Raw genomic sequence first — 144,179 nt, 5'->3', positions numbered from 1 at the left:
CACTGCCCCGAGTTCTCTGTGCTGTGCCAGTCTTTCACGCTGTCCCCAGGTGCAGCCAGTCTTCGTGCTGGATACATCCTTTCTCAGAGATGAAGACTTTGGAGCTTCTGTGGCTCCGGGTTTTTGTGGGATTGGATTGCTGAAGTTAGGATGTCCAACTCTACTCCATTTGCATCCGGGCTTCGGACAGTGCTGGAACACTGAATAAGTTCGAACACTAAGGTCCCTCTCCCGGACAGCCTGCAACCATCTCCCTGCAATAGATGTAAGATCAAACACGTTTCTCACAATACAATGCATTCATTCACCCTATCTAAACCCTTCATAATTTTGCATGCCGCTTTTAAAGTGTTCTGTGTTAATATCCCGCGAAACATCAAACTAGCCCTTTCCCCCCTGTCTCCTACTACCACATTTCAGGCTGCAGCAGTACATGCTGTGGGACACACTGAGGCTTGGTGTACCCGACTGTGTCCCTGTAGAATGATGTGAGTAGAGATGTGCACAGTCCAGCTCTCATCAGCCTCATCAGAAAGTGCATATCTGTATTGTAATCCATTTGCCACTCTGTGTCCCTCTTCCCCAAATGATCAGTGTCTCCATGTCATCTATAATAGCCTTCATCAACTCGTATTTAACTCTCTAATCTCCCGGACCCTATTGAATGTCGCTCAGGTGGTAATGCAAAGATCCTCTTTCCTCGTTCTACCTGTGTTGTCGGTGCCCACATGCACCTCCCGCTGCAAGTTCCTCTACAGGGCAGATAAGGCGACCCGAACCCGGGCATAGACAGGCAACACTGTCGGTCTGTGACTCTGCTACAAGTTTTTCCACCATATCCAGTGTACATCAGTAAGCAGGGGCTACAGCATGCTCAGGTGTAACCTGTAGACTAGTGGTGGGAGGGAGCGCCTTTCGTCTATTCTATTAGGTCTACCTACACAGAAATAATTCCGGACATTGTCCGTGGAGTAGTGGAAAAAGAACCTACAATATGAAAAGAGGTGCAGCTTGGGTTCAATGATGCAGATAATGAAACACACTGGGGAACATAAAAATATCGAGTCTCCGTCACTTACAGCTTTACACAGCTGCTTCTTTTTCTGATCTCGCAAACTGCCAGGAACAGAATAAATAAATATAATTGTTAAAACATCCCGCATGGAGGTAAACATACGTATAACGTAGTTAAACACTCAACAATATTGTGAATAGTGCTGCAAATAAACGTTCAGGTTGATGTTGTTCCGAGCAGGCTGTGCACAACAAAGAGAATTATTGCGCATCACAAATCTGATTAATTACAGTCAGAAATAGATGTTCTTAACCCGTTGTAGTTCAGCACATGCAGAAATACGGGATACACCACATGTTGGTATAAAATTCATATAGGACACATTATTATTAAAGGTTTTGTAATAATTATATTTGTTGCTCTGATAGGAGTAAACATTCCAAAGAAGATTTCTCTGTAGATGGGGAAGGATGTGAAACACAGACTTGATGAATCCGCCCAAATTCTCCATTAGTCACATTCAGACTCTTCTCTCTGACCTCCTGGAGAACCTCTTCCTGGATTGGAACTGCAAGACAGCGGACACGAACAGACACATTGTGTGTGAAGCGGGAACGTCAGAACGGTTACGGGCTCTTGTATTCAATATGCAAAATGGTCTGTACTTTCAAAGCACGTGATTGACCACTCTGATGCCGTCATTGCTTCTCTGGATCTCAGCTCACTGAGCTGAGATGATGATATCACTGCAGGCCAAGCTGCCGAAGTCATTACTATTCACCATGATGATAATGTTGCCTCTGGAGCCTTCACACTGACCACAGTGGTAACGTTATTGTGTGTCCTGGTCATTCCCAAGACACCCATATTTGAAATTCCTACTCTCTGCGTACAATTCAATTTGAGAATTATCCAATGAGAGTTCTCTGCAGTCAGCTTATCGCGATTATCTAGCTCAAAGGCACCTATAAATGGTGTACATCATCTATTCTCAACGGGATCCATATGGCTCCCTTGGGGGCCCTGGCACAATTGAAGGGGGCCACCGACTGAAAACAGTGAGAAGGGGAGTCCCGAGGGTTTATGGGGGCCCTGATAACGAAACCGATGAAATACCGAAGCAGTAAACTTCACTGGAGTCAATAGATTCCCTCCTATTTATAATATATTTCCAACACACCATTTGAATTCAGCACAAATGGTACATTCCTGTTTCTAATGGGATTTGAGATATTTCAGTCAGAGCCCCTGTGAAATATTTCTACACTAACTTCTCTCAAGGTCATAGGGAATATCCTGTCAGGTTCCGGAGACTTATCCACTTTTATATTCTATAAAAGTGACAGTATTTCCTCTTCTTTAATCACCATATTTTCCATAACTACACTACTTGTTTCCCTTACCTTACACAATTCAATATCTTTGTCTTTAGTGAATACCGAAGAAAAGAAATCTTTCAAAATTTCCCCCATCTCTTTTGGCTCTACACATAGCTGTCCACTCTGATTCACTAAGGGACCAATTTTATCCCTCACTATCCTTTTGCTATTTATGTAACTGTAGAAATCCTATGGATTTATTTTCACTTTATTTGCCAAAACAACATCATATTCTCTTTTAGCTTTTCTAATTTCTTTCTTGATTCTTTTTTACATTCTTTATATTCCTCGAGCACCTCATTTACTCCATGCTGCCTCTATTTATTGTAGATCTCTTCTTTTTCCGAACTAATTTTCCAATATCCCTTGAAAACTACGGCTCTCTCAAACTTTAAACCTTTCCTTTCAACCTAACAGGAATATAAAGATTCAGTACCTTTAAATTTCACCTTTAAATGACCTCCATTTCTCTATTAAATCCTTCCCATAAAACGAATTGTCCCAATCCACTCCTTCTAAATCCTTTCGCATCTCCTCAAAGTTAGCTTTTCTCCAATCAAACATTTCAACCATGGGTCCAGACCTATCCTTCTCCAGAATTATATAGAAACTACACATGTCCGATGTGGATTTGCCAGAAGAGAAGTTATTTCCAATTAACTGTTCTTAGTTTCTGCGTAATACCCCCGTAATTTGCCGTTTTTCAGTTTACAGATATCCTATCCTTATATGCAGCTATCTTGGAAGTGAGGGAGTTGTGGTCTCCGTCACCTTACAGCTCACCCACTGAGAGGACATCTGAATAGACTCATTATCCAACAGCAGGCAGTAGTACAATCCCATTAGCTAGATTGCAACCTTTCCGTTCCTGAGTTCTACTCTAATGGACTCAGTGTCTGAACGCTCCACTATGTCTTCCCTGAGTGCGGCTGTGATATCCTCCCTGATTCGTAGTGCAACTCACACCTCTTTTACTTCCTTCTCCAGCTTTTGAAAAACTTCACGCATCCCTGCCCATCTATCAACCAAGTCTCTGTAATGGCCACAGCATTGTAGCTCCATGCACTGATCCATGTTCTGTGTTCGTCACCTTTACCCATAATATTCCCTGCATTGAGCTACACACCTTGCCCAGGAGTGTATTACACAAACTATATATCTTATCATAGCTATTTATTTGATTTTGCCTGTCCGTACGTTCACCGATAACTAACTTTGTGTCCAGTCCTTCACTAAGTGACCTGGTGTTCCGATTCCCAGCCCCCTGCAATACCAGTTTAATCCTCCCGAGTAGCATTAGCCAACGTCCCGTCCAGCATATTAGTGCCCCTCCAGATCAGCTGCAAACCGTCCCTCTTCTACAGGTCGCACTTGCCCAGAAATATGTTCCATTGATCGAAGATTAAAACACTGCCCCCTTTACCATCTCCTAATTTCTTATTCAGTTGTGCTATCATCCCATTTCTAGCTACACTAGCCCATGGCACTGGGAGAAAACCAGAAATTATGAACTTGTATATCCTTCTCTTCACCCTATTTCCAAACTCTATATACTCAGTCTGTAGAACCCCTTCCCCATTTATAGATAGATAGATAGATAGATAGATAGATAGATAGATAGATAGATAGATAGATAGATAGATAGATAGATAGATAGATAGATACTTTATTCATCCCCGTGGGGAAATTCAACATTTTTTTCCAATGTCCCATACACTTGTTGTAGCAAAACTAATTACATACAATACTTAACTCAGTAAAAATATGATATGCATCTAAATCACTCTCTCAAAAAGCATTAATAATAGCTTTTAAAAAGTTCTTAAGTCCTGGCGGTTGAATTGTAAAGCCTAATGGCATTGGGGAATATTGACCTCTTCATCCTGTCTGAGGAGCATTGCATCGATAGTAACCTGTCGCTGAAACTGCTTCTCTGTCTCTGGATGGTGCTATGTAGAGGATGTTCAGGGTTTTCCATAATTGACCGTAGCCTACTCAGCGCCCTTCGCTCAGCTACCGATGTTAAACTCTCCAGTACTTTGCCCACGACAGAGCCCGCCTTCCTTACCAGCTTATTAAGACGTGAGGCGTCCCTCTTCTTAATGCTTCCTCCCCAACACGCCACCACAAAGAAGAGGGCGCTCTCCACAACTGACCTATAGAACATCTTCAGCATCTCACTACAGACATTGAATGGCGCCAACCTTCTAAGGAAGTACAGTCGACTCTGTGCCTTCCTGCACAAGGCATCTGTGTTGGCAGATTGGTCAACATTGGTGGAATATGCACCACGACCTCTGGCTGTTCACTCTTCCCCTTCGGAACATCTTGTAGCCGCTCGAGTACATCTGGACCCTCGCACCCGGGAGGCAAGGCAGGATCCTGCGTCTCTTTTGTGGCCACAGTGTCTCCTGTTTGTACCGCTAAATATCAAGTCCCTTATCATTAATGCACTGCCTAACTATACCCTTCCCTGCTACAGGGTGAACCACGAGGGTTTCTCCGCCTCATTTTGAACTTAAAGAACTTCGTAGAATCAGGTACTTTCAAAAGTTCACTAAAGTGCTGTGGACTCGGGCTGACTTCTGAATAGAAGGTGATCGCACAAGTCTGACGTCACAGTACTTCAGTGATGTAAAGGAAATTACAGTCCTATGAGAGATGAGATGTCAAAAGTAAATTGGAAGGCGGGCGGAACAGGCAGGGATGATAGCAGAACTGAAATTGCAGAGGTTTCCGGGAAAAACGAGGAAGATGCAAGACAGATGAATTCGAAAAGAATAATAAATAACCAAATGGCAAAATTTGTCAAAAGCAAGTTGGCAAACACTATCAAGTTGGTTAGAAAACTACATATTAAAAAATAAAAGAGAGATAAGAATGGATATAAGACTGCCAGATAATGAGGTCTGAGACAGAATAAAGTGGAACAACGAGATGGTAGATGAACTAAATGAGTATTTTACATCAGTCCTCACTGCGGAAGACAGGTTGAAGGGGGTTAGGTAATAGAAGTGAGTGCAGTTACTATTACAAAGGAGAAGGTGCTCAAAACGCTGAAAGACCTAAAAGTTCATTTGTCATCCGGATCAGATGATCTGCACCCTGGAGATTGTGGAGGCATTAGTATAGGTCATTCAGGAAACATTGGGGTCCAGCGTGTTTCCGGAGGACTGTAAAATTGCAAACGTCTTTCCACTCTAGGGAAGGACAGGGGCACCAGAAAGAAAATTATAGGCCAGTCAGCCTGAACGCAATGTTTGGGGAGATGTTTGAGTCAATTGTTAAGTGGATGTTATTGTGTACTTTACAGGTAAGTGGTTAATTAAATGTAATGCTGGTAAATACATGGTTATGCACGTTAGTGGAACAAATAAATGAGTAGACAGTTTTCGACATGGAAAGAAAATACAGGAATCTGAGAATACAGGAATCTGCAACGAGTCTTGAATGTCCTTGTGCAAAACATCCTGAAGGTTAACTTGCAGGTTGCGTCGTCGGTGAGGAAGGCAAATGCACACGAACAACACGCTGGATGAAATCAGCAGGTCGGGCAGCATCCGTGGAAACGAGCAGTCTACGTTTCGGGCCGAGACTCTTCATCAGGACTGAAGAGGGAAGGGGCAGCGGCCCTATAAAGAAGGCGTGGGGAGGGTGGGGAGGAGAAGTGTGGTAGGTGCCAGGAGAAAAAACAGTAAGAGGAAAGATCAAGGGGTGGGGGAGGGGAAGCAGGGAGGGGATAGGCAGGAAAGGTGAAGAGGAATGTAAGGGGAAAGCACAACGGGTAGTAGAAGAAGGTCAAATCATGAGAGGGGTGATAGGCAGCTGGAAGTGGAGGCAGAGTGAAACGGGGATGGGGACGGGGGATGGTGAAGACACGGCAAGGGTTGGGGCTGGGTTCAGAGGAGGGTAAAGTGTGGAAGGTCTCTGGAGGGAGAGGTGTTGTGACGTTCAGAAAGAGCGAGGTGAGGGGAGGAAGAGGGATCAGAGGGAAGGAGTGTGGCTGCAGAGTGGAAAAATTGGATCAGCTATGATTGCATAGGATAGCAGTCATGATGGGCTGAATGGTATAACTCTGCTCGTTTGTCTTCTGGCCATTTGGTCTCATAAATACAAAAAAAAGGCTAATTGGCAGATGGATGACGGGCGAAGATGGAAATTTCTGGCACATAGATCAGAGAAATATAAAAAATGCTGAATGAACTCAGCAGGTCAGCCGGCATCCATGCAGAAGAATAAAGCGGCGACGTCTCGACTCGAGACCCTTCAGCAGGACGGGAAATAAGGGAGAAGACACCGTAGGAAGAAGGTGGGTGGAATGAGTCCAAGCTAGCAGTTAAAAGATGAGACAGTTCAGGGTAAAGGTGGGATAATTGGAGAGTGGAATGAAATGAGAAGCTGGGAGATAATAGGCGCAAAAGGCAAAGGGTTGAAGAATGGGAAAGGGGAGTGGAGAAAGAGGAGTTCGGAGAGACGAGAGAGGCGAAACGTAGGTGACGTGAAGAGATGAGGCAAGAGGGAATCCAGACGGGGAACGATAAAAATAAAACAGAGAGGGAAGAGGATTTTAAAAATCACTGGATTAACGGAATCAGTGTTTATTCCTACTGGTTGGTCACTAACCGGTCGGAATATGAGGTGTCCAATCAGAACTTTTACTCATCGCGGCATGAGTGGAGGGGGTGAAACAACATGTCGGAATGGGAATAGGTCATAAAACTCAAATGCTCGACCACTGCGAAATCCTGTATATTATGAAAGGAGCAAAGGAGTTGCTCAAAGCGGTCCCCCAAACTATGTCAGTCTCACCGATGCAGAGATGCCTGCAATGGAACTACCTAATAGAATAGATGGCACCGATAGATTGGGCGAGGTGACGTGTTCCCTCACCTGGGAATATTGTTTGGGGGCCTGAATGGGCAGGGGTAGCACTGCTGGTATACGTGCCAGAAGGGAAATCGGTGGGTCGGGAAGAAAAGCCGAAGGAATCACAGAGAGAGTGGTCCCACTAGAAAACGAAGAGTGGTACGGGAGAGGGCAAGTAAAGATACGATTGGTGGGAGAATAGGCGGAAGTGATGGAGAATGACGTGCTGGATGCGGAAGCTCATGGAGTGGCAGGTAAGTACTTGGTAAACTGTATCCCTGTTAGGCAGGCGCGAAGATGTGTTCGGGACGGGTGGCGGAGACATGGAGAAGATGCGAGTAAGGGCAACAACAATGGTAGCAGAAGGGTAACCCGATTCATTGAAGAATGGTCCGGAAGGATTTACAATCAACAACACTCTCCGCAGGTCCGTGACTGACAAATCGTTCTCTGGATCAATTACTCAGTCAATAAATCATGTTGGTGAATATTGTTCTCACTACCAGAAACTGAGAGCACAATGAGTGAGTCTCCTCCAGCCAGTGACTGACACGAGGAGTAGACGAAGCGAAAAGGAATCTCGGAACATCTCTGTTGACGGAGGAAGAAGTTTCTGTCTACATAGCGTCGGTACCAGTTAACCAGCAAACTTCGGAGTGATCCTGTGAGTTCTCCTGTACCCGGATATCAGATCGCCCAGTCGCATTGGCTTCCGGTTCATAATGTGGTCAGTATTCACGGGGGTTGATTAATTAGTCTTGTGTTCCCTCCTTCGGTATAGACAACAAAAGAGATCTGCGGAAGGCAGGAAAGCCACCGGGACCAGATGGTGCACAAACCAGGGGAATGAAAGAGGCGGCTGAAGAGATCGCGGAAGCATTAATAATGTTCTTTTCAGGATCTCTGGAGACTGCAATGTCTCCGGAAGACAGGAAAATTACAAATGTCATTCCACTCTTCAGGAAGGGACAGGGGCAGGAGAAATGAAACATAGGCTAGTTAGTCTGCCCTCAGTGTGTGGAAAGCTGCTGGGGACGATGATGCAGGGTGAGGTCTCTGATCACTTGAAGGCACATGATAAAATAGGCCGTAGGCAGCAGAGTTTTCTCAAGGGAAAATCTTGCCTGAAAACCTTTTGGAATTCGCTGCAGAAATGAGAAGCAGCACAGACCGAGGTGAGTCGGTGAATGTGCCCTTGATGCTCAGAATGTCTGCGGCAAAGTGTCACGCGTGTGGCCTCTTAACAAGCCATGCGATCGCGGTAATGCAGAAAAGACTCGAGCATGGATAACACATCGGCTAACTGGCAGGAGGCAAAGCTGGAGAATACAGGAAGCCAGTTCTGGTTAGCTGCAAGTGTCCAATTATGCTCATAGGGGTCTGCGGCGGGTTCAATTCTTCTTACGTTGCATATCAATGATCTGGATGATGGAATTGATGGTTTTGTTGCAACGGTTGCAGACGATCTGAAGATACATGGAGGGGCAGGTAGTTTTGAGGAGGTAGACAGGCTGAAGAAGGACAGACAGATTAGGAGATCTGGCAAAGAAATGACAGGCGGAATACATATCGGGAAGTTTATGGTCATGCACTTTCTTAGAAGAAATGGAAAGGTTGATGATCTTCTAAATAGAGAGAAATTACAAAACTACCGAGTCGCAAAGGCACCTGGCAGCCCGTGTGCATGATTTCGTCAGGGTTAATATGCCTGTGCTGAAGTAGGCAAACGGGATGTTAACCTTCATTTCAGGAGCACTAGAATATAAAAGAAAGGATGTAGTGCTGTGACTTTAGAAGCGCTCAAATTAAATACTCTTCCAAATGGGTGAGATTAATTCCCGTTCATATGCTTAAATACGGTGCAATCAAATATAATGGACTGAAATTTCATGATATCCGAGTGAATTAACTTCCTTGATGATAATAATAATTTAAACCCTGTTGCCTAATTTCCGCAAATCTTTTGAACAGTGAGATACCAAAACACGTTCGCCTGAATCTGAAATGAAATACTATTCTAATTAATCATTTTGAAGTTGCAAGAAGGAATAATCGTGTTTGCATTTTATTTGCAAATCTTTCCCGTTGCTACAAGCAGATACTTTACGCCATTCTTCAGTTCCTCCCTGAATTTTCTTTGCGTCAGGCCATAGATACACGTGTTGGTGCAGCAACTGAGAGAAGACAACATCGACCCACATACCTGCAGGATGTATGACGGTGAGCTGAAATATCTATCTGTGTAGAAATAGTTTACGGATTGCCAGTTCACAGAATGCACAGCATAGGGCATCCAAAATAATATGAAATTGGCTGAAAGTGCGAACAACAGTATCATTGACTTTCTCCGGTTTGCTATCTCCGGATCATTACAATTCTCACTGCTTTTTCGAAGTACCTGGCGAACTCTGTTTGTCGCTATGATACGTTTGACGGTTGAAACATTAAAGAGCACAATTAAACATATTGGTAGTAACGGTGATAAGATGATGTCAAATACCTCGTAGGCTCTCCAGAAGGCTGATGTGGAGTAATCAGCTGTAGCAACACAATGCCATCGATCCATTGCGAAGTAATATGGAATGGCCGGGGCACAACACGCCGCACTCACTGTTGCTACCACCACAGCCGCTGTTCTCTCGGTGCAATATCGGTTCCGCAGCTTCTCACAGCAAATGGCGACGCACCGATCAAAAGTGAAAGCTACCGTCAACCAAACAGAACAGTCCAAGCTTGCGAAACCCAGGATCAGTAGCAGAGAACACGTCGGAGTTACGAACAAGAAATTAGCAAATAAATAGATATAATTTATCCTCTGTAGTATAATAACAATGATAACCACCATCAGATCGGCCACCGCCATGGCCACAAGGTAGAGAGTGATGCATTTGGACAGACCGCACTTCCCGCGGGACAGGATCACAATCGCCGTTAAATTGACTGAAAAAAATTATTAAAACATACTATCGTTAACCGCAGAATGATTCGTGTGACTTTATTTGCCTACTGTGAGTAATAGTCGAACGGGCCATAGTTTCTTGTCAGGGTATCATTCCACTTAATACACGATTTACATCTCGCCAGTTTCACATCCAGCAGTTAAACCTGAGGCGGCTCTGTTATGTAGTTAGTAACGGGCCGTATCCCAGTCAGGGAAGGCGAGGTTTTCAAGAGCTGTCCCTAATAGGAAAGCTTGCGGAGAGCAGCACGGATAGTGGACAGATTGATTTTAATTTCAGACGGTATGTCGCAATTACAATTCTTTAAAAGCGATTATTTAATTGGCTTCTATTTAAAATGTTTTTTTTTCATAATTACATCGAATAAAGATCATGAATGCATTTTAAATCCAGATTCACACGCTACGCTCTCTGTCAGAACAAGGGACGTACCAGCGATGTGTCCTGAATACTAGATGCCCACGACAAGAGAGATGCCAAGCTTGCGAATGGGCACCACGGGTGAGCTAAACAGAGCTTTGCCGAGACAGTTGTGATCAGTGAATTAATCGTCGGCAATGCGCATGCTCATAAAAATCAAAATGATTTTGAAAGCAATCCCCGAAAATTAAATTCGGCACATCCAATAATAATTGGTGGGATCGTTAAAAAGAAAATGAGAAACGGGGAAGCCACTGAACGGGAGGTTAATACAACAGGACACACATGATACTCCTCACTTCAGCAGACAGTCGCGCTGGAAAGGCAAGGTAATGGAGTAATGGCCGCAGCCGCTGGTTTGAGGAGAATCCTATTCTTCTTTGGAGAAACAGATAAATAATTGTCCGACAGACTACTCTGAAAAATCATATTTCATCTGCATGGCTGCGTTTTCTCCGCTATCGGGGAGGACCCATGAGAAAGAGTCACGTTCGCTGATTGAACATCAATGACAGATACCAAGGTAACTCCACTGAAACATTCAGGATCGAGGTACCTCGGAGGGTTGGCCACATTTAATGTAATTTCAGAACAAATAGAAAAGGGCGCGGGACCTTTCTACCATTTAATTATTTCACTGAATAATACTACAGAGGTTATGTATTAATTTGAATTTTAAACCTAAACCATGTGGAACATAAAACGACGATATTTTTTTTCAATTCTCTCAGCTTATGATGACAGGGAAGGAAGAAGTAATTTAACACGGGGAGATGCGGGAACAGCTGATAATACTTTGGGATTTAATAACTGAAGGGTATCAACTCTCCTCGTCCCTACAGTCAACTTTGAGGATTTTATGAGAGGAATCGTGCCGGGAAAGCCGGACGTCAGAGGAAGATATTACGTCACAGGGCAGGCTCAGCGTTGACCGGATCTGGTAAGTCAGTACTGTCGCTATCAGGATGTTACGCGAAGTGATATCTTTGTAAACTGCTCTGATGAAGTCCTGCTGAAGGGTTTCCTCGAACATTTCTTCCTCTACATAAATGCTGCTTGTTGGACTGAGTTTCGCCGGCATTGTGGGTGCGGTAGTCTCGGTCTGGGCGTTTTGTAAGCACACTTAAACAGTTCTGGCATACAGTTGTGTCCACGATAGTATAAAACTGTATCAAACACTCAAATAATATATAAGTGTGAGATTAAACATATTAATTAACGAGAATTACAATTAGAATATAAATTATACTGAAGGTTTCTTTTCACCGTCCAATGCACTGGACCGCAAATGAATCGAGATTCATTTAGTCTACGATACCCCGAGAGTAACACAAACACATAACATTACCCGGAATTCCGAGTGCAGCAACCACCGGGTAGCAAATTCTGATGAAGTTGTAAATTGCGGAGTATCCCATTTTCTTCGTGAAGCAGCGATCCGTTGCACAAAATGTCCCAAATGCCTGCATGCTCTGATTAAAAGAGTTTTTATACACCAGTCGGATCCGCGCTTAAATCACTTAGTGCTCCCATTCGTCTGATTGAACAAACACGCAGTGTAACTACTTATTGAGTCATTGTCGTTTATATTTAGCTCTTCAAAGGGAATTAGAAGGACATTCATTTAATGCTGCTTCGAAACATATTCCGTGGAGAGGGTTCCTGCAGCTCTGTTTTGCAATGCTTGAATCGTTAAACATACATTTTATCATTATACACCGTCATTTCTTTTTAATAAACACTATCTCCTTCAGTTTGCTGATCAATATAACATTGCCAGTATCACGGACTGAGTTCAATGTGGGTAAAATGAGCAATCTGCCTTCCTTGGAGGGGACGGTTTAGTGGCTGTCTTGTCAGTCCGGTGCTGCTAAAGCCCCTGGCGACAGCATTGACTAGCAAATTTCCAAACAAATACTGATTCCATGCCCGTATATCTCATGATTTCAAAAAAGCCGAAAAATATACGATCCTGTAGAAGCAGGAGGCAATGAATACCACAGATTCACAACCCTCAGCCTGAAGAAATTCCTGGTCATCTCTCTTGTGAATGGACGTGCCTCTGTTCTGGGCCATGCAGACCGGATGGAGAAGGAAGTGCGCAGCATGCTTGTCGTCATCACAGAGGCGTCAGCGGTGCTGGAATATCGTGTTATAATTGTCGAAATTATTAATTCGGTCGCACTTGGATCACCGTGTGCATTTCCAGTCGCCACACCGTAGGAAGGATGTGATTTATCTGAACATGCTGCAAATATTTCGCCTGGATATTGTCTGGACGAGAGGGTTTCAGTTAAACCGGCAGGGACTGTTCTCCTGGTTGTTAGCAGGCTTCACGGAATTTAATAAAATATTGGAGACCTCAGTCGAGTAGACATTCTGCATTAGGAAAATGTCCGTTGCCAGAAGTCACAGCATTAAGCTGAGAGAGAGGGTAATTTCAAAGGTGTGCGTGCGAGATTATTTCTTTACGTTGAGATGAGACGGTGCCCGGTACGCGCTGGTGGAAGTATTTCCGATACTGTGATTAAGAGCTTTCAGATGGGCACATGAATATATAGGAACCCGGGAGATATTGACACACAGGCAGAGGAGATTTAGTTTTACTTGGCACAGGACAGACATCGTGAGCTGAGGGGCTCTTCATGTGCAATGATGTTCTGTGTTGTTGCTGACTCAGTCAAAGGCACACACAGCTTTAACTGCGGCCATGAGTAATCCTTGAGAATGAAGCGTTACTTCACTGATGTCAGTGCTAAGATTGAGTCCGAGCAGACACAGTGAGAATGTCCTTTATTGTGTTGTTCCAGGATTACCCCCTGTTCTGAGTGAAAGCGGGCTGAGACCTGGGAAGGTGGTGCAGTTAAATGTGTGGCTGAGTAGCTGGTTCAGTGAGATACTTTCTGTTTTGGGGATCATTGGGCTCTCTTCCAAGGCAGGTGGGTCCGTTACAATAACGAGGGGCATCATCTAAGATGAAGGGGCGCAGCAACCCTAACCAGTGGGTTCGCTGGCAACACTTGGTATTTTACAGTTGTGTGGCCAGGTCTCACACCGATGCTGCAGCTCAGCAGATACCATTTAGTGGCCGGTGAAGGGGCGATCGAGTCACGCTGAACGGAATTGCAGCGGGGCCAGAATAATGGTGGACGGAAGTACTGAATTGTTTGTTTATTTCTGTAGCGATACACCACAGAGCGCGTTCACAGCACCAACCACTCGGCTGCGCAGATAAGACATGGAAAACGAAATCTACATTGTGGAGTCCCAACCCAACACAGACCACACTCTGCCCAGTGTGGACAGGGAGCTTTACACCGGAATATTTCAACACGAGAAAGACCCCACTACCCCCAACCCAACACCCACTCCTCCCCCCAGTCCGCCCGAACCAACACCCACCCCTCCCCCCAGTCCGCCCAACCCAACAACCACCCCTTCCCCCAGTCCGCCCAACCCAATACCACTCACCCCCAGTCCGCCAACCCAACACCCACCCCTCTCCCCAGTCCGCCCGAACCAACACCCACTCCTCCCCCCAGTCCGCCCAACCCGTACACACAGAAACTGAATAGTACAGAAATAGAAGTTTTCTGTGAGGGCAATGAACTCTACAAATGAAGACACACACATACTGTAAATAACGCAACGCGCTCTGCAGTGAACAATCTAACTAGCTCGCACTCGGCAATCTTGTCCACTGTTAGCACTTCAAGGACAAAAATCAGTAAAACACTGACAGGAGACACGAGCGATATCCTGCCTTCTGGGTATCTTGCAGCTTATACATGAGAGAGCTCTTGTATTGAACCTCTTGACTTGAACTCCAACTCACAAAGGGTGGATTTCAAGTCTCCACTTGAGATATGGGATTATAAACAAAAACAGAAGATATGTAAATATTAGACGTGTTTTACCATGGATTGAGGGCTGTTCTACTCGCAAAAAAAAACCCCACAGAGTTCTAAGTTTTCCAGCGAAAGAGATGTAACTTGTGGAGCGCAACAGGGATTACTCATATTCTTCTACCTGGCACCGAGGACAGGCTGGAGGGTTCATTCAATATGACACTGTACGGTGGAGCATGGTAATACGGAACGTTACACACACGCATTCCTGGAGGAATTCCACAGGTTCAGGCAGTGACTATGGAGTGAAATAAATGGTGAGTGTTTCGGCCGAAAACCGCATCAGGATGAGTCAGCCCTGGTGCAGGTCCCAACCACTGAATTTCCTGTGTTCAGCGATACGGAAGCTGAAATATCTGTGAACCTTCAAGAGGACCACAAGGGGTTTGGAGAGTTACGTGCTTCAGTGTGGCTGAGAGCTGTGCTGGCTGGAGTCAGGAACTTGTGCTTGGACTCTGGGTATAATCACCCTTGTCAAACACCTCAAACGGTAGAGGCCAGCCCAAGAGTGGTCAGCCCGTACTCCAGGTACGGGGTTCAGCTCAGGGTTAGCAAGCATGAGTGGTAAAAACATCAATGCAGAATATTTCTATACCTGTGCGTTAACAAGGACAGACAGAGAAAGGGAACCATCATTGCTGTTCTAAAAGCCAAGGGAGAAACGGGCAATGATCGGGTTGTACCAGAGGTCTCCCAAATGCCAACGAGGGTCAGTGGAGCAACTGCATAACACTTGCATGCAGACGGTGCATGGAAAGACATAAAAGCAACAGAGTAGCCGCAGTGGCGACTTTCATTTTCCCTGGGACTACATTAGTGCCCAACACATGTCCTTTGACATGTCTTCAACACCCGTCTGACCTCAAGTTCATGGCCTGTGATATGATACCCTTTAGCTCTCTGAGAATGACAGCTATCCGCTCCCCAATCTATGACTCTCAGGGTCTCATAAACTGGTATCAGGAGCTTTCCTCAGCTTTCCCTGCTCCAGAGCCCGTCATGGCATGTGCTTTCTCAGTCACTCCATCAACATGGGAGTCATTTTCAGTCGGATACAGAGTTGGACCCGAAGGTTTCTCTGTACGTCAAATTGTTTGAAGTCATATCATTAGCTGTGTTTTGTCTCTTATCATTTGGTTTTCAAAGATGCAATGACACAGACCTGTTCTCAATAAACCCATCTGGTGATTCTCTCAACACATCCGCAAGGGAAATATCCCTTCTAAACAATCCATAATGCCACCAATCTTTGTATCATCCACAGACAGAGCATTCCACCCACACACAGGGCACCAGAACATCTGCAGCTGCTGGAAATCCAACCAACACACACACACACAATGCTGGAGGAACTCAGCAAGTCAGACAATGTCTCCGGAAAAGAGAAAACATTCAACGCTTCTGTCAGGACAGAAGTGCAACCATCCATATCTCCATGCAAGTCACAGACACGCAGAGCGAATATCTCCAATCAAGTATTATACTCTCGATTGAATGAAAATAAAAACCCTTTTGAAACCTAACAAGTTAAGAGCACATGTTGTTACATGAAGTACAATAGCATGGGTAAAGCAGTGGCTGATTTGCAGGAATAAAAGAGCAGGAACACAGGGAGCATTTTCTGACTGATGCCGGTGACTGTTGGTATCCACCAGAAGTTTGTGTTAGGATCGTTTCTTTTTACATTATATGTCAATAATGTGGCTGAAGGGCTTGATGGCTTTGTGCCCAAATAAGGTAGACCTTAGAAACATAGACTCCAGTAGATTCAAAAGCCCGACTAGGTTTTAACGGTAAGGGCTCAGGGAACAATGCAAGACAGTTGTCAATTGCTTTACTACTTTGAATGCGAAGTCTGAACCTTTATCATTTTAGGTCATCACATGGGTCATAAGCCAAAGAAGACATCTCATTATAAAAGTTCAGTTACACTTATGGCGTTACTTTTTACGATTTGGATCAGCTTCTACACCCACAGAAGACAAGTGCCAACAACAAATACCGAGTCCATCAGCAGACTTTCAGATAGTATCGTCGCTCTGGTCTCACTGAGGTGACTCACGTGTAGTAAAGTTCTGCTGCAGCTGCTGTTAGTTATTATATCATTCCCATCAGTATGAGCCGTGCACTTTATAATAGCAATTGCAGTAGACAAAGGAAATGCAGACACAATTGGAAATCACTCGCTGTGTTCCCGAAGAGGTGAGTATTACGCATAGTTTCCACAAGTCTCCATTATCATGTGTATTGACTGAGGCATAACGGGAGTCAGTGTAAATATTCACTTCCACACCAACAGGAAGAAATCAGACTTCTCAAAACGCAAAAATGTTCCGCTGATTGAGCAGAACAGAAGGAAGTTCATACTGCCGCCTGTTCTGTTATGAGGTGAACATCCCACCTATCAAAAATATTGTTTCCAGCAGCAGATTGGTAGGAAATGCCCTAATCAAAAAAATTGACATGTGGGCTTACATCCGATGACATTTTAAATGGGTAGAATTGTAATTGTACAAGTTCGTACAACTGTGGTTAACAACAGTTCGTGAAACAATTATCTTATGTAAACTCCCTAGTCTATTGTGCGGTGAAAGCCGACGTAACCAAGATGTCTTGTCGCTGATAGCGTCTTCCAGGGTAGTGGCTAGGTTCTTTGAAACAAAAGACATCCCTCAAAGAAATCCCCATCTTTAAGCTTACCGTGTCCATCGCCCGACCTCCGTGATTGTTGAATCAAAGAACTATGCGAAAGAATACCTAGAATAGATTTATTTAAATAAAGTATGCTGTACATATCAAAAAAAAATCTCTGTTGAGACGTGACCACCAAAGTCACCAAAGTCTCACCGAAGCCAGTGAATGTAGAATTGTTTTATTCAATTAAAAAAAACTAGCAGCTGGGATCATACTGAGACACACTTGGAGGAAGAAACCTCCAACCCCAGTATTTTATGATATTTTATAAGCTGAAGCTCAAAGTTAACAACATGACGCATCTATACTTATAATGCTTCCTCTGAATTACATTTAGTTTTCACACACCAGCTTCTTCACACGCACACTCCAGACGCCCAAAATTAATGTTAATCAGCATTCTCCGGTTTGCAATCAACTCCAGTCCACAGGTCCAGGAAAACCATTTTAAACTCGCTCTACAATCCAGGTTCATACCTGAGGATTGGTTGCCAGCGCATTTAATAATTGCAATATATACTATCTGCAGAATACACCCTCACAGTCACTCCACGATCCTACTGAACAAAAAAATGCAGCAAAAGTCAAATTTAAGGAGGCTAATTGCAGTGGGTCCTCTCTGGTAAAGATGGTAACGATTGTAAGGCACTCACCCCAGTGGCACCCACACTCAGATTGCCCATTCGATCGCTGTCCCAGTCAGAGAAAGAGACCAGCTCATTTGTTTTCACTCCCTATTCAGGATGTGTTGATTGTTTTCAGCCGCTACGTGTATTTCGTTTTCCTTGTTGGTCTGCTTCGCCGCCAGATTTGTGGAGCCTGGTGTCTCTGCTGTAACGCATATCCCTATCTACTTTCCCCAAACTTTTCTGAGATATAAAACCAATCATCTGCCTTCGGCAACCAGACTTCATTACTGAGCACTGCGACCATTTCAGTTCAACATGCTATTGACGGCTTGTTCTTACGCATTCAGAATGTCCTCTGCCTTCGCATTTCCAGGCGGTCTGCTTCCATCAGGGATGGTCGGGTCAGACGCAACCGCTTGTGTTCATCACTGAGGCTCTCTGAAATGAAACTGTTACCGGGTACACTTGAACTCTTGCTCTGTCTGTGAAGGAGACAAAAAGCCGAGTCGCAATCTTTAAACTGCGCCCAGCGTTTCCACTGATTACCTCCCCGAGTCTGCATGCAACCACAAAAAAAAAACGTGTTGTGCACTCAATCTGGGAGAAAACACGGGCTTTTCAGGCAGCACCTGTACCATGACTCGTAACCCGGCTATGAGAAGACTAAGTTTTATCTCTCCGGTTCCTTCTGCTCAGCAGTGTGCGCGTGAGTTTTGCTCGGTCCATCAATGTGTTACCCTGGTTACAGTGGCCCTTCACATCTCCATGTCATCTTACTAAATTGACAGTTGTAGTTCCTTTCTGCACATTTGAGCAAAATCCTCTCCGCCTTTATTTCTTCTATCCTTCTATACGTTTCAGCTATACAGGACCCTGGTCAGACCCCACTAGGAGTACTGTGCTCAGTTCTGGTCGCCTCACTACAGGAAGGACCTGGAAGCCATTGAAATGGTGCAGAGGAGATTTACAAGGATTTTGCCTGGATTGGGGAGTATGCCGTATCAGAATAGCTTGAGTGAAGTCGGCCTTTTCTCCTTGGAGCGAAGGAGGATGAGAGGTGACCTGATAGAGGTGTACAAGATGATGAGAGGCATTGATCGTTTGGATAGTCACAGGCTTTTTCCCAGAGCTGAAATGGTTGCCACAGGAGGACACTGGTTTGAGATGCTGGGGAGTAGGTACAGAAGAGATGTCAGGGGTAAGATTTTTACTCAGAGAGTGGTAAGTGCGTGGTATGAGCTCCCGGCAACGGTGGTGGAGGCGGATACGACAGGGTCTTTTAAGAGGATTTCAGATGTGTACATGAAGCTTAGTAACATAAAGGGCTGTAGGTAAACCTAATAATTTCTAAGGTAGGGACGAGTTTGGCACAACTTTGTGGGCCGAAGGGCCGGTATTGTTCTGTAGGTTTTCTATGTTTCTAAACTCCATGATCTGAACTGTCCTACACTGTATCAATCACATTACAATCCTACACTGTACAATCCCTTATCTATTTCCGCAAATAATCCCAGCCAGTTTGGTTGGCAGCATTTCGCTAAAGGAAACCCTGCTGTCTACGTGACATTTGCCAAGCTCCGGTCAGGAGTAACAGATACAAATCCCGTTGTCCTGCCCGTCAGAAGAAAGTTGTTTACTTAGAGTCAGGCAAACGAGGGGTGTATCAGGAAAAGAGTCTTGGGTGATAAAGAGAGGATGAATGGGCTGAAAATGTTATTCTCTGAAACGTAAGCAACCTTATGAAGGTTTATAAATTCGTGACAGAGATAGACTGCTTTGTAAATATCTTTTTCCTTGATCCCAAAACGAGAATTACTCTTTGACTCTGAACCAGTTGGCATGGCAGTGTCAGTGGGGAAAATGTTGCAATGGATATTTGGTGGTTGTTGGCAGGGTAATTGGATGGGTGTAGACGGGGCAGATAGAAGAGAACGGATGAAAATGTGAGATCATCCGTTCTGGGCAGATAAGTGGAAAAGAAGGGCACATTTTACATGAGGTCAGAGTGAAAAGTTCAGAGAGACCTGGGTGTCCTTGTGAACACATCGCTGCGATTTAACATCTGTTATCGATACAGACGACCTCGTGTCCACCAACATTTCACATTGCAGGACGCCTAATGAACGTCTTGAGTACATCCGGGAATGAGCAGCACTGTCAATAGAGATAGCCGTCAGCCGTTTGTATGACCACACCAGACTCATCCCCTCAGCACATAACTTCCTCTGCCTCGCCTATTCAAGCTTCCGTTTGAAAAGGCTCGTAAACACCCTCTGATATCTGATTTAGCCATATCCACTGGCAGCAAATTCCAGATATTATCCACTGAAGGAAAGCACCCTGCAGGAAATCATCTACTCCTGAAGATCCGATTGAAGTTTAAACATAGGGAGAGGGAAATGTTCACATTCTATGCCTGTCAGACACGCAAATATTTCGGACAGGATGCTCGCACCTGGAAGCGTAAAGGGTGGGCAGAATTTCCTGTACTGCGCGGTGCTGTTCTATGGTAAGTGGTCTATATTCTATATTCTATTCTATTCTATTTGGGGCCTACAACTGCTCAGACCACTCCAAATGCGGTTGGAACTATAACCTGTTAGATTCTATGTTTCAGAAAAGGACAGAGAATACTGTCGATTGGACATAACCTCTCTGGAGATCTCTGACTTGCATTGAGACATGAATTGAGACGTCGGTAATTCTGTCATCACGAAGGGTCTCGGCCCGAAACTCCCACTGTTTTCTTTTTTCCCACAGATTCTGCACGGCTGCTGAGTTCCAATAGACAATAGACAATAGGTGCAGAAGTAGACCATTCGGCCCTTCGAGCCTGCACCGCCATTTTGAGATCATGGCTGATCAATTACTATCAATACTCGGTTCTTGCCTTGTCCCCGTATCCCTTGATTCCCCTATCCATAAGATACCTATCTAGCTCCTTCTTGAAAGCATCCAGAGAATTAGCCTCCACTACCTTCCGAGGCAGTGCATTCCAGACCCCCACAACTCTCTGGGAGAAGAAATTTTTTCTTAACTCTGTCCTAAATGACCTACCCTTTATTCTCAAACCATGCCCTCTGGTACTGGACTCTCCCAGCATCTGGAACATATTTCCTGCCTCTATCTTGTCTAATCCCTTAATAATCTTATATGTTTCAATCAGATCCCCTCTCAATCTCCTTAATTCCAGCGTGTACAAGCCCAGTCTCTCTAACCTCTCTGCGTAAGACAGTCCAGACATCCCAGGAATTGACCTCGTGGATCTACGCTGCACTTCCTCTACAGCCAGGATGTCCTTCCTTAACCCTGGAGACCAAAACTGTACACAATACTCCAGGCGTGGTCTCACCAGGGCTCTGTACAAATGCAAGAGGTTTTCCTGGCTCTTGTACTCAAATCCCTTTGTAATAAAGGCCAACATTCCATTAGCCTTCTTCACTGCCTGCTGCACTTGCTCATTCACCTTCAGTGACTGATGAACAAGGACTCCGAGATCTCTTTGTATTTCTCCCTTACCTAACTCTACGCCATTCAGCAGCAGAACCTGCAGCAGTTTCTGTGAGTTGCCTTGGATTTACAGCAGCTGCATATTCTCTCGTATCGCGTGTGTGGGCGCAATTCTAGGTTTGTGGATCATACAAATGTTGGTGTTATAGTGGATGGTTTAGACAAAATACAGCAGGATATATTCTTTTGTGAGAAGAGCATCACCAGATGGAGTCTAATCAAGACAGGGATCCATCATTGGAACTTAGAGAGCAAAGGATGCGGAATACAACTCTGCCAATGAGACGGCTCTGAAAAGATGGACGTAGAGAGAAACCCAGGGTCCATGTCTGTAGCTTCCTGAAAGTGGCTTCCGACGGGACGGGGTAGTTAGCAATGTATATGCCAGGACGGGCAGTAGTAGTCAATACACTGAGCTGAGGAAGCAGTCATGCAACTGCTTCATAAATCTCTGTGAGGTTGTATCAGAAATATTATAACCGGTTCTGGTCGCCCGATATAGCACAGACGCGCCGGGTTTGGTGAGGGTGCAGCAGTGGTTTGATAGGATGCTGCGGGATGAGAGGGATGTGCTCATTTGTTAAACCGGTTTATTACTGTCACAGGCACTGATGTACACTGAAGGAACTTGACTGTTTTCACTGGAGCAGTGAAGACTGAGGAATGTAACCGATCCGTTTGTAAGATTATGTGAGTCATAGATAAGGTCGCGAACAGCTGCCATTTTCCTAAGACAAAGAGGCATAATATCAGAGAGTATGAGATTAAGGTTAGAGGGGTAAAGTAAACGGACATATGTGGGGCTCAAATGGAGCCCCAGGGAAAAGAAAACACGCCGCTGCAGCCACTCTGTTGCATTTGTCTTTCCATGCACTGCCTACTTCATATTCCCGTACCTCTTGTCAGCATTTGGGAGGCCTTTAGTCCAGTCTGATCACAGTCATGACATACGGCCCATTAAGCCGCTGTCGCTTAGCGAAGCAATGAACGTCCTCCATCTTTGTCTGACCTTGCTCGTACACAGGGAAGAAGGAATTTTAATCACTGTTTCCCTATTTTGACCGGTCATGGATCTTAGCCCTGAGGTGAACACCTGAGGCAGAAGAACCGCTGGACAACACTTAGTCTGGTCTCCACCGTTTGGCCTGTTTAGCATTGAAGCGCGCAAGCCTCCGGAGCCGAGAACATGGTTGTGTTCCTCTTGAAGGATCACAGACATTGTATCTTCCCTATCTCTGAACACCCAGGATGGGACCAGAACCTGGGCTGGATCATCGTGATGCGAGTTTCAGATGAAATATTTCCTATTTATGCCTCTCCATAGATACTGTCTGAACCAGCAGAACAGCTCCGTCTTTATCCGTCTGTTCCGTTCTGTATTCAAGTGCTGCACCTCACCGTGCCTCATTGTATGAACCATCCAACCTGTTCACAGCAGCCTACAGGAGGCCACGAATGATCCCTGCTGCGCTCCACAAGTTGCATCTCTCCAGCTGGATAATTTATTCCAATTCTCTAGTTTTTCGAAAGTAGGATCGTATTCAATCGATGCTAAAACATTTAAGCAATTTATTTGGCTGTTTATTATAGCCCTACATCTCATGTAGAGTCTGGAAATATGCTTTTTTGGTGAATTTGATGTAATGTCGGAGCTTCCACTTATTGAGACCTCTACTTATATCCTAAAATATACCCAGTGAGAGTGAGATGATCGCTTGTATCAATGAATTGCAGTCTAGCGTCAGTGCTTTACAAATTTCTGTCATTGAAACGCTGGAGATGTACGCAGTTACAACTGTGCACTACGTTGCTGAGTGCGAGCAGGTCTGAGTGCTCGCTGCAGATTGCGTTGAGTTATACACAGTCTGTGTGTGTCCCATTTGTGAAGGACTGGCTTTGTACAGCTCATTTTCCTTATGGAGAGCTCCTGACTGTTTCTGCTCAGCGTAGTGTGTGTGTGTCTCGGGGGTCGGGGTGGTTGCGGTGGGGAGGTTTAGGTGCTGGGGTGTTGGGGGCGCTGGTAGTAGCAGATGGCCTCGGGATTACAGCAGAGATATATCTGCAAAATCCACAGCTTATTGATGTTGTGGAAGTCTGTGTCCCCGCAACACCGTGTTTGCTGTCTGCATGTCCATTTCCTGCTGCGTGTTGGAATTGTGCTGGGCCGAGTCTGTGCATCCATGATCTGGTTTGTGCAGCTGTGTCTTCCTCGTGTTGAAACGGGCTAGCGAAGCTCCCTGTCTACACCGGACTGAGTGTGGTCATTTTTGGGCTGCGACTTCACAATGTGGGTTGGTTTGTCTTATCTGTAAAGCGGTGTGTTTGATGTTGTAAATCTACTCTGTGCCCTATCACGACATAAATCAATGAATATTTCAGTGCCTCTGTTCCACCATTGTCCTTGCCAGAACTGGACTTCCTTTCAACATTGCTCGACCTTCCCCCTACCGTCCGTGGAATGATATCTGCTTATTCCCACCAGCATACCACATGATTTAAAACTCTCCCAGGCGCTGCCAGCGAAACAACGTTATCCTAGGTGTAGCCTGTTGCCATGACACCCGTCTTACCTGCCAGTGAAGACAGCTCAATGATCCCGATATCTGAAACTACCCTGCTGCACCAACTGCTTCACTGCAAGTTTAACTGTACTGCCTTCCCAGTTCTTAGCCAGGTTGCACGTGGCACAGGACGTAAGCCTGAAATCAACATAATAAAGGGCCTTCCACTGACTGTGCATCATATAGACCTAGTTCATTCTTAAATGTGGATGCTAAAATTCTTTGAAGAATAATGGCTAATCGGCTGGAGAATTTTAAAGCTAAAATTATCTCTCAAGACCAAATAGGTTTTGTAAAGGGCCCTTATTCCTTCTCTAATGTTCGGAGACTGTTAAATGTTATATATTCATCCTTTTCTAACACTCCCCAATGTGTTGTCTTTCTCGATGCTGAAAAGGTATTTGACAGAGTTTAATGGAAACACTTTTTTTAAAATGTTTTAGAGAAATTCGGCTTTGGTATTAATTTTATTAAGTGGATCCGAATGATATATAAAACTCTATTGCTACTTTTATTACTAATAATTGCAGATCTCCCTTTTTTCGGCTTTCTCAGGGTACGAGACAAGAATGGCCATTAAGTCCCTTGTTATTTAATTTGGTGCTGGAACCCTTGGCTATTGCACTTCGTGAAGCTAAAGTTATTCATTAAATTTTCATAAATGGGACTATTCATAAGATCTGCCTTTATGCTGACGATCCCTTAGTTTATATTGAATATTTTATTGAAAATGTTAAACGAATTTGGAAAGTTTTCTGGATATAAACTAAACTTTCATAGAAGTGGTTTATTTTCCCTAAATGATTCTGTTTCTATATATGATCACATTCCTTTTGGAATTACGGACTCATTTAAATATTTAGGTATTATTATTACAAAAAATCATAAAGACATTTATTAAGCTAATTTGATTCCTTTAGTGGATTTTATGAAGCAATTACTTTGTAGATGGTATCCACTTACACTTTCATTAGCCGGCCGAATTCATGCAGCTAAAATAAAGAATTTACCAAAAATGTTATATGTATTTCAAAATATCCCTATTTTTTAACAAAGAATTTTTTTTGATCAGGTTGACTCTGTTATTTCATCTTTTGTTTGGAATAATACAAGATCAAGAATATCATTTAAAAAATTAAAAAAGGATGGAGGTCCGAATTTAATAATTATTGATAGACTACCTTGGCCTAATTTGGAATTGAATGCTGCGAAACACCTTTACGTAACCTCTTTATTAGGATCTTCTCTAACTGTACAACTGGCCAAAACTACTAATTTAAATTTATACCCTGTGACTAAGCAGTCATTACGAATTTGATTCCAGTTTCGTATTAGTTTTTAATCTTAAAAAAATTAAAGTTTGTAGTTTAAGTTATCGAAATTATTTATTTAAACCTTCATTAAGTGATCCTACCTTTCTTCTTTGGAGGAATAAAGGAGTTTATATCTTTATTGGTCTGTTCATGACTTTTTGTCGATGTAATTATATACTAATCTCATTTTAAATGTAAGGCAATAAAATAAACTATTTTAAAGAAGCGTTATTTCGACATATCATCTGATTTTAAAGCCAACCTCTCCATTACCTGTGGCGTCTCCGTAACATGCCAGCCTATTCGGGACAACACTTCATAACCTCGCCTTCCGGGACTGGAATCCGGCCCGTTATTCACTACTTAACAAAACCGCTAGATGGCGCTCTGCTGGGAACCTCTGGCTTTCCTTGTGATGGTTAACTTCGGCATGCAAAATGAACGAGATCTAAATTGTGCATTATGATGTAGAATCAGATTGAACGGGATACACGCATCGCATCCCATTCGGCACAAGTACACCTGTTATCCTCACTACAGCCCGTTCGACTATTACTCATGCAACACAAGTAAAGTTGCACTGATCATTCTGCAGCAGCTAATAATATTTTATTTTAATTTTATATGACTTATTGCAGTTAATTACATCACTCGCCTATCTAAACTTTCCAGCTAATGACGTCATTTATGCAGTGTGGTGACCAGAACGGCGCGGTGATACATGTGCGCCCTACTTTAAGTCGTCAACTCATTATATTGTCATTTCGACCATAACTGGTACAGTACACAGTAAAAACGACACAACGTTTTTCAGGACCATGGTGGTACAGGAAACAGTACAAAAACTACACTGAACAACGTAAATAAAACATAGTAAAAAAATCTACACTTGACTGCAGACCTACCCAGGACTGCATAAAGTGCACAAAACAGTGCAGACATTACAATAATTAATAAAAAAGACAATAGGTACAGTAGAGAGCAGTACGTTGGTGTCAGCCCAGGCTCCGTGTACTGAGGAGTCTGATGGCATTTAATACATTTATATTTAAGTATACATTTAAATGCATACTTAATACATTTTCAGCTACTGAAGGCTTTTCCAATCCCCCAAAGCCCCCATGATGAAGGCAAGCATGCCGCGCTCACCCTTCACCACCTGGTCTACACGGCACAGAACAGAGGAATGTCTGTTGCCACAGAGTTAAGGTGGGATTTCTGTTGCCTGCGAGTGGTGATTCTGTGTCCAGACGTTTTCCTGTCGGGAAAGTTTCTGCAGGTGCTCAGATTTGTTCGACTCTGTAAAGTCACTGGATATTCAGGAACGCAATCAGAATTCTCATTCAAGATTTAACCCGCTGAGCTTGTCGTCAGAAGCGTTGGAGGCACGGGAATGACAAGGCAGGCTACTAAGCTGGGCTCTGCTAAGAAGGCTCACCGCACATTTCACCCACATTGAACACGCTTCGTCTTACTGGTTCACCTGTTTCTAGCAATTTAGAATTGATCGATAACTAAAGGAGATAGCGTTTGCTGTTCTTTTATTCTCTCTCTTTTAACAGTGAAACAGAACTGCACTAACCCTCGTCACTGAAAATGCTTTACGGTAACATCAAAAGTAGGTCTTTCTAATTTTCCTTGACGAACTAAAGATGGTAGACAATGAGACAATGAGTAATAATATTTGACACTTCGTGTTTGATCAGTAGATTGTGTCTAATGATCCCAATGGGAACACTGCCTGACTTAACCTTGTTTTCCACTGATGTATAAGAACTCCTCAAACTAGTGCATGCTGGCAGTTGGGACAATTTGAACAACTGATCACTGTTTGAGTTAGAAAATGGGATATTCCACAATTTATAATATCGTCAGAATTTACTGCCCGGTGCTTGCCGCACTCGCTGTTCCAGGTAATGCCATGTCTTTATATCGCGCTCGGGGAATCGTAGATTAATAGTATTTTGATATTTTAATATATTTCCTGGTTTGATTTCATCCGGGGATATAATTGACGTGTTTGATACATTTAAATAAATTAATGTAATATCGATTAAGCATACATTATACGTTGTAGTACTGTTAAAACAACTTCATGCCGGAAAAGTTGAAATATGTTTACAAAATGCGCAAACAGGGAAATACCACATTCACAATGCTGGTGGAGTTCAGTAGGTCAGGCAGCGTCCATGAAAAGGAAAACCTTTTCGACGTTTCGCGTCGAAACCCTTCAGATGGACTTCCCCAGGGCAGCTCGCAAAGATACTCCTTTACGCAGCCTCATGACAGTGACAACAGTGACTCCTCAGGCTCAGCCAGCGTTGAGACCGCACTGTGCCGTGATATCTCTCTCTCACTGACTTCAGGCAGCCCCGGCACAATTCTGCTCATAATAAGCTGAAAGTTTACTGCAGGGAGAAAGAGATTCGATGTGTCGTAAGTATTTATTAGATCGCCAAGTTTCATTAGCTTTTCCCTTTCCCTCCATGTAAAATGGACACTTCCCCTGTTGTCATCACAAACTGAGGGAATTATAACAAAATACCTTCTCTATGTACATTACATTTCTGGTGTGATATCATATAAAGGTTGCGTAGTGCTACTGAGTGAAGGAAATCAATGGTAAAATCGTTTCACGTCGCTTTTTTAATTGCAATTGAATTGCTTAAAAGTGTGTTCAACCTTCCGAGGTACCTCCATCCTGAATATTTCAGATAAATTGTCTTCATATCTGTTGTTTGTTGTCCAATCAGCAATCATGACACTTTCTCCAGGTTTTTCCCGAATAACGAAGAAAACACAATATTTGTTCTAAGAGGAGTGAATTATTTCCCCATGATTCCCCAAACAAGAATGCCTTTGTCCTAAAACCTGGGGCTGCGGCCATTACTCCATTACTTTATCCCTTCCAGCGCGACTTTCGGCTGAGGGGAGGGATACAATGTGTATCTGTTCCTCTCGATGGCCCTCGATTGCTGGAGGAAGTAGCTGTGCGACTGTCGTGAGAAGAAGGGGAAATTCACAGCCCGTGCAGAGTACACCTGTGGCCGTTCCCCGCAATTATAATTATACAACTTCAGATACTGCAGGGAGCCACAGTGACTGATCTCTGGTACAGTGGCTCTGCAGAGCAGAGTGATAAAAGTGACTGTAGTGTTCAATGGATATTCTACAGTCAGAGGAACAGAGAGGAGTTTCTGGGGGCGCGATTGATCCAACCCGATGGTTGTCTTCCTGGTGCCAGGATCACAGAAGTCCCGGATCTGTTCCGAGGTATTCTGAAGAGCGAGCGTGAGCATCCGGAAGTCCAGGTACATTTTGGCAGCAGTGACACAGGTGGTCAAGTTGAGGAGGAACTGAAGAGAGAGGTTAGGAAGCTAGCTAAAAGGATGAGAAACAGGACTTCCAGCGTAGTAATCTCTGATTTGCTGTCTGTGTCACGTACCAGTGTGAATACGAATCGGGTGATTTGGCAGGTGGATGCGTGGACGAGGAACTGGTGGAGGGGCAGAGGTTCAGTTTCACGGATTTTTTGGGATTTCTACTGGGGAAGGCACGACCTGAGCCCGAATGGGAGCCAATATCCTTGCGGGCAGGCGAGCTGCAGCTGTCTGGTTGATTTTTATTCGATGGTAGGCGGATGGAAGCAGGAGTGATGGTGTTGAAGAGGAAGCAGTTCGTTTACAAACAAAGGTAATGAGTAGTGAGACTCCAAGCAAGTAAAGTATAAACGTAGGACGAAGCTGTAGTCAACCAGATCCACTGAAACGTAAACGGTGGACAAAACCGAGCACAGCGAAGGCAGGACTGAAGGTTTTACACTAGAAAGCGCGCTGTATACGGGATCAAGTAGATTAGCTTGTATCACGTTTACTGATTGAACTGTATGATGATGCAGGCATCACTGACTCGTGGCTAAAAGAAGATTAACGCTGGAAGATAAATGTCCAACGATACACATTGTATCGGAAGGCAAGGGAGCGGAGTTCTTCTGTTGTTAAAATGAAATCAAATCTTTAGAAATAACTGGCAAACATTTGGATGGTGTGGAATTACAGTGGGCAGAGCAAAGGAATATCAAGTGTAAAACCACACACACACACACACACACACACACACACACACACACACACACACACACACACACACACACACACACACACACACACACACACACACACACACACACACACACACACACACACACACACACACACACACACACACACACACACACCAGCTTCTGGAATGGCTCCTGACGACTGGAATGTTGCAAATGTCATTCGACTCTCAAAGAAGGGAAAGAGGCAGAATAAGATAAATGCGAGGCCAGTTAGTCTGAACACAGGTGTTGTGAAGCTGGTGAAGACAATCGTTCAGGATGTGGTTTCAGGTTTCTTGGAGGCGCGTGATAAAATAGGCGATGGTGTCCTCAACAGAAAATCTTGCCTGACAAATCTGTTGTAATTCTTTGAAGATATAAAAAGCAAAATAAAAAAAAGAAGAGCCGGTTGGTGTGTACATAGATCTTCGGAAAAACTTTCACAGGGAGCCACTCATGTGTCTGCTGAACAAGCTACGAGCCCATGGTATTATATGGAATCCTCTAGCATTGATAAAATAGCGGGTGATGGGCAGGAGGTAAAGTGTGGGGAAATAGGGATCCTTTTCTGGTTGACTGACGGTGACTAGTGTTATTTAACAGGGACTGTGTTGAATGAGATTGATTTAATGTTATATTTAAATAAACAGGTTGATGGAATTCATGGCTTTGTTGTAAAGATTGCTGACAATATGAAGACAGATTGAGAGGCAGGTAGTGTTGAGAAAGTAGAGAGGCCACAGTAAGACTGAGATAGATTTAGAGAATGAGCGAAGGCGTGGCATTTGGAATTTGGTGTCGGGAAGTGTATTGTCACATGAAAGAGTTGGCTATGTTCTAAATGGAGAGGAACTACAAAAGTATGAGGTGCGCAAATTAAATGATTCTTGGATGAACGGATTATCATATGAAAAGAGTTTGATGGGACACTCTTCATTAGAAATCGGAAGAGAAAACGGTGACCTACTTGAAACCTATCAACTCATGACTGGCCTTGATAGAGTGGATTAGGAGAGGATGTTTCACATGGTCGGGGAGACTGTGACCGGAGGAAACGACCTCAGAACAGAGGGAAGCACATTCAGAATGGAGATGAGGGTGTGGCGTATCCTTTACCCAGAAAATGGTAAATTTGTTGCCGTCGTTTTCAGGGGCTGCTGGGGATGCCGCGTCTTGATGTCTATTTAAGGCAGAGGTTGATTGGTGAGAACATGAAGGGATTCGGGGTTGACAAGAGATTGGCACAGAGAGGGAAGATGTATCAGCCATGACCACATGTCCGTGGAGACTCAATGGGCCAAATGACCAAATGATGCTTCTTTGTCTTATGTTCTAATGGTTATTACAATAACTGTCTCAATCGTTAGGTGATTCAGTTTTTTGTTTCTTTTTCAATATCAACAGAACTATATAAGCAACAATTTATTGAATCCACTGAACTTAATGTCCAGCTATTGTTTTTAAATTAATATTGATGTGTCTGTGAGCATGTTGATTTCCCACGAATGTTTCGGTGATTAAGTATGCCTTGGCAGCGCTTACAGTAAAACTCTTATGATTTACCTGTTTGTAATTTTGTAGTTTCTCTCTGCCTGATAAAAGTCAGGAGGCCTCGCCGTTATCTCCGTTCTTCTGGACAGAGCGCACAAAGTGTAACGTCTGACTTTAACGTTCATGGTTTGTCTCCCTGTGACCAGATCTGTTTCACATCTTCTGAGATCAGAAGGCTGTGCCAACGGCCTGCAAATATCTCCTGGTTTAGAGTGAAATGCATTCATGACTTTTTAAAAAAATATATTTTTTAAAATTATATGAAATCTAATTAAATACTCTTTTAAGGAAGTTTAATTAGGTTAAAAATCTCTCTCCACTACCTCTACCCTTCTCTGCAAGACAACATCCTATTCGGGGCAGTGTCTTATAACCTCGCCTTACAGGAGAGGAAAACGGCCCTTAGTTCACTCCTGAACAGAGCCAACTGTGGGCGCTCTGCTGTCAACTCCTGATTTTCCTTCTGATGGTTAACGTTTGGACTTGAAACTGCAGAGATCAAAATTGTGCAATAAAAGTTAGAATCAGATTGGTCGGACCAGCCATATCGCCTCTTGGTCAGCGCAGGGGGACTGTTACCCTTGCAGAGACTCGGGACAATGGTCCAATCCATTACTACTCACACAACGCAAATCAAGTCACACCGATCACTCTGCGGTACCTGATAGTAATTGTTTTTTTTTAATATAACTACTGCAGTTAATTTAACGGCGATTGTGATCTTGCTCCGGGGGAAGTGCGGGCTGTCCAAATGCATCACTCTCTACCTTGTGGCCATGGCGGCAGCCGATCTGATGGTGGTGATCGTTGTTCTTATATTAGAGAGGATAAACTATATCTATTTGTTTGCTCATTTCTTGCTCGTAACGCCGGTGTGTTCTGTGCTACTTGTCGTGAGTCTCGCAACCAGGGACTGCTCCGTTTGGTTGACGGTGGCTTTCACTTTTGATCGGTGCGTCGCCATTTGCTGTGAGAAGCTGCGGAACCGATATTGCACCGAGAGAACAGCGACTGTGGTGGTAGTAACAGTGAGTGCGGCGTGTTGTGCCCAGGCCGTTCCATTTTACTTTGCAGTAGATCGATGGCGTTGTGTCCCCGTGGCTGAATACTTCACCTCACCCCTGTGGATAGCCTACCAGGTATTTCACGGCATCACAACACCGTCACTGCCAATCTGTTTAATTTTGTTATTCAATGTTTCCACCGTCCACCGGGTGATAGCGACAAATAGAGTTCGCCAGGTACTTCGGAACAGCAGCGGAAATCGTCATGATCCAGAGGTGGAGAACCGGAGAAAGTCAATGATACTGTTGTTCGCTCTTTCTGCGAATTTCATATTACTTTGGATGCCCTATCTCGTACATTCGATGAAGTGGCAAGTGGAAAACTATTCCTACACAGACAGATATTTCAGCAAACCGACCTATATCCTGCAGCAATGCGGGTTCATGCTGTCTTTCCTCAGCATGTGCACCATCACTTGTATCTATGGACTGTCACAGAGAAAATTCAGGGACGAGCTGAAATATGCAGTGAAGTACCTGTTCGCAGCAACGGGAGAAATCTGTAAATAAAAGCAAACGGGATTATTTCCTCCTGCAGCATCAAAATGTTTATTTGGTGTAGTATTTGAATTGAGCAACATGCGACCGCTATTTGGGAATATAAACATGGAAAAATAGAAAACCTACAGCACAATGCAGGCCCTTCGGCCAGCTGAGTTGTGCCGAAATGTCCCGACCTGAGAAATTACTCGGTTTACCCGTAACCCTCTATTAATCTACGCTCCATGGACATATCCAGGAGTCTTTTAAAAGACCCTATTCTATCCGCCTCCACCACCGTGGCCGGCAGCTCATTCCACGCACTCATCACTCTCTGCGTAAAAAACACCCCTGACATTTCCTCTGTACCTTTTCCCCAGCGCCTTAAACCTGTGTCCTCTTGTGGCAACCATTTCAGCCCTGGGAAAAAGCCTCTGACCACCCACACGATGAATGCCCCTCATCATCTTCTTCACAACTCTGTACAACTGAAAACTGAACTGAAAATTATTATTGCGTTCACGGAAGAATTATGCCTCGCGTATCATGCATTTGCCGTCCACTCTCTTTGATTCCGTGGTATCTAATATATAAAAAGGGATTAATCTGATTATTTATCCATAAATGTTGCAATCCTCCACCGGGATTCAGGTGTTGCTGAATGAACTGTTGCTGTATTCCTCAGATCATCACAGCCCGGCCAGTTCGTGACGGATGGATCTTCAGACCATAAGACACAGGAGCACAATTAGTCCATTTGACCCATCGAGTCTGCTCCACCATTCAGTCATGATTGAATCTTTGTTCCCTTCCTTACTCCCACTGCCCGGCATTTTCCCCGTAACGTAGCACATAAAACACAGAAATGAACAGTACATTACATGCCTTTCGGCCCACAACGTTGTGCGGACCATGAACCCTACCCAGAGTTTCCCTAGCGTACAGCCCTCTATTTTTCTCAGCTCCATGTACCTGTCTAAGTTGCTCGTAAAAGACCCCATTGTAACCTTTGATGCCGTTGCCACTCATTCCTCGCCTTGAATACTCCCAACGACCTGGCCTTCACAGCTGCCTGTGGTAACAAATTCTACAAATGCACCACTCACAGGCGAAAGGAAGTGCTCCGCAGCTCTGTATAAATCTGACGGTCTCTATCCGGAGGCGTCTTGTCCAAAACTCCCAACCCATCGAAAATACCCTTTCAACATTCTAAAGATTTCAGCTCATGCTTTTACGTTGGAGTGGGTATAAACCCTGAGCCATCAAACATTCCCCTTTCGTTCCTGGAATGATCATTAGCGAACATCCTGTGAAATGTCTCCAACGCCAGTGTATCATTTCTCAGATAAGGAGCACAAAACCGTTCACAATACTCAAGGTGATGCCAACGCAGTGATTTAAAACTTCAGTATCACATCCCTGCTTTGATATTCCAAACCTCTTGAAATGAATACTAATATTGCACTGGCGTGCGTATCACCAACTCAACCTGAAAGTTCACCTTTATGGCGTTCGATACAATAATTCCCAAGTCCCTTTGCATCTCAATACTTATTGAATTTCCTCCAAGTTTAGAAAATAGTCTGTAGGTTTATTGCTTCCACCAGATTGCTTGACCATGCATTTTCCAAAATTGTGTTTCACTTGTCACTTCCTTGCTGATTTTCCTTATCTGTCCTTCCACAGCCTACCTGTTTCCTCAACACAGACCGCCCCTTTACTAACCCTGTTTCACATGGAATCCTGGCAACAAAGCCAGCTATTCCATCATCTAAATCATTGATATACAGCATCAAAAGAAGCCGTCCCAACAGCGACCCCTGTAGAGCACCAATAGTCTCCGGCAGCCCACCAGGAAAGGATGCTTTAATTCCCACTGGCTGCCTCCGAGCAGTCAGCCAATGCTCTAATGATGATCGTAAAGTACTTGAAATACTCTGGCGCCCTGTCAAGGGACTGCTGGAAATCCAGATATACTCAGCCATCTGCATCCTCTTTATCTACCCGACTTGTAATCCCCTCAGAGAATCCTATCAGGTTCGTCCGAAAACATTTTCCCTTAAGCGCACCATGCTGACTTTGTCATGTCTTGTCCTGAGTCACCAAGTACTACATAACTTTATCCTCAAAAATTAACTTCAACATCTTTCCGACCACCGAGATCAGCTAACTGCTCCATAATTTCCTTTCTGCTGTTTTCCTCCTTTCTGAAAGTCCTTAGTGACTTTGCAATTTTCCAGTCCTCTGTCCTCCAGTGAAGACTGATGCAATATATTCATTTAGTTAATCGGCCATCTCCGTGTTCCTCGTTATAATTTCTACCACCTCATTTTCTACTGTCCTATATCCACTCTCATATCTCTTTTATTCTGATATACTTGGAAAATATGTTTTTCTATCCGACTTGATATTGTTTGCTCACTTGCTTTCATTTTTCATCTCTTACCTCCTAATTGATTCTATTTGTTGTTAGGTTTCAAAAATCTTCCTAACCCTCTAAATTCACGCTATTTTTTATCGTATGCCCTTTCGTTTGCTTTATTCATTAGCTTTTACTTCCTCTGTCAGCCACGGCTGTACTATTTTGAGGACAGTATTAACTACCCTTTTTGATTCTGTAGTCCTAATGCATCGATACTCACCGTGCTAGCTGCTGCTTTGTCCTGTCAACTGCCTGTCCTTCCCGACAGTCTGACTGCACTCTGTCTTTGCTTTTCAACATGCGTCCTATTCAGAGTCCATTCATTATGGTTTCCACGCTCCTACAGAATTAGATGGAATGTCTCCAACAAGATGAGTAAACATCGGGAACAGCGGACCCCGTCTGGTTCAGGTGCAAGCTGTCTCTTTTGTGGAGGTCATGCAATCCCCAGAATATATCGCAATGATTCAACAAACTGAAGCCCCTCTAACTGTACCATCTTCTCAGATCTACACCATATTTCTCTGCCACATAATCCTGATTCTACCCTCACTGGCGCATGCCAGAGGTAGAAATCCAGAAAACATTCACCTGGAGCTTCTGCTTTCAGTTTCTCTGCTTCGCTCTCTAAATTTTATCTTCAGTCTATGTTTGTTTTCCCTTCCTATGCCATTGGCACCAATGTGTACCAAGACAACTGACTGTCCACTCTTCCCCTCCAAATTGTGGTGGGCGCAATCCGTGTTACCCCTGATCTAGCACATGGGAGTCACTATCCGTGTGCACTTTTCACGTTCACAGAATCTCCTGACCGTTCACTTGACTGTTGACCATACCCCACCCCCAGCACTACCAGCTCCCTCTTCCCCCGTTTTTCCCTTCTTCACCACGGACTCATGCTTAGTGCCAGTAACCTAGTCTCCGCTTCATTTCCCTGGGAGGTCATCGGCCACTGGGGTATCCAAAAGGGTACAAGTATTATTCAGGGGAATGGCCACATGGGTGCTCTGCGCTAACTGCCTATTCACCTTCTCATTCCTTCTGCTAACAGTCACCCAGCAAGCCACCTCCTGCAACTGAGACGCGACTACTTCCTTGTAACACCGATCAGTGATCTCCTCACCGTTCGGTATGAGCGGAAGGTCATCCAGCTGCTGCTCCACATCCCCGACTGGGTCTTTAAGGAGCTGCGCCTGGACGCACTTCAGGCTGAAGTAGTTCCATGGGAAAATCTGGGTCTTCTAGTGCTACAACATCCAGCATGACGAACATTCAGCGTCTATCTAGACTACTCTAAGTATCGCTGACACAGTAAAAAGAGATAAGTTTCACAGAAACCTATCCGGGTGACGTCCCCAGAGCAGACACCGCTTCTGATCCGAAGCCTCCTTTGAGGCAAAGCCTGAGGCTACTTCAGAGAATTTCAACAGATTTATCAGGTAGCATTTCCGCTTCATAAATTCTGACCTTGCAGAATTTTAACGTGTGCCTCCAAGCACCCCGAAACCTCATCCTTAGTGATCGGCTCCGACGTCTTCCAACCGTTCAAGACAGGCAAGCTGACCGATAATTCCCTTTGTGATGCCCCCATTCCTTCCTAAAGAGTGCAGTGACATTTGCAATGTTCCAGTCCTCAGCATCCATTCCAGTCTCTCTAGGTTCTTGAAAGATCATTGCTGATGCCTCCACAATCACTTCAGTTATCTCTTTTCAGAACTCTGCAGTGTCGTCTGTCTGGACCAGGTGACTTACTTACCTTCACGCTTTTCAGCTTCTGAACATCTTCACCTCAATAATACCACCTACAGTCACTTCTGCCTCCTGACAGTCTTGCGTTACTGGTGTCTTCCACAGAACGATCTTTCTGTAACCTCGTTGATGATATTGGTTAGCCTGCTTTCATATTTAATCTTTTCTGTCCTTAAAAACTTCCCAGTGTTCTACATTCCCACCAAATATTTGCTATATTATGTACCCTCTCTTTTGCGTTTAATCTGTCTTAGACTTCTCTCGTCAGCCACGGTTGCCTGATCCTCTCGTTAGGATACCTATTTTTTATATTCGGGATGCACCTTCCGTTCGCTTTCCGAATCTCACCCAGAAAAAAACAGACATTGATGCAAAACACCGTCATACTTTCCAGTGTCTCTTCCCAATCTATTCTGAAGAATTCCTCGCTGATACTAATCCAGAATTACCCTTTCCTTGTAGGCTCAACCACACGCTGCTTCAAAGGCCATATCGTATGCGTTCTAAAACAATGCCTCCTGGGAATCAGCCCTAACGGACCTTTTCAACCTCCCTGCATATTGAAATCCTCGGTGAGTAGTGGAGTTGAAACATTGCCCTTTTACATATTTTAGATCACTTGTTGTAATTTGTTGTCCACTTCCTGGCTGCTGTTTCAATATCCGTATATAACTCCCATCAAGGTAATCTTACACTTGCATTTTTTAACTCTATCCATATGGATTTTATATCTGCCGATCCTCTGTCACTTTATAAGGATTTGACTTGATTTGTACCAACAAACTACAAGCTCTATTCGCAGATCTATCTATCTCTTCCGATACAGTTCATATCCTTGGATGCACTGCTCTGACCACTGTTCCTTCTTTCGGCCATGACTCAGAATGTCCACTGTCTCATACCTGCCAATCTCTAGCTGCGCCACAAGATCACCGACCTTATTCCGTGCACTGTGGCCATTCACAGATCACACCTTCAGTCACATATTCATCATCTTCAGTGACGTAGGGTCCCTTTCCAGTTTAAGATATCCCACTAACAGCCATTTCCAATGGTTCAAAGATTCATTTATTTTCAAAGTCTGTCACCATATACAACTCCGGATAGCAACGAAACAAAGAAAGAGCATGAAAGCCGTTCACAGAGAAACGTCAAACCCACACTCCTGGACAGAAAAGGAACGGCATCCTGATCATCAACCCCAACCACCCCGGGACAAAACAAAGCAAGAACATCGTCCCCCACCTCCGCAAACATATCTAACAGAACACAACAGAACATCAATCCCAAACACCCCGGGACAAAACAAAGCAAGAACATCGCCCCCCACCCCGGAAACATATCTAACAGAACACAACAGAACATCAACACCAAACAACCCGGGACAAAACAAAGCAAGAACATCGTCCCCACCCCGGAAACATATCTAACAGAACACAACAGAACATCAACCCCAAACACCCCGGGACAAAACAAAGCAAGAACATCGTCCCCCACCTCCGCAAACATATCTAACAGAACACAACAGAACATCAATCATAAACACCCCGGGACAAAACAAAGCAAGAACATCGCCCCCCACCCACGCAAACATATCTAACAGAACACAACAGAACATCAACACCAAACACCCCGGGACAAAACAAAGCAAGAACATCGCCCCCCACCCCGGAAACATATCTAACAGAACACAACAGAACATCAACACCAAACAACCCGGGACAAAAGAAAGCAAGAACATCGTCCCCACCCCGGAAACATATCTAACAGAACACAACAGAACATCAACCCCAAACACCCCGGGACAAAACAAAGCAAGAACATCGCCCCCCACCCACGCAAACATATCTAACAGAACACAACAGAACATCAACACCAAACACCCCGGGACAAAACAAAGCAAGAACATCGTCCCCACCCCGGAAACATATCTAACAGAACACAACAGAACATCAACACCAACGACCCCGGGACAAAACAAAGCAAGAACATCGTCCCCACCCCGGAAACATATCTAACAGAACACAACAGAACATCAACACCAAACAACCCGGGACAAAACAAAGCAAGAACATCGTCCCCACCCCGGAAACATATCTAACAGAACACAACAGAACATCAACCCCAAACACCCCGGGACAAAACAAAGCAAGAACATCGTCCCCCACCTCCGCAAACATATCTAACAGAACACAACAGAACATCAACACCAAACACCCCGGGACAAAACAAAGCAAGAACATCGTCCCCACCCCGGAAACATATCTAACAGAACACAACAGAACATCAACACCAACGACCCCGGGACAAAACAAAGCAAGACCAACGCTCCCCACTCCGCAAACATAGCTAACAGAACACAACAGAACATCAACCCCAAACCCGGTCCCCTCGCACAATAAAATGGAAAAGGAACGTCGATTTAAAACATAAATACAAAATCCTTTAGACTGAAAAAGTTCACAGTCCTTAAACGCAATAGACTACTCTGTAAATGGAACCACGATTCCTTCATCCAATAACAGCCACTTTCATGGAAAGGGAGGCAGAAGCCACACGAGCGCAGAAGCCTAACTACCTGCCACAGCGAGCTACACAGCGATAGGCCGCTCACAAACTCCTCTCGTATCGATCAAAGGGAAAGGAGGCGGTGCTGAACTCGCAACCGCCATCGGCATTTGTCTCGATGTGTCCGTCTTCCTCATTTTGCTGCATTCTCTACCAGTTCTCCCTCAGAGCCTGACAATAAATTACAACTACTTGTGCATCAACTTCCTCATTCTCCTGTATGAGCCGAAATTCATCGAGCTGCAGGTTGAGTTCCTTAATTTGGCACACCCACTGATGAGGGGATAAAGATGGGCTTGGTGAGGTACGCAGATTTAGGGGGGTGTCAATGATTATACGAGGAATACGCATGTGGGCGTATGTTTGCATTTTAAACTTTGTTCTTGCTATTTTTAAGGCGGAAACAGCTATTTTGTAAAGTAGTGGAAGTGACTCCTGCTCTGTGAGAGTGTAACGATACGGATTTGGTGGCGAATGTTGCTTTCCGGATGTGCACAGATTTAGGGGTACGTCAGAGAATGTGTGAGTACACTGGACTTTCCGGGTGCCGGTTGCTTTTGGGGTGCACACTGATTTGAGGGTTGAATGAGGTTTTGCGAGTGTCACAGATTTGTGGATGCACACGGATTTGCACAGAGTTGGGGGTGTTGGCGGATTCGGGGGTGAGCACTGGCTTGGGGGAGCCGATGGATTTGGAGGTGTGTGAAAACTCAGTGTTGTTCCGTTTATAAAGGAATTTATGGAGACAGCTATTTTGTGAACTGCTTGAACTGCTTCTTGCTCCGGGATAACCTAATGTGCATGTGGGGCTGTCTGCCGAAATGGAGCTGTGACGAGTCTCAAGGTTGTTTTATTTCTACATACATTAATAATAAATGCAATCTGAAATCTGACCTCTCTTCTTGCTTTGTTACGATTCCGCAGCCATTTTGTGAAGCGTTTGAAATGAGAGTTCGAGAACATCTGCGGAGACAGATGGGAAGGGGCTGTACCAAGGGGGATAAACTGAATTGGAGGTGTACGGGCACGTGTATAGTCAGGCAGGGACAAGCGGAGACACAGACACAAAAACACACTGACGCACACTAACATTCATAGACAGACAGACAGACACACACACACACACATACACACAGACACACACACACACACACACACACTTTCGCACCGTGTTCTGTGACACCTACGGAGTGACATGATTAAAACAGACCCCTCCCCCCAGTAGACTGCTCAATTTCAAGGCATGCGTTCGGGTTAGGAATGGGTCCTGGATGAGCCCCCAAATGATCTGTGTGTGACTAAGTCACTGAAGCAGATGGAGGATTTAGTGGATATGAAATCGTGTTTAATCATCAACACAAACACACATTTTTTTCGAGGCCTCTCAGTAGAGTCTCACAAACACAAACTACATCAAGAGTTTATACTCTCGAGGAGAATAGTAACAGTAGGTGATCCCGAACAATTTCACAGGCACAATGACATAATTTACTTCAATATTCTGTGTCCAACAAATGGTTCCTTTGAAGTACATATTTACAGTGGAAGCGAATTTAATTGATAAGATACCTCGGACGGTTCAGTTACCTTTGTTGTAACAAACTAACTCCCACAAATTATCTAAATATTATTCATCAATTTAATGACAATCTGTCATCGGAGGGATTGTACTTGTATGACGTAATTGGTTTGTAAATAATTTTAAAACCTCTATTTTTCAATCTGTTGAAATCTGTCCCAGTGGAATTGCTGAATGGCTTTAAAAACCCCAGGGATGTGGTGCCTTAACATTTCATTCCGAGAGATCGCCTGTCGCACAAAGAGACAAATCACTGGCCAGAGGAAATGTCTGCAATGTTGGATAGGTATTTCAGTGTGGAGAAAATATTGTACATGTTCATTGCCGTCATTGGAGTTCCAGGTGAGTGAGCAGAACATTTCATGTTCGTTATTTCTGGGTTTTCTGAGCCTGTTTAAGATAATGTTACAAACTTACAACCTGATCATCACTGCACAAATATCCATCACAGATATCGATCCTGTCAATTTCACATTCTGAAATTTCAGATTTAATAACAAGTGGAACTAAGCTTATTTTTCTCCTCTAACTCACGGGATCTAATTGAACGCTGTTCTTGCCTTGAATGACAGCTTGTCCAGAGATGTCCCAGTGCTGGGGCCAGGGATCTCTCCGGGAAGTTGTGACTGGGAGATGTTTGCATTGTGAAGTACACTTTTCCTAATTTATTGATCAGAGGGAAACCCTAGTCCTGTGCTTCACGTCTCCCTGTGGAGTCTGTTACTGTCGGATCCCACTGTCTGTTGGTCAGTTATCGGGTCTGATAACCTGAACCAGTGTTCACGGATCTGCTGCCGTGTGTTATCGAATTAAACTGCGCTGCAGAATTAATCCATTAACGGAGCGATTCAGCCACAGGTCACTACGTGGTTCCTTCTTTCCCTCTGAAACCCGTCATAAATCGGGACAGCGCTTCGTCCTGAAGGAGGGTTTCGACTCGAAACGAAAGATGATTCAATACCATGGATTCTGCCTGACCTGTTGAGTTCCTCCATTTTTGTGTGTGTTGCTCCTCTCTGTATCCCTTCTCGGCCTCATCAGATGCTGATTTTCCAGAGTCCTGGTCAGTCACAGTTAATTCAGTGAAACCGGCCCCATCAGCGATTGGAATGGGGTTCAGCATCGATCGGTGTTGTTCATGCAGATCGCTTTCATCGTCGAGGATTCCCCGCACATCGTCTTATTTCCATACTGAAGAAGACAGGTCAGAGACAGTGCGACCCATTTATGGTGTTAGATTAGCAGCCGTTTACAGACTCTAGCACTCCCGAGTATTTAGCCAAAGCCCGATACCATGTCAATTCCTGGAAAATGTTTTCAGTAATGCCCACTGTCTGTTCTCTCTCTGCAGTAAATTTACTGGCGATTGTGATCCTGTCTCGGGGAAAGTGCGGCCTCTCTACCTGCACCACTCGCTACCTGGTGGCCATGGCAGCGGCCGATCTACTGACCATTATCATCAGCGTCATTTTGAATCGAATCAGAGAATATTACTTCCCGTGGAGTTTTCTGGCCATCACCCCTGTGTGCAGTGTTATTGCTGTACTGATGTACGCAGCCACACACTGTTCTGTCTGGTTCACCGTCGCTTTCACCTTTGACCGGTTTGTCGCCATTTGCTGCCAGAAACTGAAAACAAAATTTTGCACCGGGAAAACTGCGGCTGCGGTTCTAACAACAACCGGCGTACTGTCGTGCCTGAGAAACGTTCCCCGATACTTCGTACTGGAACCCAGAGTGATCATCGACAATGTACCGTGGCTCTGTGATACCAAGGAGAATTATTTCACTGACCCCTGGTGGGTCGGATATGACTGGCTCGATACGGTTTTAACTCCGTTACTCCCTTTCGCTGTGATCCTGCTGCTCAACGCTCTGACAGTCAGGCACATTTTAGTGGCTAGTCGGGTCCGTAAGGGGCTGAAGGGTCAGAGCAAGGGGGAGAACCGCAGTGACCCGGAGATGGAGAGCAGGAGGAGGTCTGTGGTTTTACTCTTCACCCTCTCCGGCAGTTTCATCCTCCTGTGGATGACAATAGTTGGAAATTTCATATACTATCAGGTCTCAGGAAAAGGACACAATTTCAATGATTCTGAATTGATCTTTCATTACGTCGGGTATTTCCTGATGAATTTCAGCTGCTGCACAAACACATTTATTTACGCGGTGACTCAGTCGAAATTCAGGGAGCAGGCGATCAGCGCGGTGAAATATCCCGTCACTTCGATGCTTCAGTTGATTAACGGCGCTGCATCCTGAGTAGTTGCCAGAGGCGGCTGCAGAGTCTCCAGTCCGGGCTCCAGCTCCTCAGATTCACCGCCTGACCTCCCAGGTGTTATTCCCGGGCGGATTGTCCCATTGACCGGCAGTCCGGCACGTTAAGATAGTGTGTGTGTCGGGAGGGGCAAGGCACCGTCCAAGAGAGTCAGAACCTCATTCTTCCCGCCAGATGCCAGACAAAGAACTACTCCGGAATGCGCCCGCACATTCGTCTGCGGATATGTCCATCTATTCCCATTCCGCTCACCAACTTCACTGTCAGACATTCCCACAGGACGGCGCGGGTCGGGTCAGATGCTCATTTCCTAACACAATATGAATCACACCAAACCCCGCCATCTCGTTTAATAATTGGCTAAATTAAGACTCTCCAACTTAAAGGCGCATTCCCGTTATCAACTGGACTGGACTGTGGTGTAGAGAATTGGGAAATAAAATCCTCACTGCTTCTGTCTTCTAATGAAAGCTAAATTACCGCCAACAAATCCTATCGATTATACGTAATGAAACACAACACTGCGAATTTATTTAAAGTCACCCCATGACTTAAGAAAGCGGTTAAATGAAATCAATCAAGCCCCCCAAAATTGCAATGAAGCCTGCATGATTTATTTCCGGATATGCTTCACCCGAAAATGCCCTGTGTTCAATCGTTTCATAATGGGAAAAAAATTCTCAATCCGGAAGCATGTTTTGCAACATGACAAAAGGAATAATTAAGCTTAGTAAGACATGGGGATAAAATTTCTTCCCTTCTTGTTTCTCCCATAAACCCAGCACCTTCATGTTCCCATTCTAGTTCGTGTCAATATAATTCCGTCCGTTCCTGTTTTACCCCTTTCTCCCCATACACCCAACACGTTTAAGTATTCTATAAAGGTGTACCCATTTTCCCATCAACCTTTCCATAAGCTCCTAATTCTCAAAATACATAACTCTGAAATTCTGATTTGTTAAGTGAAGGGTCTTCATCTACAGTTGAACTTTTGTAACTTACAGTCAACCCACTCATTCCCCTCAATACCTCTGTGTGCAGGGACCTATAAGAAGAAAATATATCAACAAGTACTTGAATATGAATTAATGCCTGGTGAGTTTCCAACAGTAAATCTGACCGACTGCTAGAATAACGTGTTTAAGAGTCATAAAAACATAAAAGTAATCTGAACAACTATAACGCTACGTGGGAACAAATTTCTCCACCAACTTTAAGCCTAAAATGATGGCAACCAATTCTGCTATATATACTGATAAATGGTTGCAAAGTAATTTCTCTATCATTATCTATACTTCAGGGTCAAAAATGGGCTACTCCAACATTCCCAGTGAAATTATCTTTCGTTCCGTCTGTAAAAATGTTGAAAACTTGACATGATTAGTGTAACGCTTAGGACTATCGGCTTGTATTTATCTCGGGGAAAATCCGTCCACCCGCCAAACCGCATCTCCCGTTTCTGTAGATGCTGTGTAATGCACACTGGTACAAACTCGCACTTACAATATCAGACAGCACACAGTGTACGTTTTACAGATTACTCTTTATAAATCTTACTGGAACTAAGAAACTAATAGCGATATAATACAAAAAGAAAGAAAAGGGCGCCAAAACATTTTTTTAGAGTTCAATCAGTTCGTGCACAACCATTGGAGCTCAGTTATCGAAGCCTTCTGTCCACCATTCGATCTTCTCCGACCTCCTCGACCCGCCGCCTGGGACCAAGCTGGGACCAAAGAGTCCAGCACGTCCTTCCTCTTCGGTTCTCCTCCCGAAAAACCCGCGCACTGACTCCAGGTTCCCACACATACAGAAAGAACAACATCGCTTCCAGTGGATAGTTCCTCCGTTATCAATAATTATAACCCAAACATTTCAACTAGACAGATCAGTTACCTACAAAGAAGCCATTTCATTATAACGTTACAGAGAAACCATTTTATATATGCAGTTAACAGTTAACATTACAGTTAATAATCTGAGAACCGCGCAGTCTCCTCCCACCGGCAATATTTGGGAGAACTTCACCTTCTTGTCAAACCTCCTCTTATTTCCCCGATTCTGCTCGGCGGCCGCCTCCCTAGCCAGCTCATAAACTCTTTGTAGTTCTTTCTTCATATCAGACACAGACTTCAAATAGGGCTTCGGCGATATTTTCCTGCATCCGTCCCAAAACAGAGGTCAACCTTACCTCGCGCCCAAACATCAAATAGTAGAGTATCCGGTAGCTTCATTTCGGGTTCAGTTCTAACAGTGAACCGGATGTCCAATATGTTGACTCTATCGGCTCTTTTTGCTAATCTCCAGAGTTCTCAGCATGTCTAGCAGCGCCCGATTAAACCTCTCCGGCTGGGGATCGCCCTGCGGATGATCGGGCGTCGTCGTCCTTTGCTCCTTGGTAGGGAACGCTTGAGCATACCGGGTGTAGTGGTCTGTGATGACTAAGACATTCGCCGTATTGCTGGCATCGGGTTCCATGGCAGAGAAATCCATACACACCAGGTCCATCGGCCCCTCACTTTGCCAGTGTGACAACGGAGCAGCCTGCACAGGCAGCGTCTTCCGGCGTATGCAGCGAATGCACGACTGGCAATACTCTTCCACCTCCGCCCTCATTCGGGGCCAGTACAACCTGTCTTTGAGCGATCCACAGATCTACTCCACCCCCAAATGTCCAGAATCATCGTGCAGGGCCTTCAACACAATCTTCCGATACTTCTCAGGCCGAGATAACTGCCAACACCGAGGTCGGTCCGGGGGTGACGTTACCCGATATAAAACTTGTTCCCTCAACTTCAGCCGAGGCCATTCCCTCAATAACGGAGGCACTGAAGCGTGTTTCACTTTCTCAGCCCGCGCCACATCTCCCTTTTCCACCGCGCACCAAACAGCGCCAATGCCCGTGTCATCCTGCTGAGCAGCTGCCACTTCCCCCGGACTGAATTCCGGCAACTGCTGAGTCTTCATTGCAGTCTGGTCACAGTAAACTGGGGGTAGGTCATCATCAGAAGCCCCCAGTGGGTCCACTGCTCGTTCCGGCCTCTCCGTTTCCTCGACCTTCACGGTGATAGCAAACTGACACATGGCTTTCACCCCAGGGGCAGGAATGCTCTCCCACTCTGTCTCCGTCTCCTGTTCTCCATGCTCCCGTCGTGACAAAGCATCCGCATCGACATTCCGGCTCCCCGACCGGAACTTCAGGCTGAAATCATAAACCGACAAGGCCTCCAATCACCGATGTACTGTAGCATCCAGTTTCGCTGAAGTCAGGATATAAGTACTGGGTCGTTGTCCGTTCTCACCACAAACCTGGCTCCGGAGAGATAGTCACTCAGCTTATCCACCACTGCCCACTTCAACGCCAGGAACTCCAGCTTATGGGTGGGAGAGTTTCTCTCGGAGGGCGACAAACTCCGGCTGACAAACGTAACAGGTCTCAACCCGATGCCCTGATCTTGATACAAGACGGCCCCTAACCCCTCTCGGTTGGCGTCGGTGTGTGGTACACAGGGTAAACGGGGTCCGCAAAAGCCAGCACCGGTGCCTGGGTCAGCAACTCTTTCAGCGATTTAACAGCCTCCTCACATTTCGTATCCCATCTCTGTCCGAAGGGCTCCGACGGTCCGAGATATTCTCCAACCTCCCGTCCCTCTTTTCCTTTCTTCCCCAAGGGAGGGTAACCACGCAGAAGCTGGTTCAGGGGGTGACTCACTTTGACGTAGCCCTTCACGGATCTCCGATAATAACCACAAAACCCCAACAGCGAGAGCAGAGCGCTCACAGTCCGGGGTCTCGCCCATGTGGTCACCGCTTCTATCTTATCCGGGTCGGTAGCTACTCCATCCCGCGAGATTACGTGTCCAACATAGCTAACAGACGTCTTGCAGAACTGACACTTGTCCAGGGAGAGTTTTAACCCTTCCTCCTTCAGTCGACATAGCACCTTCAGTAGCCTCGCTTCCTGTTCTTCCAAAGTGGCCTCAAACACTAACAAATCATCCAAATACACCGACACTTCAAGCAAATTCATATTCACCCACCATCTTTTCCATGACCCTCTGGAATGTGGCAGCGGGCCCCGAAATGCCCTGGGGCATCCTTTCGAACTGGAAAAGCACCAGAGGGCATATGAATACCGTCCTCTCTTTGTCAGCCTCACTCATCGGGATCTGGTAATGTCCGCTCCTCAAGTCCAGCAAACTAATCCACTTCACTCCACTCTGACCCTCGAAGTCCAAGTCCTAAAGTCCACACACATGCGTACTTTTCGATTCTTCCTCCGGGCCACCACTAATGGGGACGCATAGGCGCTTATGGACAGTGATGATTCCAGCTTTCTTCAACTTGCACAAGTGCTGCCGCACGTCTTCCACATCTGCAGGGGCCAGTCACCGCGACCTCTCTCTGAACGGGGTGTCCTCAGTCACTCGGATGGTATGGCGAGTGTTCTTGGAACAACCGACTCAAACTCGGCAAGAGAAAAACAAATCTTCCAGCTTCAACATCTCCACCAGCCTGCGTTTCCGCTCCGGCGGCACAGGAGAGTCCCCAAAGTTAAAGGCCTCAGCGGTCAGCTTTCCTCTATTTTCCTATCCTCCCTACACCCCAGTGGGCCTCACAGGGGCGCTGGACATTACCGTCACCGGGAACAAATGCCCCAGCGGCATCCATCTCTTAAAGGTGATTTCTCACTTTGTAGTGTACCTGACAGTCATCCGCCTGGCCTGTACTATCGAGGGCTTCTGCACTTCGGGCCTCACCAGCACCCTAGCCGGAAATCGTGTCTCCCCCTCGAGGTTTTCAGGGGCGAACACTTATAGGGCCTCGCAATCAGGCATTCCGGGAAATCTGGAGGTTCACTCTTGCTACTTCCCCGGGCCTTATTATCACAGGCTTCGACTGGGTGCACCACACTGTCCCTCGTTCAAATGTAGTCTCCCGCCCGGGGTGGCGCCGCACTTGCTCCAAAGCAAAATGAAACGCTGGGTGCACGGCCCGGAACCCAAACAGTTCTCACTCGCACTCTACTGGCAAGCTCCCATTAGCCTCCGCGCCACAGGGGTGTTGGTCCCCACCAGTATTGAAGCTCCCCCCCCCCCCCCGTCTCAACCGGGTCCGGACAAACCAGCACTAACGTCTCCAAAACTTCAGACACTCCCACATCGGCTTCTGAAAACTCCAGTTTCACCGACAAACACCAGTCATATGGATAATCGCCAGCACTAACGTCTCCAAAACCTCAGACACTCCCACATCGGCTTCTGAAAACTCCAGTTTCACTGACAAATACCCGTCATTCGGATAATCCCTAGCACTAACGTCTCCAAAACCTCAGACACTCCCACATCGGCTTCTGAAAACTCCAGTTTCACCGACAAACACCCGTCATTCGGATAATCCCCAGCACTGACGTCTCCAAAACCTCAGACACTCCCACATCGGCTTCTGAAAACTCCAGTTTCACCGACAAACACCCGTCATATGGATAATCCCCAGCACTGACGCCCCAAATATCCAGTGCACTGAATGGGGTCAATGACAAATGCTTTAATTGCTGGTTGTAAAACGAACGGTATAGTAGCGTAACTTGCGACCCGGTGTCGAGTATGGCTTTCGTCGAGTACTGATTCCCTCTATCCGTAGCGACACGCTAGAGCGGGCTCCCACTAATCCTTCAGGAATCGAGTCTTTTGAATTTGGGGGTTCCTTGGTACATTGCTGGGAACGGGTTCCCCGAGAGACGCGAGGCCGTTCCCTCACTGGGACCCCTCTAATTTTCCCGACACCTCTCCCTTCTTGGATACCCGGGGACTCGCCCTCCTAGAAGTTTTCGGCCGCTCACTTTCCCGCTGGAAGTGGCCCTACTCCCCGCCGTTACAGCACGCCATCTGCATCTCACAGTCTCTCCGGAAGTGCTCCTCGTTCCCACAGTTACTGCACACGCTACAAGCCGCCCCTCTTCTCGCAGACCTCCCGCCACTCGCAGCGTCCTGCGCTGTCCTTTCTCTGGGGGGGCAAAGCCCTCCCTACCAACCCCTCAGCCCTCATCTCGGCCACCGCCTCCTTTATCAGTTGCCGGGTGGAGCCGGCTCCTCTCCCATCCCCACTGGGGGCTACAACTGAGGATCTCACCCTACTGACAGAGTTCTCCTGCGGCCTCAACGCGCGCTCACCCCACCCCCTCATATCTCTGATCAGTTGAACGAACGTCGAAGGAGGGCGCGCCTTATATGTCTGCCGGAGACTCCAAGAAATCTTGTCCTCGGCCTCGGCACCCTTTAAATTATCACCCTGTCACTTTAAAGACATGCATTCTCGAATTTGACATGTCCACCCTCGGAAAATGATTCTGACTGTTCACCTCATCTACAACTCACAACGTTGCATGAATTTCTGTCAGTATCTCCTCAGCCTCCATCACTCCAGGGGAAACAGTCCCAACATGTCCGATATTTCCTTGTAAGTCAAGCCCTCAGACAAGTCAACATTCTTGTGAAAACTTTCTTTAACTTTCCAGCTTAATCACATCCTTCCTCTTGTGTGGTGACCAGAAGAGCACAGTGTACTTCTGGTGTGACCTTGTTAAAGATTTGTACAACTGTATGATGTCCCAACTCCTCTCAGATCCTTTGCCACCATGTCATTCATCTTCTCAACAAAATTGTCTGCCTGTGTTCCGTCTTTCAGAGAACTTTGTACCCGTATCCCAAGTTCTCCTTCTTCACTATCACTCCCCATTAACACTGTTATTTACTCTATATGTCCTGGCTTGCTTTAACTTCCCAAAGTCCATCACTTTGCACTTGTCTGACAACACCTCTCTGTTTCTCTGCATCAACGACCGAGCAAAAAAATATCAATGAACCTTTCACCACTCACTGCACCTGTCCGCTGTTTGTGTGGAACTTTTACAAGACAACACCTGGACCCTCTGTTTCTCGCTCATGCGCAGTTTGCCTTTTGATTCTTCCTACCACTGTGCCCACTGTCAGTGTTTAACACATTATACTCCATTTCCAAGTATTCTCTCGTTCACCCAGCCTCTCTATATCCTGTTGTAGAGACAGAATATACTATCAGAACATTACCCCCACCATATTCCCTGCCTTTAACCAAAAGCTATTTCACCAGGTGATGAATATCATTCATAAATACTTGATTTACCACTACCCCCTTAGACAACCCATTAGCATCTCAGCCCAGGTCGCCATAATTTATTATTAATAGTAAATAAGTGAGGTCCAGGACTGATCACGAGGATACTCCTGTAGGAAGAACAATACATAAACTTGGATTATCGGTACAGCAATATTCTCCAATCCTGAAGCAGATCTGTTAATTGTGTTTCCGACTTTTATGAAATAAAAACAGCCTCTTATCCTTGTGAACTAATTCCCCTAGTCCTGTGATTTCTGGTGCCCTGCATCAGCATTTCATGAGGCATCTTTGCAATGCTTCCTGAAAATCTAACTCTCCCACCTCTACAGGTTCCCTTCCAACATCTAGAAAGACTCTCTTCATGTTGGTCAAATATAGGTCACCTTTCACCCAATGAGCTGACAGAGTCTCAAACTGGGTCACAGATAGACATATGGTGATAAAACCTTTTGCCACGCTGGCCTTCTTCAATCAGTGCACTGAGTATGGTGATTGGGATGTTTTGTTGCAGTTGTATAGGATCTGAGATGACGTTGGAATATCCTATTTAGTTTTGGTCACCCTGTTACGGGAAAAATGCAATTCAGCTGAAATAAGGCCAGGGAAGTTTACAAGGTCAATGTTGGTACACAAACGACTGAGTTATGAAGAGAAGTTGAGCAGTGTTGCTGTTTTCCTCAGAATGTGGACAATGAAGGGTATGATTATGTGCATGTATGAAATAATTAGGGTCACAGATAGGGGAATGCACAGAGATATTTTAACAGGGATGCGGAATCGGGAATTAGACAGCTCTAGATCGTGAGAGAACAGAGATCAAATGGGAATCTGACAGGCAGTTTCTTACAGCCAGACGGCGGTCAGTATATGGAGCCAACTGCCGCAGGAAGTGGTTGAGGCAGGTACATTAACAAGATTCAAAAACAATTAGACCTGGATGAAGTTAGGAAAGGTTTACTTTAGCCAGGTATAGATGCAAATTGAATGGGAGCTTAGGTTGCCCTGGATCCGATTGACTGAAAGATCCATTACCATGCAGTGTGATGCAACGAAGCTAAACCATGTGGACTCTGGTTGATGACTTCTCTCAATGGCTTACTACTGATTTATAGATCACAGAATCCAGCATCTTGCCAACAATAGATGAGTCATTAGCAGTTACAGCGGGGTACTTTTGCCTTCTTCCATTCTTGAACAATTGACACACATTTGAGATTTTCCACTTCATTGAGACCTTCCTTGAGCACAGTGAGCTGTGAAAACCATCAGATTAGTTACTCACTTTCTGTCCAACAAATTCCTTTAAAACCATTTAGTGCACGTCGTTGACACCAGGTGACGTTTACTGTTAGTTCCATTAGTTTTTCTCTCATGATTGTGATTGTAAAGTGTTGCACTCTGCTGAAAGTGAACAATGTTCACAGTGTTGACGGTAACACTGGAATTTCCATTTCAGTTGCTGCCATTGAGTCTCTTACCACTGTTTGCTGAAGTATTCTCAGTCCACTGGTCTACCTCTAGCCCTTCGCATTTTCTGTGTTCTAGTCTTTAATATTTCCCTTAATCTCATTTTTGATCGGAGATGCTTCATCTTTCGCCTGAATCCTTCTATCTAATTGACATTAATGTCTGCTGAGCGGTTAAATATCTGCCACTGCTTATCTACTGACCTGTCCCTGAACTATTTACCCCATCCAATTACATCTGAAAGGGCCTGTTCCTGGGTAGATTCTGTAACATAATTATGTCTGAAACAGTCCCTGACGACTCTACATATTTCTCTTCCGCGGCATCTCTCTAGTTTGACTAGTTTTATCAATACAGTTCTCAAATTCAACAATGATAATCACACAGTTCCGTTCTTAACTCCCTTTGATCATCTACCCTCTCGTCCTCTGTCTCATGAAGCGGCAATGGATGAGGGTGTACAGACCACTCGCTCCCATGTTGTCTTTTCCCGCTGTCATTGTCTCTACATGTTTGTCACCTCTCACCATCCCATGATGAACACGGTCGCCCTCCTCCTTTCACTTTTGCTGATTGGTATGGATCATTGTTGGTTAGATGGTTAAGCCCATCACTCCCACTGGAGCACAGGCCACCGACAGTAGATCACCAGAGACCTCTTTGCTGTGCCTGTATTTCAAACTGTCCCCAGGTGCAGCCCGTCTTCGTGGTGGATCCATCCTCTCCCAGGGGTGAGGTCTCAGGAGCTTCTGTAGTTCTGGGTGTTTGTGGGATTGGTTTGCTGAGGATGGTTCGTCCAACTCTCCTCCATTTCCAGCCGGGATTCGGACCGTCCATGGACAGTGCTGGAACATGGAATATGTGGAAACACTGAGATCCCTCTTCCGGTCAGCCTGCAATCATCTCCCTGCAATAGATGTACAATCAAACACATTTCTCATAGTGCGGTTCTTGCATTCATTCAGTCTATGTATGCTCTTTATAATTCTGTATACCTCTGTCAAATCCCCGTCATTCCCATACGCTCCACGGAATAAAATCCAGGCAATAAGGGTCAAATGCATTGAGATCATCCTTGATCTTGCTCACCAAGGAGATTTCAGGTTCTCCCTTTTTGGATTTTCTAATCACCTGTTTGAGCAATTTTCTGCTATTCAGTGAGGATCCAGTCTGATTTTAGATTCCTGAACCCCTTTAATTGTGCTGTAGAAGGCTCCAGATGCAGAGATCTGTTTGTATATTCGGCTCCTCCCCGTGACTGTATTTTCATTTTCTCTTCACTGTTTTACACTGAGACCAACTGTACCCTTGCCCACCAGTTGCCGTGTGTGAGAGAGTTTGTCTAGAGTGCTGAGCTTCAGTTCTGTTGTACATATACCGGTGGAAATTAGTGGCTCTGTTAGAATGTGGGGGGACTGGAAGATGAGGGGCCACTGTCTGCAGTCTGTCACTCTGATTCTGTCTCATCTCTTCCCAAGTCGTTCTCTCTGCTCCTTAATCGGGTAGTTCGAGGTAAAAGCCGACGGCAGCAGTCAGTTTGTCACAGAGCAGCGACCTGACACATGTAGAGGGCAAGGAGGCAAAGGACTGGGCAAGGGTGGAGCCAGGCCCCATAAAGTGCTCTGTGACAACATCGAGGGTATCGCCAAACAGCCATCTGCAACTTGGCCCTACTGGCACATTTCAGGCTGCAGGAGTACATGCTGAGGGATACACTGAAGCTTGGTTCAGCCACGGCGGGGGTGTTCTGCTACTGGAGAGGGAGGGGCTGGGTTGGGTGGGAAAGCCTCTCAATTATTTCAGTTGTAAACCGGCATAGAGTGTGACATGAGTGGCAGAAGTTCTACTGATTGACGGGAAGTAATGTAATAGAACACTACCCACAGCATTGACCTTGAATGGGAAGAATGAAAAGGCTTTGCATGGTTTATTCTTGTATCATTTGTTAATGATCTGTACCCGACTGTGTAGCTGTAGAATGATGTGAGTATAGATGTGCATAGTCCAGCTGTCTTCAGCCTCCCCAGAAAGTCATATTGATCTGTGTTGTAATTCATTTGCCACTCTGTGGCCCTCTTCCCCAAATGATCAGGATCTCCCTGTGATCCAGATAACCTTCTTCACCGTCAACAGTATGTCTGAACTTACTGATCAAGTCTTGTGCATTTGCATACAAGTAATTTCTTGAAATAGTGAACAACAAGGCTCCCAGCTCTCTCCCCTGTAGCACATCACTAATCACCAGTCTCCGTTCTGAGAAACAATTTTATTAACCTCCAAGAATCTGTGAAAGATGAAGCAACCACAACTTTCCAGACACCTGCGAATCAGACTTTGTCCATCAAAATACTGGTTGGTCCTGTCCATCAGAAACCCCACCAGTAACTTTCCCACAACTGATGTTAGGCTGACTGGCCTGTAGTTCACAGGCTTGTCCTTGACAGCTCTTTTAAACAATGCAAAACCATTGCTGTGGTGAACTACGAAGCAAACATCTTCGGAAGGACCTCCACAGCTTTCTCCAGACTTCCACAAAGCAGTTGGTCAGGCCCGGATGATTTATCCACCTTAATGCACTGTAAGCCTGCAAACAACTGCTCTCTGGTAACATAAATGTCCTCCAAAGCAGCTCCACTAACTTCCATTATCCATTGAGAAAACATGACATTGTATTCGGTAAACACCAAGTCAAAATATTCATTTACTGATTCATGATCCCACCCATTCCCTGTGGCTCAAGACACGGGGACCCTGCTGATCGCTATGGGGGAGGAGGGGGGGGGGGGTTCCCTCTCCTGAGCCACACTGTTATTCTTAATACAGTTATAGACCCTCTTTGTATTTCCCTGACATGCCAGATCCACCTGTTAACATTGTTTTGTCCTCCTGGTTTCCCACTTAAGGGTATCATTAATCATTTTTGTTCTTATTCAGTGATTTGTCCGATCCTGACCTCCTACACCCTGTATATGTTTCCTCTATTTCTCGACCAGAGCCTTTATATCTCTCATTGACCATGCTTCACTGAACTTGCCAGGTTACCCTTCAGACTAACAGGAAAGTGCGTCTCCTGGAAACTTGATATCACACTCATAAAATACTCCAACTTGTCCTTTGTTCATGTTCCTTCAAGCCCTCTCACTCCTCCAGAAACATTCACCTTTTGTGCAGAATAGATCCCTAAACTGTGGACCTGATGTACATTCCCAACACTATCTTCAAACTAATAGAAAGAATGAAAAGGCATTAACAGTTACAATGGTAAGACGTGGCAACACAAACCAATCCTCATGCAGGGGTCAGGCGTGGAGAGAGCGAGCAATTTCAAGTTGCTGGGAGTTAGGCTCTCTGAGGATCTAACCTGGTCCTAAAATAACAATGCAGCTGTAAAGAAGACATGACAGTGGTTCTATTTCATTAAGAGTTTGGAGTGATTTGGTTTCTCAACTGAAACACTCAGAAACCTCTATAAAGGTACCATGGAGACCATTCTGACAGGCTGCATCACTGTCGGGTGGGGGTGGGTGGGGGACCAAAAGATGGTACTGAAATTGATAAAGTCAGTGCCCATGACATCTTCAATTAGCGGTGCCTCAGAAAGGTGACGTCTGTAATGAAGGACCCCATCACATCGGACATGCCTTCCTCTCATTGTTATTGTTACGAAGGAGGTCCAGGAGCCTGAACGCACACACTCAGTGATTCTTGATCAGCTTCTTCCCCTCTGCCAGATGATTTCTAGATGGACATTGAATCCACCAACACCACCTCACCTTGTTACTCTATTATTTATTCATATTTCACTGATTCAATATATGGTTACTGTTATTGATTTATTTATTTTCTCGTTTCTATATTATCACGTACTGCATTGAACTGCTGTTGTTAATTCAAGAAATTTCACGACACATGCCGGTGATAATAAACCTGATTCTGATTTTGATTCTGATAAAAGGGGTTCTTGAACAGCCTGGGGAGTGAGCTGAGGAATGGTAAATGGTGTTCAGTCCTGATGAGTGAGGAGTGGCAATATGTGAAGCGATAACAGAGGACATTGTGAACACAGCTCTGTCTGTCACAAAAACGTGCCCCCCTTCCGTTGACCATCTGAATTCGCTGCTGCCCCGGGAAAGCAGTTAACATAATCAAATACCCTTCCCAGCCCTGTCATTCTACCTTCTCACACCTTCTATTGGGCGGCAGACAAAAAGGAGTAAGAACACACAACACCAGGATCAGGGATAACATCTTCCCCACTGTTACAGTGCCTAATATTAATCGTCCCTCGGAAGTTTTCATGTCGTATAGTTTTACAACCTTTAATCGCAGTGGATATAATTTCGCTTTTTTGACATTGATCAACAGAAAAAGAGTCTTATGTGTCAGAAGGCGGGCTCTGTCGTGGGCAAAGTACTGGAGAGTTTAACATCGGTAGCTGAGCGAAGGGCGCTGAGTAGGCTACGGTCAATTATGGAAAACCCTGAACATCCTCTACATAGCACCATCCAGAGACAGAGAAGCAGTTTCAGCGACAGGTTACTATCGATGCAATGCTCCTCAGACAGGATGAAGAGGTCAATACTCCCCAATGCCATTAGGCTTTACAATTCAACCGCCAGGACATAAGAACTTTTTAAAAACTATTATTAATGCTTTTTGAGAGAGTGATTTAGATGCATATCATATTTTTACTGAGTTAAGTATTGTATGTAATTAGTTTTGCTACAACAAGTGTATGGGACATTGGAAAAAATATGTTGAATTTCCCCATGGGGATGAATAAAGTATCTATCTATCTATCTATCTATCTATCTATCTATCTATCTATCTATCTATCTATCTATCTATCTATCTATCTATCTATCTATCTATCTATCTATCTATCTATCTAAGTGAAAACAGATATCTACAACGTGATGAAATGCAATAATTGATTGCATGTATTTAACCCCTTTAACATGACACATCAAATTATTACTGGTACAGCGAATTTGGTTTAGAAGACACATAATTAGTTAAATTGAGATCACCGTGTGCAGCCAGGAGGTTTCAACTGACTGTAGTAAAAATGCACCTGGAACTGGCACGCCCAATTTCCATTTGTCCTGGCAAGGACCACACCATGAAGGCTGAGGACCCCCAGAAAGTGCATGAATGGTTATTGAAAGCAGGAAAATTGTCGAAGCACCCAGGCAACAGTTATTAGATAGATAGATAGATAGATAGATAGATAGATAGATAGATAGATAGATAGATAGATAGATAGATAGATAGATAGATAGATAGATAGATAGATAGATAGATAGATAGATAGATAGATAGATAGATAGATAGATACTTTATTCATCCCCATGGGGAAATTCAACATTTTTTCCAATGTCCCATACACTTGTTGTAGCAAAAACTCATTACATACAATACTTAACTCAGTAATAATATGATATGCATCTATGCATCTATGCATGTGCATGTATGCACAGTCTCTCCTATCTCAGCCACTGAAGCCTGTAACTCTTCCCGAGTTATCACGGGTCGCTTGATGGCCTCCATCACTAGTCCCCTTCTTACACAATCTCTTAGTACTTGGGGACACCTTGCTATTGACAGATTTATTTCTGTATCATATTCTTTCTATTTTTTGATGATTGACTTAACTGTACTTCAAGGAATATTCAGTGGCTTGGAAATTCTTTTGCATCGATCTAAGAACACAGCCGTAAGGCGCACCTGTAATGAAAGTCAAAGGGGTGGAGGTGAGCGAGCCCATTCTTACCACCTTCTGATGATCTGACGGGAAGTCGAGGATCCAGCTGCACAAGTCAAAAGTCGCTTTTATTACCATTTCGACCATAACTGCTGGTACAGTGCATAGTAAAAATGAGACAACATTTTTCAGGACCATGGTGTTATATGACACAGTACAAAAACTAGACTGAACTACGTAACAAAACAACAGAGAAAGCTACACTAGGATACATACCTGCACAGGACTGCATAAAGTGCACCAAAACAGTGCAGGCATTACAATAAATAATAAACAGGACAATAGGACAAGGTGTCAGGCCGAGGTCTCTGAGATTCCTGTCGGGCCTGGATGGAATTATGCTCTTGAATGTTGAACTGTAGTCCAAGAACAGCATTCTCATAGAAGCATCCTTCTTCTCCAGATGTGTACGGTCGGGTTGCAGAGCAGTGCCTATTGCATCGTCTGGCGATCGGTTGTGTCAGTAGGTGAACTCCTGCGAGTCCAGGCCTAGAACCACCAATCACTCCTCAAGCATTAACCTTTATTTTCACCAATCAATCACGTGAATTTCTTTGGACCCTTTCTTTTCTGAGATTTCGTGCCCATAACTGCTCACAACACTCGGTGTGGTCTGTTGAACCTCAGCATTACATTTTGCTTTTCTATGCTTGACCTCTTGAAATTAATGCTGACGATTGATATTTCTTTCTTACCACTAACTCAGACTGCAAGGTAACCTTTAGAAATCCTTCAGGAGGACTCCCAAGTCTCTTTGCACCTCAGTTTGTTGAAAGCTTAACCAGTTTAGAAAATGGCCCACACCATTACAGCTTATGTGCATGACCATACAGTTCCCCATTCTATCTGCCACTTCTTTGTCCATTCTCACAATCTGTCTGTTCCTCTGCAGATTCCCTGCTTCCTCAACACTACCTAACCCCCATCTATCTTCGAATTGTCTGCAAACCTGGATGCAAAGCCATTCATTCTGTCACCCAAATCACTGACCTGCGTCATGAAAAGAAGCGATCCAGCTGTCCCAAGCACCAGTCACACCCGAGTTCATCCACCTGACCTGTCAAGCCGCTTGCATCGAAGTAAATGCACTTTAAACTAATTGTCTTTTCACTCTTTTGTCTGTGCTCCCGTCTATCCTGTTCAGTAAATTTGTTCTATTTGACGACAGTATTATCTTCTGCTCAGGGTCACACGCACTGCCCCTCCCCTGTACACTATTCTGACCGTCTCTCGCAAATCTACAGGATATTGCCCCCACCCCCCCCTCCAGTTCAGGTGAAACCCATCTCTTGTGTACAAGTCTCCCTACCACAGACGAAATTGCAGTGATGCAAGAACTTCAATCTTTCCCCTGCCTCAAACCCTCAGTCACATATTCATCTGAATCATCGTTCTATTTTTATCCTCACCGATATGTGGCACCGCGTGTAATCTGGAGATTACTGCTCTGAAAGTTGTGCTTTTTAAGTTCTCTCCTAATACCCCCTATTCACTTTGTAGAAGCTCAACCCTCTCTTTACCATGTTATATTTGTTAAGGCATTTGATAAGGTTCCCTCATGTAAGGAGGCATGGAATCCAAGGAACCTTTGCTTTGTGGATCCAGAATAGGCTTTTCCCACAGAAGGCAAATTGTGGTTGTCGATGTTTCATATTCTGCTTGCTGGTCGGTGACCTGTGTTTTGCCCCAGGGATCTATTCCGGGACCCATCCTCTTTGCGATTTTTATAAATGACCTGGATGAGAAGTAGAAGGGTGGGTTAGTAGGTTTGCTGATGATACCAAGGTTGGGGTTGTTGTGGATAGTCTGGACGGCTGTCAGTGGTTAAACCGGACATTTATAGGATGCAGAACTGGGCTGTGAACTTTAACCCAGATAAGTGTGAAATAGTTAATTTGGCATGTCCAGTTTGAGGACAGAATATAATGTAAATGGTATGTTTAGGCAGTGTAGAAGTTCTGAGAGAGCTTGGGTTCGCTTTCAATAGGACACTCAAAGCTACAGTGCAGATTGACAGTGTTGGTGAGAAGGCTCCACGGCTGAAAAGGTCGACAAGAGGGGGCATAGTTTTCAGGTGCTTGGACATAGATACCGAGGGGATGTCAGAGGTAAGTTTTTCCACACAGAGGGTGCTGGGTGTGGGGAATGCACTGCCGGCGGTGGTGGTGGAAGCGGATACAATGGGGGTATTTTAAGGTGCTTGGACATAGGTACCGAGGGGATGTCAGAGGTAAGTTTTTCACCCAGAGGGTGCTGGGTGTGGGGAATGCACTGCCGGCGGTGGTGGTGAAAGCGGATACAATGGGGTATTTTAAGAGCATCTACGGCAGGTAATTAGATATTAGTCCGCACTATTGTTCCTTTTACCGAAATGCATTGTCAGACACTGTATTCCGTCTGCCACATTTTTTTCTTCTTCTTCCAACTTCTCTAAGTCCTGCTGCAAAGACATTGCTCCCTCAGCACTACCTACCCCTTCACCTATCTTCACATCATCCGCAAACTTCGCCACAAACCTTTCAATTCGATGATCTAAACCATTGATAAACAATGTGAAAAGTAGAGGTCCCAAAACGAACCCCGGAGGAATAGCACTAGTCACTGGCAGTCAACCAGAAAAGACCCCTTTAATTCTCACTCGCTGCCTCCTACCTATCGGCCAATCTGCTATCCATGCCAGTATCTTTCCTGGAAATCCGCTATAGGATTTTATCTTATTAAGCAACCTAATATGTGGCACCTTATGAAAGGACTTCTGAAAGTCCAAGTAAATGACATCCTCTGCCTCTTCTTTGTCCACTCTGCCTGTTACTTCCTCAAAAAATTCTAACAGATTTGTCAAGGAACATTTCGCTTCATAGAAATCAGGCTGATTGTGACTTATTTTATCATTACTTTCCAAGTACCTCGAAACCTCATCTTCAATAAGACTCCAACACTTCCCCAACCATTGAGGTCAGGATAACTGTCCTCTCCTTTCCTTTATTTAGACTTTCTCCCTTCTTAAAGAGTGGAGTGACATTTGCAATCTTCTAGTCCTCTAGGACCATACCAGAATCAAAAGATTCTTGAAAGATCATGACCAATGCATCCGGTATCTCTTCAGCAACCTCCCTCAGAAATCTGAGATGTCGTCCCTCTGTACCCCGTGGCTTATCCACCTCAGGACTTCTGAGTTTTCCGAGCACCTTTTCCATTTTATTAGTAGTGACAGTCACTCCTGCTCCCTGACCTCTGGAAAGTAGCTAGTATCTTCTACAGTGACGGTAGATGCAAAGTAACAATTGCATTTATCTGCTATTTTTTGTCCCACAATGCTACCTCGCCAGCATCATTTGACAGTGATTCAATATCAACTCTCAACTCTATTTTACTCTTTATAGAATCAAATAAATCTTTTCGTATCCTGATTTGTTGGCATGCCTGTCAATTTGAGAACTTCTTCCTCTGTGTAACCTATGTATCCAGCACCTTGTAACGCAACACAGGCAGACAATTTCGTTGAGAAGATGAATGGCATGGTTGCCTTCATTGGCAAAGGCTCTGAGAGGAGTTGGGACATCATACAGTTGTACAAATCTTTCATAAGGTCACACCAGATGTACACTGTGCTCTTCTGGTCACCACACGAGAGGAAGGATGTGATTAAGCTGGAAAGGTAAAGAAAGGTTTCACAAGAATGTTGACTTGCCTGAGGGCTTGACTTACAAGAAAATATCGGATATGCTGGGACTGTTTCCCCTGGAGTGCAGGAGGCTGAGGGGACTACTGGCAGAATTTCATGAAACTTTGTGAGGTGTCGATTAGGTGAACAGTCAGAATCATTTTCCGAGGGTGGACATGTCAAATTCGAGAATGCATGTCTTTAAAGTGACAGGGTGATAATTTAAAGGGTGCCGAGGCCGACGACAGGATTTCTTGGAGTCTCCGGTAGACTTATAAAGCGCGTCCTCCTTCGCCGGATAGCTGTGTGTGTCAGGAACACTACGAAGAGAGAAATCACCTTTAAGAGAGGGATGCCGCTGGGGCATTTGTTCCCGCTGACGGTAATGTCTAGAGCCCCTGTGAGACCCACTAGGCGGGAAGGATTGGAAAACAGAGGAAAGCTGACCGATGAGGCCTTTAACTTTGGGGACCCTCCTGTGCCGCCGGAGTGGAAACGCAGGCTTCTGCAGAAGATGTTGAAGCTGGAAGATGTTTCCTTCTCTTGGCGAGTTTGATGTGGGCTGTTCCAAGAGCACTCGCCATACCATCCGAGTGAATGAGGACACCCTGTTCAGGGAGAGGTCACGGCGACTGGCCCCTGCAGATGTGGAGACGTGCGGCAGCACTTGTGCAAATTGAAGGAAGCTGCAATCATCTCTGAGTCCCGAAGCCCCTATGCGTCCCCAATAGTGATGGCCCGGAAGAATGGAAAGGTACGCATGTGTGTGGACTATAGGACCTTGAACCGGCGCACTGTCCCGAGGATCGAAGACGCGTTGGCCTGTTTGAGTGGAGCAAAGTGGTTTAATTTGCTCGACTTGAGGGCTGGATATTACCAGATCTCGATGCGTGACGCCGACAAAGAGAAAACCTCTCGTTTGTTTTTTTTCCAGTTCAAAATGATGCCCCAGGGCATATCGGGGGCCCCTGCCACCTTCCAGAAGGTCATGGAGAAGACGGTGGGGGATATGAATTTGCTTGAAGTGTTGGTGTATTTAGATGATTTGGTAGTGTTTGGAGCCACCTTGGAAGAACGCGAAGCGAGGCTAGTGAAGGTGATAAGTCGGCTGAAGAAGGAATGGTTAAAATTCTCCCTGGAGAAGTGCCAGTTCTGCAAGACGTCTGTTAGTTAATTTGGACACATAATCTCGCAGGATGGAGTAGCTGCAGACCAGGCTAAGATACAGGCGGTAACCACGTGGGCGAGGCTCCGGACGATGATCGCTCTGCGCTCGTTCTTGGGGTTCTGTGGTTATTATCCGAGATTCGTGAAGGGCTACGCCAAAGTGAGTCACCACTTGAACAAGCTTCTACGTGGTTACCCTCCCTTGGGGAACAAAGGAAACTGGGGACGGTAAGTTGGAGAATATCTCAACCCGTCGGAGCCCTTCGGACTGAGGTGTGATGCAAAATGTGAAGATGCTGTTAAATCGCTGAAAGATTTGAAAGGTGTGCTGGCTTTTGCGGACCCCCGATGCCAGCCGGGAGGGGTTAGGGGCCGTCTTGTATCAAGATCAGGGCGCCCGGTTGAGACCTGTCCCATTTGTCAGCCGGAGCTTGTCGCCCTCCGAGAGAAACTGTCCCACCCATCAGCTGGAGTTCCTGGCGTTGATGTGGGCAGTGATGGATAAGCTGAGTGACCATCTCTCCGGAGCCAGGTTTGAGGTGAGGACGGACAACAACCCACTGACTTATATCCTGACTGGGTGCCACAGGCCCTTCGGTGATTGGCGGCCTTGTCGGTATCTGATCTCAGCCTGACGTACCGGCCGGGGAGCAGGAATGTCCATGCAGATGCTTTGTCACGACGGGAGCATGAGGAACAGGAGACGGACGAGTAGTGGGAGAGCGTTCCTGCCCCTGGGGTGAAAGCCATGTGGCAGTTTGCTATCACCGTGAAGGTCGAGGAAAAGGGGAAGCCGGAACGAGCAGTGGACTCACTGGGGGGCTTCTGATGACGACCTACCCCCAGTTTACTGTGACCTGACTACACTGAAGACTAAACAGTGGCCCTAATTCAGTTCGCGGTAAGTGGCTGATGCTCAGTGAGATGACCCGGTCATTGGCCCTGTTTGGTGCGCGGTTGAAAAGAGGGATGTGGCGTTGGCGGAGAAGATTTTGGACATTCGGGGGTGGAGTAGATCTGTGGATCGCTCAAAGACAGGTTTTACTGGCCCCGAATGAGGGCGGAGGTGGAAGAGTATTGCAAGTCGTGCATTCGCTGGGTACGCCGGAAGACGCTGCCTGTGCAGGCTGCTCCGTTGTCACACTGGCAAAGTGAGGGGCCGTTAGACCTGGTGTGTGTGGATTTCTCAGCCATGGAACCCGATGCCAGCAATACGGCGAATGTCTTAGTCATCAAAGACCACCACACCAGGTACGCTCAGGCGTTCCCTACCAAGGATCAAATGGCGACTGCGGCGGCGAAAATGCTATTATGTGCATTATGGCCTTCTCCGGCGGATACATAGTGACCAGGGACGAGAGTTTGAGAGTAAGCTCATCTACGAGCTACTGGGTATGTTGGGGGTTGAGAAATCGAGGGCTACGCCCTGTCATCCGCAGGGCGATCCCCAGCCGGAGAGGTTTAATCGGACGCCGATGCCCTACTTGAGGTATGTGTCTGATATGAAGAAAGAAATACAAAGAGTTTATGAGCTGGCCAGGGAGGCGGCCGCCGAGCAGTGTTAGGGAAATAAGAGGAGGTATGACAAGCAGGTGAAGTTCTCCCAACTGCTGCCGGGAGATCGAGTACTCATAAGGAATTTGGGACTACCTGGGAAACACAAGCTGGCTGATGGCTGGTCCAGCACGGCCTGTGTAATAGAAAGTCAGATGCCAAATCTACCGGTTTTCCGGGTGAGGCTCAAGGATGGGAGGGGGCCCGTCAAGATTCTCCATCGGAATCACCTGTTGCCCCTGGGGCGAGATGTACAGGTAGAGCGGGAGCCTGAGGTGCCGGATGCACCTATAGCAGGATTCTGCGGGAGAGTCGTGCCTGGGAGGGATACTGACTCGGAGGATGTTGACTTGGACGACTGGTACATGCTGCCGTTCGCTGACGCTCCCGTGATAGAGGGGGAGGCTCCTGGCCCTTCCCCCACTGGGTTAGACGGGGTAAGGGGGGGCCAGTGATGGGCAGTCGGGGGTAACACAGGGCGTTGGAATAAAGGATGTAGGGCCCAAGCAAGAGTTAGACGGTTCCGAGGTGCAGAGGGGATTGGGTGACCGCTCGCGGAAGGGTTCGCCTCGTAGTCACCATGGGTCTCCCGTATTGTCCGAGGTGGAAGAGTTAGAGGAGGGAGTGCGCAGGCCTCAGAGAAGTAGGCTCCCCCCAGACAGGTTGGCCTATGTGGCGCCTGGGGAACAGGGTGTGATCTCCACTGTTTTGGGGAGTTATGCCACTGCTTTCTGCACTTGGATTGGGCGGTGTGTTCTGCAGGAGGGGTTGGCGAATTATCTGAACGTCATGAGGGCATGACTTAGTTCGGTGGGAGGAGAATGAGCGTTTCTCAGATTATTAACTGTAATGTTAACTGTTAACTGCTGAAATAAAATGGCTTCGCTGTAACGTTATAATGAAATGGCTTCTTTGTCGGTAACTGATTTGGTAATGCTCCGGTTAGTTGGAATGTTTGGGTTATAATTATTGATAACGAAGGAACTAACCACTGGAAGCGATGTTGTTCTATCTGTATGTCTGGCAATCCGGCGTCAGTGCGCGTGTTTTTCGAGAGGAGAAACGAAGAGGAAGGACGTACTGGACCCTTTGGTCCCAGGTTGGTCCCAGGCGGCGGGTCGAGGAGGTCGGAGAAGATCAAATGGTGGACAGGAGGCTTCGATAATTGAGCTCCAACGGTTGTGCAGGAACTCATTGAACACTAAAAACATTTTAGCGCCCTTTTCTTTCTTTTTGTATTGTATCGCTATGAATTACACAGTTCCAGTAAGATTTATAAAGTGTCCTCTGTAAATGTGCATTGTGTGCTGTCTGATGTTGTATGTGCGAGTTTGTACCAGTGTGCATTACACAGCATCTACGCAAACGGGAGACACGGTTTGGCGGGTGGACGGATTTTCCCCGAGACAAATACAAGCCGATAGCCCTAAGCGTTACACTAATCATATCAAGTTTTTAACATTTTTACGGGTGGAACGAAAGATAATTTAACTTGGAATGTTGGAGAAGCCCACTTTTGTGCCTGATGGAATGACAATGATAGAGAAATTACTTTGCGACCATTTATCAGTATATAGAGCAGAACTGGTCGCCATCATTTTAAACTGAAGGTTGGTGGAGAAATTTCTTCACACGTAACATTATAATTGTTCAGATTACTTTTATGTTTTGATGACACTTAAACACGTTATTACAGCAGTCGGTCAGATTTACTGTTGGAAACTCACCAAGAATTAATTCATATTCAAGTACTTGTTTATATATTTCCTTCTTATATGTCCCTGAACACAGAGGTATTGAGGGGAATGAGTGGGTTGACTGTGAGTTACAAAAGTTCAACTGTGGATAAAGACCCATCACTTAACAAATCAGAAGTTCAGAGTTATGTATGTTGGGAATTAGGAGCTTATGGAAAGGCTGATGGGAAAATGGGTACACCTTTACAGAATACATAAACGTGTTGGGTGTATGGGGAGAAAGGGGTAAAACAAGAACGGACGGAATTGTATTGACATGAACTGGAATGGGAACATGAAAGTGCTGGGTTTATGGGAGAAACAAGGAGGGAAGGAATTATATCCCCATGACTTACTCTGCTTAATTATTCCTCATGCCATATTGAACATCATGCTTCTGAATCGTGTAGGGTTTTTTCATTGCTATTTCAGGGTGAAGCAAATCAGGAAAGAAATCATGCAGGCTTCATTGAAAATTTCGGGGGCTTGATTGATTTCATTTAACCGCTTTCTTAAGTCATGGCGTGACTTTAATGTAATTTGCAGTACTGGGTTTCATTACGTATAATCGATAGGATTTGTTGGGGGTAATTTAGCTTTCATTAGAATACAGAAACAGCGAGGATTTTATTTCCAAGTTCTCTACACCGTTGTCCAGTCCAGTTGATAACGGGAATGCGCCTTTAAGATGGAATGTCTTAATTTTGCCAATCATTAAACGAGATGGCGTTGACTGGTGTGAATCACATTGGGTTAGTAAATGAGCATCTGACTCGACCCCCGCCGTCTTGTGGGAATATCTGACAGTGAAGTTGGTGAGCGGAATGGGAATAGATAGACATCTCCGCAGACGAATGTGCGGGCGACATTCCGGAGTAGTTCTTTGTCTGGCATCTGGCGGGAAGAATGAGGTTCTGACTCTCTTGGACGGTGCTTTGCCCCTCCCCACACACTCACTATCTTAACGTCCCGGACTGCCGGTCGATGGGACAATCCGCCCGGGAATAACACCTGGGAGATCAGGCGGTGAATCTGAGGAGCTGGAGCCCGGACTGGAGACTCTGCCGCCGCCTCTGGCGACTGCTCAGGATGCGGCGCCATTAATCAACTGAAGCATCGAAGTGACCGGATATTTCACCGCGCTGATTGCCTGCTCCCTGAATTTCGACTGAGTCACCGCGTAAATAAATGTGTTTGTGCAGCAGCTGAGATCCATCAGGAAAAACCCGAAGTAGTGAAAGATCAATTCAGAGACATTGAAATCGACTCCTGTCCCTGATACCTGATAATGTATGAAATTTACAAACATTGTCATCCACAGGAGGATGAAGCTACCGGAGATGGTGAAGAGTAAAACCACAGACCTCCTCCTGCTCTCCATCTCCGGGTCACTGCGGTTCTCCCCCTTGCTCTGACCCTTCAGCCCCTTACGGACCCGACTGGCCACTAAAATGTGTCTGACTGTCAGAGCGTTGAGCAGCAGGATCCCAGCGAAAGGGAGGAACGGAGTTAAAACCATATCGAGCCAGTCATATCCTACCCACTAGGGGTCAGTGAAATAATTGTCCTTTGTAATACAGAGCCACGTTACATTGTCGATGATCATCCAGGGTTCCCGTGTGAAGTATCAGGGAACGTTTCTCAGACAGGACAGTACGCCAGTTGTTGTTAAACCACAGCCACAGTTTTCACGGTGCAATATTTTGTTTTCAGTTTCTGGCAGCAAATGGCGACAAACCGATCAAAGGTGAAAGTGACGGTGAACCAGACAGAACAGTGTGTGGCTGTGTAGCTCAGTACATCGATAACACTGCACACAGGGGTGATGCTCAGAAAACTCCACCGGAAGTAAATCACTCAGTCGTTTCAAAATGACGCTGGTGATAATGGGCAGTAGATCCGCCGCTGCCATGGCCACCAGGTAGCGAGTGATGCAGGTAGAGAGGCCGCACTTTCCCCGGGACAGGATCGCAGTCGCCACTACATTCACTGGAGAGAGGGAACAGACACTGGGCATTACTGAAAACATTCTCCGGAAATTAAAAAGGGATCGGGCTTTAGCTAAAACTTAGGAGTGCTAGAATCTGTAAACGGCTGCTAATCTAACACCAGAAACGGGTCACACTGTCTCTGACCTGTCTTCTTCAGTGTGGAGATAAGACGATGTGTGGGGAATCGTTGGCGATAAATGCGATCTGCATGAACAACACCGATCGGTGCTGATCCCCATTCCAGTCGCTGATGAGGCCGGTTTCACTGAATTAACTGTGACTGACCAGGACTCTGGAAAATCAGCATCTGATGAGGCCGAGAAGGGATACAGGGTGGAGCAACACACACAGAACTGGAGGAACTCAACAGGTCAGGCAGCATCCATGAAATTGAATACTCTTTCGTTTCGGGTCGAGACCCTCCTTCAGGTCGAAGCGCTGCCCCGATTTATGACGGGTTTTAGAGGGAAAGAAGGAACCACTTAGTGACCTGTGGCTGAGTATCTCCGTTAATGGATTAATTCTGCAGCGCAGTTTAATTCGATAACACACGGCAGTAGATCCGTGAACACTGGTTCAGGTGATCAGCCCCAATAACTGACCAACGGACAGTGGGATCCGACAGGGACAGACTCCACAGGGAGACGTGAAGCACAGGACTAGGGTTTCCCTCTGATCAATAACTTAGGAAAAGTGTACTTCAGAATGCAAACATCTCCCAGTCACAACTTCCCGGAGAGATCCCTGGCCCCAGCACTGGGACATCTCTGGACACGGTATCATTCAAGGTAAGAACAGCGTTCAATTAGATCCCGTGAGTTAGAGGAGACTAATAAGCTTAGTTCCACTTGTTATTAAATCTGAAGGTTCAGAGTGTGAAATTGACAGGATCGATAGCTCGGATGGATATTTGTGCAGTGATGATCAGGTTGTAAGCTTGTAACATCATCTTAAACAGGTTCAGAAAACCCAGAAATAACGAACATGAAATGTTCTGCTCACTCACCTGGAACTCCAATGACGGCAATGAAGATGTACAATATTTTCTCCACACTGATATACTTTTCGAACATTGCAGCCATTTTCTCTGGCCAGTGATTTGTCTCTTTGTGCGACAGGCGATCTCTCGGAATGAAATGTTAAGGCAGCACATGCCTGGGCTTTTAAAAGCCATTCAGCAATTCCACAGGGACAGATTTCAACAGATTGAAAAATAAAGGTTTTAAAATTATTTACAAACCAATTACGTCAGTCAGGTACAATCCCTGCGATGACAGATTGAGATTAAAATAATGAATAATATTTAGATCATTTGTGGGAGTTAGTTTGCTACAACAAAGGTAACTGAACCGTCCGAGTTGTCTTATCAATTAAATTTGCTTCCACTGTAAATATGTACTTCAAAGGAACCATTTGTTGGACACAGAATATTGAAGTAAATTATGTCATTGTGCCTGTGAAATTGTTCGGAATTACCTACTGTTACCATTCTCCTCAAGAGTATAAACTCTTGATGTAGTTTGTGGTTGTGGGACTCTACTGAGAGGCCTCGAAGAAAATGTCTGTTTGTGTTGATGATTAAACACGATTTCATATCCACTAAATCCTCCATCTGCTTCAGTGACTTAGTCACACACAGATCATTTGGGGGCTCATCCAGGACCCATTCCTAACCCGAACGCATGCCATGAAATTGAGCAGTCTAGTGGGGGGAGCGGTATGTTTTAATCATGTCACTCCGCAGGTGTCACAGAACACGGTGCGAAAGTGTGTGTGTGTGTGTGTGTGTGTGTGTGTGTGTGTGTGTGTGTGTGTGTGTGTGTGTGTGTGTGTGTGTGTCTTTCTGTCTGTCTATGAATGTTATTGTGCGTCAGTGTGTTTTTGTGTCTGTGTCTCTGCTTGTCCCTGCCTGACTATACACGTGCCCGTACACCTCCAATTCAGTTTATCCCCCTTGGCTCAGCCCCTTCCCATCTGTCTCCGCAATGCAGATGTTCTCGAACTCTCATTTCAAACGCTTCACAAAATGGCTGCTGAATCGTAACAAAGCAAGAACAGAGGGCAGATTTCAAATTGCATTTATTATTAATGTATGTAGAAATAAAACAACCTTGAGACTCGCCACAGCTCCATTTCGGCAGACACCCCCACATGCACATTAGGTTATCCCGGAGCAAGAATCAATTCAAGCAGTTCACAAAATAGCTGTCTCCATAAATTCCTTTATAAACGGAACAACACTGAGTTTTGACACACCTCCAAATCCACCGGCTCCCCCAAGCCAGTGCTCACCCCCGAATCGCCAACACCCCCAACTCTGTGCAAATCAGTGTGCATCCACAAATCTGTGCTCACTCGCAAAACCTCATTCAACCCTCAAATCAGTGTGAAACCCCAAACGCTACCGGCACCCGAAAAGTCCAGTGTACTCACACATTCTCTGACATACCCATAAATCAGTGCGCATCCGGAAAGCAACATTCGCCACCAAATCCGTATCGTTACACTCTCACAGAGCAGGAGTCACTTCCACTACTTTGCAAAATAGCTGTTTCCGCCTTAAAAATAGCAAGAACAAAGTTTAAAATGCAAACATACGCTCACATGCGTATTCCTCGTAAAATCATTGACATCCCCCTAAATCTGCGTACCTCACCAAACCCATCTTTATCCCCTCATCAGTGGGTGTCCCAAATCCAGCGACCCCCATATTCCCTGACAAACCCTGATGTCTGCTCACATTCTCAACTCCCTGTGCACCCCCATATTCGCCAAAACATCCCTAAGTCAGAGCAATCCTCAAATCTGTGTGCACCCCCAAATCCGTGCCCACGCCGAACCCGCAGACACCGCCAAATCCACCGACACACCCAGAACTGTGCGCACCCGCAAAGTCGCATGCAAACCAGAAACTGTGTTCGCTCCCAATCTGTGTGCACCCCCAAATCCGCCGACACACCCAATTCTGTGCGGTGCCTCAAATAGATTCACACTCCCAAAGCCCTGTGAACCCTCACACGCCCAAAGCCGTTTTCACCCCGAAATTCACTGACACTCCGAAATCAGTGTGCACACCCGTATTCGCCAACATACCCTGAAACGTCCGTACATCAGCAAATAAATGTGCAGCCCTATTTCCATATGTACCCCCAAACCCGTTGACATTGCCACAGACACATCAGATTTTCAGAGAGCAAAATTAATTTCAGTTCGCGAAATAACTGCCACCTTCTTAAAAAGTCCATAGTTCATATTGTGTTCATTACTAACCTATCTTTGTGTGTCTGCATCTCTGAGTGTTTATATGAGTTCGTGTGTGTGTTTGTGTCAGAGAGTAGCTAGCAGACAACGCTGGCGCTTTGTCGTGACGGCTTGGCTACTGAGAACACTTGGCGAGGACAACAGAGGGATGTGTGTACACTGGTTCGGGGAACTATATAGCATTACATTGTTTGTAAGGGATACAGCGATATCATGGGCTTAACTCTGAGGAGGTTGAACAGGGAATGGAAGAGAGAACCTTTGAGGAGCGTTTGATGGTTCTGGGCGAAAAATGAGGGAGAAATCAGATTGAAACCTATCGAATATTGAATGCACACGGAAAGGGACACAGTGGAGACCTGGGGAGGCAGGAGTGATTCGGCGGCTGATCTTGCTTTACGGGTGTGCGAAGATTTAGGGGTATGGAAGCGAATGGGTGGGTGCACAGGGATTTTGAGGTGTCCATTGCTTTCGAGGTGCACTCTGAATGAAGGGTTGAATGCGCGTTTACCAGTGAGCACAGATTTGTGGGCTCACACTGATTTGCACAGAGTTAGGTGTGTCGGCGGATTCGGGGGTGCACTCTGACTTGTGGGAGACGTTGGATTTTGAGGAGTATCGAATCTCAAGGTTGTTCCGTTTATACAGCCTTCAATAATAAATGCAATATGAACTTTGACTTCTGTTCTTGCTTTTGTTAAATGGAGACAGCCGATTTGTGAACTATTTGAAATTATTCTTGCTCTGTGCATGTGGGGGTGTCTGCTGATCTGGACAGGTGACGAGTCTCAAGGCTGTTTCATTTGTACATAAAATAATAATAAATGAAATTTGAATTTTACTCTCTGTTCTTGACTATTGGGCCGAATGGCCTACTTCTGCTCCTAAATCTTTTGGTCTTATGGTCTTATAACAGATTCCTGAGGAACAGCATTGGTCACCGGCGTCCATGCAGAATATGACCCGTCTGCAACCACTCTTTGCCTACTGTGGGCAAGTCAGTTCAGGATCCACAAAAAAATGTGGATCCCATGCCTCCTTACTTTCTCAATAAGCCTTGCATGGGGTAACTTATCAAATCCCTGGGGAGATTAAATTAGGGGCATGACCAAGGGCGATAAACTGAATTGGAGACGGACAAGTGTATAGTCATCCAAGGTCAGGCAGAGACAATGGGTCTACACACACACACACACACACACACACACACACACACACACACACACACACACACACACACACACACACACACACACACACACACAGACACACACACACACACACACACACACACACACACACACACAGACTTTCTTCGGCTCTCAGCCGTGTTTTTTGACACATACAGGGTGCTCTGATTACGACATGCTTCCCCACACTGAACTTATGAGATTGCTGGCGATATGTCAGGGTTAGAGGTGGGTCCTGCACGAGCTCCCAAATTTTCTAAGTATGACTGAGTCACTGAAGTCGTTGAGCGTTTCATGGATAGGAAAGTGTTTATTCATCACCACAAACAGACATTACTTTGGAGACCCCCTCGGTAGAGTCCCCTAAACATAACCTTCATCAAGAGTTTATGCTCTTGAGGGGATTGGTAAGAGTCGGTGATTCAATACAGTTTCACAAGCTACTATGCCATAATTCTATGCTTGAGTATTTCACACAGTTCTGGTCATCCCACTATAGGAAGGATGCTGATATTTTGGAGAGGGTACAGAGGAGATTTACCAGGACGCTGCCTGGTTTAGAGGGCATGTGCCCTCTAAGTTGCTTTGTTTCTTCTAGAGAGTTGCAGGCTGATGGAAGATCCGTTAGAGGTCTATAAGATTACGAGAGGTGTAGATACAGTGTACAGAGTCTACCTTTTTTCCAAGGTTGAAATGGTTAATACCATCGGGCAGGCATTGACGGTGAGAGCGGGTAGGCTCAAGGGGTATGTGGAGGCAGTTATTTTACTCAGTGAGTCATAGATTCCTGGAATGCGCTGCCTGGGTTTAGTGGTAGAGGAAAATATAATAGAGGTTTTGAACAGGCATTTTGGATGAGTACAGTGTAGGTAGGAGGGATTAATATTTGTGTATTTTTGTTTTGAATTTTCCAACACTGAGCACCGAATAGCCGGTTCCACGTGTCCAGTAATGCAAAAAACATTTGTCTGTTCCTGCCTCCTCACCAAAAGCTATACTTATGTTGTGATTATGCGGCCAGTGGGAAATCATGCCTCTTGCGCTTCTTGATTTCATCACAGAGATTCGGCGTCAATCAAACCCGACTCTTTCCTCTGATAGACAGCTTTACTAACTCGATTCAATATTTGCCTTTATTGGTGTCTTCATCCTCCTAACACAAATGTTACGGTTTATGGTTGTTAATATGCTAGGCTGATGGTGTTGCTACTTGTGATTGATGTGGGGGTGATGTTGGATTGTAGTGAATGACTGCTGAATTAGTGTCTATTGGGATCTATATGGGGGGGTCGGTGATGTTAAGGGGAGGGTTGATAAATGGAAATGCAGCACTCCCCATGGAGTGAGAGGGGCCTGGAACTCTCCTGGCGTTAACTGAGCTTGTTGTATGTGGCCAGGCACAGTCGAGGTGCCGTCCGGGCTGGTTGTGTTGTGGACCTTTAGAATTAGTGTTAAGGGTAAGTTTGTGGATGTATATATGGGGTTGAAGGAAAGAGCGTGTTGGAGTTTCGTGTCGGGAGATATGTGTGCCTGTGGCTGATAGGGTTGTGTAGCCACTTTAATCTGGCCCGTGCCTTTCACTAACATTATCCAATATCACGTGGCTTAATTAACCGGTGCTCCCAGTACTGGCTAGGTTTTATGGGATTTGTAAGAAGGGTGTAGTCTGTGATTACACGGGAGTGGGAAGATCATCCCTCCTGTGCTTCTTGATCACGTCACTCGAAATTCACTTTCACGCAACCTTCTCATTTTGCTCTGGCTCACGTCTTATTTAAATTGGACCAACACCTGCCTTTAGTGGGATATTCTTCAGTCTTACAAAAGTTTTATAAATCATAGTCATGAAAATGCTAAGGTGATGAGGTGACGACTTTTGATTGATATGGGTGATGTTGGATTGTAGGGAATAGGACCTGAGGTATGGGTTAGGGTTTGTAGGATTTGTAGGAGGGGAGTAGGCATTAGGTTTAGGGGTATGGTTGAGAGATGGAGATGCAGGACTCCCCATTGGGAGAGAGAGAGGGGAGGATGGGATGTGGTGTTACATATGTTCGTTTGTGATGCCAAGGTTAGTCGGGGATCAGTAGGAGTGGGCCCTTGGATTTTAGGATTACGTTTAAGGGTAGGGTGTGGAGGCGGAGCGTCGCCCAACTCAGGGATTTTGTTTCGGGGACACAGAGCGTAAAACATATAACTAAACACAGAACAGCAAACATTGAGACAGGCACTTCGACCCACTGAGTTGTGCCAAACTAATAAAACTAGCAACTAATTGTCTAATTAAACTACCTCACTTACAATAATCACCCCTTGTAGTAATTATCCGGGAGGCACGGAGAAAATATGCAATTACAGATCAGTACCTTTATTTTATAACAGCAGAACTCCTGAACTTACACAACCGAATATTTGTCTGCACTTCTGCTTTTTTTTTTTCTAACCGCCCATAAACAGTCAAAGAATAAAAAGTAAAATCACAAGTAAAGAGGCGTTTTTGTTGCTGATCACATGCAACTCGTATCTCTACAACACTGGAGCACATACCATCCACGGTGGTCAATATCCACACTGTCAGCACACTGGAAGCATCTGCTTCTGAACCTATTTCTTACCAATTCGAGTATTGCATTTCATTGTCAGTGTCTGTAGCTCAGTAGGGAAGTGGAGAGAGCAGGAGTGTTTGTTAGGCGTAGTAGTGCAGTGCCAGTGGTTCCAGGGACACTGTCTTGTACAATATGTGGGATGTGGCTATTTTGGGGGACCTCCAGTCTTGCAGATAAACACACTTGTACAAAGTGCGGAGTTTTGCAGCTCCTGGGAGAATGGGTTAAGGAACTCAACCTGCAGCTCGATGAATTTATGCTAATACAGGAGAATGAGGAAGCTGGTACACAAGTAGTTGTAATTTATTGTCAGGCTCTGAGGGAGAACTGGTAGAGAATGCAGCAAAATGAGGAAGACGGACATATCGAGACAAATGCCGATGGCGGTTGCGAGTTCAGCACCGCCTCCTTTCCCTTTGATCGATACGAGAGGAGTTTGTGAGCGGCCTATCGCTGTGTAGCTCGCTGTGGCAGGTAGTTAGGCTTCTGCGCTCGTGTGGCTTCTGCCTCCCTTTCCATGAATGTGGCTGTTATTGGATGAAGGGATCGTGGTTCCATTTACAGAGTAGTCCATTGCGTTTAAGGACTGTGAACTTTTTCAGTCTATAGGATTTTGTATTTACTGTTTTAAATCGACGTTCCTTTTCCATTTTATTGTGCGATGGGACTGGGTATGGGGTTGATGTTCTGTTGTGTTCTGTTAGCTATGTTTACGGGGCTGGGGGGGGGGCGTTGGTCTTGCTTTGTTTTGTCCCGGGGTGTTTGGGGTTGATGTTCTGTTGTGTTCTGTTAGATATGTTTCCGGGGGTGGGGGGCGATGTTCTTGCTTTGTTTTGTCCCGGAGTGGTTGGGATTGATGTTCTGTTGTGTTCTGTTAGATATGTTTCCGGGGATGAGGGGCGATGTTCTTGCTTTGTTTTGTCCCGGGCTGGTTGGGATTGATGTTCTGTTGTGTTCTGTTAGATATGTTTCCGGGGGTGGGGGACAATGTTATTGCTTTGTTTTGTCCCGGGGTGGTTGGGATTGATGTTCTGTGGTGTTCTGTTAGATATGTTTCCGGGGGTGGGGGGACAATGTTCTTGCTTTGTTTTGTCCCGGGGTGGTTGGGATTGATGTTCTGTGGTGTTCTGTTAGATATGTTTCCGCGGGGTGGAGGGCGATGTTCTTGCTTTGTTTTGTCCCGGGTTGTTTGGGGTTGATGTTCTGTTGTGTTCTGTTAGATATGTTTCCGGGGGTGGGGGGCGATGTTCTTGCTTTGTTTTGTCCCGGAGTGGTTGGGATTGATGTTCTGTTGTGTTCTGTTAGATATGTTTCCGGGGATGAGGGGCGATGTTCTTGCTTTGTTTTGTCCCGGGGTGGTTGGGATTGATTTTCTGTTGTGTTCTGTTAGATATGTTTCCGGGGATGAGGGGCGATGTTCTTGCTTTGTTTTTTCCCGGGGTGGTTGGGGTTGATGTTTTGTTGTGTTCTGTTAGATATGTTTCCGGGGGTGGGGGGTGATGTTCTTGCTTCATTTTGTCCCGGGGTGTTTGGGATTGATGTTCTGTTGTGTTCTGTTAGATATGGTTCCGGGGGTGGGGGAGCGATGTTCTTGCTTTGTTTTGTCCCGGGGTGGTTGGTGTTGATGTTCTGTTGTGTTCTGTTAGATATGTTTGCGGGGGTGGGGGGCGATGTTCTTGCTTTGTTTTGTCCCGGGGTGTTTGGTGTTGATAGATAGATAGATAGATAGATAGATAGATAGATAGATAGATAGATAGATAGATAGATAGATAGATAGATACTTCATTCATCCCCATGGGGAAATTCAACCTTTTTTCCAATGTCCCATACACTTGTTGTAGCAAAAAAACTAATTACATACAATACTTAACTCAGTAAAAACTAACTCAAAAAGCATTAATAATAGCTTTAAAAAGTTCTTAAGTCCTGGCAGTTGAATTGTAAAGCCTAATGGCATTGGGGAGTATTGACCTCTTCGTCCTGTCTGAGGAGCATTGCATCGATAGTAACCTGTCGCTGAAACTGCTTCTCTGTCTCTGGATGGTGCTATGTAGAGGATGTTCAGGGTTTTCCATAATTGACCGTAGCCTACTCAGCGCCCTTCGCTCAGCCTCCGATGTTAAACTCTCCAGTACTTTGCCCACGACAGAGCCCGCCTTCCTTACCAGCTTATTAAGACGTGAGGCGTCCCTCTTCTTAATGCTTCCTCCCCAACACGCCACCACAAAGAAGAGGGCGCTCTCCACAACTGACCTATAGAACATCTTCAGCATCTCACTGCAGACATTGAATGACGCCAACCTTCTAAGGAGGTACAGTCGACTCTGTGCCTTCCTGCACAAGGCATCTGTGTTGGCAGTCCAGTCTAGCTTCTCGTCTAACTGTACTCCCAGATACTTGCAGGTCTTAACCTGCTCCACACATTCTCCATTAATGATCACTGGCTCCATATGAGGCCTAGATCTCCTAAAGTACACCACCATCTCCTTGGTCTTGGTGATATTGAGACGCAGGTAGTTTGAGTTGCACCATATCACAAAGTCCTGTATCAGTTTCCTATACTCCTGCTCCTGTCCATTCCTTACACATCCCACTATGGCCGTGTCTTCAGCGAACTTCTGCACTTGGCAGGACTCCGAGTTATATTGGAAGTCTGATGTGTACAGGGTGAACAGGACCGGAGAGAGTACGGTTCCCTGCGGCGCTCCTGTGCTGCTGACCACCGTGTCAGACCTACAGTCTCCCAACCGCACATACTGAGGTCTATCTGTCAAGTAGTCCACTATCCAATCCACCATGTGAGAGTCTACTCCCATCTCCGTTAGTTTGTGCCTTAAGATCTTGGGCTGGATGGTGTTAAAGGCACCATAAAGAATGTCCTGTTGTGTTCTGTTAGATATGTTTCCGGGGGTGGGGGGCGATGTTCTTGCTTTGTTTTGTCCCGGGGTGGTTGGGGTTGATGTTCTGTTGTGTTCTGTTAGATATGTTTCCGGGGGGTGGGGGGACGATGTTCTTGCTTTGTTTTGTCCCGGGGTGGTTGGGATTGATGTTCTGTTGTGTTCTGTTAGATATGTTTGCGGGGATGAGGGTCGATGTTCTTGCTTTGTTTTGTCCCGGGGTGTTTGGGGTTGCTGTTGTGTTGTGTTCTGTTAGATATGTTTCCGGGGGTGGGGGGCGATGTTCTTGCTTTGTTTTGTTCCTGGGTGGTTGGGGTTGATGATCAGGATGCCGTTCCTTTTCTGTCCAGGAGTGTGGGTTTGACGTTTCTCTGTGAACGGCTCTCATGCTCTTTCTTTGTTTCGTTGCTATCCGGAGTTGTATCTGGCGACAGACTTTGAAAATCAATGAATCTTTGAACCTTTGGAAATGGCTGTTAGTGGGATATCTTAAACTGGAAAGGGACCCTACATCACTGAAGATGATGAATCTGTGACTGAAGGTGTGATATGTGAATGGCCACAGTGCACGGAATAAGGTCGGTGATCTTGTGGCGCAGCTAGAGATTGGCAGGTATGAGACAGTGGACATTCTGAGTCATGGCCGAAAAAAGGGACAGAGGTCAGAGCAGGGCATCCAAGGATATGCATTGTATCGAAAACTTTAGATAGATCTGCGAATAGAGCTAGTAGTTTGTTGGTACAAATCAAGTCAAATCCTTATAAAGTGTAATAGGATCGGCAGATATAAAATCCATATGGATAGAGTTAAAAAATACAAGTGTAAGATTACGTTGATGGGAGTTATATACGGATATTGAAACAGCAGCCAGGAAGTGGACAACAAATTACAACAAGAGATCTAAAATATGTAAAAGGGCAATGTTTCAACTGGACAACTCACCGAGGATTTCAATATGCAGGGAGGTTGAAAAGTTCCGTTAGTGCTGATTCCCAGGAGGCATTGTTTTAGAACGCATACGATATGGCCTTTGAAGCAGCGTGTGGTTGAGCCTACAAGGAAAGGGTAATTCTGGATTAGTATCAGCGAGGAATTCGTCAGAATAGATTGGGAAGAGACACTGGACAGTATGACGGTGTTTTGCATCAATGTCTGTTTTTTTTTCTGGGTGAGATTCGGAAAGCGAACGGAAGGTGCATCCCGAATATAAAAAATAGGTATCCTAACGAGAGGATCAGGCAACCGTGGCTGACGAGAGAAGTCTAAGACAGTTTAAACGCGAAAGAGAGGGTACATAATATAGCAAATATTTGGTGGGAATGTAGAACACTGGGAAGTTTTTAAGGACAGAAAAGATTAAATATGAAAGCAGGCTAGCCAATATCATCAACGAGGTTACAGAAAGATTGTTCTGTGGAAGACACCAGCTGACTGACAGAAACGCAAGACTGTCAGGAGGCAGAAGTGACTGTAGGTGGTATTATTGAGGTGAAGATGTTGAGAAGCTGAAAAGCGTGAAGGTAAGTAAGTCACCTGGTCCAGAGACGACACTGCAGAGTTCTGAAAAGAGATAACTGAAGAGATTGTGGAGGCATCAGCAATGATCTTTCAAGAACCTAGAGAGACTGGAATGGATGCTGAGGACTGGAACATTGCAAATGTCACTGCACTCTTTAGGAAGGAATGGGGGCATCACATAGGGAATTATCGGTCAGCTTGCCTGTCTTGAACGGTTGGAAGACGTCGGAGCTGATCACTAAGGATGAGGTTTCGGGGTGCTAGGGGGCACACGTTAAAATTCTGCAAGGTCAGAATTTCTGAAGCGGAAATGCTACCTGACAAATCTGTTGGAATTCTCTGAAGTAGTGTCAGGCTTTGTCTTAAAGGAGGCTTCGGATCAGAAGCGGTGTCTGATCTGGGGACGTCACCCGGATAGGTTTCTGTGAAACTTATCTCTTTTTACTGTGTCAGCGATACTCAGAGTAATCTAGATAGACACTGAATGTTCCTCATGCTGGATGTTGGAGTACTGGGAGACACAGATTTTCCCATGGAACTACTTCAGCCTGAAGTGCGTCCAGGCGCAGCTCCTTAAAGACCCAGTCAGGGATGTGGAGCAGCAGCTGGATGACCTTCCGCTCTTACCGAACGGTGAGGAGATCACTGATCGGTGTTACCAGGAAGTAGTCGCGTCTCAGTTGCAGGAGGTGGCTTGCTGGGTGACTGTTAGCAGAAGGAATGAGAAGGTGAATAGGCAGTTAGCGCAGAGCACCCCTGTGACCATTCCCCTGAATAATACTTGTACCCTTTTGGATACCCCAGTGGCCGATGACCTCCCAGGGAAATGAAGCGGAGACTAGGTTATTGGCACTAAGCATGAGTCCGTGGTGCAGAAGGGAAAAACGGGGGAAGAGGGAGCTGGTAGTGCTGGGGGTGGGGTATGGTCAACAGTCAAGTGAACAGTCAGGAGATTCTGTGAACGTGAAAAGTGCACACGGATAGTGACTCCCATGTGCTAGATCAGGGGTAACACGGATTGCGCTCACCACAATTTGGAGGGGCAGAGTGGACAGTCAGTTGTCTCGGTACACATTGGTGCCAATGGCATAGGAAGGGAAAACAAACATAGACTGAAGATAAAATTTAGAGAGCGAAGCAGAGAAACTGAAAGCAGAAGCTCTAGGTGAATGTTTTCTGGATTTCTACCTCTGGCATGCGCCAGTGAGGGTAGAATCAGGATGATGTGGCAGAAAAATATGGTGTAGATCTGAGAAGATGGTACAGTTAGAGGGGCTTCAGTTTGTTGAATCATTGCGATATATTCTGGGGATTGCATGACCTCCACAAAAGAGACAGCTTGCACCTGAACCAGACGGGGTCCGCTGTTCTCGATGTTTACTCATCTTGTTGGTGACATTCCATCTAATTCTGTAGGAGCGTGGAAACCATAATGAATGGACTCTGAATAGGACGCATGTTGAAAAGCAAAGACAGAGTGCAGTCAGACTGTCGGGAAGGACAGGCAGTTGACAGGACAAAGCAGCAGCTAGCACCGTGAGTATCGATGCATTAGGACTACAGAATCAAAAAGGGTAGTTAATACTGTCCTCAAAATAGTACAGCCGTGGCTGACAGAGGAAGTTAAAGCTAATGAATAAAGCAAACGAAAGGGCATACGACAAAAAATAGCGTGAATTTAGAGGGTTAGGAAGATTTTTGAAACCTAACAACAAATAGAATCAATTAGGAGGTAAGAGATGAAAAATGAAAGCAAGTGAGCAAACAATATCAAGTCGGATAGAAAAACATATTTTCCAAGTATATCAGAATAAAAGAGATATGAGAGTGGATATAGGACAGTAGAAAATGAGGTGGTAGAAATTATAACGAGGAACACGGAGATGGCCGATTAACTAAATGAATATATTGCATCAGTCTTCACTGGAGGACAGAGGACTGGAAAATTGCAAAAGTCACTAAGGACTTTCAGAAAGGAGGAAAACAGCAGAAAGGAAATTATGGAGCAGTTAGCTGATCTCGGTGGTCGGAAAGATGTTGAAGTTAATTTCTGAGGATAAAGTTATGTAGTACTTGGTGATTCAGGACAAGACATGACAAAGTCAGCATGGTGCGCTTAAGGGAAAATGTTTTCGGACGAACCTGATAGGTTTCTCTGTGGGGATTACAAGTCGGGTAGTTAAAGAGGATGCAGATGACCGAGTATATTTGGATTCCCAGCAGGCCCTTGACAGGGCGCCAGAGTATTACAAGTACTTTACGATCATCATTAGAGCATTGGCTGACTGCTCGGAGGCAGCCAGTGGGAATGAAAACATCCTTTCCTGGTGGGCTGCCGGAGACTATTGGTGCTCTACAGGGGTCGCTGTTGGGACGGCTTCTTTTGATGCTGTATATCAATGATTTAGATGATGGAATAGCTGGCTTTGTTGCCAGGATTCCATGTGAAACAGGGTTAGTAAAGGGGCGGTCTGTGTTGAGGAAACAGGTTGGCTGTGGAAGGACAGATAAGGAAAATCAGCAAGGAAGTGACAAGTGAAACACAATTTTGGAAAATGCATGGTCAAGCAATCTGGTGGAAGCAATAAACCTACAGACTATTTTCTAAACTTTGAGGAAATTCAATAAGTATTGAGATGCAAAGGGACTTGGGAATTATTGTATCGAACGCCATAAAGGTGAACTTTCAGGTTGAGTTGGTGATACGCACGCCAGTGCAATATTAGTATTCATTTCAAGAGGTTTGGAATATCAAAGCAGGGATGTGATACTGAAGTTTTAAATCACTGCGTTGGCATCACCTTGAGTATTGTGAACGGTTTTGTGCTCCTTATCTGAGAAATGATACACTGGCGTTGGAGACATTTCACAGGATGTTCGCTAATGATCATTCCAGGAACGAAAGGGGAATGTTTGATGGCTCAGGGTTTATACCCACTCGAACGTAAAGCATGAGCTGAAATCTTTAGAATGTTGAAAGGGTATTTTCGATGGGTTGGGAGTTTTGGACAAGACGCCTCCGGATAGAGAGCGTCCATTTATACAGAGCTGCGGAGCACTTCCTTTCGCCTGTGAGTGGTGCATTTGTAGAATTTGTTACCACAGGCAGCTGTGAAGGCCAGGTCGTTGGGAGTATTCAAGGCGAGGAATGAGTGGCAACGGCATCAAAGGTTACAATGGGGTCTTTTAAGAGCAACTTAGACAGGTACTTGGAGCTGAGAAAAATAGAGGGCTGTACGCTAGGGAAACTCTGGGTAGGGTTCATGGTCCGCACAACGTTGTGGGCCGAATGGCATGTAATGTACTGTTCATTTCTGTGTTTTATGTGCTACGTTACGGGGAAAATGCCGGGGAGTGGGAGTAAGGAAGGGAACAAAAAATCAATCATGACTGAATGGTGGAGCAGACTCGATGGGTCAAATGGACTAATTGTGCTCCTGTGTCTTATGGTCTGAAGATCCATCCGTCACGAACTGGCCGGGCTGTGATGATCTGAGGAATACAGCAACAGTTCATTCAGCAACACCTGAATCCCGGTGGAGGATTGCAACATTTATGGATAAATAATCAGATTAATCCCTTTTTATATATTAGATACTACGGAATCAAAGAGAGTGGACGGCAAATGCATGAAACACGAGGCATAATTCTTCCGTGAACGCAATAATAATTTTCAGTTCAGTTTTCAGTTGTACAGAGTTGTGAAGAAGATGATGAGGGGCATTCATCGTGTGGGTGGTCAGAGGCTTTTTCACAGGGCTGAAATGGTTGCCACAAGAGGACACAGGTTTAAGGCGCTGGGGAAAAGGTACAGAGGAAATGGCAGGGGTGTTTTTTACGCAGAGAGTGGTGAGTTCGTGGAATGAGCAGCCGGTCACGATGGTGGAGGCGGATACGATAGGGTATTTTAAAAGACTCCTGGATATGTCCATGGAGCGTAGAATAATAGAGGGCTATGGGTAAACCGAGTAATTTCTCAGGTCGGGACATTTCGGCACAACTCAGTTGACCGAAGGGCCTGCATTGTGCTGTAGGTTTTCTATTTTTCCATGTTTATATTCCCAAATAGCGGTCGCATGTTGCTCAATTCAAATACTACACCAAATAAACATTTTGATGCTGCAGGAGGAAATAATTCCGTTCGCTTTTATTTACAGATTTCTCCCGTCGCTGCGAACAGGTACTTCACTGCATATTTCAGCTCGTCCCTGAATTTTCTCTGTGACAGTCCATAGATACAAGTGTTGGTGCACATGCTGAGGAAAGACAGCATGAACCCGCATTGCTGCAGGATATAGGTCGGTTTGCTGAAATATCTGTCTGTGTAGGAATAGTTTTCCACTTGCCACTTCATCGAATGTACGAGATAGGGCATCCAAAGTAATATGAAATTCGCAGAAAGAGCGAACAACAGTATCATTGACTTTCTCCGGTTCTGCACCTCTGGATCATGACGATTTCCGCTGCTTTTCCGAAGTACCTGGCGAACTCTATTTGTTGCTATCACCCGCTGGACGGTGGAAACATTAAATAAGAAAATTAAACAGATTGGCAGTGACGGTGTTGTGATGCCGTGAAATACCTGGTAGGCTTTCCACAGGGGTGAGGTGAAGTATTCAGCCACGGGGACACAACGCCATCGATCCATTGCAAAGTAAAATGGAATGGCCTGGGCACAACACGCCGCACTCACTGTTGCTACCACCACAGTCGCTGTTCTCTTGGTGCAATATCGGTTCCGCAGCTTCTCACAGCAAATGGCGACGCACCGATCAAAAGTGAAAGCCACCGTCAACCAAACGGAGCAGTCCCTGGTTGCGAGACTCACGACAAGTAGCACAGAACACACCGGCGTTACGAGCAAGAAATGAGCAAACAAATAGATATAGTTTATCCTCTCTAATATAAGAACAACGATCACCACCATCAGATCGGCTGCCGCCATGGCCACAAGGTAGAGAGTGATGCATTTGGACAGCCCGCACTTCCCCCGGAGCAAGATCACAATCGCCGTTAAATTAACTGCAGTAGTTATATAAAAAAAAATAATTACTATCAGGTACCGCAGAGTGATCGGTATGACTTGATTTGCGTTGTGTGAGTAGTAATGGATTGGACCATTGTCTCGAGTCTCTGCAAGGGTAAGAGTCCCCCTGCGCTGACCAAGAGGCGATATGGCTGGTCCGACCAATCTGATTCTAACTTTTATTGCACAATTTTGATCTCTGCAGTTTCAAGTCCAAACGTTAACCATCAGAAGGAAAATCAGGAGTTGACAGCAGACCGCCCACAATTGGCTCTGTTCAGGAGTGAACTAAGGGCCGTTTTCCTCTCCTGTAAGGCGAGGTTATAAGACACTGCCCCGAATAGGATGTTGTCTTGCAGAGAAGGGTAGAGGTGGTGGAGAGAGATTTTTAACCTAATTAAACTTCCTTAAAAGAGTACTTAATTAGATTTCATATAATTTTAAAAAATATATTTTTTTAAAAAGTCATGAATGCATTTCACTCTAAACCAGGAGATATTTGCAGGCCGTTGGCACAGCCTTCTGATCTCAGAAGATGTGAAACAGATCTGGTCACAGGGAGACAAACCATGAACGTTAAAGTCAGACGTTACACTTTGTGCGCTCTGTCCAGAAGAACGGAGATAACGGCGAGGCCTCCTGACTTTTATCAGGCAGAGAGAAACTACAAAATTACAAACAGGTAAATCATAAGAGTTTTACTGTAAGCGCTGCCAAGGCATACTTAATCACAGAAACATTCGTGGGAAATCAACATGCTCACAGACACATCAATATTAATTTAGAAACAATAGCCGGACATTAAGTTCAGTGGATTCAATAAATTGTTGCTTATATAGTTGTATTGACATTGCAAAAGAAAAAAAAAACTGAATCGCCTAACGAATGAGACAGTTATTGTAATACACATTAGAGCATGAGACAAAGAAGCATAATTTGGTCATTTGGCCCATCGAGTCTCCACGGACTTTTGATCATGGCTGATACATCTTCCCTCTCTGTGCCAATCTCTTGTCACCCCCGAATCCCTTCATGTCCTCAGCAACCAACCTCTGCCTTAAATAGACATCAAGACGTGGCATTCACAGCAGCCCCTGAAAACGACGGCAACCAATTTACCATTTTCTGGGTAAAGGATACGCCACACCCTCATCTCCATTCTGAATGTGCTTCCCTCTGTTCTGAGGTCGTTTCCTCCGGTCACAGTCTCCCCGACCATGTGCAACATCCTCTCCTAATCCACTCTATCAAGGCCAGTCATGAGTTGATAGGTTTCAAGTAGGTCACCGTTTTCTCTTCCGATTTCTAATGAAGAGTGTCCCATCAAACTCTTTTCATATGATAATCCGTTCATCCAAGAATCATTTAATTTGCGCACCTCATACTTTTGTAGTTCCTCTCCATTTAGAACATAGCCAACTCTTTCATGTGACAATACACTTCCCGACACCAAATTCCATCTGCCACGCCTTCGCTCATTCTCTAAATCTATCTCAGTCTTACTGTGGCCTCTCTACTTTCTCAACACTACCTGCCTCTCAATCTGTCTTCATATTGTCAGCAATCTTTACAACAAAGCCATGAATTCCATCAACCTGTTTATTTAAATATAACATTAAATCAATCTCATTCAACACAGTCCCTGTTAAATAACACTAGTCACCGTCAGTCAACCAGAAAAGGATCCCTATTTCCCCACACTTTACCTCCTGCCCATCACCCGCTATTTTATCAATGCTAGAGGATTCCATATAATACCATGGGCTCGTAGCTTGTTCAGCAGACACATGAGTGGCTCCCTGTGAAAGTTTTTCCGAAGATCTATGTACACACCAACCGGCTCTTCTTTTTTTTTATTTTGCTTTTTATATCTTCAAAGAATTACAACAGATTTGTCAGGCAAGATTTTCTCTTGAGGACACCATCGCCTATTTTATCTCGCGCCTCCAAGAAACCTGAAACCACATCCTGAACGATTGTCTTCACCAGCTTCACAACACCTGTGTTCAGACTAACTGGCCTCGCATTTATTTTATTCTGCCTCTTTCCCTTCTTTGAGAGTCGAATGACATTTGCAACATTCCAGTCGTCAGGAGCCATTCCAGAAGCTGGTGACTCTTGACACATAATTACTAACACCCCACAATTTATTAATCCACCTTTTCCGAACAGTGTGTGTGTGTGTGTGTGTGTGTGTGTGTGTGTGTGTGTGTGTGTGTGTGTGTGTGTGTGTGTGTGTGTGTGTGTGTGTGTGTGTGTGTGTGTGTGTGTGTGTGTGTGTGTGTGGTTTTACACTTGATATTCCTTTGCTCTGCCCACTGTAATTCCACACCATCCAAATGCTTGCCAGTTATTTCTAAAGATTTGATTTCATTTTAACAACAGAAGAACTCCGCTCCCTTGCTTTCCGATACAATGTGTATCGTTGGACATTTATCTTCCAGCGTTAATCTTCTTTTAGCCACGAGTCAGTGATGCCTGCATCATCATACAGTTCAGTCAGTAAACCTGATACAAGCTAATCTACTTGATCCTGTATACAGCGCGCTTTCAAGTGTAAAACCTTCAGTCCTGCCTTCGCTGTGCTCGGTTCTGTCCACCTTTTACGTTTCAATGGATCTGGTTGACTACAGCTTCGTCCTACGATTATACTTTACTTGCTTGGAGTCTCACTACTCATTACCTTTGTTTGTAAACGAACTGCTTCCTCTTCAACACCATCACTCCTGCTTCCATCCGCCTACCATCGAATAAAAATCAACCAGACAGCTGCAGCTCGCCTGCCCGCAAGGATAATGGCTCCCATTCGGGCTCAGGTCGTGCCTTCCCCAGTAGAAATCCCAAAAATCCATGAAACTGAACCTCTGCCCCTCCACCAGTTCCTCGTCCACGCATCCACCTGCCAAATCACCCGATTCGTATTCACACTGGTACGTGACACAGACAGCAAATCAGAGATTACTACGCTGGAAGTCCTGTTTCTCATCCTTTTAGCTAGCTTCCTAACCTCTCTCTTCAGTTCCCCCTCAACTTTACCACCTGTTTCACTGGTGCCAAAATGTACCTGGACTTCCGGATGCTCACCCTCGCCCTTCAGAATACCTCGGAACACATCCGGGACTTCCGTGATCCTGGCACCAGGAAGACAACCATCGGGTTGGATCTATCGCGCCCCCAGAAACTCCTCTCTGTTCCTCTGAATGTAGAATATCCAATTAACTCTACAGTCACTTTTATCACTCTGCTCTGCAGAGCCACTGTACCAGAGATCAGTCACTGTGGCTCCCTGCAGTATCTGAAGTTGTATAATTATAATTGCGGGGAACGGCCACAGGTGTACTCTGCACGGGCTGTGAATTTCCCCTTCTTCTCACGACTGTCGCTCAGCTACTTCCTCCAGTAATCGAGGGCCATCGAGAGGAACAGATACACATTGTATCCCTCCCCTCAGCCGACAGTCGCGCTGGAAGGGATAAAGTAATGCAGTAATGGCCGCAGCCCCAGGTTTTAGGATAAAGGCATTCTTGTTTGGGGAATCATGGGGAAACAATTCACTCTCTTAGAATAAATATTGTGTTTTCTTCGTTATTCGGGAAAAACCTGGAGAAAGTGTCATGATTGCTGATTGGACAACAAACAACAGATATGAAGACAATTTATCTGAAATATTCAGGATGGAGGTACCTCGGAAGGTTGAACACACTTTTAAGCAATTCAATTGCAATTAAAAAAGCGACGTGAAACGATTTTACCATTGATTTCCTTCACTGTAGCACTACGCAACCTTTATATAATATCACACCATAAATGTAATGTACATAGAGAAGGTATTTTGTTATAATTCCCTCAGTTTGTGATGACAACAGGGGAAGTATCCATTTTACATGGAGGGAAAGGGAAAATCTAATGAAACTTTGCGATCTAATAAATACTTACGACACATCGAATCTCTTTCTCCCTGCAGTAAACTTTCAGCTTATTATGAGCGGAATTGTGCCGGGGCTGCCTGAAGTCAGAGAGAGAGAGATATCACGGCACAGTGCGGTCTCAACGCTGGCTGAACCTGAAGAGTCACTGTTGTCACTGTCATGAGGCTGCGTGAAGGAGTATCTTTGTGGGCTGCCCTGGGGAAGTCCATCTGAAGGGTCTCGACGCGAAACGTCGAAAAGGTTTTCCTTTCCATGGACGCTGCCTGACCTACTGAACTCCACCAGCATTGTGAATGTGGTATTTCCCTGTTTGCGCATTTTGTAAACATATTTCAACTTTCCCGGCATGTAGTTGTTTTAACAGTTCTACACCGTATAATGTATGCTTAATCGATATTACATTAATTTATTTAAATGTATCAAACACGTCAATTATATCCCCGGATGAAATCAAACCAAGAAATATATTAAAATATCAAAATACTATTAATCTACGATTCCCCGAGCGCGATATAAAGACATGATATTACCTGGAACAGCGAGTGCGGCAAGCACCGGGCAGTAAATTCTGACGATATTATAAATTGTGGAATATCCCATTTTCTAACTCAAACAGCGATCAGTTGTACAAATTGTCCCAACTGCCAGCATGCACTAGTTTGAGGAGTTCTTATACATCAGTGGAAAACAAGGTTCAATCAGTCAGTGTTCCCATTGGGATCATTAGACACAATCTACTGATCAAACACGAAGTGTCAAATATTATTACTCATTGTCTCATTGTCTACCATCTTTAGTTCGTCAAGGAAAATTAGAAAGACCTACTTTTGATGTTACCGTAAAGCATTTTCAGTGACGAGGGTTAGTGCAGTTCTGTTTCACTGTAAAAAGAGAGAGAATAAAAGAACAGCAAACGCTATCTCCTTTAGTTATCGATCAATTCTAAATTGCTAGAAACAGGTGAACCAGTAAGACGAAGCGTGTTCAATGTGGGTGAAATGTGCGGTGAGCCTTCCTAGGAGAGCCCAGCTTAGTAGCCTGTCTTGTCATTCCCGTGCCTCCAACGCTTCTGACGACAAGCTCAGCGGGTTAAATCTTGAATGAGAATTCTGATTGCGTTCCTGAATATCCAGTGACTTTACAGAGTCGAACAAATCTGAGCACCTGCAGAAACTTTCCCGACAGGAAAACGTCTGGACACAGAATCACCACTCGCAGGCAACAGAAATCCCACCTCAACTCTGTGGTAACAGACATTCCTCTGTTCTGTGCCGTGTAGACCAGTTGGTGAAGGGTGAGCGCGGCATGCTTGCCTTCATCATGGAGGCTTTGGGGGAGTCGGAAAAGCCTTCAGTAGCTGAAAATGTATTAAGTATGCATTTAAATGTATACTTAAATATAAATGTATTAAATGCCATCAGACTCCTCAGTACACGGAGCCTGGGCTGACACCAACGTACTGCTCTCTACTGTGCCTATTGTCTTGTTTATTACTTATTGTAATGTCTGCACTGTTTTGTGCACTTTATGCCGTCCTGGGTAGGTCTGCAGTCTAGTGTAGATTTTTTTACTATGTTTTATTTACGTTGTTCAGTGTAGTTTTTGTACTGTTTCCTGTACCACCATGGTCCTGAAAAACGTTGTGTCGTTTTTACTGTGTACTGTACCAGTTATGGTCGAAATGACAATATAATGAGTTGACGACTTGAAGTAGGGCGCACATGTATCACCGCGCCGTTCTGGTCACCACACTGCATAAATGACGTCATTAGCTGGAACGTTTAGATAGGCGAGTGATGTAATTAACTGCAATAAGTCATATAAAATTAAAATAAAATATTATTAACTGCTGCAGAATGATCAGTGCAACTTTGCTTGTGTTGCATGAGTAATAGTCGAACGGGCTGTAGTAAGGATAACAGGTGCACTTGTGCCGAAAGGGATGCGATGCGTGTGTCCCGTTCAATCTGATTCTACATCATAATGCACAATTTAGATCTCGTTCGTTTTGCATGCCGAAGTTAACCATCACAAGGAAAGCCAGAGGTTCCCAGCAGAGCGCCATCTAGCGGCTTTGTTAAGTAGTGAATAACGGGCCGGATTCCAGTCCCGGAAGGCGAGGTTATGAAGTGTTGTCCCGAATAGGCTGGCATGTTACGGAGACGCCACAGGTAATGGAGAGGTTGGCTTTAAAATCAGATGATATGTCGAAATAACGCTTCTTTAAAATAGTTTATTTTATTGCCTTACATTTAAAATGAGATTAGTATATAATTACATCGACAAAAAGTCATGAACAGACCAATAAAGATATAAACTCCTTTATTCCTCCAAAGAAGAAAGGTAGGATCACTTAATGAAGGTTTAAATAAATAATTTCGATAACTTAAACTACAAACTTTAATTTTTTTAAGATTAAAAACTAATACGAAACTGGAATCAAATTCGTAATGACTGCTTAGTCACAGGGTATAAATTTAAATTAGTAGTTTTGGCCAGTTGTACAGTTAGAGAAGATCCTAATAAAGAGGTTACGTAAAGGTGTTTCCCAGCATTCAATTCCAAATTAGGCCAAGGTAGTCTATCAATAATTATTAAATTCGGACCTCCATCCTTTTTTAATTTTTTAAATGATATTCTTGATCTTGTATTATTCCAAACAAAAGATGAAATAACAGAGTCAACCTGATCAAAAAAATTTCTTTGTTAAAAAATAGGGATATTTTGAAATACATATAACATTTTTGGTAAATTCTTTATTTTAGCTGCATGAATTCGGCCGGCTAATGAAAGTGTAAGTGGATACCATCTACAAAGTAATTGCTTCATAAAATCCACTAAAGGAATCAAATTAGCTTAATAAATGTCTTTATGATTTTTTGTAATAATAATACCTAAATATTTAAATGAGTCCGTAATTCCAAAAGGAATGTGATCATATATAGAAACAGAATCATTTAAGGAAAATAAACCACTTCTATGAAAGTTTAGTTTATATCCAGAAAACTTTCCAAATTCGTTTAATATTTTCAATAAAATATTCAATATAAACTAAGGGATCGTCAGCATAAAGGCAGATCTTATGAATAGTCCCATTTATGAAAATTTAATGAATACCTTTAGCTTCACGAAGTGCAATAGCCAAGGGTTCCAGCACCAAATTAAATAACACGGGACTTAATGGCCATTCTTGTCTCGTACCCTGAGAAAGCACGAAAAAGGGAGATCTGCAATTATTAGTAATAATAGTAGCAATAGAGTTTTATATATCATTCGGATCCACTTATTAAAATTAATACCAAAGCCGAATTTCTCTAAAACATTAAAAAAAAGTGTTTCCATTAAACTCTGTCAAATGCCCTTTCAGCATCGAGAAAGACAACACATTGGGGAGTGTTAGAAAAGGATGAATATATAACATTTAACAGTCTCCGAACATTAGAGAAGGAATAAGGGCCCTTTACAAAACCTATTTGGTCTTGAGAGATAATTTTAGCTTTAAAATTCTCCAGCCGATTAGCCATTATTCTTCAAAGAATTTTAGCATCCACATTTAAGAATGAACTAGGTCTATATGATACACAGTCAGTGGAAGGCCCTTTATTATGTTGATTTCAGGCCTACTTCCTGTGCCACGTGCAAGCGGGGTAAGAACTGGGAAGGTAGTACAGTTAAACCTGCAGCGAAGCAGTTGGTGCAGCGGGGTAGTTTCAGATGTCGGGATCATTGAGCTCCCTTCACTGGCAGGTAAGACCGGTGTCATGGCAACAGGCTACACCTAGGATAACGTTGTTTCGCTGGCAGCGCCTGGGAGAGTTTTAAATCATGTGGTATGCTGGTGGGAATAAGCAGATATCATTCCACGGACGGTAGGGGGAAGGTCGAGCAATGTTGAAAGGAAGTCCAGTTCTGGCAAGGACAATGGTGGAACAGAGGCACTGAAATATTCATTGATTTATGTCGTGATAGGGCACAGAGTAGATTTACAACATTAAACACACCGTTTTACAGATAAGACAAACCAACCCACATTGTGAAGTCGCAGCCCAAAAATGACCACACTCAGTCCGGTGTAGACAGGGAGCTTCGCTAGCCCGTTTCAACACGAGGAAGACACAGCTGCACAAACCAGATCATGGATGCACAGACTCGGCCCAGCACAATTCCAACACGCAGCAGGAAATGGACATGCAGACAGCAAACACGGTGTTGCGGGGACACAGACTTCCACAACATCAATAAGCTGTGGATTTTGCAGATATATCTCTGCTGTAATCCCGAGGCCAGCTGCTACTACCAGCGCCCCCAACACCCCAGCACCTAAACCTCCCCACCGCAACCACCCCGACCCCCGAGACACACACACACTACGCTGAGCAGAAACAGTCAGGAGCTCTCCATAAGGAAAATGAGCTGTACAAAGCCAGTCCTTCACAAATGGGACACACACAGACTGTGTATAACTCAACGCAATCTGCAGCGAGCACTCAGACCTGCTCGCACTCAGCAACGTAGTGCACAGTTGTAACTGCGTACATCTCCAGCGTTTCAATGACAGAAATTTGTAAAGCACTGACGCTAGACTGCAATTCATTGATACAAGCGATCATCTCACTCTCACTGGGTATATTTTAGGATATAAGTAGAGGTCTTAATAAGTGGAAGCTCCGACATTACATCAAATTCACCAAAAAAGCATATTTCCAGACTCTACATGAGATGTAGGGCTATAATAAACAGCCAAATAAATTGCTTAAATGTTTTAGCATCGATTGAATACGATCCTACTTTCGATAAACTAGAGAATTGGAATAAATTATCCAGCTGGAGAGATGCAACTTGTGGAGCGCAGCAGGGATCATTCGTGGCCTCCTGTGCGCTGCTGTGAACAGGTTGGATGGTTCATACAATGAGGCACGGTGAGGTGGAGCACTTGAATACGGAACGGAACAGACGGATAAAGTCGGAGCTGTTCAGCCGGTTCAGACCGTATCTATGGAGAGGCATAAATAGGAAATATTTCATCTGAAACTCGCATCACGATGATCCAGCCCAGGTTCTGGTCCCATCCTGGGTGTTCAGAGATAGGGAGGATACAATGTCTGTGATCCTTCAAGAGGAACACAACCATGTTCTCGGCTCCGGAGGCTTGCGCGCTTCAATGCTAAACAGGCCAAACGGTGGAGACCAGACTAAGTGTGGTCCAGCGGTTCTTCTGCCTCAGGTGTTCACCTCAGGGCTAAGATCCATGACCGGTCAAAATAGGGAAACAGTGATTAAAATTCCTTCTTCCCTGTGTACGAGCAAGGTCAGACAAAGATGGAGGACGTTCATTGCTTCGCTAAGCGACAGCGGCTTAATGGGCCGTATGTCATGACTGTGATCAGACTGGACTAGAGGCCTCCCAAATGCTGACAAGAGGTACGGGAACATGAAGCAGGCAGTGCATGGAAAGACAAATGCAACAGAGTGGCTGCAGCGGCGTGTTTTCTTTTCCCTGGGGCTCCATTTGAGCCCCACACATGTCCTTTTACTTTACCCCTCTAACCTTAATCTCATACCCTCTGATATTATGCCTCTTTGTCCTAGGAAAATGGCAGCTGTTAAAGACCTTATCTATGACTCACATAATCTTACAAACGGATCGGTTATCTTCCTCAGTCTTCACTGCTCCAGTGAAAACAGTCAAGTTCCTTCAGTGTACATCAGTGCCTGTGACAGTAATAAACCGGTTTAACAAATGAGCACATCCCCTCTCATCCCGCAGCATCCTAACAAACCACTGCTGCACCCTCACCAAACCCGGCGCGTTTGTGCTATATCGGGCGCCCAGAACCGGTTATAATATTTCTGATACAACCTCACAGAGATTTATGAAGCAGTTACATGACTGCTTCCTCAGCTCAGTGTATTGACGACTACAGCCCGTCCTGGCAGATACATTGTTAACTACCCCGTCCCGTCGGAAGCCACTTTCAGGAAGTTACAGACATGGACCCTGGGTTTCTCTCTCCGTCCATCTTTTCAGAGCCGTCTAATTGGCAGAGTTGTATTCCGCATCCTTTGCTCTCCAAGTTGCAATGATGGATCCCTGTCTTGATTAGACTCCATCTGGTGATGCTCTTCTCACAAAGGAATATATCCTGCTGTATTTTGTCTAAACCATCCACTATAACACCAACATTTGTATGATCCACAAACCTAGAATTGCGCCCACACACGCGATACGAGAGAATATGCAGCCGCTGTAAATCCAAGGCAACTCACAGAAACTGCTGCAGGTTCTGCTGCTGAACGGTGTAGAGTTGGGTAAGGGAGAAATACAAAGAGATCTCGGAGTCCTTGTTCATCAGTCACTGAAGGTGAATGAGCAAGTGCAGCAGGCAGTGAAGAAGGCTAATGGAATGTTGGCCTTTATTACAAAGGGAATTGAGTACAAGAGCAAGGAAATCCTCTTGCATTTGCACAGAGCCCTGGTGAGACCACACCTGGAGTATTGTGTACAGTTTTGGTCTCCAGGGTTAGGGAAGGACATCCTGGCTGTAGAGGAAGTGCAGCGTAGATTCACGAGGTTAATTCCTGGGATGTCTGGACTGTCTTACGCAGAGAGGTTAGAGAGACTGGGCTTGTACACGCTGGAATTAAGGAGATTGAGAGGGGATCTGATTGAAACATATAAGATTATTAAGGGATTAGACAAGATAGAGGCAGGAAATATGTTCCAGATGCTGGGAGAGTCCAGTACCGAGGGCATGGTTTGAGAATAAAGGGTAGGTCATTTAGGACAGAGTTAAGGAAAAATTTCTTCTCCCAGAGAGTTGTGGGGGTCTGGAATGCACTGCCTCGGAAGGTAGTGGAGGCTAATTCTCTGGATGCTTTCAAGAAGGAGCTAGATAGGTATCTTATGGATAGGGGAATCAAGGGATATGGGGACAAGGCAGGAACCGAGTATTGATAGTAATTGATCAGCCATGATCTCAAAATGGCGGTGCAGGCTCGAAGGGCCGAATGGTCTACTTCTGCACCTATTGTCTATTGTCTATTGGAACTCAGCAGCCGTGCAGAATCTGTGGGAAAAAAGAAAACAGTGGGAGTTTCGGGCCGAGACCCTTCGTGATGACAGAATTACCGACGTCTCAATTCATGTCTCAAAGCAAGTCAGAGATCTCCAGAGAGGTTATGTCCAATCGACAGTATTCTCTGTCCTTTTCTGAAACATAGAATCTAACAGGTTATAGTTCCAACCGCATTTGGAGTGGTCTGAGCAGTTGTAGGCCCCAAATAGAATAGAATAGAATATAGAATATAGACCACTTAGCATAGAACAGCACCGCGCAGTACAGGAAATTCTGCCCACCCTTTACGCTTCCAGGTGCGAGCATCCTGTCCGAAATATTTGCGTGTCTGACAGGCATAGAATGTGAACATTTCCCTCTCCCTATGTTTAAACTTCAATCGGATCTTCAGGAGTAGATGATTTCCTGCAGGGTGCTTTCCTTCAGTGGATAATATCTGGAATTTGCTGCCAGTGGATATGGCTAAATCAGATATCAGAGGGTGTTTACGAGCCTTTTCAAACGGAAGCTTGAATAGGCGAGGCAGAGGAAGTAATGTGCTGAGGGGATGAGTCTGGTGTGGTCATACAAACGGCTGACGGCTATCTCTATTGACAGTGCTGCTCATTCCCGGATGTACTCAAGACGTTCATTAGGCGTCCTGCAATGTGAAATGTTGGTGGACACGAGGTCGTCTGTATCGATAACAGATGTTAAATCGCAGCGATGTGTTCACAAGGACACCCAGGTCTCTCTGAACTTTTCACTCTGACCTCATGTAAAATGTGCCCTTCTTTTCCACTTATCTGCCCAGAACGGATGATCTCACATTTTCATCCGTTCTCTTCTATCTGCCCCGTCTACACCCATCCAATTACCCTGCCAACAACCACCAAATATCCATTGCAACATTTTCCCCACTGACACTGCCATCCAGCTCTGTCATGCCAACTGGTTCAGAGTCAAAGAGTAATTCTCGTTTTGGGATCAAGGAAAAAGATATTTACAAAGCAGTCTATCTCTGTCACGAATTTATAAACCTTCATAAGGTTGCTTACGTTTCAGAGAATAACATTTTCAGCCCATTCATCCTCTCTTTATCACCCAAGACTCTTTTCCTGATACACCCCTCGTTTGCCTGACTCTAAGTAAACAACTTTCTTCTGACGGGCAGGACAACGGGATTTGTATCTGTTACTCCTGACCGGAGCTTGGCAAATGTCACGTAGACAGCAGGGTTTCCTTTAGCGAAATGCTGCCAACCAAACTGGCTGGGATTATTTGCGGAAATAGATAAGGGATTGTACAGTGTAGGATTGTAATGTGATTGATACAGTGTAGGACAGTTCAGATCATGGAGTTTAGAAACATAGAAAACCTACAGAACAATACCGGCCCTTCGGCCCACAAAGTTGTGCCAAACTCGTCCCTACCTTAGAAATTATTAGGTTTACCTACAGCCCTTTATGTTACTAAGCTTCATGTACACATCTGAAATCCTCTTAAAAGACCCTGTCGTATCCCCCTCCACCACCGTTGCCGGGAGCTCATACCACGCACTTACCACTCTCTGAGTAAAAATCTTACCCCTGACATCTCTTCTGTACCTACTCCCCAGCATCTCAAACCAGTGTCCTCCTGTGGCAACCATTTCAGCTCTGGGAAAAAGCCTGTGACTATCCAAACGATCAATGCCTCTCATCATCTTGTACACCTCTATCAGGTCACCTCTCATCCTCCTTCGCTCCAAGGAGAAAAGGCCGACTTCACTCAAGCTATTCTGATACGGCATACTCCCCAATCCAGGCAAAATCCTTGTAAATCTCCTCTGCACCGTTTCAATGGCTTCCAGGTCCTTCCTGTAGTGAGGCGACCAGAACTGAGCACAGTACTCCTAGTGGGGTCTGACCAGGGTCCTGTATAGCTGAAACGTATAGAAGGATAGAAGAAATAAAGGCGGAGAGGATTTTGCTCAAATGTGCAGAAAGGAACTACAACTGTCAATTTAGTAAGCTGACATGGAGATGTGAAGGGCCACTGTAACCAGGGTAACACATTGATGGACCGAGCAAAACTCACGCGCACACTGCTGAGCAGAAGGAACCGGAGAGATAAAACTTAGTCTTCTCATAGCCGGGTTACGAGTCATGGTTCAGGTGCTGCCTGAAAAGCCCGTGTTTTCTCCCAGATGGAGTGGACAACACGTTTTTTTTTGTGGTTGTATGCAGACTCGGGGAGGTAATCAGTGGAAACGCTGGGCGCAGTTTAAAGATTGCGACTCGGCTTTTTGTCTCCTTCACAGACAGAGCACGAGTTCAAGTGTACCCGGTAACAGTTTCATTTCAGAGAGCCTCAGTGATGAACACAAGCGGTTGCGTCTGACCCGACCATCCCTGATGGAAGCAGACCGCCTGGAAATGCGAAGGCAGAGGACATTCTGAATGCGTAAGAACAAGCCGTCAATAGCATGTTGAACTGAAATGGTCGCAGTGCTCAGTAATGAAGTCTGGTTGCCGAAGGCAGATGATTGGTTTTATATCTCAGAAAAGTTTGGGGAAAGTAGATAGGGATATGCGTTACAGCAGAGACACCAGGCTCCACAAATCTGACGGCGTAGCAGACCAACAAAGAAAACGAAATACACGTAGCGGCTGAAAACAATCAACACATCCTGAATAGGGAGTGAAAACAAATGAGCTGGTCTCTTTCTGTGACTGGGACAACGATAGAATGGGCAATCTGAGTGTGGGGTGGGTGCCACTGGGGTGAGTGCCTTACAATCGTTACCATCTTTACCAGAGAGGACCCACTGCAATTAGCCTCCTTAAATTTGACTTTTGCTGCATTTTTTTGTTCAGTAGGATCGTGGAGTGACTGTGAGGGTGTATTCTGCAGATAGTATATATTGCAATTATTAAATGCGCTGGCAACCAATCCTCAGGTACGAACCTGGATTGTAGAGTGAGTTTAAAATGGTTTTCCTGGACCTGTGGACTGGAGTTGATGCAAACCGGAGAATGCTGATTAACATTAATTTTGGGCATCTGGAGTGTGCGTGTGAAGAAGCTGGTGTGTGAAAACTAAATGTAATTCAGAGGAAGCATTATAAGTATAGATGCGTCATGTTGTTAACTTTGAGCTTCAGCTTATAAAATATCATAAAATACTGGGGTTGGAGGCTTCTTCCTCCAAGTGTGTCTCAGTATGATCCCAGCTGCTAGTTTTTTTTAATTGAATAAAACAATTCTACATTCACTGGCTTCGGTGAGACTTTGGTGACTTTGGTCACGTCTCAACAGAGATTTTTTTTGATATGTACAGCATACTTTATTTAAATAAATCTATTCTAGGTATTCTTTCGCATAGTTCTTTGATTCAACAATCACGGAGGTCGGGCGATGGACACGGTAAGTTTAAAGATGGGGATTCCTTTGAGGGATGTCTTTTGTTTCAAAGAACCTAGCCACTACCCTGGAAGACGCTATCAGCGACAAGACATCTTGGTTACGTCGGCTTTCACCGCACAATAGACTAGGGAGTTTACATAAGATAATTGTTTCACGAACTGTTGTTAACCACAGTTGTACGAACTTGTACAATTACAATTCTACCCATTTAAAATGTCATCGGATGTAAGCCCACATGTCAATTTTTTTGATTAGGGCATTTCCTACCAATCTGCTGCTGGAAACAATATTTTTGATAGGTTGGATGTTCACCTCATAACAGAAGAGGCGGCAGTATGAACTTGCTTCTGTTCTGCTCAATCAGCGGAACATTTTTGCGTTTTGAGAAGTCTGATTTCTTCCTGTTGGTGTGGAAGTGAATATTTACACTGACTCCCGTTATGCCTCAGTCAATACACATGATAATGGAGACTTGTGGAAACTATGCGTAATACTCACCTCTTCGGGAACACAGCGAGTGATTTCCAATTGTGTCTGCATTTCCTTTGTCTACTGCAATTGCTATTATAAAGTGCACGGCTCATACTGATGGGAATGATATAATAACTAACAGCAGCTGCAGCAGAACTTTACTACACGTGAGTCACCTCAGTGAGACCAGAGCGACGATACTATCTGAAAGTCTGCTGATGGACGCGGTATTTGTTGTTGGCACTTGTCTTCTGTGGGTGTAGAAGCTGATCCAAATCGTAAAAAGTAACGCCATAAGTGTAACTGAACTTTTACAATGAGATGTCTTCTTTGGCTTATGACCCATGTGATGACCTAAAATGATAAAAGTTCAGACTTCGCATTCAAAGTAGTAAAGCAATTGACAACTGTCTTGCAGTGTAAGCCTTGTTCCCTGAGCCCTTACCGTTAAAACCTAGGCGGGCTTTTGAATCTACTGGAGTCTATGTTTCTAAGGTCTACCTTATTTGGGCACAAAGCCATCAAGCCCTTCAGCCACATTATTGACATATAATGTAAAAAGAAACGATCCTAACACAAACTTCTGGTGGATACCAACAGTCACCGGCATCAGTCAGAAAATGCTCCCTGTGTTCCTGCTCTTTGATTCCTGCAAATCAGCCACTGCTTTACCCATGCTATTGTACTTCATGTAACAACATGTGCTCTTAACTTGTTAGGATTCAAAAGGGTTTTTATTTTCATTCAATCGAGAGTATAATACTTGATTGGAGATATTCGCTCTGCGTGTCTGTGACTTGCATGGAGATATGGGTGGTTGCACTTCTGTCCTGACAGAAACGTTGAATGATTTCTCTTTTCCGTAGACACTGCCTGGCCTGCTGAGTTCCTCCAGCATTGTGTGTGTGTGTTGGTTGGATTTCCAGCAGCTGCAGATGTTCTGGTGCCCTGTGTGTGGGTGGAATGCTCTGTCTGTGGATGATACAAAGATTGGTGGCATGATGGATTGTTTAGAAGGGATACAGCGGGATATATTTCCCTTGCGGATATGGAGAGAAAATCACCAGATGGGTTTATTGAGAACAAGCCTGTGTCATTGCATCATTGAAAACCAAATGATAAGAGACAAAACACCGCTATTGATACGACTTTAAACAATTTGACGTACAGAGAAACCTTCGGGTCCAACTCTGTATCTTACTGAAACTGACTCCCATGTTGATGGAGTGACTGAGAAAGCACATGCCATGACGGGCTCTGGAGCAGGGAAAGCTGAGGAAAGCTCTTGATACCAGTTTATGAGACCCTGAGAGTCATAGATTGGGAAGCGGATAGCGGTCATTCTCCGAGAGATAAAGGGTTTCATATCACAGGCCATGAGCTTGAGGTCAGACGGGTAACTTCAAAGGACATGTGTTGGGCACTAATGTAGTCCCAGGGAAAATGAAAGTCGCCACTGCGGTTACTCTGTTGCTTTTATGTCTTTCCATGCACGATTCGAGCATTGAAAACCAGAGCTGCACTGACCCTCTCCACGGAATATGTTTCGAAACAGGATTAAATGAATGTCTTTCTAATTCTCTTTGAAGAGCTAAATATAAACGACAATGACTCAATAAGCAGTTACACTGCGTGTTTGTTCATTGGGTTGTGTCTAATCAGCCGAATGGGAGCACTAAGTGATTTAAGCGCGGTTCCGACTGGTGTATAAGAACTCTTTGGATCAGAGCATGCAGACATTTGGGACATTTTGTGCAACCGGTCGCTGCTTCACGTAGAAAATGGGATACCCCGCAGTTTTCAACGTCGTCAGAATTTACTACCCGGTGCTTGCTGCACTCGGAATTCCGGGTAATGTTATGTGTTTGTGTTACTCTCGGGGTATCGTAGGCTAAATGAATCTTGATTCATTGTTGCATTTGCAGTCCAGTGCATTTTATCTATGACGGTGAAAAGAAACCTTCACTCTAATTATAATTCTACTTGTAAATGTCGTTAATTAATATGTTTAATCTTACACTGATACATTATTTATGTGTTTGATACAATTTTATACTATCGTGGACACAACTGTATGCCAGAAATGTTTAAGTGTGCTTACAAAACGCGCAGACCGAGACTACCGCACCCACATTGCCGGCGAAACTCAGTCCAACAAGCAGCATTTATGTAGAGGAAGAAATGTTCGAGGAGACCCTTCAGCAGGACTTCATCAGATCAGTTTGTAAAGATACCACTTCGCGTAACATCCTGATAGCGACAGTACTGACTTACCAGATCCGGTCAACGCTGAGCCTGCCCTGTGACGTAATATCTTCCTCTGACGTCCGGCTTTCCCGGCACGATTCCTCTCATAAAATCCTCAAAGTTCACTGTAGGGACGAGGAGACTTGATGCACCTCAGTTATTAAATCCCAAAGTATTATCAGCTGTTCCCGCATCTCCCCGTGTTAAATTACTTCTTCCTCCCCGTCATCATAAGCTGAATAATATATATATATATATATATATATATATATCGTCTATTTATGTTCCATATGGTTTAGGTTTAAAATCCAAATTAATACATAACCTCTGCAGTATTATTCAGTGAAATAATTAAATGGTAGAACGGTCCCGCGCCCTTTTCTATTTGTTCTGAAACTACATTAAATGTGGCCAACCCTCCGAGGTACCTCGATCCTGAATGTTTCAGTGGAGTTACCTTGGTATCTGCCATTGATGTTCAATCAGCGAACGTGACACTTTCTCATGAGTCCTCCCCGATAGCGGAGAAAACGCAGCCATGCAGATGAAATATGATTTTTCAGAGTAGTCTGTCGGACAATTATTTATCTGTTTCTCCAGACAAGAATAGGATTCACCTCAAACCAGCGGCTGCGGCCATTACTCCATCACTTTGTCCTTTCCAGCGCGACTGTCTGCTGAGGTGAGGAGTATCATGTGTGTCCTGTTGTATTAACCTCCCGTTCAGTGGCTTCCCCCTTTCTCATTTTCTTTTTAACGATACCACCGATTATTATTGAATGTGCGGTATTTAATGTTCGGGCATTGCTTTCCAATTCATTTTGATTTTTATGAGCATGCGCATTGCCCACGATTAATTCATTGATCAGAATTGTCTTGGCAAAGCTCTGTTTAGCTCACCCGTGGTGCCCATTCGCAAGTTTGGCATCTCTCTTTTCGTGGGCATTTAGTATTCAGGACACATCGCTGGTACGTCCCTTGTTCTGACAGAGAGCGTAGCGTGTGAATGTGGATTTAAAATGCATTCATGATCTTTATTCGATGTAATTATGAAGCCAATTAAATGATCGCTTTTAAAGAATTGTAATTACGTAATATCGTCTGAAATTAAAATCAATCTGTCCGCCATCCGTGCCGCTTTCCGCAAGACGCTTTCCTATTAGGGACAGCTCTTGAAAACCTCGTCTTCCCTGACTGGGACACGGCCCGTTACTAACTACATAACAGAGCCGCCTGAGGATTAACTGCTGGATGCGAAACTGGCGAGATGTAAATCGTGTATTAAGTGGAATGATACCGTGACACCAAACTATGGCCCATTCGACTATTACTCACAGTAGGCAAATAAAGTCACACGAATCATTCTGCGGTTAATGATAGTATGTTTTAATAATTTATTTCAGTTAATTTAAGGGCGATTGTGATCCTGTCCCGCGGGAAGTGCGGTCTGTCCAAGTGCATCACTCTCTACCTTGGGGCCATGGCGGTGGCCGATCTGATGGTGGTTATCATTGTTATTATACTACAGAGGATAAATTATATCTATTTATTTGCTAATTTCTTGTTCGTAACTCCGACGTGTTCTCTGCTACCGATCCTGAGTCTCGCAAGCTTGGACTGTTCTGTTTGGTTGACGGTGGCTTTCACTTTTGATCGGTGCGTCGCCATTTGCTGTGAAAAGCTGCGGAACCGATATTGCACCGAGAGAACAGCGACTGTGGTGGTAGCAACAGTGAGTGCGGCGTGTTGTGCCCAGGCCGTTCCATATTACTTTGCAGTGGATCGATGGCGTTGTGTCCCCGTGGCTGAATACTTCACATCACCCCTGTGGAAAGCCTACGAGGTATTTGACATCATCTTAACACCGTTACTACCAATATGTTTAATTGTGCTCTTTAATGTTTCAACCGTCAAACGTATCATAGCGACAAATAGAGTTCGCCAGGTACTTCGAAAAAACAGTGAAAATTGTAATGATCCGGAGATAGCAAACCGGAGAAAGTCTATGATACTGTTGTTCGCACTTTCAGCCAATTTCATATTATTTTGGATGCCCTGTGCTGTGTATTCTGTGAACTGGCAATCCGAAAATTATTTCTACACCGACAGATATTTCAGCTCACCGTCATTCATCCTACAGGTATGTGGGTTTATGTTGTCTTCTCTCAGTTGCTGCACCAACACGTGTATCTATGGCCTGACACAGAGAAAATTCAGGGAGGAGCTGAAGAATGGCGTAAAGTATCTGCTTGTAGCAACGGGAAGGATTTACAAATAAAATGCAAACACAATTATTCCTTCTTGCAACTTCAAAACTTCAAAACGATAACTTAGAATAGTATTTTATTTGAGCTTCAGGCGACCATGTTTTGGTATCTCACTGTTCAAACGATTTGCGGAAATAATGCAACAGTGTTTAAATTATTATTATCATCAAGGAATGTAATTCACTCGGATATCGTGAAATTTCAATCCATTGTATTTGAATACACAGTATCTAAGAGGATGCTATCACGTATTTGCTGCACAAATCACTCTCTCACCTAGATGGGGTCAGTTGTGCTGTGAGGATTACATTCCTTGACTTCTCTAGTGCCTTTAACACCATCCAGCCCAAGATCTTAAGGCACAAACTAACGGAGATGGGGGTAGACTCTCACATGGTGGATTGGATAGTAGACTACTTGACAGATAGACCTCAATATGTGCGGTTGGGAGACTGTAGGTCTGACACGGTGGTCAGCAGCAATCGTACTCTCTCCGGTCCTGTTCACCCTGTACACATCAGACTTCCAATATAACTCGGAGTCCTGCCATGTGCAGAAGTTCGCTGATGACACGGCCATAGTGGGGTGTGTCAGGAATGGACAGGAGGAGGAGTATAGGAAACTGATACAGGACTTTGTGATATGGTGCAACTCAAACTACCTGCGTCTCAATATCACCAAGACCAAGGAGATGGTGGTGGACTTTAGGAGATCTAGGCCTCATATGGAGCCAGTGATCATTAATGGAGAATGTGTGGAGCAGGTTACGACCTACAAGTATCTGGGTGTACAGTTAGACGAGAAGCTAGACTGGACTGCCAACACAGATGCCTTGTGCAGGAAGGCACAGAGTCGACTGTACTTCCTTAGAAGGTTGGCGTCATTCAATGTCTGTAGTGAGATGCTGAAGATGTTCTATAGGTCAGTTGTGGATAGCGCCCTCTTCTTTGTGGTGGCGTGTTGGGGAGGAAGCATTAAGAAGAGGGACGCCTCACGTCTTAATAAGCTGGTAAGGAAGGCGGGTTCTGTCGTGGCAAAGTACTGGAGGGTTTAACATCGGTAGCTGAGCGAAGGGCGCTGAGTAGGCTACGGTCAATTATGGAAAACTCTGAACATCCTCTAAATAGCACCATCCAGAGACAGAGAAGCAGTTTCAGCGACTGGTTACTGTCGATGCAATGCTCCTCAGACAGGATGAAGAGGTCAATACTCCCCAATGCCATTACGCTTTACAATTCAACCGCCAGGACTTAAGAACTTTTTAAAAGCTATTACTAATGCTTTTTGAGATAGTGATTTAGATGCGTATCATATTTTTTACTGAGTTAAGTATTGTATGTAATTAGTGTTGCTACAACAAGTGTATGGGACATTGGAAAAAAGTTGAATTTCCCCATGGGGATGAATAAAGTATCTATCTATCTATCTATCTATCTATCTATCTATCTATCTATCTATCTATCTATCTATCTATCTATCTATCTATCTATCTATCTATCTATCTATCTATTTATCTATCTATCGACGAACAGGAATGAATCTCACCGATTTGGAAGAGCATTTGATTTGAGTTTCAAGCCATTGCTATTTCAGAATCTCACTCTCCAGTCATCAGCGGGTATTAAGGAACAGGGATCAACTTATTAATATCTTCATGGAAAGACCTGACTGGGATGTCATAAAAATTCAATAAACTATGGCTGATTACAGGGTATCTGAGTATTTGAACAGGAATTAAACTGATTCGTGCATTGGGCAAACTGTTGACAAAATATCTGCATTGTATTAAAACATACATAATATATAAAAATATATTATTGCCTAATCCGAAATTCATCATTATTGCCTCGGCTTCTACAGCATTTATGTTTCATATTACTGTCTCTGAATATCAACATCAGACGGTAAATGCAATATACTAGTTGTAGAATGATTTAGATGTTCTCCCCATCTCAGTAACATTTCCGTCCCAGAATAGTCCGGAATCGCGACGTAACAAGGATCCCTTTATACTTCCCAGTCACGAATGTGGCGTGATCAGCAGCGGCTTGGTCTTTGTACTTAAGTAATGCTGACGCTTTGAAATGCATTAATGCGAGCTGCTTGACAATTGTCATGCTTTGGTCATTGACAGTTGATATGCTTTGGTCATTTGGAGATTGCGGAGGGATGGATTCCGATGGATTCCGGCATTGTACCGGATTTCTCGAAAATTGCAAATGTTACTCTGCCAGTTAAGAAGGCAAAAAGCAGAAAGGCAACTATGGACTTTTAGCCTGACATCAGTGATTGGGAAGATTTTGGAATCCGTTGTTAGGGATGAGGTTATGGAATACCTGGAGGCACACAAGATAGGCCAAAGTCAGCATGGTTTCCTGGAAGAAAAATCCTTCTTGACTAACGTACTACAGTTTCCAAGCAGGGTGGACAAAGGAGATGCAGTAGATGTTGTGTATTTGAATGTTCAGAAAGCCTTTGACAAAGTGCAGCACATGAGGCTGCTTAGCAATATTAGAGCCTATGGTATTACAAGGGAGTAAACAGCATGGATAGAGCTTTGGCTGATCAGCAGAAAGCAGAGCTTGGGAGTAATGTGATCCTTGTTCTGGCTGGCTGCCCTTTACCAGTGGAGTTCCACAGTGCTCAGTTTTGGGACCGTTGGTTTTTACACTTGTTACGTTCCCCAGTAACCGGGTGACTTATCAGCAAAGATAGATAGGTCAGTTGAAGCCTGATGCTACTATTTTCAAACGTTTTCATTTATAAATGGGCAAAAACGTATGGTTAATACAAAATATTCAGATCATATACGTCGTCCCAACTCAATCTAAAGCACAGGTATAGTAATAATCAATCATAAATAAGCTCTATCGTTGTCTAGGGGTAATGTAGATCTATATTGTTTACTGGATATCTAAAAGTCTTTGCGGTCACTGCAGTTCCACCAGCTGCCGTCGTTGTGGTGTCGCGTTGGTGCACTTTTGTTAGAAAGAGAGAGAGAGATGGGATTAAACAGTTACTCGACCGGTTTTCCAACCTGGAAGCGTTCGGTTTGTCGTAGCCTCGTTGGGGGAATGAACGCTCATCTGTGGCCTCCCCTGTAGCTAAGCCGTTCTTCCGTTGTGGGGTCGCTAATCCCAGGCAAGGAAAAGACGCACACGAATCCCACCACCGGCTGTCGCTATCAAAACGCTGTCACAGGATCTCAAGCGCGTCTTCTGGTGCGTGTCAAGGGGTCCTCCCCCCCAGACACTCCTTTATACTTCCTCACGGGATCGCGGGTGTCAATCTCCCTCTCAACCAGCCCACTTTGCCCGAGGGCTTTACACGTGGTCTTCATGAGAAAATAGTCAAAGAGTCGCTTTATTCTGCTTCCCGGGGGAATGAGGTCTTCAGCACGTCTCCCTCTCACTCTTGGGTCATTTGACCCCCCCCCCTTGACTAGGGCTCTTGCAAATCTCACAAAGGAGGGGGCTGGGGTCATAACACCTCCCCTCTTAAAAGTTTTTTACCAGCGGTTAAAAGCAAGTTGGTACAGAGTCTTATAGGATTTTTTTTTCTAACACAATACAGAAGCTCCTCTGTTCACAGAGTACTACCGTTATACATTCAAGTCAGTATCTAAACAGTTAACAATTACAGTGTCCCTTTTATTTAATATCTTAACATCGCGTACCGTTCTAAAGTCTGGTAGCATCAAACTTCAGCTCAATAACCACCTATTTATTTATTTTCTTCAACAACAAAACTAAGGAGGTGTGATCTTAGCTTAGGTGCATCTACAAAAGTTTATACAAATACTAATCTTTTCGGTCGTGTTATTTCACCGGCAGGTCTCCAAAGGGGTTGTCTTTATTAGGCACAGGCTTTGGCGCAAACCCGTACAACCGGCGTTGCTGTTTAAAAATGGCATTTACTATTAAACATCGCCTCTTTTCCGGAGAGTCCCCCCTTGGGGAACTTGAGTAATTTGGCGAGGTACTCTCCCGCCTTTCCTTTCCACGAGGGTTATTCTCTTAACTCCGTGTCCCCAACCTAGTCCATCATGGGAATTTTCCACCCAATTCTTTAATGCTCCACAGGTAGTTAACCCTTTTGTCAAGACCATGCAGGCTGATGTGTTTCAGTTCGAACCTTTTTCTCCGGCCGCATTTACATTTTGGCTTCCTCACAGCGCTTTCTTGAATAACCATAGCGTGTGGGGCACCTTTACATTCCAAATCAACCTGTAATCGATGCGCAGGCATCAATCTAGACTTTATTTTTTTTTCATTCGATTTGGGAACTACAGATTTACCGTTCTCCTCCACAACAACAGTTATCTCCCCATTCGTAAACTCCACATTAACTCTGAACACCCCCTTCAGCACAACCATCGGGGAACTCACACTTCCCAAAGTTAACCCTTTCTTCCCCGAACCAAGTCTATCTGATCCAAAAGGACGGCCGTCTCGTCCAGCTGAGTCAAATACCTCAGACTTTTTCTGAGCTCCGTGACTAGGTTCGGGACCACGTGCATCTCCGTCTTGGACACACTCAAACGGGGCATTGGCCTCTTCCAGGCTTTCAATACCCGTACTCTTTTCACATTCTAACTTCCCCCAGTCCTCCCAGTTCCTCTCTGGGCAACTCACTTCCGGAGTAAACTCAACCCCGCGGGCTGAAACAACTTCATCTGTCAACCCAGCAGACTTCTTCAAGGTAATGGCATCCTTTTCATCTAGGACTGCCCTCATTTCATTATCGGGAACACCTTTAGAATTTTCAGCTTCTGCAAACAGTCCTGCCAAACCAGACAGATCATCCATGTCCAACCCTGGACCTTTTAACAGCTTTATCTGTTTCTCATCTTTATTTCCTACCTCTAGGACCTTTTTCTTCGCTAAGGGCAGTTCTACCTTCTCTCCCTTACCCCCTTTTACGTTACTATTCCTCGTTTTAGCACCCTCGAAGCCCTCGTGGCACAGGGTCGGTAAAGACGTCTCGGCCAAATCAAAACTGGCCAATTTTAAACTGCTCTCGTTCTCAGCTGCCGCTCTCGACAGGCTGCGAGTGTCCGCGCATGCGGGATAGCTCGGGGACTCTATGGGCGGGGCCTCAACACGCACCGGTCGGCGGGTCATAGTCATGGCCAACCAAACTTTTCCTCCTGCTAAATCGTTCCCAAGGAGGACATCCACGTCAGTTCTCGGGAATTCTGATGGCACCCCCATTTCAACTGATCCATACACCAGCTCACAATCCAAAATGACCCTACGCAAAGACACCCTTTCTATCCCTTTTCCTATTCCTCTCAGGGCTACCTCGCCCATCGGAGGTCCGAATTGTAATACGTTACGGCTAATTAATGATAGCTCCGCCCCCGTGTCTCTCCAAATTCGTACGGGAATTGGCGGGTCCCCCTTCCTCACAGACACGGTTCCGTGTGACATATAAATCTCCGACCCCTCGCGCTCTCTGCTCCCCTGGGACCCTCTTGCCGATTTTCTGATTACCACTGCACACCCGATAGGGATCGCTGCTTTCCCTCTCTCTGGCTCCTTTCTCGGAGCAAAGCATTTAGATGCAATATGATCCACCGTTCCACAATTAAAACAGGTCAAGCCAGGACCTCTCCTGCCGTCTTGCCTCTCCTCCTCAATTTTACCACTAGCTCCCAGCGGGATCATCGCCTCAGCCGGCGGACTTTCTCTACCGTTCCCACGGTCTCTCTGGGAACTTTTTGGCAAGGAAAACTTTGTCTTGTGGATTAGGGCATATTCATCTGCGAACCTAGCAATTTCTGAGATAGACTGATTGGTTCTCTCATTCAAATACATCCGGATCTCTTCCGGAACACAACCTTTAAATTCCTCAATCAAAAATAACTCCCTGAGACGCCCATAATTTCGGCCACCTTTTCCGCGGTGCACCAACTGTCCAAGAGCACACCCTTCTCATGGGCTAGCTCGTTATACGTTTGATTCCATCCTTTTCTTAAATTTTGGAACCTTTGTCTATACGCCTCAGGTACTAACTCGTAACCTCGGAGAATGGCCTCCTTTACTTGATCATAATTCCCTTCCCCTTCTGGGGGCAACGCGGCATATGCCCGCTGTGCTTTCCCTCGTAAGACACTGTGTAACAACGCCACCCACTGCTCTCTGGGCCACTTCTGATTCACTGCCACCTTTTCAAAAAGCAAGAAATAACGATCAACATCCGTCTCCTCGAAGGGGGGGGGGGGGACCAACCTCAACGCCCGACTAACATCAAACCCCTCCTCTCTCTCTTGCCCTTGAGCTCTTCGCTCTTGATTTCCCCTGTCCAGCTCCAATTCATGGCTCCTTTGTTTCTCTTTCTCGTCTGCTTCTGCTTCTAGATGCCTTAGCTGGAGCTCATGACCTCGTTTCATCTCTAATTCCTTTAGTTTGAACACCTGCTCCCTTTCCTTTTCCTTTTCCTTTGTAGCCCGTTCCTCAGCCTTTTCCTTTGTAGCCCGTTCCTCAGCCTTTTCAGCTGCTTCTAGCTGCTTTACTTTAAGATCATGGTCCAACCTTACTTTCTCCGACTCTACCTGATCTGTCCCACTCGCTAATCTCTTTTCGGGGATATTTTCCAAATCCTCAGCTGCAAACACCTCCTTTTCAATGTAATGCTGATTTATGACCCCTCGCACTTCCTGCTTTTTCATTGATGACCTCACCTCTGCGAGGCCTAACCCCTTTGCCAGATTTAACAAGTCTAATTTGGTGGCCATCCCTAGCGCCTCTACAGTCGAGTTTCTCATAAATTCACCCACATCCATCTTTGCTGGTTTCCTGTCTGGCTACCTGCGTAACCAGATTTAAGTTTGGACTTACAGCCCGATTCACTGACCCTCCCCTTTGGTTTCAAATCCCGGACGAGCTCCCACTTGTTAAGTTCCCCAGTAACCGGGTGACTTATCAGCAAAGATAGATAGGTCCGCTGAAGCCTGATGCTGCTATTTTCAAACGTTTTTATTTATAAAGGGGTACAAACGTATGGTTAATACAAAACATTCAGATCATATACGTCGTCACAACTCAATCTAAAGCACAGGTATAGTAATAATCAATCAGAAATAAGTTCTATCGTTGTCTAGGGCTAATGTAGATCTATATTGTTTACTGGATATCTAAAAGTCTTTTGCGGTCACTGCAGTTCCACCAGCTGCCGTCGTTGTGGTGTCGCGTTGGTGCACTTTTGTTAGAAAGAGAGAGAGAGAGAGATGGGATGAAACAGTTACCCGACCGGTTTTCCAACCTGGAGGCGTTCGGTTTGTCGGAGCCTCGTTGGGGGAATGAACGCTCATCTGTGACCTCCCCTGTAGCTAAGCCGTTCTTCCGTTGTGGGGTCGCCAATCCCAGGCAAGGAAAAGACGCACACGAACCCCACCACCGGCTGTCGCTCTCAAAACGCTGTCGCAGGATTTCTAGCGTGTCTTCTGGTGCGTCTCACGGGGTCGTCCACCCCCCCCCCCCCCCAGACCCTCCTTTATACTTCCTCCCGGGATCGCCGGTGTCAATCTCTCTCTCAACCAGCCCACTTTGCCCGAGGGCTTTACACGTGGTCTTCATGAGACAATAGTCAAAGAGTCGCTTTATTCTGCTTCCCGGGGGAACGTGGTCTTCAGCAGGTCTCCCTCTCTCTCTTGGGTCATTTGACCCCCCCCCCTTGACTAGGGCTCTTGCGAATCTCAGAAAGGAGTGGGCTGGGGTCATAACACAATGTATGTCAATAATTTGGACTATGCGATTAATGGACTTGTGGCTAAATTTTCCGATAGTACAGAGATAGGTGGAAGAGCGGGAAATGTTGAGGAAATAGAAAGTTTGCAGAGACACTTAGATATTTTAGGAAACTGGCAAAGAGGTGGCAAACGCAATACAAACTTCGAAAATGTTTGGCCATACACTTCGTTGGAAGAAATAAACAACCGGGCGATTATTTCGATGGAGAGAGACTTCATTTCATTTTTCAATCGTTTTATTGATTTTCCAGCAAAAATGTATAAATCAGAGGAGAAATTTTAGCAAACAGATAATACAAAGTACGCATATATTGTCAAAATCAGATCAGTATAATGTTACGCTGTTAAATATACAATATAATCAAGAAACTCCTTTTAACAAATCGTAAAAAAAATTGGAAATTTTATTTAATAATCGGAAAAAAACACTAAACTAAACTGGAGCAAAAAAAAGGAACAAAAAAGGAAAAGAAAAGAAAGGTTGGGCAGTCCATTTGAGGATAAAATTAGAAGAAAGGGAAAGAGAGAAAACATCCTTCCAGTCACCTCCGAAACTTCGCAGATAAGGATTTTCCCTAAAGAGAATAAAGATAGATAGATAGATAGATAAATAAATAAATAAATAAACAAACAAACAAATAAATAAATAAATAGATAAATAAATAAATATACAAATAAATAAATAAATCATATGAAAAATTGAATGAAGGGTCGTCAGACTTGCTCAAAATTAAAAGATGCATTTAAACGTCCGGCTTCTAATTCTGTCCAAACTGAAACATGACACAATGGAGGAGAGCCAATAAAAACAGTATGGGGATTAGAATCTTTCCAGTATAACAAGATAGCTCTCCCAGCCAGTAAAGTTGAAAAGGCCATCACATGTTGTGTGGAAGCAGAACCTCTACCTGCTCCTCAGGAATAATCTCAAAAATTGTCGTAAGTGAATTGGGTTGAACATCCACATCTATAACATTGGATAGTATTATAAACGCATCGCTCCAAAAATTATTTAAGCTTACACAGCACCAAAACATATGAGTCAGAGTAGCCACCTCTGCGTTACATCTGTCACAAATAGGGCTTATATTAGAGAAAATAAAAACATGCACCAATTTATCTTTGGAAATATGGGCCCTGTGTACTATCTTAAACTGAATTGACGAAAGGCGTGCACCGATAGATGAATTACTAACTAGATAATAAATTTGACTCCATTAATCACCTGAAAGTGAATGTTGAAGTTCTATTTCCCTGGTGCGTTGAACCCTATCATGAGGCGACATGCGAGCATTCATTAACTGTTTATAAATGATAGCTATTTAGAGAGACTTCAAATTTCAGAATTGTAAAGGGAAATTGTGAATCCATGTGCAGGATACCCTAAAGGTTAACCTCCAGGTTGAGTCGGCTGTGAAGAAGGGGAATGCAATGATAGCATTCATTTTCAGAGGTATAGGATATAAGAGCAGGGATGTCATGCTGAGGCTCTATAAGGTTCTCGTGTGACCACACTTGGGGTATTGTGTGCAGCTTTGGGCTCCGTATTTTGGAAAGGAGGAAATACTGACATTGGACAGGGTTCAGAGAAGATTCACGAGAATAATTCCAGGACTGAAAGGGTTACCGTATGGGTGACGTCTGTCAGCGCTGGGGTGTATTCCCTGGACTTCAGGAGAATGAAGGGGATCTTAAAGAAACTTTACGAATGCTAAACGGCTTGAAAAGATTAGATATGGCAAAGTTATTACCCATGGTAGGGGAGTCTAGGACAAGAGGGCACGGCTTCAGGATTGAAGGACGTCCATTTAGAACAGAGATGCGGAGAGAGCACTTCAGTCAGAGGGTGGTAAATCGGTAGAATTTGTTGTAGAGTGTAAGTCATTGGGGGCATTTAAGGCAGATATAGATAGGTTCTTAATTAGCCAAGGCAGGGGAGTGGGGGGGGGGGGGGACTGGAAGAATTGGATCAGCCCATGATTGAATGGCGGAGCAGACTCGATGGTCCGAATAGCCTCTTTCTCGTTGTATATCATGTAGTCTTATGACCATAAAAAACTTGAAACATGCTCCTCTGAGCTTATCAGTTGGATCAAAAGACTCCAAGATATAGGGGAAGAAGTAGGCCTTTTTCCCATCGAGTAGGCTCCGCCATTTTATCATGACTGGTGCCATGATATCTTGCGACCAAAATTCTACTCCCTTCTCACCATATCATTCATGCCCCTTACCAATTAAAAATATGTCAACTCTGTCTTAAATATACATAAAGACTAGTCCTCACAGCTCCCTGCGACAAAGAATTCCACAGATTCCCCACTCTCTGGCTGCAGAAACTCCTCCGTATCTCCATTCTAAAAGGAAACCCTTCCTTTCTGGTACTGTGTCTTCTGATCATAGACTCGACCACCACAGGAAACATCCTCTCCACATCCACTCTATTGAGCCCTTTCACCATTCAACAGGTTTCCATTAGGGCAGCATTCATACTTCTGAATTCCGCTGACTAGAGATCATTTTCGGGAACCTCCTTTGAACCCTCTCCAGTTCAGCACATTATTTCTAAGACAGTGTACCGGGAACTACTCACTTACAGGAAGTGAAGCCTCACGAGTGCTTTTAAAGTCTCAGCATTACATCCTTTCTTTTATATTCTAGTGTTCCTGAAACGAAGGTTAACATCCCGTTTGCCTACTTCAGCACAGGCACAAACTGCATATTAACCCTGACGAAATCCTGCCCAAGAGCTGCCAGGTCCCTTTGCGACTCGATAGTTTTGCATCTTCTCTCCATTTAGAAAATGATCAAACTTTTCATTTCTTCCAACAAAGTGCATGACCATAAACTTCCCGATATGTATTCCATCTGTCAATTCTTTGCCAGTTCTCTGTTCAAGTCCTTCTTCAGCCTGTCCACCTCCAAAAAACTACCTGCCCCTCCATATATCTTCATATCGTCTGCAACCGTTGCAACAAAACCATCAATTCCATCATCCAGATCATTGATGTGCAACGTAAAAAGAATTGACCCCGCCACAGACCCCTATGAACACAATTGGACACTTGCAGCTAACGAGAACAGGCTTCCTGTATTCTCCAGCTTTGCCTCCTGCCAGTTAGCCGATGTGTTATCCATGCTCGAATCCTTTCTGCATTACCGCGATCGCATGGCTTGTTAAGAGGCCACACGCGTGACACTTTGCCGTAGACATTCTGAGCATCAAGCGCACATTCACCGACTCACCTCGGTCTGTGCTGCTTGTCATTTCTGCAGCGAATTCCAAAAGGTTTTCAGGTAAGATTTTCCCTTGAGAAAACTCTGCTGCCTACGGCCTATTTTATCATGTGCCTTCAAGTGATCAGAGACCTCACCCTGCATCATCGTCCCCAGCAGCTTTCCACACACTGAGGGCAGACTAACTAGCCTATGTTTCATTTCTCCTGCCCCTGTCCCTTCCTGAAGAGTGGAATGACATTTGTAATTTTCCTGTCTTCCGGAGACATTACAGTCTCCAGAGATTCTGAAAAGAACATTATTAATGCTTCCACGATCTCTTCAGCCGCCTCTTTCATTCCCCTGGTTTGTGCACCATCTGGTCCAGGTGGCTTTTCTGCCTTCCGCAGATCTCCTTTGTTGTCTATACCGAAGGAGGGAACACAAGACTAATTAAGCAACCCCTGTGAACAGAGATGTTCCGAGATTCCTTTTCGCTTCGTCTACTCCTTGCGTCAAGCACTGGCTGGAGGAGACTCACTCATTGTGCTCTCAGTTTCTGGTAGTGAGAACAATATTTACCAACATGATTTATTGACTGAGTAATTGATACGAATTATCAGTCATGGACCCGCGGAGAGTATTGTTGATTGTAAATCCTTCCGGACCCTTCTTCAAGGAATCGGGATACCCTTCCGCTATCATTGTTGTTGCCCTAACTCGCACCTTCCCCATGTCACCACCACCCGTCCCGAATACATCCTCAGTCCTCCCCAACAGGGATACAGTTTACCAAGTACTTACCTGCCACTCCCTGACCTCCAGCATCCAGCATCATTCTCCATCACTTCCGCCTATTCTACCACCAATCGTATCTTTACTTGCCCTCTCCCGCACCACTCTTCGTTTTCTAGTGGGACCACTCTCTCTGTGATTCCTTCGGCAACTCTTCCCTACCCATCGATTTCCCTTCTGGCACGTATACCAGCAGTGCTACCCCTGCCCATTCAGGCCCCCAAACAATATTTCCAGGTGAGGGAACACGCCATCTCGCCCAATCTATCGGTGCCATCTATTATATTAGGTAGTTCCGTTGCAGGCATCTCTACATCGGTGAGACCGACATAGTTTGGTGGACCGCTTTGAGCAACTCCTTTGCCCCATTCATAATATACAGGATTTCGCAGTGGTCGAGCATTTGAATTTTATGACCCATTTCCATTCCGACATGTCGTTTCACTCCCTCCTCTCATGCCGCGATGAGTAAAATTACTGATTGGACACCTCATATTCCGACCGGTTAGTGACCAACCAGTAGGAATAAACACTGATTTTGTTAATCCAGTGATTTTCAAAAATCCCTTCCCTCTGTTTTATTTTTATCATTCCCCGTCTGGATTCCCTCCTGCCTCATCTCTTCACGTCACCTACGTTGCGCCTCTCTCGTCTCTCCCTCCTCCTCTTTCTCCACTCCCCTTTCCCATTCTTCAACCCTTTACCTTTTGCGCCTATTATCTCCCAGCTTCTCACTTCATTCCACTCTCCAATTATCCCACCTTTACCCTGAACTGTCTCATCTTTTAACTGCTAGCTTGGACTCATTCCACCTTCTTCCTACGGTCTCTTCCCCCTTATTTCCCGTCCTGCTGAAGGGTCTCGAGTCGAAACGTCGCCGCTTTATTCTTCTCCATGGATGCCGGCTGACCTGCTGAGTTCATTCAGCATTTTGTATGTTTCTCTGATCTATGTGCCAGAAATTTCCATCTTGGCCCGTCATCCATCTGCCAATTAGCCTTTTTTTTGTATTTATAAGACCAAATGGCCAGAAGACAAACGATTATACCATTCAGCCCATCATGACTGCTATCCTATGCAATCATAGCTGATCCAATTTTTCCACTCTTCAGCCACACTCCTTCCCTCTGATCCCTCTTCCTCCTCTCACCTCGCTCTTCCTGAACGTCCCAACACCTCTCCCTCCAGAGACCTTCCACACTTTACCCTCCTCTGAACCCAGCCCCAACCTTTGCCGTGTCTTCACCATCCCCCTCTCCCTCCCGTCCCCATCCCAGTTTCACTCTGCCTCCTCTTCCAGCTGCCTATCACCTCTCTCATGATTTGACCTTCTCCTACTACCCATAGTGCTTTCCCCTTACATTCCTCTTCACCTTTCCTGCCTATCCCCCACCCCTCGATCTTTCCTCTTACTGGTTTTTCTCCTGGCACCTACCACACTTCTCCTCCCCACCCTCCCCCTGCCTTCTTTATAGGGCCCCTGCCCCTTCCTTCTTCAGACCTGACGAAGGGTCTCGGCCCGAAACGTTGACTGCTCGTTTCCACGGATGCTGCCCGACCTGCTGGTTTCATCCAGCGTGTTGTTCCTGTGCATTTGCCTTCCTCACCGACGACGCAAACTGCAAGTTAACCTTCAGGATGTTTTGCACAAGGACTTTCAAGACTCATTGCAGATTCCTGTATTCTCTGATTCCTGTATTTTCTTTCCAGGTCGAAAACTGTCTACTCATTTACTTGTTCCACCAGAGTGCATAACCATGTATTTACCAGCATTACATTTCATTTACCACTTACCTGTCAAGTACACAATAACATCAACTTAACAATGGATTCAAACATCTCCCCAACCATTGAGTTCAGGCTGACTGGCCTATAATTTTCTTTCTGCTGCCCCTGTCCTTTCCTAAAGAGTGGAAAGACATTTGCAATTTTACAGTTCCCCGGAAACACCCTGGACCACAATGTTTCCTGAATGACCTGTACCAGTGGCTCCACAATCTCCAGGGTGCGGATCATCTGATCCGGGTGAACCTGAAAGACCTATACTAATGCCTCCACAATCTCCAGGGTGCAGATCATCTGATCCGGGTGACCCTGAATGACCTATACTAATGCCTCCACAATCTCCAGGGTGCAGATCATCTGATCCAGGTGACCATGAATGAACCTATACTAATGCCTCCACAATCTCCAGGGTGCGGATCATCTGATCCGGGTGACCCTGAATGACCTATACTAATGGCTCCACAATCTCCTGGGTGCGGATCATCTGATCCGGGTGACCCTGAATGACCTATACTAATGCCTCCACAATCTCCAGGGAGCGGATCCTCTGATCCGGGTGACCCTGAATGACCTATACTAATGCCTCCACTATCTCCAGGGTGCGGATCATCTGATCCGGGTGACCCTGAATGACCTGTACTAATGGCTCCACAATCTCCAGGGTGCGGATAATCTGATCCGGATGACCCTGAATGACCTATACTAATGCCTCCACAATCTCCAGGGTGCGGATAATCTGATCCCGATGACCCTGAATGACCTATACTAATGCCTCCACAATCTCCAGGGTGCGGATCATCTGATCCGGGTGACCCTGACTGACCTATACTAATGCCTCCACAATCTCCAGGGTGCGGATAATCTGATCCCGATGACCCTGAATGACCTATACTAATGGCCCCACAATCTCCAGGGTGCGGATCATCTGATCTGGGTGACCCTGAATGACCTATACTAATGGCCCCACAATCTCCAGGGTGCGGATCATCTGATCCGGGTGACCCTGAATGACCTATTCTAATGGCTCCACAATCTCCAGGGTGCGGATCATCTGATCCGGGTGACCCTGAATGCCCTATACTAATGCCTCCACAATCTCCAGGGTGCGGATCATCTGATCCGGGTGACCCTGAATGACCTATACTAATGCCTCCACAACTCCAGGGTGCGGATCATCTGATCCGGGTGACCCTGAATGACCTTTACTAATGCCTCCCCAATCTCCAGGGTGCGGATCATCTGATCCGGTTGACCCTGAATGACCTATACTAATGCCACCACAATCTCCAGGGTGCGTATCATCTGATCCGGGTGACCCTGAATGACCTATACTAATGCCTCCACAATCTCCAGGGTGCGGATCATCTGATCCGGGTGACCCTGAATGACCTGTACTAATGGCTCCACAATCTCCAGGGTGCGGATCATCTGATCCGGGTGACCCTGAATGACCTATACTAATGCCTCCACAATCTCCAGGGAGCGGATCCTCTGATCCGGGTGACCCTGAATGACCTATACTAATGCCTTCACAATCTCCAGGGTGCGGATCATCTGATCCGGGTGACCCTGAATGACCTATACTAATGCCTCCACAACTCCAGGGTGCGGATCATCTGATCCGGGTGACCCTGAATGACCTTTACTAATGCCTCCCCAATCTCCAGGGTGCGGATCATCTGATCCGGTTGACCCTGAATGACCTATACTAATGCCACCACAATCTCCAGGGTGCGTATCATCTGATCCGGGTGACCCTGAATGACCTATACTAATGCCTCCACAATCTCCAGGGTGCGGATCATCTGATCCGGGTGACCCTGAATGACCTGTACTAATGGCTCCACAATCTCCAGGGTGCGGATCATCTGATCCGGGTGACCCTGAATGACCTATACTAATGCCTCCACAATCTCCAGGGAGCGGATCCTCTGATCCGGGTGACCCTGAATGACCTATACTAATGCCTTCACAATCTCCAGGGTGCGGATCATCTGATCCGGGTGACCCTGAATGACCTATACTAATGCCTCCACAATCTCCAGGGTGCGGATCATCTGATCCGGGTGACCCTGAATGACCTATACTAATGCCTCCCCAATCTCCAGGGTGCGGATCATCTGATCCGGTTGACCCTGAATGACCCATACTAATGCCTCCCCAATCTCCAGGGTGCGGATCATCTGATCCGGGTGACCCTGAATGACCTATACTAATGCCTCCCCAATCTCCAGGGTGCGGATCATCTGATCCGGGTGACCCTGAATGACCTATACTAATGTCTCCACAATCTCCAGGGTGCGGATCATCTGATCCGGGTGACCCTGAATGACCTGTACTAATGGCTCCACAATCTCCAGGGTGCCGATCATCTGATCCGGGTGACCCTGAATGACCTATACTAATGGCTCCACAATCTCCAGGGTGCGAATCATCTGATCCGGGTGACAAATAAACTTCTAGGTCTTTCAGCGTTTTGAGCACCTTCTCCTTTGTAATAGTAACTGCACTCTCTTCTATTTCCTCACACCCTTCAACATGTCTTCTGCAGTGAGGACTGATGTAAAATACGCATTTAGATCATCTACCATCTCGTTGTTCCACTTTATTCTGTCTCAGACCTCATTATCTGGCAGTCTTATATCCATTCTTATCACTCTTTTATTTTTCAATGTGTAGTTTTCTAACCAACTTGATAGTGTTTGCCAACTTGCTTTTGACAAATTTTGCCATTTGGTTGTTTATTATATTTTTCGAATTCAGCTGTCTTGCATCTTCCTCGTTTTTCCCGGAAACCCCTGCAATTTCAGCTCTGCAATCATCCCTGCCTGTTCCGCCCGCCTTCCAATTTACTTTTGACATCTCATCTCTCATAGGACTGTAATTTCCTTTACATCACTGAAGTACTGTGACATCAGACTTGTGCGATCACCTCTATTTAGAAGTCAGCCCGAGTCCACAGCACTTTCGTTAACTTTTGAAAGTACCTGATTCTACGAAGTTCTTTAAGTTCAAAATGAGGCGGAGAAACTCTCGTGGTTCCCCCTGTAGCAGGGAACGGTATATTTAGGCAGTTCATTAGTGATAAGGGACTTGATAGTTAGCGGTACAAACAGGAGATACTGTGGCCACAAAAGAGAAGCAGGATGCTGCCTTGCCTCCCAGGTGCAAGGGTCCAGATGTACTCGAGCGGCTACAAGATGTTCCGAAGGGGAAGAGTGAACAGCCAGAGGTCGTGGTGCATATTCCACCAATGTCGCCGTAATAAATGGGGAAGGGGTTCTACAGACTGTGTATACAGAGTTTGGAAACAGGGTGAAGAGGACATACAAGCTCATAATTTCTGGTTTACTCCCAGTGCCATGGGCTAGTGTAGCTAGAAATTGGATGCTAGTACAACTGAATAAGAAATTTGGAGACGGTAAAGGGGGCAGTGTTTTAATCTTCGATGAATGGAACATATTTCTGGGCAAGTGTGACCTGTAGAAGAGGGACGGTTTGCAGCTGATCTGGAGGGGAACTAATATGCTAGTGGCTAATGCTACTGAGACAGATTAAACTGGTATTGCAGGGGGCTGGGAATCGGAACACCAGGTCACTTACTGAAGGACTGGACATAAAGGTCGTTATCGGTGAAAGTACGGACAGGCAAAATCAAATAAATAGCTATGATGAGATATATAGTTTGTGCAATACACTCCTGCGCAAGGTGTGTAGTTCAATGCAGGGAATATTATGGGTAAAGGTGACGAACACAGAACATGGATCAGTGCATGGAGCTACAATGCTGTGGCCATTACAGAGACTTGGTTGATAGATGGGCAGGGATGCATGAAATTTTTCAGAAGCTGGAGAAGGAAGTAAAAAAGGTTTAAGTTGCATTACGAATCAGGGAGAATATCACAGCCGCACTCAGGGAAGACATAGTGGAGGGTTCAGACACTGAGTCCATTAGAGTAGAACTCAGGAACGGAAAGGGTGCAATCAAGCTAATGGGATTGTACTACTACCTGCTGTTGGATAATGAGTCTATTCAGATGTCCTCTCAGTGGGTGAGCAGTAACGTGACAGAGACCACAACTCCCTCACTTCCAAGATAGCTACAGATAAGGATAGGATATTTGTAAACTGAGAAACGGCAAATTACGGGGATATTACGCACAAACTAAGAACAGTTAATTGGAAATAACTTCTCTTCTGGCAAATCCACATCGGACATGTGTAGTTTCTATATAATTCTGGAGAAGGATAGGTCCAGACCCATGGTTGAGATGTTTGATTGGAGAAAAGCTAACTTTGCGGAGATGCGAAAGGATTTAGAAGGAGTGGATTGGGACAATTCGTTTTATGGGAAGGATGTAATAGAGAAATGGAGGTCATTTAAAGGTGAAATTTAAAGGTACTGAATCTTTATGTTCCTGTTAGGTTGAAAGGAAAGGTTCAAAGTTTGAGAGAGCCGTGGTTTTCAAGGGATATTGGAAAATTGGTTCGGAAAAAGAAGAGATCTACAATAAATAGAGTTAGCATGGTGTAAATGAGGTGCTGGAGGAATATAAAGAATGTAAAAAAGAATCTTAAGAAAGAAATTAGAAAAGCTAGAAGGGAATATGATGTTGTTTTGGCAAGTAAAGTGGAAAAAAAAATCCATAGGATTTCTACAGTTATATAAATAGCAAAAGGATAGTGAGGGATAAAATTGGTCCCTTAGAGAATCAGAGTGGACAGCTATCTGTGGAGCCAAAAGAGATGGGGGAAATTTTGAACGATTTCTTTTCTTCGGTATTCACTAAGAAGAAAGATATTGAATTGTATAAGGTAAGGGAAACAAGTAGGGTAGTTATGGAAAATATGGTGATTAAAGAAAAGGACGAACTGGCACTTTTATAGAATATATAAATGGATAAGTCTCCGGATCCTGACAGGATATTCCTTACGACCTTGAGAGAAGTTAGTGTAGAAATATTTCACAGCGGCTCTGGCTGAAATAGGAATGTACCAGTTGCGCTGTGTTGGAAATGGTGTGTTGGAAAGATATTATAAATAGGAGGGAAACTATTGACTCCAGTGAAGTTTGCTGCTTCGGTATTTCATCGGTTCAGTTATCACGGCCCCCATAAACCCTCGGGGCTCCCCTTCTCACAGTTTTCAGTCGGTGGCCCCCTTCAAATGTGCCAGGGCCCCCAAGGGAGCCATATGGATCCCGTTGAGAATAGATGATGTACACCATTTATAGGTGCCTTTGAGCTAGATAATTGCGATCAGCTGACTGCAGGGAACTCTCATTGGAAAATTCTCACATTGAATTCTACGAAGAGAGGAGGAATTTCAAATATGGGTGTCTTGGGAATGAGCAGGACACACAGTAACGATACCACTCTGGTCATGGTTAAGGCTCCAGAGGCAACATTATCATCATGGTCAACGTTGCGCGTGGAATAGTAATGACTTCGGCAGCTTGGCGACAGTGATATCATCATCTCAGTTCAGTGAGCTGAGATCCAGAGAAGCAATGACGACATCAGAGTGGTCAGTCACGTGCTTTGAAAGTACAGACCATTTTGCATATTGAATACAAGAGCCTGTAACCGTTCTGACGTTCCCGCTTCACACTCAATGTGTCTGTTCGTGTCCGCTGTCTTGCAGTTCCAATCCATGAAGTGGTTCTCCAGGAGGTCAGAGAGAAGAGTCTGAATGTGTCTAGTGGAGATTTTGGGCAGATTCATCAAGTCTGTGTTTCACATCCTTCCCCTTCTGCAGAGAAATCTTCGTTGGAATGTTTACTCCTATCAGAGCAACAAATATAATTATTACAAAACCTTTAATAATAATGTGTCCTATTTTCATTTTATACCAACATGTTGTGTATCCCGTATTTCTGCATGTGCAAAACTACAACGGGTTAACAACATCTATGTCTGACTGTAATTAATCTGATTTGTGATGCGCAATAATTCTCTTTGTTGTGCACAGCCTGCTCGGAAGAACATCAACCTGAACGTTTACTTGCAGCATTATTCAGAATATTTTTGAGTGTTTAACTACGTTATACGTATGTTTACCTCCATGCGCGATGTTTTAACAATTATATTTATTTATTCTGTTCTTGACAGTCTGCGAGATCAGAAAAATAAGCAGCTGTGTAAAGCTGTAAGTGATGGAGACTCGATATTTTTATGTTCCCCAGTGTGTTTCATTATCCGCATCATTGAACACAAGCTGCACCTCTTTTCATATTGTAGGTTCTTTTTCCACTCCTCCACGAACAATGTCCGGAATTATTTCTGTGTAGGTAAACCTAATAGAATAGACGTAAGACGCTCCCTCCCACCACTAGCCTGCAGGTTACACCTGAGCATGCTGTAGCCCCTGCTTACTGATGTACACTGGATATGGTGGAAGAACTTGCAGCAGAGTCACAGACTGACTGTGTCGCCTGTCTTTGCCCGGGTTCGGGTCGCCTTATCTGCCCTGTAGAGGAATTTGCAGTGGGAGGTGCATGTGGGCACAGACAACATAGGTAGAACGAGGAAAGAGGATCTTTGCATTACCACCTGAGCGACATGCAAATTGGCATAGGGTCCGGGAGATTAGAGAATTAAATACCAGTTCATGAAGGTGATTATAGATTACAGGGAGACCCTGATCATTTGGGGAAGAGGGACACAGAGTGGCAAATGGATTACAATACAGATATGCACTTTCTGATGAGGCTGATGAGAGCTGGACTGTGCACATCTCTACTCACATCATTCTGCAGGGACACAGTCGGCTACACCGAGCCTCAGTGTGTCCCTCAGCATGTACTGCCGCAGCCTGAAATGTGGTAGTAGGAGACAGGGGGAAAGGGCTAGTTTGATGTTTCGCGGGATATTAACACAGAGCACTTTAACGGCGGTATGCAAAATTAGGAAGGGTTTAGATAGGGTGATTGAATGCATTGTACTGTGAGAAACGTGTTTGATCTTACAGCTCTTGCAGGGAGATGGTTGCAGGCTGACCGGGAGAGGGACCTCAGTGTTCGAACTTATTCAGTGTTCCAGCACTGTCCGAAGCCCGGATGCAAATGGAATAGAGTTGGACATCCTAACTCCAGCAATCCAGTCCCACAAAAACCCGGAGCCACAAAAGTTCCAGAGTCTTCATCTCTGAGAAAGGATGTATCCAGTACGAAGACTGGCTGCACCTGGGGACAGCGTGAAAGACTGGCACAGCACAGAGAACTCGAGGCAGTGGTCTGTGCCCCAGTGGGCATGATGTGCGAAACTGACCACCGTCTGACTGAGAGACATAGAGCAACTGATTTCTATTTAATCTCTGCCCTCTCACAATCTGGTGCCCTGCAGTAGCGGATTCCACATCCCTGTTATAAAAAAAAGTTTCTATGCATCCACACTATCTGCAAACTTCCTTGATTCATACATCTCTATAATATTGCCCCTCGTTCTCCCACATTCGAAGAAAAACACAATCCTAAACTGCTCATAACTCAGTCATTTGTGACCCAACAATGACCTTGTAAACTTCCCTTGATTATTTCCAGCTTAATGACATCTTTCCTGAGACAGTGTGACCAAAACTAAACACGATATTGCAATGTAAACTCACATCTTATACAACTGCAACATAACACCCCGACCACTATCCTCTGTGGATTGACTGATGAAGGCCAGTGTCCAAATGTTTCATCATTAACTTGTCAGTCTTTGACCTAATTTGAGACCCTATCAGCTCATTGAGTGAAAGGCAACTTACGTTTGATTAACATGAAGAGAATTAGTCTAGATGCTAGAAAGGAACCTATAGATGTGGTTGGGTTTTCAGAATGCATCTAATAAGGTGCCACTTGAAAGGCTGGTGCACAACACCAGAAATCACAAGACGAGTTCACAAGAATAGAAGAGTGGTTTTTACATAGAAGACAGAGACTCAGTTATCAGATTTGTTTCCGGATTGGAGGATGTAACTACTGGATCTAATCCACCCTCAGTTACATACTATCAATATTAAAATTTTGGTGGAGTGGGCGGAGGTTGGCTTAGTAATGGGTTTTCTAAGGGAGCGGGGTAAGTTGAGGGCCGTCAATTATTCACAATCGATATAAATTACCCGGACGAGGGGGCAGAGTGTGAGTTGTCCATGGTTGTCTGTCAATGACATAGGATGTGGTGGGGGTAATGTTGTGATGGGACATTTGGTCTCTGCCACAGGATATAGAGACGCTGGATAAAAGAGAGAATACTTGGAAAATGGAGTTTAATGCGGTAAACAGCGATGGCGTGTTCAGTGATGGAAAGAATCAAAACGCGGACTATTATTTATATGGAGAGAAACAGCACATGATTCAAGTACAGAGAGGTCCAGGTGTTCTCTTGTACAAGTTACACACAAACAGCGGACAGGTGCATAGAACGGTTGATGGACATTTATTTCTGTGTGATTCGTGCAGAGAGACGGAGACGTGTTGTTACAGTGTCAGACAAGTGCACAGCGATGGAGTTTGGGAAGGTAAAGCAGGCCATGACATACGCAATGTCATGTGAAGTGTTAGTGAACAGAGAGATCTTGGGATACAGGTACATAGTTCCCGAAAAGTCATAGCACAGATTGTCATGGTTGTGAAGTAGGTGAACAGCATGCCTCCCTTTGGCAGCAGAGGAGTTGCATTACAGTTGCACAATATATTAATTAAATCACAGCTGCAGTAACCTGTGCAATTCTGGTCAGCAAAATAAGGAAGAAGTGATTAAGCTGGAAAGGTGAAGAAAAGATTCACAGAAATGTTGCCTGGACTGGGGTCTTGTGTGACAAGTAAAGATCAGACACTCTGGGGCTGCTTTCGCTGGTGTGAAGGAGGCTGAGGTTTATGACCGAAGTTTATGAAACTATGCAATTGTAGATAAGGGAAACAGTCAGAGTCACTTTCCCAGGTGGAAATGTCAAATTCAAGAAGGCTGCCTTTACAGTGACAGGGTGATCATTTAAAGATGGTGACCATGGCAAGTGGTAGATCAGTTTTATTTACAGAGTGGTGGGGCCCGGTATGAGCTGCCATGGGGAGTGATGGAAGCAGAGATGATAGTGACATTGAAGGGAGAGAAGTGATTCCGTTTAATGTGGCATTGTGTTCAGCACAGACATCGTGGGAAGAAGGATCTGTTCCTATACCGCACTGTTCAGTGTTCTGAGTGAGCCTCAGTGACAGAAAACTATTTAACAGGGGGCACCGACAGGTGTATCTGTGGCAGCTAGTCGGATCCTCAAGAGTGCTAGAGAGCAGACAGATCAAGGATTACAAGTACATAGTGCTCTGGAAGTGTAGATAGGGTAGTGCAGAAGGCATTCATCAGTTAGAGTTTGGAGTACAGGAGATGGGACTTCATGTTGTGAGAGTACAGAGCATTGGTGAGATACAATGTATAGTGGGAAGTTCTGGTGGCTCATTTATAGGATGAAATTCGCTAAGCTGGGAAAGGACAGAATGTTTTGAAAGGGGAAAGATCAAATGGGAAACTCGGGCAACTTCTTCCACACAGAGAGTGGTGGGTGTATGGTACGAGCTGCCAGAAGAAGCTGCAGAGGAGACACAATCACAATGTTTAGCAGACATTCGGACAGGTGAATTGATCGGACAGGTTGAGAGGGAAATGAACCAAACACAGGTTGAATGGAACTCTGGGATACACACCGTGGTCAATATGGCCGCGTTTTTGTCCTGTGCATTTCTATAGCTGAGTGGAAGATGGACAGCGCTAGAGATTCCTCACTCCAGGTGTAGATGGTTCACATGTGACTAGGGGGGAATGTAAAAGATGCAAAAAAGTTTCTCCACACACGTCCTTTACATCATTCTCCTCTCACCACAGATCAACTCCATCTAGTTTTAGATGGCCTTTGTTGTGAAAAAGACTGCAGCCATTCACTTTATCAGCCATGTCCTTCAGAGTTTATACACTTCTGTACGCTCAACACTCAGCTTTCTACATTCCGGGAGCACAGACCGAGGCTTTCCAGTCTCTCCTTGTAACTCAGTCCCAGTCGCTCCTTGTGAATTTTTACTGCACCCTCTCCAGCTGCATCACATCCTTTCTGTTGCTGGGCAACAATCCAACTACGGTCTCAACAAAATATTATATAGTTTTGAGGATACATTCTAACTCTTGTATTCAGTGCCCTGACGGATGAAGGATTCATGCCAGAGGATTTCCTCACCAGCCTGTCTACACTGTCACCAGTTTCAAAGACCCACAGACTCATGACCATTCATCTAAATAAATAAATGAAGAAGTATAATGTTTTAGTGTTATTAATTTAATTGGCTACTCTTTATCTAGTTTTAGGACTTAGGTGAAGATCTGATCACATGTAGATCATTTTCATGCAGAAATAGAGAAGATGCTACAGAATTCACACATTTCTCTCACATCTGTATCTGTGTTGTGATGCATTTGCCACTCTGGCCCTCTTCCCTAACTGATCAGGATCTCCATGCGAATATTATTCACTATCAACAACATGTCCGAACTTACTGATGAAGTCTTTTGCAATTGCATGCAAATACATTGTTAAAATAATGAACAACAAGACTCACAGCTCTGCCCTCTGGAGCACATCACTAATCCCCAGCCTGCATTCTCAGAAACAGTTTTATTCACCTCTGTTAATAAGATTTTGTAAATCTACTAAAACCTCTGTAGATCCATCAACCACAACTTCCTGAAAACAAAGCCACGCTGACTCCTGCTAATCAGACACTGTCCATCCAAATACAGGTGATTCCTGTCCCCCAGAATCCCCTCCAGTAGCGTCCGAACTACTGAAGTCAGGCTGACTGACCTGCAGTTAGTCAGCTCCATCTTGGGTCCGAGCCTCCGTAGTATCCAAGACATCGTCAGGTAGTGATGCATCAGAAAATTGACGTCAATAATGCAGGACTTCCATCACCCAGGACATGCCCTCTTCTCACTGTTAAAGGCAAGAAGGAAATACAGAAGCCTGAAAGCGCACACTCAGTGATTCAGGAACAGCTTCTTCCCCTCTGCCATCCGATTCCTAAATGGACATTGTATCAATGAACACCACCTCACTTTTATAATATATATTATTTTTGTATTTGCAGCATATTTCATCATTTAAATATGCATATATACTTACTGTTATTGTTTTACTTGTTTTGTTTTTTCCCTTTCTATGTTTTCATGTATTGGATGAAACTGCTGCTGGTAAGTTAACAAATCAGAATCAGGTTTATTACCGCTGGCATGTGTCGTGGAATTTGTTGGCTTAGCAGCAGCAGTTCACTGCGATACATAGTATGGAAGGAGAAAACGAAATAAAATAATAATAACAATTATAGTGTCCAAGGTTTCAATGCCCGTTCAGGAATCTGATTGCAGAGGGTAAGAAGCCGTTCCTGAATCGATGAGTGTTTGCCTTCAGGCTTCTGTACCTCCTACCTGATGGTAACAGTTTCCAAATTTCACAACACATACAGGTGATTAAAAAAAAAACAATTCTGATTCTGATACAAGTCATTCTTGATCAGCTTGTCGAGTGGCTGAGGAATGGCAAATGGTGTTCAGTCCAGATGAGTGAGGTGTGGCAATTTGTGAAGTCATGTCAGAGAAGGACTTTGTGATCTCAGCACTGTCTGTCACAGACCATTACTCCCCTCCATTGACTCCAGCTGCATTTCTAGCTGCCCCTGGAAAGCAGTTAACATAAACAAAGACCATTTCCACCCGGACATTCTGTCTTCTCACACCTTCCATTGGGCAGCAGACATAAAGGAGTGAGAACACACAGCACCAGGATCAAGGACAACATCGGTCCTAATGTTTCTTAATTGTACGCAGGATTCTTTGTATTTTACAGCACTTTAAGAAGTATTCATACCCACTTTGGAAGTTTTCATGTTTTATCGTTTTACAACATTAATCCACAGTGGTTTTATTTGGCTTTTTGACACTGAATAACAGAAAGACGATTTCGTGTCAAAATGAAAGTGATGTCTAAAAAGTGATATTCACCCCTTTAATATGACAAACCAAATAGTCACTGGTGCAGTCAATCTGTTTTAGAACTCATATAATTAGTTAAATGGAAATCACGGTGTGCAGTCTGGATGCTTCAATCAACTGTCGTAAAAATGTCAATTGCTGTTGCGTCAGTGTCTGATGTTCTCTTCCATTTTTATACTCCATGAGCACCTCATTTGTTCCGGTCTGCTTATACCTGCAGTGAACCTCCTTTTATATCTTCACCAGGGCCTCAACATCTAAAAGGACCGAAGATGCCTACATCTTTCAACTTTACCTTTTATTCAGTCAGACATATATAAGAATTTTACTCCCAAAGTTACACTTTTTGAAGTTTCCCACTTCCCAAGTTCACATTCGCCAGAAAACAGCCTGTCTTAATCCACACTTGACAGATTACTTCTGATTCCATTAAAATTGACCTTTCTCCAAGTTAGAATCTCACCCCGCACACCAGACCTAACTTTATGCGTATTTACCCTGAAACAAATGACCTTGTGATCACTAGATGCAAAGTGTTCTCTACACAAATCTTTGCCACCGCCCTCTCTCATTCTCTAATCGCAGATCAAGTATCGCACTCTCTCCAGTTGCAGTTATTTCCATGTTCATAACAAAATTGAATCTTACTCAGATCCTCAATGGCCTGCTAAATGTCAGTCAAAGAACTATTTCGGAATGCCACCGAATAATGGGTCTCTGGATATGTCCATCTATTCCCATTCATGCACAGTGACCTCATAGTCTGACGATTCTGGCCACAAACCCATCAAATGCGTCATCCAAGTCACTGAGAGAGAGGTTAAAAAGAAATACTCCCAGCACAGGCACTACTGGAAGTCAACCAGAAAGGTTTTAGTTTGTTCCCAGTCTCTGTGATAGATAGCAGCTGACAGATGTGTGTAAGGGAACATTTTGAGACCTGCACAGAAGGGACGATTTGCACCTGAATTGCAAGGGAACTAATATCCCACGATAACACCAACCTTATGTTTCTTGCGATCTACGATCTCTCTGCAGATATGTTCCTCTAAATCCGTCGGGGTGTTGAGTTCTCTGTAATACAGCCCCATGAACGAGGTCATAGCTTTTTTTTATTCATCGGTTCCACGCAAAACGCATCATTAGACGATTTTTCCAGTCTGGCCTGATTGCATTGCCATAGACTCCAATCTTGCTAGGAATTTCCAAATACACCATATCTACTGCATCTCTTTTGTCTATGAGCTTGTAATTACCTCAGAAATTGTAGTAGGTCTTTATCAGGCTGGATTTTCCTTTCAGGAACCCATGCTGCCTTTGGCCTATCTCGTCATGTGCCTCCAGGTACTCCATGATCTTATCCCTAACAATCGTTCCCAACAAGTTTCTAAACACTGGTGTCAGGCTAACGGGTCTATAGTTTCATTTATGCCGCCTTCCACCCTTCTTAAATAGCAGAGTAACATTTGCAATTTTCCAGTCATCTGGTACTTCGCCAGAACCTACCGATTCTGGAAAGATCATTATTAACGCCTCCGCAATCTCTCAGCTGCTTGTTTCAGATCCCGAGGGTGACAAGGTGCCGGACATGAGGCTGCTTAACAAACAAGGAGGATTCCAGCATTGTCTGAGTAGCAGAATGCAAAGTGTCTGAAGTGAGAGAGCATTTTCTCGTTTGGCTTCCGTGACTGGTGTTGTTCCACAGACGTCTGTGTTGGGACCGATCACTGTTACATTATATGTCAGCGAATTGGATGATGGCATATGGTCGGTGAAGGGGCAGGTAGCCTTGTCATAGGGTTTACGGACGATATGAATGTCGGTGAAGGGGCTGGTAGCTTTGTGGAAGCAGAGAAGCCTCTCTCAATAATCTGCAGTATATCCTACCAGGCTCTGAGTAAATAATCCACCTTACTGCTCGATAAGAGACTAAACACTACCTCCTTTGTGGTCCTGTACTGATACAAATTTAAAAAGCATTGTGATTAAGTATACAATAAGAAAGGTTTAGTTAAAGACTCCTGCAGCAGGGAAAATAAACTTTCAGCACCTGTGCCCATGTGACTATTCAAGCTGACTCATGTCCAGAGGAAATGGCTCACACGCAGGCAGATGGGACAATTTTGGTGGGCACTGGTGCAGCCTGGAAGGGCCACTCTCAATGCTGAAACTGCAGGGTTTTATCCAAACCTTCGACATTATTCCTCTCAGGAGATTGTGCCTGACCTGGTATGTTTCTTAAACTGTTGCATTCTATACAAAGTATATTTTGTGCAGGAGGTCTCCACAGGAGATTCACCAGGAGTGTGGAGGATCGTAGTTCATAACTCCCAGAGTGCCTGCTGCCGGCTGCTGGCGCAATTTTCTCTGCATCGGCGGAGGCTGAGGGAGGTCTGACAAACATCGCCGGAACAGACACTCGGAGGTGTGGACGGAGAGCCACGCCCGTCCCTGTAGATGCCGCGGCCGGCGACCACCGACATCAGCATCGCTGAACTCCGCCGTAGCGATAGAGCAGACGAGGAGGGTCTAAGTTTGGGGCAGATTTCCACCAGGCCAATCGTAGTTCAGACCATTCACTGTCCCCTGCTGTCACTGGCAGAGGAACCTGTCGGTCAAATGAGATGATTAGTTAATGTGAATTTCAGTCATGGAGAGAGGTGGGAATGTGAAAACAGCAACTATGTTGCCTCAGGAAAATTGAGGCGGATCAGTTCAGCAGGATAAAGTACAGTTGGGTGTGTCTTATGCAGAGACCTTGCAAAAAGTTAAACCTGACTCTGACTGCTAAACTTAATAAAGTGTTCCGAGTCAGAGAATAGACTAGAGGGTCAGTGGATATATGTCCGCATCACAGTTCTCTCAGTAAAGATACTGTACAATGGATACAATGGAGTTTGTGATGTTTATAATGGATGTGGTGAATTGCACTGATCAGACATCTCGTCCTACTGGCAAAAAATAAAATGATTGTGAAAGCTGCAGAAAGGTATCTCGGTGTAACCGGTGTTATGATGGAAGCTGTAAATGAAGATCTGATGGGTGGAGTATCTGCATCCTAGTCTATCCCAGCCTGATTTTTCATCGACAACACATTGAGAAGTCTCTTGCTCATTTGTCAGAATCCCCCGATGGTTTGAGTATTCAGGAAAAGAGATTATTTTCACAGTTAAGTTTTTTTCTGTGCAGGATTGTATTGTCGTTTGGCGTGATTGGTCATTTGATAGAGAGGTAGTGCTGACAGTTTTATAAGGAAGGAGGCAGGGTGTAGAGTTGTGAATGTGAATGAACCGTATGTGGGATTTGCCTTAGAAATATTTGATTCAGCAGATAGTTGTATTAAACTGAATGTGGTTTACAACGCTTGTGGAAAACTTTCTACTGAGTTGTGAGAAAGTATATTTTGTTCTCGCTCAGGAAGAGTTGTCTGCTGCTGAGATTTTAACGCAGTTCACTGAGGGTTTGTTTGCGGAATGATGGTAATGGTTTGATTAAAGAACAGTTTTTCAACTTGTGTGTCTGAATGGGTACGAGATTTAATAATCACAGTAGTTCTAAAACTGCTGCAGAATATTGACGAAGATGTGTATTTTTACAATGAAAGGTTATGTCACGTTATTCAGCAAACTGCGATGGAAGTGATTCCCATTACAAACGGAATTAATAGGAGAAAGACTGTACCACTGTGGACTGAGGAGTGTGCAGAGGCGATTAGGGAGTGGGACAAGGCGTTTAGGAAAGTGAAAATGTATCAGTGTCCCAGTAACCTTATTAAGTATAAAAGGGCAGAAGCCGTGGTGAGGAAAGTGGTGAAGATTGCGAAAAGGATTTTCTGGGGACATACTGTGACAATATTGCAGGGGATTGGTAGGTCAGACGTCACCAGGACAGGATGATACGTGTTATTGTTTGGTCAGATAAATGGGGATGCAGGCTTATTTCTGGGTTTGCCAGTGAATCTAGTGGAGCGGGCGGGTATGGCGGAGCATCCAGCTTTGCGGATGTGCTCAGCTTCAGGGGTATGTCAGCGAATGTGTGAGTGCACAAGGATTTCGTGGTGTCGGAGGCTTTGGGGTGGACACTGATTTGAAGGTTCATTGAGGGTTTTCTGGTGAGCACAGATTTGTGGATGCACGCTGATCTGCACAGAGTTGCGTGTGGATTTGTGGATTTGGGAGTGAACACTAACTTGGGTGAGCCGGAGCATTTGGAGTGTGTCGAATCTCAAGGGTTTTCCGTTTATCCAAACTTATATGGATATAAATGCAATATCAACTTTGACCTTTGTTCTTGCTATGTTTTAAATGGAGACGAACTTCTTGTGAACTCTTTGAAATGATTCTTGCTTTGGGATAATTTAATGTGCATGTGGGGGTGCCTCCTGATTTGGAGCTGCGACAAGTCTCACAGTTAGTCCATTTGTACATACATTACTAATAAATGCAATTTGAATTCTGCCCTCTGTTCTTACATTATTATTGTTCAGGCAGCCATTTTGTGAAGTGTTGGAACTGTGCAGTTTGCGGATACAGATGAGAAGGGACTAAACCAAGGCGATAAAGTGAATTGGAGATGGACACGTGTATAGTCCGGCAGGGTCAGGCAGAGACAGTCAGTCTACCCACACTCACACACTGACACACAGTGAGAGACGAACACACGCGCGCGCACACACACAGACAAACACACACACACACACACACACACACACACACACACACACACACACACACACACACACACACACACACACACACACACACACACTTTCTTCTCGACCTCTCCAGCCCTCAATCATGTTCTTTGAAACACAGAGGGTGAGATAATTAAAACATACTCCCCCACACTAGACTGCTGAGTTTGATGCCATGCGTTACGGTTAGGGATGGGTCCTGGACGAACCATCCAATATTCTGTCTGTGACTGAGTCACTGAAGTCGTTGGAGGGTTTCATGTACATGAAATCGTTTATTCATCACCAGAGACGTACTGTTTATGTAATCCCTCTCGGTTGGGCCCCCAAACAACAGTTTATACTACTCAGGATAATAGTAACAGTACGAGTGTGTGTGTGTGTGTGTGTGTGTGTGTGTGTGTGTGTGTGTGTGTGTGTGTGTGTGTGTGTGTGTGTGTGTGTGTGTGTGTGTGTGTGTGTGTGTGTGCGCGTGCACCCTTAAGTCCTGGTGGAGTCGGCGGGCGGGGCGCCGTTACGAACTTTTTGCTCCGATCTTTTTGGTGATTGCTCATCACACGACGTGTCTTGGGCATCTGAAACCTGGTGGAGCCCATCCCTCTCCAGGCGTTTTTGGAACCGGCTGGATTGGAACTCGGGAGCCCGGCGCTGATGCCGCTACGTCACCAGCCGATGTAGTGTTCGTGATTCAATACATTTTCACAAGCTACAATGGCATAATTTATTTCAATATTCTGTTTCTGATAAATGGTTACTTTGAAGTGCATATTTACAATGGAAGCATATTTAATGGATAAGATAACTCGGACGGTTCAGTCACCTGGGTTGGGAAAAATTAATTCCCAAAGGTCTTCCTATTAATTGAATAGTTTAATCGCAATCCGTCACCGCGGGTATTTCACCTGTCTGATGTAATCGATAGTGAATAATTTAAAATCTTTATTTTTAAATCTGTTGAAATCTGTCCCTGTGGAGTCACTGAATTGTATTAAAAACCCGAGGCATGTGCTGCCTCAGCATTTCATTCCGAGAGATCGCGTGTAACACAGGGGGGCCAAATCACTGGACAGAGAAAATGTCTGCATTGTTGGATATGTACAGGAGTGTGGAGAAAATATTGTACGTGTTCGTCGCCATCATTGGAGTTCTTGGTGAGTGAGCAGAGGGATTCATGTTTGGAATTTCTGATTGTTACCGTTGTAATCCTATCCATGATCATTTTACAATCTTCCAACTTGATGATCATTGTACAAATATCCGTCAGAGATATCGATCCTGTCAATTCGACTTTCCGATTTATCATATTCAATGACAAAGGGAACTAAACCCCTGTCTCTCCTCTAACTCACGGGATCGACTCATACGCTGTTCTTGCCTTTAATGATACCTTGTCCAGATTTGTCCCAGTGCTGAGGACAGGTAGCTCTCCGAGAAGGTGTGACTTGGGGGGGGGGGGGGGAGGGGGGGTTCATTGTTTCTGAATTATCGATCAAAGAGAGCCCCTGGTGCTGTGTTTCGCGTCTCCCTGTGGAGTCTGTCTCAGTCGTATCCCACTGCCTTTTGGTGAATAATTTGGTCTGATCATCTGATCCAGTGTCCAGTGATCTGCTCACGAGTGTTATTGAATTGAACAGTGGTGTAGACTTAATCCATTTGCTAAGCCACTCAGGCTCTGTTTGCTAAGTTGTCCCTCTAGTACTTTCATTGTGTTTCTCCCCTCTGTCTCTCATCTTGTAAATATCAGATGCTGAGTGTCCACAGGCCTGGTCAGCCACGGTTAAGTCAGTGAAACCGGCCCCATCAGCGACTGGAATCGGGATCAGCAGCGATCGTTGTTGCTCATTCAGCTCGTTTATATCGCCGACGATTGCCCACACATTGCTTTATCTCCACACTGAAGAAAACAGTTCAGAGATAGTGTGACCCGTCTGGTGCGAGATTAGCAGCCGTTCACAGACATCTTTAGCTGCAACTCAATCCGGTGTTAATTCCCGGAGAATGTGTCAAGTAATGCCCAGTGTCTGTTTCTCTCCATCTCTCTCTCCAGTGAATGTAGTGGCGATTGTGATCCTGTCCCGGGGAAAGTGCGGCCTCTCTACCTGCACCACTCGCTACCTGGTGGCCATGGCAGCGGCGGATCTACTGACCATTGTCACTGAGGTCATTTTGTATCGAATCAGAATGAATTACTTCCGGTGGAGTTTTCTGGGTATCACCCCTGTGTGCAGTGTTACTGAGGTACTGATGTTGACAGCCACACACTGTTCTGTCTGGTTCACCGTCACTTTCACCTTTGACCGGTTTGTCGCCATTTGCTGCCAGAAGCTGAAAACAAAATATTGCACCGGGAAAACTGCGGCTGCGGTTCTAACAACAACCGGCGTACTGTCCTGTCTGAAAAACGTTCCCCGATACTTCACTTGGGAACCTTTAATAATCATCGACAATATACCGTGGTTCTGTGATCTCTTGGACAATGTTTTCACTGACCCTGGGTGGATAGGATATGACTGGCTCGATACGGTTTTAACCGCGTTTCTTCCTTTCGCTGGGATCCTGCTGTTCAACGCTCTGACAGTCAGACACATTTTAGTGGCCAGTCGTGTCCGTAAGGGGCTGAAGGGTCAGAGCAAGGGAACGAACAGCAGTGACCCGGAGATGGAGAGCAGGAGGAGGTCTGTGGGTTTACTCTTCACTCTCTCCGGCAGCTTCATCCTCCTGTGGATGACACTGGTTGTAAATTTCATATATTATCAGGTCTCAGGAAAAGGACGGGATTTCAACTATTCTGAATGGATCTTCATCTACGTCGGGTATTTATTGAGAGATTTCAGCTGCTGCACGAACACATTTATTTACGCGGTGACTCAGTCGAAATTCAGGGAGCAGGTGATCAGCGCGGTGAAATATCCCGTCACTTCGATGTTTCAGTTCATTAATAAAGCCGCGTCCTGAGCACAAGCCAAAGGCGGTTGCAGTGAGGGTTCCAGCTCCTCACATTCACCCCCTGATCACCCAGGTGTTATTCCCGGCAGGTTGTCGCATCGACCGGCAGCTCTGGAACGTTAGGATAGTATGTGTTTTGTGAGGGGCAAGATCCCGTCCTGGAGACTCAGTACCGCATTGACCTGCCAGATGACAGTCAAAGACCTGCACGGAAACGCTGTCCAGCCATTGGTCTGTGCATATGTCCATCTATTCCCTTTGCGGCCAATCAACCTTACAGACCACAAAACGGCGTGAATCTAGTCGATTACCGGCTACCTAATCCAATGTCAATCACACTACTCTCCGCCTTCCCCTTGAATGATTTGCTAATGTAACGAAATGGGGCGGGTTTTGGTTAAAAGGCGTTTGACAGATCAAATTAAAGTCGCATTCCCGCCATTAACTGGACTGGAGTGTGGTGCAGAGAATTAGAAAATAAAACCTTCACTGCTTCTTTTTTGAATAAAATTCTTTCCCTTCTTGTTTACTTCTTTCCCCCATTAAGCTAACAGTTACGCATTCTGCAGTGGTGTTTCCTTTATGCTCATTATCCCAACAGTCTTGCTATAATTCTCAATCCCACCAACCATTTAGCTTCTGATTTGCGGGGTGGAAGGTCTTTATCCACCGCTGGAGTTGTATCAGCTTTTGTAACTCAACCTCTCCGTGCAGGTTGAGACCCATAAGAAGACCCATAAAACTCATAAGAAGTGAGCCAATGAGTTTCCAACAGTAATTCTGACCGACCGCTAGAATAAATTGTTTTAAGGAACATCAAATCCGAAAAGGCATGTGAATAAATTAGAGCTTTACACGGACAAATTTCCTCCACCCGGTGTAAGCTTAAAATGATGGCAACAAACTCTTCTCTATGTACTGATATAATGGTTAGTAAGTTGTTTCTTTGTCGTTATCTGTAATTAAGGCACAGAAACAGCCAGAGGAACATCTCAGTTGTTATCGTTTGATTCTTCTGCAACAGTTAATATATCATAATAGTTTTCCAAAATACACTGATGAATCAACAGACTCTCGGACATTGCAGAATTCTCAGACTTATTAAGCTCTGTGACCCAAAATCAGCTAGTCAGAGGCAGAACAAGATGGGGTTTCAGAGAACGTGACATTGGGGAATATTGCGTAATCCCACATTCCCATCTTCCCAGTGCGATAAGATCACAGCCACCTAAACTTGAAAACGCTCTTCGTGTGACGTTGCCAACCGTCCTCGAACACAACTTCAACAGGATGGTAATTTATTTGTCCCGTCTAATGAATCCAGTTTGTTAATATCAACTGCAATCTCCGCAATTACACTTGGCTCATTTCATCCAGTAAAGCTGAAACAGGGAACCACCTTATTGCGCCAGAACACTTCCGAACACTTTAAAATTGAAGATGACGCTGATCTACAAGTCACACAGACATAATCAAGAATAGATCCAATTAAACAAATGAACATGGTCCACAATGGTATTCATGTAGCTCCCCAGAATACCCATATAGACAATTGAGAATATTTAATGTTATTATTTTCTGATATGGCGCTTCCATGCCAGCTGATTATCCCTCCACATGCCTGGAAATCTTACCGTTGTCACGTCTTGAAGAGTTTGACCATATAATTTCAAATCAACTGCATGCCGATTAATCACATTTATAAAACACAGAAATTGTTCAGGAGCGACTAAAAGCTTAAATTCTCAAGTATCACCTGTGTTTATGATTCCCCAAGTGTGGTTTCAACAGTGTCCTAAGCAACTGCACCATAACAGCCAACCCGTTACTCTTAGTGCCCTGATTTATGAGGGTGAGGGTGCCAAAAGCTTTCTTCAGCACCCTGTTAGGTTTGGACTCAGGTTTCAGGAAGCCATGGATGTGTACTACAAGATTTTACTGCCCTGCAATACTCCGCAAGACTGTCCCATCCACTACGAAAGTCCAACCTGAATTTGACGTCCCAAAATGCAACATCCTGGACTGATCAGAAGGAAATTCCAGTTGCCAGTCCTCAGCCCATGTACTCAGCTGGTCAAGATTGCCCTGTAATTTTTGATAACCTGTTTTACTGTCGACTACACCACCTATTCTAGTGTCATCTGCAAACTTACTAAAACTGTCTTGTATATTCTCCTCCCTTCTGGATTGTTGCATCTGCCACGTACCAGTGAGGGTAGGAACAGGATGATTTGGCAGGTTAATGCATGGCTGAGAAGCTGATGCAGGGGGCAGGGATTCAAGATCTTGGATCATTGGGATCTCTCCTGTTCAAAAGTGATGGGTTACTCCTGAAACCGAGGGGAGCTAATATTCTCATGGGCAAGTTTGTAAGAGCCGTTGGGGATGGTTTAAAATAATCCGGAAGGGGGCGGGTGGGAAACTCATGGTAGGATGGATGCTAAAAAAGCAAAGTTGGTGTGCAGTCAGACTGTCACGAAGGCATAATTATGATAGGACATAATTGCAGCGAGCAGGGTGAGTATCAGGGCATTAGGGATGCAAAATCAAAAAGGGTCGCAAATAATATACTCAATGTGTGATATTGCAATGTGCAGAGTTTAAGAAATAAGGATGATCATGTTGCACAGTTGCAGATTGTCAGGTATGATGTTGTGGTCATCACTGAATCGTGCTGAACAATGGTTGTAGTTGGAAGCTGAATGTCCACGGTTACTCGTAATGGAGGGATAGGAAGGAAGGCAGAGAGGACGGCCTGGATATGCTGGTATAGAATTTCATCAGATCTGTAGTAGGATGTGACGTAGGATCGGAAGATGTCAAATGCTTGTGGGTTAAGTTCAGAAGCCATAAGTGTAAAAGAAGTCTGATGGCAGTTATATACAGGCTTCACAACAGTATCTGGGATTTGGACTGCAGATTACAACAGGAAATAGAAAAGGTGTGTCAAAAGGGAAATGTAATGATAGTCATGGGAGATTTCAACATGCAGGTCGATTGGGAAAATCAGGTTGGAAATGGATGTCAAGAGAGTGAGTTTATTGAATGCCTATGAGAAGGCTTTTTACAGAAGATTGGTGTTGAGCCTACTTGGGGATAAGCAATACTTAACTGGGTGTTATGTAATGAACCGGGAGTGAATAAAGAGTTTAAGGTAAAATAACTATTAGGAGGCAGTGATCACAATATGATTGACTTCAGCTTGAAATTTGACAGGGAGAAAGTGAAGTCTGATGTTGCAGTATTTCAGTGGAGTAAAATAAATTACAGTGGTATGAGAGAGGAGTTGCCAAATAAATTGGAAGGAGATGCTGGAAGTGATGACAGCAGAACAACAATGGAATGTGTTTCTGGGGGAAATGAGGAAGGTGCAGGATAGATATATTCCAAACATTAAGAATTACTCAATTACAGTCTCCACGGCACGCTGCTGGTTAGAGGTCTACAGTCAGAGGAATAACCTTCCACCTTTGTCATCTGTTTTCTCCCATCAATCCAATTGTGTATCAGTTTAGTCAGCTATCCCTGGATTCCCTGTGACCTCTACCTCCAGAGCTGTCCACCAGTGGGCAAAATACATTTTCTATCAAGCTGTGTATAATATTTACAATCTTGAAATTGGGCTCCTTACAGGCAGTCACAACACAAAGAAACCCTGTGGAAGCCATTCAAAAAAAAAAAACAAAACTGTCAAACACCTTCTGTACAGAAAAATATAAAATTGCTCAAACAATAGCAGTGAGCAAAGAGCATTCAGAACTGAAGTTCAGAGAAGTGAGTCCACAGACATAAAGCCAGGTGCTGCTGTAGGAGCCCCTTAGTTGCAGGGCACAGACTTCGTTCAGCACAGGGAAGAGTAAAACTAAACACTGGCCCGTCCCTCACCTCCAACTCTAATTGCTGGCGTTTTCTATTAGGCCCATTGCTGAAGTTATCCAAATCTCCGGTCATTCCTTGCTCTCAGATCTGCGCCATGCTGGTAGGCTGCGATCTCGAGCCTATACTCACTGCTTCACCTTTCCAATTCTGGTCCACGTGTTCAGATACTAAACTGAAGAAAGGTCAATTTTAAAGCTGTGAGCAAAGATATGGAAAGTGAAAGACTGGGACACGTGGTTTTCCTGCAAATATGTGAAGTTTTGAGAGTGAAAAGCTTGTATGTGTTTGTCAGGAAAAAAAAAGAAAAGGTAACAGTTTTAGGGAATATTGGCTTTGAAGAGGTGTTGAGGCCCTGGTTATGAAGAACGGAGGTGCGTCATAGCTGCAGGCGGGTTGTAACAAATGAGGGATGTTTGCAGTAGAAGGCATGCAAGAGGCCGCTTTAAAGTATCCAGGTATCTAAACGAAGGCGTGGTGTATCCCTGTTAGGGTAATTCCGGAGTGCTGGTATACAGTATAGCAAATGTGAATTTCAACAGGAACCAGTCTTCAGACCTGAGTATCAATTGTTGATGAGTTTAAAGTGCAGACCAGAACAATAGTGTTCCTGGACAGACTGGCTGATCGCAAGCAAAGAAACACTCCATGGTCCTGAGACGCTGCAAATGCATGAATGCAGCCCAGAGTCAGCGGCGATTCAAATTCATTCTCGGTGTCGTGAGTGTTGCAGGGGAGATTGCCGTGTTTGAAAAGTGTATGTAATTCAAAGGAACCATTATGAAAACATTATAAGTGTAAAACAGTCCTGCTGATCTTCAGCATATAAAGATGTCGTGTAATATTGCTTCGGGCAGGTCCTAACTCCAAAGGGTGTTTGATTCCTTTTGCTGATTAATGACTTCTATATCCACAAGGTTCAGTGTCTCTCCTGCGATTTCATTCGGTCTCAATAGCCCGAGGAAAGGTGAATCCTGAGCGACTCCACAAATACGTTAAGAGCAACGAGGTTGCAAAGGAGAGAAGTGCAAGATCAGATCGGTAATCAATTTCTGGAGACGAGAGAGATAGGGGAGACCGTAGATAGTTTTTTGCATTTGTATTTAATTAGGAGATGAACACAGGCTGTATAGAAGTTCGACAAAACGGCATCATCTTCATGAACCACCTACAGATTATGGGGGTGGGGGAGAGTCTTTGCTGTGTTGAGGCAAATGAGGGTGTACGAATACCCAGGGCCTGACGAACTGTTCCCTAAGGCCCAGTGGGAGGCCAACAGTGGCAGAAATATTTAAATTAGAGCATTGAACTCTACAGCACATGAACAGGCCATTCGGCCCGCAGTGTGGTGCTCAACCAGCTACAGAGCAAATCAAAAACACCCAAACACTATTCCCTCCGACCTACACCACATCCATATACCCCCATTCTCCTTTCATCTACGTTCCTGTCCAAACTTCCCTTAAAAACCTCTTATATATTTGTTTCTAACATCATACCATGCATTCATGGCTCTCTGAGTAAAAACATCCCTTCTCTCAGGCTCAATACATGGCCTGTGGTATTAGACATTCAAACCCCGGGGTACGGATACTCTCTATCCACACCCTCTATGCCTCTTACATTCAATACATGGCCTGTGGTATTAGACATTACAATCCCGGGATACGGATACTCTCTATCCACACTCTCTATGCCTCTCACGTTCAATACATGGCCTGTGGTATTAGACATTACAACCCCGGGATACGGATACTCTCTATCCACACCCTCTATGTCTCTCACGTTCAATACATGGCCTGTGGTATTAGACATTAAAACCCTGAGATACGGATACTCTCTATCCACATCCTCGATGCCTCTCGTGGTCTTATAAACCTCTCTGTGGTTTCCCCTCAGCCCCCGCCAGAGAAAACAACACAATTTATCCTTATCGACGTGTGTATGCACTTCCAAAGAGTGATGATCTTCGAACCCGAGCTCTGTCTGCTCAGCAGCTCTGTTAATGATCGTGTGCTTAACTGTCTCCTTGCATTTGCCCGACTGCGGTGCAACGCGTCACATTTATCTGGGTCGACCTCCAGCTGCCATTTCTTAGCCCGCATCTGCAACTGATGCTGCATTGCTTGCCAGTCCTCGGCGCCGTACACAACTCCGCCCTTGTACATTTTCATCCAGGCATTTGTATGCATTACAACCAGCAGAGGTCCCAGCACAGATCCCTACGGAACTCCGCTTGTTGGAGACCTCCAGCCCAAATAAGTCCATCACTGCCCTCTGCCTTCAGTACGTAAGCCAGTTCTGAATCCAAACAGCCAAATTGCAGTGGATCCCATGCATGTGAATCTTCTAGATTTACCTCCCATGGGGGCTTTGTCAAGCCTTACTAAAGTCCGTGTAGACAATATCCACTGTCCTGCCCTCATCAAACTCTCTCCTCACCTTGTCAAATAAAACAAAAATCCTAATGCACACCACAATTATCCTTAGTGACCAGAGGGTTGGAGAATTGTGTTTTCTGTTTGAGAAAGGCTCTAAAAGTAAACCAGGAAGTTATAGGCCGGAAAGCCTGATATCAATGGCGGTAAAGTAATTGGAAGATATTGTAAGGGACCGGATGTATTAGTGTTTGGATCGATATGGACTGATTGGGATCGGCATGGGTTTATGTATGGTACCACTCTGTGCTTTGCGTGGGAACTTAAAGAAGGCGTTGCGGTTCATATTCTCTACATGGCATTTAGCGTGACGTCTGACATGGTCCCGCAAGGGCGTTTGGTCAACAAGCTTGTCACTGAGCTTTCCAGATGGGTTTAGACATCAGCTTTGTGGGAGAAGCCAGAGGATGTTGGTAGATATTCAGCTCTCTGACTGGTGGGATCGGATCTGGCTCTGGTGTCCATTGTCATCTGTATGTCCGGTGCATTTCTCCAGCTGTTTTAACAAAGAACCAAAATCACAGGTGGGGAAGATGGGATTGTCGGATAATGCGAGATGGCGCACTGGCACGTTCTCCGAAACCCCACTTTGTTCTGCCTGTGACTCACATTTCAATAAAGTCCAAGGACTCTGTTGGTTCATCAACATATTAAAGACAATTAATCGGATGTGTTTGCCGTTGTTGCAGAGGAATCAAAAGGCAGTCTGACTGGGAATGATCGTGTGGCTGCTACTTGTGTCCGAATTTAGAAACAACAACTTACCGACCATTGATCAGTACAAACCGCAGAATATGTGGCCATCATGTTAGGCTTACACTGAGTGCAGGAAATTTGTCCATGTAAATTTGTCATTTGTTCAGATGCCTCTTTCGGTTCTGATGAATTTTAAAACGGGCCGGTCGGTCTGGAACGAGCTGGACACCAGCAGTCGGTCAGAGTTACTGCTGGAAACTCATCAAACATTATTTCATACGCAAAGTATTAGTTTACACGTGCGTGGGACCCTGCACATGGAGGTACTGAGGGGAATGAGCGGGTTGACTGTTCAGATACAAAAGCGGTTAAAAGTTCAACTGTGGATCAAGACCTCCCACTTTGCAAATCAGAACCTGTTTCAGGGTTTGCAGGGTTAAGAATTAGCGGCTTATGGTAAATCTAGTGGGACACTGGGCACAAGCGGAGACACCTCTGCAGAATACCTAACAGTGTTGGGTTCATGGGAGAAGAGGGTAAAAACAA

Source organism: Hemitrygon akajei, unplaced genomic scaffold, assembly GCF_048418815.1.
Source record: "Hemitrygon akajei unplaced genomic scaffold, sHemAka1.3 Scf000124, whole genome shotgun sequence".
In the NCBI taxonomy this organism is placed as follows: Eukaryota; Metazoa; Chordata; class Chondrichthyes; order Myliobatiformes; family Dasyatidae; genus Hemitrygon; species Hemitrygon akajei.
Note: the sequence above shows the minus strand (reverse complement) of the source record.